We start from the raw sequence: 144,179 nt of genomic DNA, 5'->3' as shown, positions 1-144,179 counted from the left end.
TGCTGCAGCAAAAATGATGGTCCAACTAAGTGCAAACCAGATATGACAGTGGTTGCTGCAGAATGCTGCAGTAGCCATTCTGGGTAATGTACCTTGAATTTGGAAAAAATCAGTTTATGGTCCTTGGCATTGGGTTTTTTTGCTGGCCAGTTTCTCTCAGCCTCCTCTAGACAGCTTATGTTGAGAAGTGTTTGATCCTTGATGATTGTGCATCATTAATGAGGGCTGTTTTCTGAGATGCTATTTGCATTTTCTGAGGCTTGTAACTGTGATAAACTCATCCTATGCGCCAAAGGTAATTGTTGGGCTTCCTTTTTCCTGGTTCAGTCCTCATTACAACCAGTTTCATCATAGCAATTGATGGTTTTCATAACTGCACTTGATACTCTCAAAGTTCTAGCAATTTTACAGAATTACCTTCATATCTGACTTAAAGCAATGATGAATAGTGGTTTCTCTTTTCTTAGTTGAGAGCTCCTTGTCATATTTAGGTTTAGAACAGTTTTAGAATTGGGATCAGCACTGTACGGAGCTGTGCACCAACACTGCCCCTGCAAAATACTCCTGATGGTCACAAACATTTTCTGAAGGCAGGTCATTCCACAAATGAATTCCTGACGAGGCGACCTGTTCATTGGAAGTCATTCCAGGTGATACAGATGTTTGGGAGAATTAAAAGGGGAGTAAAGTTGTCATCAGAGTAAAAGTGGTGTGTTGTCAGGAATCTAAGGTTTAACATATATTCTGGTTTCCTTCACATGTGCTTCTTTACTCCTTTTCTCCATATGTGTTCCTTCGTGGTTTTGTGGGTTTTCTGCCATCAGTCTGAATCTACAATATGTACATTCCAATAAGGACAACGAGAACCAGTACATGATCTGGTGTATCCAAACTTTTGACTAGTACATATATATATATATATATATATATATGCTTTATAAATAAATAAATATATATACTGCATATATATATATTCATATATATATTCATAAAGCAAATGGAATACTGGATTGTAATATATTTTCTTCTTATCCGCTATTCGCAAAGGGGTTATATAAATAAGTAGTAGAATTAGTTTAAAGGCTTTTTTTCTGCTTCATGGAAAAACAGCTGCACTGGTACAAAAGCAAATAGCCCTCGGCATCTGCTTTTCCCATACAATCACCTTGTAAATAGTTCATAGGAGCTATTTACAAGACAATTGCATTTCTGGCCCCACAAACCTAAAAGATCCCGTTAAATACCAGGTATTAACGAACATCAGCACATTACTATCTAAGTAGTTTATAGAGTGTTCAAAGAGAACCAATAATGTTTGATGAGCTCTGGACCCGTGCCCGATTGCCATTTCATCATATGTCTACCCACCACGGTTTACGGGAGAGCGGCATACAGTATAGGCCTCTTTGAAATACAACGATTGCATAATGTCCTAACTCACAGATGCCCCGTGTACATATTTATTGAATATTTTACAATATTGGCCCATTTATAGGCAGTTGTCACATATGCGCATGTCCTCTATGCTGCTGTCCAAACCTCAAAAAGCATCACATAAAACATCTATGTGACCGAAACTTGTAAAATTCTCAGAGCTCATTACCAAGGTTCAAAACATCTCTAGAAGTAATGGCAAATACAAAACTGGTGGACCATGAGCTTGATAGATTGGGCTTCCAAGGAATGACCTTATTGAGACTAGTAGAGACTTCTGTTGGGCCATGAGCCACTCCTCACCACCTGGCATATCTCCGGATAAGCCTCATTCTTCTCGAATGCACAGTGCCAATTTTGGCAATCGAGAAGTTATGGTAGGGGACTACTTTCCATTTCGCACTTCTGTGCTAGTAAAGGAATATCTCAACAACACCCCAAGCAATAACTCTATGATGTTCCAACTTTTAGTCAGTCATAAGTAGAAGCCACTCCAGTTTCTTAATAATGGAAATCAGACGGACTTAATCACCCCGGACACTTTAGATAGCCGTCAGCTGAACGACGAAAGCGGTGATGTCCGATATCTCTGGTGGCTTACCTGTTAGAAAACAAAATGATCGACACTACGAAATCATACATGTTGGACCCTTATCTTTCCCAACATCATCGGGAGCCCCAATAATTATTAGATCATTGGCTGTCGGAGGGTTCAGCCGATGTTAATCTAATGTATATGGGGGATTTTATGGGTCGGAGAGTTGGAGAGATACAGTGGGTACGGAAAGTATTCATACCCCTTTAAATTTTTCACTCTTTGCAGCCATTTGGTAAATTTAAAAAAAAAAGTTCATTTTTTTCTCATTAATGTACACTCTGCACCCTATCTTGACTGAAAAAACAGAAATGTAGTAATTTTTGCAAATTTATTAAAAAAGAAAAACTGAAATATCACATGGTCATAAGTATTCAGACCCCACTAAAATTTAAGTCACATGCTGTCCATTTCCTTGAGATCCTCCTTGAGATGGTTCTACTACTTCATTGGATTCCAGCTGTGTTTAATTAAACTGATAGGACTTGATTTGGAAAGGCGCACACCTGTCTATATAAGACCTCACAGCTCACAGTGCATGTCAGACCAAATGAGAATCATGGGGTCAAAGTCACAATCTGGTTTCAATTATTTAAAAAAAATGTATGTGACACATTCCCTTAAAGAAAAATATACCTAAAAAATGTACTGGATATTTTAACAAATATTTAAAAGGTTAGAATAGAGTAGGGCCCGGCCGGAAGAGTCTACTTTGCCGTGGTGGCAGCTTAAAAAATCTTTTGGCCAAAACAAAAGCTGCTGGCTATGTATGTGATCTGGTATTCAATGGGAACTGTTATTGTGTGATTGGTGAGGACGTGGTGCAGAAGTGGAGTTTTTCCAAGAGTAAGAGTGGGCTTTGGGATTGTGAAAGTATCGAAGAATGGAGCGGGGCTGGGGTGGAGCCTGGGTGGAGTCTCAAGGGGGGCCAAAAATTTTCACATTATGGGGCCCTGAAATTCCTAGTGGCAGCCCTGTGTACAGCACTGAACATGGACCAAAGAAAGCTAAGGAGAGAGTTGTGTCAGGAGATTAAAAAGTAAATTATAGACAAACATAATAAAGGTAAAGGCTATAAGACGTCTCCTAAGAGCTCCATGTTTCTGTTACTACAGAAGAACAGATTATTCATAAGTTTAAGGTCTATGGTACTGTAGCCAACGTTCCTGGACGTGTCCACAAAAAGAAAATTAATGACAAATTGAAGAGACAGATAATGCGAATGGTAACCAAAGAGCAGAGAACAACTTCTAAAGTGAACTCCAAGGTCAAGGTCCATCAGTGTCAGATTGCACCGTTCGTCGTTGTCTTAGCCAAAGTGGCCTTCATGGAAAGAGGAGGAGGAAACCACTGCTGAAAGCAAATCAGAAAAAAAGTGGGATATGAATTTGCCAAAGTGCTTATTGACAAGCCACAAAACTTCTTAGTGAAGGACTTTTGGACACAAAACTGGAGCTTTTTAGCGTTACATCAGATCTATGCCCACAGACACAAAAATGAAGCCTACAAAGAAAACAACATTGTACCTTCTGTGACAAATGGAGGTGCCTCGTTTATGTTTCAGGGCTGCTTTGCTTCATCTGGCACAGGGGGTCTTGACTGTGTAGCGTACAATCAGTGGCGTAACTACAAAGTTATGGGCCCCGGTGCAAACTTTCAAATGGGGCCCCCCACCATGCCAAAATATTTTCCACCCAAATTCAAATTTTCCCTATTCATTTCGCACACTATAACATTATTGCAAAGTTGTATAGTGTGACCTCAGTGGCGTAACTATCCGGTGCCCCATCCTGGTATATATTTGTCCCCCGTACTGCTGTTGTTATGTAATGTATAAAAGAAAATAAACCATTATACTCATCAGGGGCTTAAATAGAAGTCATGGGGATCCATATAAGAAGTATAATGCACCCCCATAGTCCTGCTTATAATATAATGCACCCCATAGTCCTCTATATAATATACTGCACAGTTCAAAGTCATCCATATAGTATAATACACTCCCAATAGTCCTCCATATAGTATGATACACTCTCCATAGTCCTCCATATAGTATTATACATTCCGCAGTCTTCCATATAGTATAATACACTCCTCATAGTCCTCCATATATTAAAATACACACCTCATAGTGCTCCATATAGCATAATACACTCCTCATAGTGCTCCATATAGTATAATACACTGCTCAGTCCTCTATATAGTATAATACACTGTTCAATCCTCTATATAGAATAATACACTCCTCATAGTCCTCCATATATTAAAATACACTGCTCCGTCCTCCATATAGTATAATACACTGCTCAGTCCTCCATATAGTATAATACACTCCTCATAGTGCTCCATATAGTATAATGCACCGCCATCGTCATCCATGTCGTAGAATTCACTTCCCATAGTATAATGTACCCCAAAGTTCTTCATATATAGTATAATGTATTCCCCATAGTCCTCGATACAGTATAATGCAGCTCACATATAGTATAATGCAGCCACTCTACAGAGTATAATGCAGCCACCACACAAAAGTATAATGCAGCCCCGCCATACAATACAATGTAAGCCCCATAGAATATAATGCAGCCCCGCTCATAGTATAATGCAGCCCCTCCATACAGGGGCAGTGAGAAAGACATGGGCAAACAGTGACTAGGGGGCAGGGGAGAAGGTGACTAGGGGGCAGGGGAGAAGGACACAAGTGGGCTAGGGGAGACAGGCACAAGGATGACACAGGGGGGCTAGGGAGCAAGGAAGACAGGCACAAGGGGACATACGAGGGCTAGGAGGCAGGGGAGAAGGGCACAAGGGGACTAGTGGGCAAGGGAAACTGACACAAGGGGACAAGGGAGACTGACACAAGGGGACACACGGGGACTATTGGGCCAGGGAGACTGACACAAGGGGACTAGTCGGCAAGGGAGACTCATACAAGGGGATACACAGGGACTAGTGGGCAAGGGAGACTGACACAAGGGGACAAGGGAGACGGACACAAGGGGATAAGAGAGACTGACACAAGGGGACACACAGGGACTAGTGGGCAAGGGAGACTGACAAGGTGACACACGGGGACTAGTGGGCAAGGGAGACTGACACAAGGGGACACATGGGGACTAGTGGGCAAGGGAGACTGACACAAGGGGACTAGCGGGCAAGGGAGAATGACAAGGGGACAGACGGGGACAAGGGACACAAGCACAAGGGGACAAGGGCGACAGGCACAAGGGGACTCATGGGGACTATGAGGAAGGGGAGAAGGGCACAAGGGGGCAAGGGAGACAGGCACAAGAGGACACAATGGGACTCCGAGGGCAGAGTAGATAGGGTTGCATGGGGAGACGGGGCTGCAAGGGGACGGGGGAAGATGGGGGGAGACTTGGGAGCAGGGAAGAAGGGGGCACAGGGATTACGAGGATTGGGTAGATGGGGAACACACAGTGAGAAAGGGGACAGGGGAGACTTGAGAGCAGGGCAGACGGGTCACACGGGGACAAGGGGCAGGGAATGCATGGGGGGTGCAAGAGGACTCAGGGTAGGGGAGATGGGGAGCATTGGGGACCAGGGGAGAAGGGACAAGGCAGGTATGGGGGCCAGGAGGAGCACAAAGACCTGAACCTGGGGACCTACGAGGATATGGGGCACGGGAGAGCAGGGAGGAAACGGGGCTGCAGCTGCATATGTCGTGGCTGTTTCACAGTCAGTACACATGCATGGAGAGCCTGTTTGTTGGGATCCGAGCAAATTCGCTCATCTCTAGGCACAAGTCTCACTGAGAGTTACAGAATACGTTTGTCTGCAATGATCGCATCAAAAGGACGGGCCTCAAAATATTAAGGTAAGGGAAACATCATTTTTGTCCAGGTCAGTTCAATTAGTTTTTTTTTGTGTTTCATTTTTTCTGTTAAACCAAAATTGAGAAGCAAAGTCTGATCTCATTAGTTGATGCTCAGTAAATATGAATTGAAAATCAGTCCAGTTATTTCAGTGACCATTGTGGGGTTTTCTTACTTTAACAGAAGTTACTAACAATTTTGTCCACATCCATACATCACCGGCAGGTCTGGATATGCAGTCCGCTAGGTGCAGAAAGTAAAAACTTGCATCTCCCACCCCCATCCCATGATGACACTTGACATGTGGATCTGAGATGGATTCACCCACCGTCTGTTCCAAGATGACTTGGTATTTTCTATACAGGAATATAATAGTTAATCCCTAGTTTTTGTCTTCATGTGTGCACTAACACATGGCGGAGCAGCCGAGTATCTGCAATGTATTAAGGACAAATATAAAAATTCACGTCCTGCACATCGTCTCCTGTATGTTTCCAATATGGAGTGGAGCATCATATGTATCGTTTTCTAGAGAAGCATTCCTCTGTAATGGTTCCTGAGAAGGGAAGACTTCTGCGTTAATGATGACTACAGATGGGTCACGGATGCCCCTGGCTGATTCACGAGAATGGCCAAGTTCAACACATCCTGATATTAATTTGCTGCATCGACTCTTGCTCAAAGAGATTGCCTTGTTTCAATTTCACCTGGACCCTGGAGGAACCCAAATGATTCCTTTAGCCCATATGAGAAAGCCAATATTATCAACCCCTTCATGACCGGGCTATTTTCCATTTTTGGCTTATTTGTTTTTTTCTTCCTCTTCCAAGAGCCATAACTTATATATTTTCTGTCAAAATCATCGTATAAGGGCTTATTTTTTGTACTTTTGAATAACACCGTTTATTCTATGATGTATTGATCTGGAAAACAGGAAGAAAATTCCAAGTGCGGCATAATTGCAAAAAAAAGCACAATTCCCCAATAGTTTTTTTTTAAATTATTTACAGTGTTCAATATATGGTAAAATTTTTGCACAATACGATTCTCCAGGTCAGTACGAATGCGGTGATACCAAACATGAATGATTGTTTTTTATAATTATCTTAATGGAGAAAAATATTCTGATATTTTGTAAAAAAAATATATATTTTTTGTTGCTTATTTTGCCATTTTCCGAAACCTATAACATTTTCAATTTTTGGCCAATGGGCTGTGAGAGGGCTTATTTTTTGTCCCCTCAGCTGTTGTTTTTATTGATATCATTTTTCGGTAGATACGATATTCTGATATTTTTATTTATTTATGTCGTTTACTGATTGGGTTCATTTTATATTTTGATAAATCGGACTTTATGGACATAACAATATCAAATATGTGGGTTTTTTTTTGTCAGTGTAGAGAATAAAAAGGGGTGATTTGAACTTTTATTTTTTATTTAAAAAAAACAAAAACATTTTTTCACTTTCTATTGTATTGGTTAGTCCCTTTAGGGGACTTGAACCTATGATCATCCGATTGCTTGTACTTTACCCTGCAGTGCTACAGTAATGCTGTTCCCAGCAAAAATCACGTCTCCTATGAACAACAGCTACTGGTTTGCTTTCACAGGAGTATCGTCATGACATGTAAGGGGATCTTCAGTACATCTGTTATGTCCCATGAATGGAACAGCTTGCTGTGTGTTTTCTGTGTTATGCATTGCATTCTGTTGCTAGGCAGAAGCCCTGCCCTTTGAAGGTTGTCCCTTTTTCTCTCCTATAGTTGATGATGTAAGCACTTGCTCCTCCCTTCTTCCTCATTATTCAGTTTGCTGTAGCCATTTTGGATGTAAATGTGTACTTCCCTGTTTGGGATTACTCTTTCCACCTGCTGCATTGTACTTAAATATAAGATTTCAGAGAAAATCAATTGTTTCTCCTGAACTCTTATTACAAGTCAGTGTGGCTGAGTTGGAACTATCTGAGGATGCATTGCATGTGAGTACAACAATTATACAGTTATCTAAGGGATTGATGGCTAAAGATTAGAGACTCATACTGAATTGAAGAGTCAGAATAGTGGAAAGAGTGGCCTGCCACCAAGAACAGTACACAGCTTATAATCCAGAGAAAGGATCATCTATAAAGCTAATTGTGAAGACAGAGCAACTTCAAAGAGTCTGCAGATACTGCCTGTGCTGCTTATAAACAGCAACATAGTATGTGAGCTCCTCTGCAGCTAGGAGCAGAACAGCCCCTACCTTTGTATTCCTGTGTATAATGGCAAAGACTGGAGGGATCTCTAATTCTCTGCCTGATTTACAACAGCAAGAAAAAGACACAGGATCTCACGCAGCCTTCAGTGAAAGATCCAAACGCTTGACTAAACCTACATGGAAGGTCAAAGACAATCTAGAAACCGCCAAATGTGAATTACTTTCCAGTGTATCTTCCCTGTGGCAAAGAGTGCAGAATCAAGTGACTGTCTTACCTAAGCCTGGTGCTCATGAGTTACCACCTGGAAAGATTGTACTCAGCACTTGTGAGAAATATACCTCCATATTGGTGAGACTAAACACGCTAGAGTCTCTAAAGAAACTTCAGAGCTTTCAACAACTCAATTCTGAACGAGACTGCACTGTGCACTACATTGTGAATAAAACGGAAGCAAAAATCACCCAGATGTCGGAAGTGTCATCTCACAAATCCAGGTCCGCCAAGTACTCAAAGAACTCATCCAGATCAAGTGAATTAAAATTCTCAACCCTCAGTGAACAGTTTATAAGAGTGCGTGTCGAAGCCGAAACTACAAAAGTGCAAGCCGTCTTCGCCCAAAAGAAAGCAGAGATGGAAGCTGAATCTGCGCGCAAGCAGGCAGACATGGAAGCTGAATCTGGACATAAGAAGGCAGAAATAGAAGTCCTAGAGAAGGAATGAGCATATGCGACAGCCGTGGCAAGGTTAAAGGTCTTGAGCAAGCTCTAAGTTGGAGTCAAGGGGACAGTATCAGCTTGTGTGAGATCGATACAGAAGACCCCCTTAAACGCACAAGAGACTACGAACTAAGCGAAAACAATGAACCACCAATCACCACTAATGTTCCTATCAGTTACGACACTTCTCAAGGCACCAAGATGCTGATCCGCCTGCAGCTCCCAAGTTTTAAGGTCAGTCCAACGCACAATGTCCAAACCTGAATCTTATTCACTCTCCAACACACAACCAAACACTGCACCTCAGCAAACTCCATATGCTGACATAACAAGTCCTAACAATGATGGCAAGTCACTATAGCTTTGATAACTGCATGGCTCCAGCCTCACGTATGACAGTGACTGTATACACCAAACCATGCCGCTCCATACTTTCCCACGTTTCTGAACCAAGAAACTACAACCAAAGTGATCAGCACTACTCAGCCGGCAAGTGTGCTCCCAAAGTCAGAAAGAACAGACATATCTGACTTTGCGAGGTACATGATTCGCCGAGAACTCACCAACACTGATCTCACAAGGTTCGACGACCAACCCGAAATCTACAGAGGGTGGAAGTGTGCCTTTAAAACTGCAACTAGTGACATTGGCATTACTGCTGCTGAAGAGCTAGACCTGCTGATCAGGTGGCCGGGACAACGATCCACAGAGCAAATCAAGAGACTCAGATCCGTTTACATCAGCGATCCAGTGGCTGGTCACCCGACCGCATGGGACAGGCTAGAGAAAGGTTTGGGCAGTCCTGAAGCTATAGAAGCTCAAACAATTACAGGATTTTCCTAAAATATCCGGCAAGGATGCTTCAATATTCCAGGAACTCAGCGACTTGCTGATCGAACGCCAGCTGGCCAAGACAGACACACATTTACCTGGCCTCAGCTACACCGCACGTGGGGTGAAAAACAATGTCACCGAGTTGCCATGTAATGTGCAAGAAAGGTGGACTACGCTACAGACAAGTTACAAAAAGGAACACCAGGTGTTCTTTCCTCTGTTCTCCTACTTCTGCGAGTTCATCAAAGACATTGCAGAGGGTAAGGTCAATCCCAGCTTCACCTGTGGAGAACCCACCAGCACAGCTTCATTTGCTCCCAAATATGAGAGCCCTCGTCAAATTGACAGAAAATGTAGAGGGTCCAGTATCGGTGAAAAGACTGACTTTCTTCCCAAACCAACATTGGTTCCTGATGAGGACGACAAGGGTGATCGAGTCGAGAATCCAAACTATCAGTGTCCCATCCACAAGAAACCACATCCGCTGAAGAAATGTATCGGCTTCAGAAAGAAACCACTCCAAGAACGCAAAGAGCTTCTAAAGAAGTTTGGAGTATGCTTCAGATGTTGTGCTTCTACCGAACACCTTGCTAAGGACTGTAAGGTTATAATCAAGTGTATGGAGTGTGACAGCGAGGACCATGTGCAAGCGCTCCATCCATCCCAGCTTAACCCTACACCTTCTCCCACCACAAGCCATGGCGGGGAGAGCACAGGCGAAGCAGCAAGTCATCTTGCAGTATCTTCTTCATGCACAGAAGTCTGCAGAGAAGGTCTTTGGGACAAGTCTTGTGCCAAGATTTGCCTGGTAAAGGTATATCCCAAGTGGAGACGGCAACTACTTGACAGTGCGAACACGGACCTTCCCTGGGACAACGACCTCGGTTCAACGGTGTTCAATTCCACAAGTGAAGACAATAAGTTGGTACCCACAAGAGAAGATAAAGAATTTGTAAGGCTACTTTCACACTAGCATCGTACGACGCACGTCGCAATGTGCCGTTTTGGAGAAAAAACGCATCCTGCAAAATTGCCTGCAGGATGCGTTTTTTCTCCATACACTTGCATTAGCGACGCATTGCCACACGTTGCATCCATTGTACGATGGATGCGTCGTGTTGTGGCGGACCGTCAGCACAAAAAAAGTTACATGTAACGTTTTTTTGTGCGTCATGTCCGCCCCCTCTTCCCCAGACATTACAATGGGGCAGCGGATGTGTTGTAAAACTGCATCCACTGCCCCCGTTGTGTTTTTATTTCACAGTATGTGTCAGTACATCGGCACGTTGCATTGCGATGTGTGTCGTACGACGCTAGTGCGAAAGCACCCTAAGGGTTATGGACAAAGAATTAGCTCAAGATGACTCCAACAGCTGGGTGGCTCAGTTACCCTTTTGTTCTCCAAGACCAAGGTTGCCAAACAATCTGCCGCAAGCAACTGAAGGTTCTCTTCTCTAAAGCGCACTTTAAAAAGAAGGCCAGAGATGGAAAGACATTTCATTGATTTCATGCAAAACATCTTTAACAGAGATCATGCAGCACCTGGTACCTTTTGACCTTCGGGGTCTATCACCCTCAGAAACCTAACCAGATCAGGGTGGTATTTGACTCCAGTGCTCAGCACAAATGCATCTCCCTCAACAACTTGCTTTTATCTGGACCCAACATGAACAGCCCCATAGGATTGTTGATTGGCTTCAGGCAGGAACCTGTGGTGATAATGGCCAACATCCAGCACATGTTTCATTGATTCATCGTGAGGGAAGACAGTAGAAACTATCTCAGGTTCTTATGGTACAAGGGCAGCGACATCCACAACGAGGTCATGGATTACCGGATGAAGGTACACGTCTTTGGCAACAGCCCTTCACCTGCTGTAGGGATCTAGACAGGCAACCCAGGAAGGTGAAAGAGAATATGTACGCGATGGTCATCAGGTCATAGAGAAGAACTTCTATGTGGACGACTGACTCAAGTCTTTATCCACAAGTGAAGAGTCTATTGATCTGCTCTCGAGGACTCAGGAAATGCTCTTGTCATCAAATCTCAGGCTCCACAAGATTATCTCTAACAGTCAAGAGGTAATGGAAGCATTTCCATCGGAAGAATATGCCACGAGCTTAAGAGACCTCAATTGACGTCCCTCCTACGCTGCTTCGGTCTGCTATGGTATAAACCATTCATCAAACGAGGAGTCCTACCTGTCATAAACAGTATCTACAATCCACTTGGGTCTGTCGCACCCATCACTATTCAAGGCAAGATTCTGCTAAGACAGCTCACTGCCGAAAAAAACAATTGGGATGCTCCACTGCTGTCCCAGAAACAACAAAGATGGGAGGCCTGTAAGAAATCACTGAAGGTCCTAGAACAACTTCAAGTCCCACGTTGTTATTCTGTAAAATCTTCTTCAGTTGCCGCCAGAAGAGAAGTCCACATTTTCTCTGACGCGTTTACAGAAACCATAGCCGCAGTAGCTTATCTGAAGACCATGGGAGCACACAATGAAGTACACTGTGGTTTCATTCTGGGTAAGGCCAAAGTAACCCCTAAACCTGCACACTCAGTACCAAGGCTTGAACTTGGTCCCACAGTATTAGCGGTAGAAATTGCTGAAGTCGTGAGAGATAAAACGGACATCGCAATCGATTCCTTTACATTCTACACAGACAGTAGAGTGGTACTCGGATATATATATAACCAAACAAAACAATTCTACGTGTATGTGAGCAATAAAGTAGAGCGCATCAGATGTTTTGCTACCCCTGAGCAGTGGCATCACATCCCCTCTGATCTAAGGGTACTGTCACACAGTGGCACTTTGGTCGCTACAACGGCACGATCCGTGACGTTCCAGCGATATAGTTACGATATCGCAGTGTCTGACACGCTACTGCGATCAGGGACCCCGCTGAGAATCGTACGTCGTAGCAGATCGTTTGAAACTTTATTTCGTCGTCAAGTGTCCAGCTGTGGCGGCATGATCGCAGCGTGTAACAAAAGTGTGCACGATATTCCCAATGTCCCGTATGACTTCTACATCGCAACTACGTCATGAAATTATCTCTCCAGCGCCGTGCATTGCAAAGTGTGACCGCAGTCTACGACGCTGGAGCGATAATAAACCGACGCTGCAACGTCACGGTTCGTGCCGTCGGAGCGATCAAAGTGCCACTGTGTGACAGTACCCTAAACCTGGCTGATCGAGGAACGAGACTCACATCTGCATCCAAGCTCGGTGACAACATGTGGCTGACACCTCAAAGTATCTTTTACGAGGATACCTACGATAAATACGTCAGCAACGCATATGAGCTGGTGGATCCAGAATCTGACAAAGAAATTAGACCAACCTACTCCACACACTATACTTCAATGACATCAAGGTTGAAGTTCAAACCTCATCGTTTTGAACGCTTCTCAAGTTGGTCATCCGCTGTACGAGCCGTGGCTCGTCTTACTCACATCACTCATTGCTATACCAACGACAAGTCTTCAGGGTGCACGGCTGGCACATGTGCAAGGGTCATCCTACCCTCAAAGGCAAGGAACAAGCTGCACAAGTCATCAGGTGCATACAACAAGAAGTATATGACCATGAGATTGACAGTATTATGAAAGGTGTCAACCTCTCCAAAAACATTACACTCCTTGACCTGAACCAAGTGCTCGATCACAGCAAGTTGCTAACAGTAGGCAGTGGCATAGGGAAATCTGAACTGCACCATAAGGAAAAGAACGCTGTTATCATCCTGGGTCAGCACTATGTGGCTACTCTGCTCGTCCGGCACTATCACGAACAAGTACAGCATCAAGACAGACAGCTTACCGAAGGTGGCATCAGGTCCGCTGGTTTATGGATCATTGGAATGAAGAGATGTATCTCCTCCATGCTCCACAGATGCATTAAGTGCCAAAGGTTAAGAGGAAGACATCAGTACCAGCAGATGGCGAATCTTCCAATAGATCGTCTAAGTACAGATCATCCATTCTCTTATGTCGGGGTAGACGTCTTCGGTCCTTGGTCAGTCGTTACAAGAAGAACTCGTCTTGGAGGTGCAAACAGTAAGAGATGGGCTGTTCTATTTACCTTTCTCAGTATCCGTGCAGCTCACATTAGGGTAATCGAAGCTATGGACTCTTCTTGCTTAATCAATGCACTAAGAAGATTCTTTTGCATCTGTGGGCCTATTAAACAACTTCAGTCCAATTGTGGAATTAACTTTGTAGGGGCTTGCAAGGAATTGCAGTTAGACAACTTCTTGACCAATAACGGCTGCACCTGGGTGTTCAGTCCTCCACACTCATTACACATGTGTGGATCCTGGGGACACATGATTGGAATTGCATGAAGAATTCTTGATTCCATGTTGCTGGACCAAAAGCTTCCTCTCACCCATGAAGTGCTGGTCATTTTCCTCGCAGAGGTGTCCGCTATAATAAATGCCAGACCTTTGGATCTGGTATCATCTGACCTGGTGCTCCAATGATTCTCACTCCAGCTACACTCTTTACGCAGAAGATTGGAGCTGCTCCAGTCCCTCCTGGGGACCTTGATCACAAAGACATTTTAAGACATCAATGGAAGCAGGTACATAATCTGTCTAATGTATTCTGGCACCGGCGGAAAACTGAATATCTGCATCTGCTTCAAAATTGTCACAAATGGCAGGTGCCAATTCGTAACCAACAAGAAGGAGATCTCGTCCTTTTAAAAAACAAAGAGGCTCATCGTAACCACTGGGTCTTATCACCAAGGTTGTGCCTAGCGATGACAGAAAGACTCGGAAGGTAGAAGTCAAGGTGACAAAGGGGGTTCAACTTGAATCTTCTTTTGCCCAGTCACCGAACTTGTGCTACTTTTACCGAAGAAGACGTCACATGAACTGAACATTGTTGCTGCAGTCCGCCATGGCTGGAAGCATACCTTCTAATACCCCAGCCATGTTAGGACATAAAACGCTTTGCATGCAACCGGACTTGAACATTTCCCCGTGGATTAAACGTTACCATTGGATTGGTGGAAGATTTGGCTGTGGCACCATGGTAACTGAGGCCTGAACGGCACCTGCACTTACAACTCCCAGTATTGTTGTGTTAGGATATAGAGTCTATGGGGGTCTGTGCTACCCTTAACAGTGTCCCCGACAACTAGTTGGCCCCTCCTTGTGTCCAGGGCCCCGGCACTTGCCCAGATGTGCCAGGTGATGATGCCCGCCCTGGCTATACGCCATCTAAGGGAGAATATCCATATTGGTCAAAGCATTGTATTCATAAATAAAGTGACACTCACCCACATCCTACCCTCTACATGTTCTCATCTCTCTGTCTCCTTGGCTGTCAATCATCTGCAACACTTCCTGGGCTGGAGACCCCACAGTCATCTCTGGAATAGCCATGGTCACATGACATTGTCTGCTGGGTAACATTTTAAATTCAAAATTCCGACAGTTGCACCCAACTGTCAGCTTTTTAACCCCTTAATGACATATACATTTTATGCATCTTTCCTGGCAGCTGATGGTTGTGATATTCAGCCATCATCTGCCTCTACCAGCGGCTGGGGGCAGTGGAGCTGTTAACCTGCTAAATGTAGGTGGATCACGGCTCTTAACCTGTTATATGCTGTTGTCAATCTCTGACAGTGGCACTTACAGGGCCCCATAAGGGGGGAAGTGCACATGCTGCAATCGCAGGGCACCGATGAGTTGACATGATACCCAGGGATCTGCTGAAGACCCCCCTTACCTGTTATGATGGTCAGAGTCAGCATTAGGCGACTGCCTGGTCTGCCTGCCCCTAGGACCCCTCTTCTCCAGGGGCACCCAGCCAGTGGCAGCTACGGGGCTCCTGAGTAAGAGGGGCCCGGCGCTGCCCCTCCTCGCATCACACATTCAACTTATCAGCATCATAGATGTCGATAAAGTTGAAAGCCGTGATGGAGGAGAAAGCGTCATGGGACACTCCATCTCCCATCACTCCCTCTCTGCCTGTGACTCAGGGTGTTTCAGCAGTGGAGCTGATGAGATGCTGAGATTCTGTAGAAGTTCAAATCAGAGCAGCAGGGGAACGAGGAGAGGTAAGTATTGTGTGTGTGTATGTCTGCATTAGTGTGCATGGGGACTGCGCTATACTGTGTGTGGAGGCTGCAATATACTGTGTGTGTTTGTGGGGGCTGTATTATACTTTTAGGGAGCTGCATTATACTGTGTGTGGGGGCTGCACTATACAGTGTGTGGGGGGACTGCACTATACTGTGTGTTTGTGGGGGGGCTGAATTATAGTCTGAAGGGGCTGCTTTATACTCTGAGGGGCCTGCATGATACTGTGTGTGTGTGGGAGCTGCATTATACTATGTGTGTGTGGGCTGCATTACACTGTGTGTGAAGCTGGCTGCATTATACTGTGTGTGTTTGTGGGGGGGTTGAATTATACTGTGTGGGGCTGCATTACACTGTGTGTGAAGGGGGCTGCAATATACTGTGTTTGTGGGGGTGGGGCCTACATTGTACTGTGTGTGCAGCTGCATTATAGTCTGAGGGGGCTGCATTATATTGTGTGTGGGGGCTGCAATATACTCTGAGGGGGCTGCATTATACTCTGAGGGGGGCTATAGTATATTCTACAAAGGATCATGGGGGGTGCATTTTACTATCTGTACTATATGGGACCTGCATTATACTGTATCGAGGACTATCTGTGCCAATCATTCTTCCTCAGAGTAATTGCAGTTGCACATGGTCAGTAAACGATGCGGGTTGGACGTTGCGTACTTGTGTAGCGTCCAGATGTTACAGCATAGTGGAGGGGATTTCAAGAAATACCATGCCCGCAGCTCACCCGCGGAGACGGACATGCGGTGTTTCTTTCCAGACTGCAGCATGTCAATTTATCTTTATTTGTCTAGGCAAGATAAATTTCACCCGTACAATATTGGACGCAGTGAATCTGCACGGTTCAATGAACACATGTGGATTAACCTGTGTTCAATAGCCGGCAGCGGACATGTGCTGTGTCCAAAGCGCTGCCAATTACTGAACGTATGCACGTACCCTAATGAGGCTGAGAAACAAGCGTCAAACGAATTCAATATTGTCGATGATGCTCGTTTAGCGGCTTGAACTTAGCGCTTGTGAATACAACAGAAATGTTTCTGTCTGATGGTGCGATATGTTAGTATTTGGGGCCCCACTGCTGGGTATAGTACAAGCAATCGGATGATCACAGGTTAAAGTCTCCTAAAGGTACTAATAAATACAATAGAAAGTGAAAAAACTGTTTTGTTTTTTAAATAAATGTTCAAATCACCCCTTTCCCCCCCATTAAAAATAAAAAAAATACACATATCTGATATTGTTACATCCATAAAATTCGATTTATCAAAATATAAAATTAACCCAAACTGTAACAAAAATGATGAATACATTGTATCTACCGGAAAATGGCGTTAATTAAAATGACAGCTGAGGGCACAAAAAATAAGCCCTCGCACAGCACATTGACCCAAAATTGAAAATGTTACAGGTTTCGTAAAATGGTGAAATATGCAAAAAAAAATTTTTTTAACAAATATCAATTTTTTTCACCATTAAAATAATAATAAAAAAAGAATCATTCATGTTTGGCATCATCGTATTCGTACTGACCTGGAGAATCATATTATGTAATAATTTTACCATATATTGAACACTAAATAAAAAAAACACAACAAAACTATTGGGGAATTGTGGGGGAGGGGGTTAGTGTTTCGCAATTTCACTGCACTTGGAATTTACTTCCCGCTTTCCAGTTCATCACATCATAAAATGAATGGTGTTATTCAAAAGTACAAATTGTCCCTCAAAAAACAAATCCTCATATGGCTATTTTGACAGAAAATATATGTTATGGCTCTCTGAAGAAGAGGAAAAAAATGGAAACGCCAAAAATGGAAAATAGCCCCGTCATGAAAGGAGTGATAATATTGGCTTTCTCATATGGACTAAAGCAGGGGTGGGGAACCTTCGGCCCGGTGGCTTTTCATGCGGCCTGCGGGAAGGTCCCGGAGTATGCAATGTCTGGGTGGCACCCACAAACTGCCGGTTGCCGGCCCTTTAACTCCAAGTGCACGGCACACAGCGTTCATCACAGAACGCTGCCTGCCCTGCACATGAATGATGTCATCGAGGTGGGCGGTGTTAGCTCCGAATGCTCGCCCGTCATCCTGTCCCTAGTGTTTCAAGAAGGAGAAAAAAGAGCAATAGGGTCTTATCCCACAGACTAAGGATAGTGTATTTCAATAAAACTGCTCGCCTTGTTGATGAAAAACACATGCTCAGATTGTCGGCTGCTGCAGATCCACGGGACGGTAACCGGCCATATATTAAAATGTATTGGAGGTGTGTGGATATTTTCTGCGCTGCCGCAACAATATGATTTCAAGACTTGATGAGGTAGTAATGGTGGTTCATTCAACGCGTTTCAGGGTCTTTTCAGGGTCTCAATGACCCCTTCTTCAGGAGCTGCCTTCAGAAAGTTCTTTTGTGGCATTTCCTGAAGAAGGGGTCATTGAGACCCTGAAACGCGTTGAATAAACCACCATTACTACCTCATCAAGTCTTGAAATCATATTGTTGCAGCAGCGCAGAAAATATCCACACACCTCCAATACATTTTAATATATGTCCTCCTGTCCCGGAAGAGGAGCTGCTGCCAGAGAGTCCAGAGCGATCTTTGTGCTGGCAGCTCTGTGTCTGCAGGTGATCTGTGTCCCTCAGCTATGTGCCCACTGTGATCTCTATGCCCCCCGCTATGTGCCCCATGATCTCTGTTCCCCGTGATCTCTGTGCCCCCCCAGCTATGTGCATCCCTGTGATCACTGTAGATCCCAGCTTTGTGCCCCGTGATCCCTGTGCCCCGCTGCTATGTAACCCCTTGCAATATTTGTGCTCTCATGTGATCTGTGCGCCCCTGTGTTCTCTGTCCCCTCCAGCTATGTGCCCCCCTGTGATCTTCGTGCCACCCCTGGAACGGCAGCTGTGATCAGCATCACCTAACATCACAGCTGCACCAAAGAGAAGAGGCTCCAGCCGTCATATTAAGGGTGAGTTATTGTAATTGTTTGACTAACTATACTGGGGTAATTTTCAAGGTGATTATTTTTATGTGGCGGATGATGGTAGAAATTTCCAAATGGACCCCGGCTGGAAAAAAGGTTTCCCACCCCTGGGCTAAAGGAATCATTTGGGTCCCTCCAGGCTGCAGGTGAAATTGAAATCCCTGCGCTCACTATAGTTTTACCTCTGGTCCTCTATGAATGGGAGCCATAATGTTCCCGCTTCCGTGATTACCTAGTCTCTCTTCTCTTGGATGCTACACCTGGAAAGTTGGACGATATCTACCCGTAAGGGGTTAGGAGACCCTCCTAAATTGCAGATGGACAGTTTTTGCCGTCACAAGGCAATCTCTTTCAGCAAGAGTCGATGCAGCAAACTATTATCAGGATGTGTTGAACTTGGCCGTTCTTGTGAATCAGCCGGAGGCATCCGTGACCCATCTGTAGTCATCATTAACGCAGAAGTCTTCCCTTCTCAGGAGCCATTACAGAGGAATGCTTCTCTAGAAAACGATACATGTGATGCTCCACTCCATATTGGAAACATACAGGAGACGATGTGCAGGACGTGAATTTTTGTATTTGTCTTTAATACATTGCAGATACTCGGCTGCTCCGCCATGTGTTAGTGCACACATGAAGACAAAAACTAGGGATTAACTATTTTATTCCTGTATAGAAAATACCAAGTCATCTTGTAACAGATGGTGGATGAACCCATCTCAGATCCACATGTCAAGTGTCATCATGGGATGGGGGTGGGAGATGCAAGTTTTACTTTCTGCACGTAGTGGACTGCATATCCAGACCTGCCGGTGACGTATAGATGTGGACAAAATTGTTAGTAACTTCTGTTAAAGTAAGAAAAACCCACAATGGTCACAAATAACTGGACTGATTTTCAATTCATATTTACTGAGTATCAAGTAATGAGATCAGACTTTGCTTCTCACTTTTGATTTAACAGAAAAAGTGAAAACCAAAAAATCTAATGAAACTGACCTGGACAAAAATGATGGTTCCATTAACAATGTCTTGATGACAGTGCATTTTCCCCACAGTCCAGAGTTCTGCACTGGTCAGGCTGTGAGGGAGCGCAGCTTCAGTGATGTCACCACTAGTCACTGAAGCTCCGCTCCCAGGAGATCATTCATCAGTGGTTTTCAGCCGGGTGGTGGCATCTTAGCACCGTTCAGGTTGAAAACTGTATATTCCCCAGATATAGATTACTGCGTGGGACACAACGACGGACAGGTATGGGTATATTGTTGGTTTGTGATTTTACTTTTAGTACAGGAGATCGAGGGCTTCGCTGGGATTAGGGGTTTACATAAAAATGGAAAGCTGTGTTTAGTTTTATTTCAAATAAAGGACTTTATTCTGGCTGTGTATTTATGTACAAATATTAGAACTATAGGATTAGTAATGGATAGGTGTCTTATAGATGCCTCTTCTTTACTAATCCAGGGGCTTGATGTCACCGGAAAGGAGACATCAACCCCACAAATATGAACCCCACATGCCACCGCTACAGGGCAAGACGCCAGAATTGGCGCGTCTAATAGATGCGCCTTTTCTGGGCAGCTGCAGGCTGCTGTTTTTAGGCTGGGGGGCCTATATCAATGGCACTTACCAGCCTGAGAATACCAGTCCCCAGCTGTGAGCTTTAGCAAGGCTGGTTGTCAAAAATGAGGGGGACCCCATGCCGTTTTTTTTAATTTATTTCATTTAAAAAAAAAAGCAGCGTGTGGACCCCTCTATTCTTGAAAACCAGCCTTGCTGAAGCTGACAGCTGCAGCCCCCAGCAGTGAGTTTTGTCTGGCTGGTTATCAAAAATAGGGGGGGGAACGTTTTTTTTTTTTAATTATTTGTAGCACAGGAGAGGCAGATGAATACTCCCATCATCCGCTCCTGCTCTCGCTGTTATTAGTGGTAGCAGGTGTTGGATGATAGGAGCAGTAGTCCCATCAGCTGACCCCATTGACTGGAGGTAAACTTTATACCTTCGATCACAGTTGAGCGCTCCCGCTGTCTTCTGACAGCGTGGGAACTGAGGCTCTCTGACCGGCGGGGATGGTTTCCCTGCCGATCAGAAGCAGTGTTTGCCGTGCTGTTAAGCATATCACACAGCATGTCAAATGCTGTATTGTCGGGCCCCCCATTCAAGTGAATGGGGTTCGGGTCCACTCTGGTGGAGGACAGGCTGTATGGCCGCATCATGCAGCCTGCCATCTAGATGTAGCAGAGCAGAGTGTCAGGTAAATTCTGTCTGTCCTTGACTTTTCTGCAGCAAATACGCTGCAAAAAAAGTGTCAACCTGCGTATTTGCAGCATTTTTTCACCATCCATTCAAGTCAATGGGTGAAAAACGCTGCAAAAAGTGAAATGCTCTCTCTCTCTCTCTCTATATATATATAAAAAAAAAATAAAAAAAAAAAGCTGCAAAGCACAAAATCCTGATGACAAAAAAAACCAATGTGTATGTATGAGATTTCTGAAATCTCATAGGCTTTGCTGGTACTGTAAAAAGCAGCTGAAAATTAGCATAAAAAAGCAAAAAAAAAAAAAAAGCCCAGTGTGAACATACCCTTAGAGGGCTAACGGGGTTGGTCTGGCACCCCTCGCTTCCCAGGATCAACCACGCCTGACTTGTCTTGCTAGAAATGATCTAACAGCTTTGGCCGTGCTAATATTAAAATAAAATGTGAAAACTGCCATTCAGGATCTGTGGAAAGCTGTATGACTCACCACTAGGGGTGTGTTTTTAAAATATAATATTTAATCAGTCATTGTGCAGGAGGAGGAGGAGGTGAGCTGTGACATCACCTATTGTGTATGGTGGATCCTGTGTTATCTACTGTATATAGAGGTGTTATCAGTCATTATACAGGAGGAGGAGGTGAGCTGTGACATCACCTATTGTGAATGGTGGATCCTGTGTTATCTACTGTATATAGAGGTGTTATCAGTCATTGTACAGGAGGAGGAGGTGAGCTGTGACATCACCTATTGTGAATGGTGGATCCTGTGTTATCTACTGTATATAGAGGTGTTATCAGTCATTATACAGGAGGAGGAGGTGAGCTGTGACATCACCTATTGTGTATGGTGGATCCTGTGTTATCTACTGTATATAGAGGTGTTATCAGTCATTGTACAGGAGGAGGAGGTAAGCTGTGACATCACCTATTGTGAATGGTGGATCCTGTGTTATCTACTGTATATAGAGGTGTTATCAGTCATTATAGAGGAGGAGAAGGTGAGCTGTGACATCACCTATTGTGAATGGTGGATCCTGTGTTATCTACTGTATATAGAGGTGTTATCAGTCATTGTACAGGAGGAGGAGGAGAGCTGTGACATCACCTATTGTGTATGGTGGATCCTGTGTTATCTACTGCATATTAAGGCTATGTGCACACGTCAGGATTTCTGGCAGAAATTTTCCTGACAAAAACCGGACATTTCTGCCAGAAATCCGCATGCGTTTTTACCGCGTTTTTTTCCAAATGCATAGAATTGCGGGAAAAACGCAGAAAATCAGCAAAATTAATGAACATGCTGCTTTTTTTTTTACCGCGATGCGTTTTTTTTGGCGGAAAAAAAACGCACCATGTGCACAAAACATGCAGAATGCATTCTAAATGATAGGATGCATAATGTATGCGTTTTTAATGAGTTTTTATAGCGTTTCTATCGCGAAAAAACCTGAACGTGTGCACATACCCTAAAAGTATATGTTGCCTTTAATTGCAATCCTGTCTGTGATAAGACTTCTGAAAAGTCTTCTGTTCAGACGGGGACGTCCCTCATGACAGGAGGTAGTTCTAGTCATCCTCTGGGGACAGAAATCACAAGAGGTTAACTTCCCCCTTCCACATCACACAAGTGTTTTTTCCTGTCCCTAGCAGGACAGAGCACAGATACTGTATAACCAGTGGTAGGAGCAGGATTACACAGGGCAGTTAACTAGATTACAGACTAAACATACAGTGACTAGTGTTGAGCATTCCGATACCGCAAGTATCGGCCGATATTTGCGGTATCGGAATTCCGATACCGAGTTCCGATATTTTTGTGATATCGGAAATCGGAAGTTACCAGTGTATGGTTCCCAGGGTCTGGAGGAGAGGAGACTCTCCTTCAGGCCCTGGGATCCATATTCATGTAAAACATAAAGAATAAAAATAAAAAATATGGATATACTCACCCGTCCGGCGGCCCCTGGACCCTACCGATGTAACCGGCAGCCTCCGTTCCTAAGAATGCAGTGAGTTTAGGACCTGCGATGACGTTGCGGCTTGTGATTGGTCGCGTGAGCGGTCACATGAGCGGTCATGCGACCAATCACAAGCCGCGACGTCATCGAAGGTCCTTCACTCCTCATTCTTAGGAACGGAGGCTGCCGGTTACATCGGTAAGGTCCAGGGGCCGCCGGAGGGGTGAGTATATCCATATTTTTTATTTTAATTCTTTATTTTTTACATGAATATGGATCCCAGGGCCTGAAGGAGAGTTTCCTCTCCTTCAGACCCTGGGAACCATCCAGGATACCTTCCGTTACTTGTGTCCCATTGACTTGTATTGGTATCGGTATCGGCGATATCCGATACTTTTCGGATATCGGCCGATACAATCCGATACCGATACTTTCAAGTATCGGAAGGTATCGCTCAACACTAACAGTGACTTGTTTTTCTCAGACACTTTGTTCCTGACTTGTTTGGAGATCTCCTTGGTCTTCATGGTGTTTGGTTAGTGAGGCCTCTTGTTATTGGTGTCGCAGTCTGTGCAGCCTCTCAGAAAAGGTTAAGTGTATATACTGACAGACATGTGACACTTTATAGCAAAAGGGAGTGAATACATATGCACATACAAATTTTTAGTTATTTGATCCGTTAAGTTGAATTCATGCATGTATTTTTCTCACTTTACCAACTTAGACTATTTAGTGCTGATTCATCACATACAAATCAGATTACAAAAATATCTAAACAGGCAACAATAGGTAAAAAAACAAAGAGGTGAATACTTTTCCAAGACGCTATGTCTAGTCTAGTGGAAGAAGGGGGCTTTTGATCTCTCGTGTGTTTCCTGTCAATAGACGATGTGTAGAGGACTACCTCCAGTTGTGCTCTCATGAGGGACATCCTGGGGAAAAGTAGTTTTAAAGATTTTTCATATCACTATATAAATTAAAAAAAAAAAAATTTGCAGTCTTGTAATTTTCACACTAACCACTAGGCGCCATATACTACATTTATACTTCCGTGTCTGAACAGAAGACTTTTCAGCAGTCTTATCACAGACAGGATTGCAATTAAAGGTAACATATACTTTTAATATGCAGTAGATAACACAGGATCCACATTCACAATAGATGATGTCACAGCTCACCTCCTCCTCCTGTATAATGACTGATAACACCTCTATATACAGTAGATAACACAGGATCCACCATACACAATAGGTGATGTCACAGCTCACCTCCTCCTCCTGTACAATGACTGATAACACCTCTATATACAGTAGATAACACAGGATCCACCATTCACAATAGGTGATGTCACAGCTCACCTCCTCCTGTACAATGACCGATTAAACATTACATTTTAAAAACACAGCCCCATTGGCGAGTCATACAGCTTTCCACAGATCCTGAATGGCAGTTTTGACATTTTATTTTAATAATAGCACGGCCAAAGCTGTTGGATCATTTCTAGCAGGACATGTCAGGTGTGGTTGATCCTGGGAAGCGAGGGATGGCAGACCAACCTGTTATTTTGGGTGTGAGGTGGAGGGGACAAATTGCAGCTGAACCATATTTTGATAGGTACGGTGTAAACAATTGTAGCAAATACAGCAAAGGTCACAATTTACAGCCAGCAAACACAGACCTTGGAGAGGAAATGAAAACATTTTTTTTTTAGAAAGTTGCATAACTTTTTATTATCTAACAATCATTGACCGGTTAAATATTAAAGTGCTAAAGTGTCGGTGTGGACATGTAACAACCCATCGGCGGACCCATCGGCCGACAGAGGATACCACCAGGGATCCTGTAAATTCTCATCCCATAGCCACCTCCATTACATCATCTGCACCGGATGGTAACCGCAGGTTTTCACAGTTATTCTTCCGAATAAACTTCTTCATACGATTTAAGGCCGTCTTCCGTTCTTTCCTGCCACATTTATAGATCCAGGTGAAATAGCTGCAGGCTAGAAGGGAGAGAAGAGGAATCATTCCAGATCATCCAAACAGGATTCTGCACAAAAGACGATCACACGAATTTAGCAACTTTCACTTTCGGAGTACAAAAGTGGCAAAAACCCATCCGCACGCCCTGATTGCATAGGAAATATTAAGATGATGCAGTCAGTAATAGTCAGCGGCATATAAGAGGTTACACAAATGTGAATGGAGCGAGCGGTCAGAGGGAGATGGTGGCGGTATAATACGGCCATCACCTGCCCGGTCCGCAGAGGATCAGAGGTCGCCGCGTAGGTCGTACCCTACTGCAGGCGTACATGTCAGGGTGCAGAAGGGGTTAAACAGGTTGTCCTACAAATACATCACTGGATGTATGATAAAGACGACCTGTCACTTACTAAAAAAAAAAAAATTCCCTGCCGCACTTTTCTGTTTTCCCAATGTACAGTATATGGAGAAAGTATGTGCCCCCCTCCAGGAGCTTTTCTGACCTCCCAGACTTCATCCATGGACATCAATATGGAGTCGCCCCTCCGCAGATAGAACGGCCCCCGCTGTGCTGGGAAGGATTTCTACCAGATTTTGGAGGAGTCTGTGGGAATTTTTGCCCCTTCATGCAGAAGATCATTTGTGAGGTCGGACCCCGATGTTGGGGGAGGGGGGCCGGGATCATAATTTCTATTGGGGTCCGGGCTCTGTGCGGCTCATGTTCCCCCCATGTCTGTATGGAGCTTGTGTGCTGGGCGCAGTCATGGGGGGCAGAAAAGGGCGAACCCCAAACTGTCCCTACAAAGCTGAAGATACAAGTGTCTGCAATGTCTTGTGCTGAAGAGAAGATTTCCCATCACTGGAGATGAAGGTCCAAGGCCGCCCTGATAACATCCCACAGTATTATCCTCCTCCACCATCTGTACAGGGGGCACAATGCAGTCAGGAGGTAACGTCATCCTGGAATCACCAAACCCAGACTCCTCCAAGTGTGAGCCATCTCTGCACAGAACACGTCTCCTCCAGAGTCCAGTGGTGGCGGCTTTACACCACTCCATCCGACGCTCGGCATTGTGCTTGGTGATGTACGGCTGCACGCAGCTGCTCGGCCATGAAGCTCCCAGGGTGGGGGCGCAGTGTCTGTGCTGATACAATAGAGGTTTGGACTCTACAGTTAGGGAGTCAGCAGAGCGTTGGTGACTTTTCTGCCGTCTGCTCCTCAGCACTCAGCCCCCTGCTGTGTAACGTTACGGGGTCTGCACTTTGTGGCTGAGTTGCTGCGCTTCCTTCCATTTCTCAATAATATCACTCACAGATGATGGGGGAAGAAATGTCATGGACGGACTTGTTACCCCGGTGGCTCCAATTACAGGACCGCACTGGTATAGGGGAGCTCTGCAGCACTGGCCGCTCTGTCATGCGATAGTAAAGCCAGACGTATGAGGAGGTGGAGTTTATAAACTGGGGGGGGGGGGGGGGGGGGGGGAAGCAAGAGGGCCGCCTGTTATACAGCGGGGAAGGTCACCGGGCGTTACATGACGGGGGGTTAAGAGCAAGGGGGCTGGATGTTATATACCGGGGTTGGGAGGGGTGCGATGGTGCTGGATGTTGTACACAGGGGGGAATGAAGGGGTCTGATGTTACACACTGAAGTGTGGGGGTGGCAAGATGCAACACAAAAGGCGTCAAATGGTTTTTGGGTAGGAGAATGTTATACAGCGCCACGCAGGGGGTGGTGGAGTGGGCTGAATAAGAAACCAGAATTCATTGATTGAGACGTGTGTCCCAATACTGGATATATCAGGGGGGACTTACTCGGCCCCTGTAACATTCCAGCGACTGACGCCTTCTTCATGGCGAGCTTTTCACAGTCCCGCCAGTCGTTCTTGGCCTGATACGTGGTGAAGTGGTACGATGGCCACCAGCTCCTCCTGGACTGCCATTCCTCTAATATCCAAGCGCTGCGGTCACTGGGAAGGAGACAGACATCGAGCACGTGAGCAGTCAGCTAGTAAAGAATCCACATTTACATCCTGCACAACACATAAAAGCCGCTTTCATGTTCGCAGCACGTGGTTTAAATCACCACAATTACATGACCTAATGCGATAAATACATGAAAACAAGTCGCCTAAACGCAGAGATGTGCAGATCTGACCACCAAAACCTCGGCTCCATTCCTTCCCCTCATACAGTCCGGGACCCCAACGACACGAATGTACAAGCTACACCAGACCCAATACTCTCCTGAAATACTCTGCGCTTCCACTTCTCTTTTACCGCTATTCCATACGGTGATCCAACAAACCGAGTCTGGCCAGTACACAGACGGATCACCTATTCCAATAATCAGAGGCTTAACCTTATTTTCTCTTTCCAAACACACTGGGACATCCTGCGATTATCTTATCAAATGCTCTTAATATAAAAAGAAAAAAAAAATCCAATCCCTTGGAGTGGTCAGGTCACTTTATCCTTCAAGGTCAACCCAGTCCTCTGCTGCTGCTGACACCAGTTCTGAGATACGTCTCACTATGTGGCATTGTCCTTTCATCCACTTCCTCAGTGACATACAGACTTTCTCTCATCACCAATCCTGAATGGACAGGTCACTGTCTTCAGCAGAATGAACCCACTAGTCTTCCGCTGCAGTCGCTGAAGACATGTGTCTAACTGTAGGGTATCTTCATTCACTTCAATCACATACTGCCATGTCACCATTACCATACACGAGCAGGCAAGTTATTGTATCCCACAAAATCAAACCGCTCATCTTCTGCTGCAGTCATAAAAAAAATAAATAGTAGTCAGATCACTGCCTCCTACAAGATTAACATATTCTTCTACTACTGTCACTGGGAAATGTTTGGCTACAAAGGTATTTTCTATTGAACCACTTGAAGAGGCATCTTTAATCTCATACATAAGTAGATCGGATACTGTCTGCAGCAATCTCAAACCACTCCTCTTCTGCTGCAGTCATAACAAACGAGAGATGTCTGGCTATAAAGTATTTTCTGTTGAATCACTTCATGGTACTGCCACCATCTCATACAGGTGTGCTCTCGATAACAAAACATTAACAGAAAGGTCACATCCTTCCACAAAATCAAACCAATCCTCTTCTGCTGCAGTCATTAGACCACAGATACTCATGACCAAGTTATTTTCGCCTCATCCACTTCAAGCGACAACTTCCATCACATACAGTCATGTTCCAATTAACATAAATGAGTAGACAGGTTACTGTCTCCAGCAAGCTCAAACCACTCCTCTTCTGCTGCTGCCACCCGTCCTCATAGATGTCTGACTATAAAGGTATTTTCTTCTTATCCACTTCATGACACTTGTCACACACAGCCTTGTTCTCACTCACATGAAAAGTTAGGTCACTGTCCCAACCAAAGATCAACTCCCTCATCTTCTGCTGCAGTCATCACACCCGAGATAATAGTATTAATACCTTATACACAGACTTATTATTATTATTATTATTAATAATAATATTATGAGGTATTCTGTCCTCATCCACTTTAATAGACTGGTCTGCAGTCACATACAGCCATGTTTCAATAAACATGTACTAGCAGACAGGTCATTGACTCCTGCAAAAATCAAGCCACTCCTCATCTGCTGCACTCATCACACGAAATATGTCTAACTAAAGGGTATTTTCTTTTCAGTCACATACAGGTGTGTTTTTATAGCATACATTAACAGACAGGTCACTGCCCCCCGACAAAATCAAAACCAATCTGCTGAATCACTAGATCAGAGATTCTCTGGACGACAAGTTATTTTCCTCTCATTCCCTTCAAGACACTACTCCAGTCACATACAGCCTTGTTCCAATTAACATACGTGAGCAGACAGGTTACTGTCTCCTGTAAGATCAAAACACTCTTCTGCTGCTGCTGTCCTCACACTTTTTTTGGGCTGTAAGTTTTTTTCCTCCTCACCCATTTTATTACATTTCCCCAGTCACATACAAACCCTGCATTAACAGTTCTCTAATTAGACAAGTCACTTCCCCCCCCCCCCCCCACAAGATCAAACTACTCTTCTGCTGTAGTTTTCATACCTGAGAATAACTAACTAACTAATACATGTATTCTAATTTACATGTGTGAATGGACAGGTCACTTTCTCCTACAAGTTCAACATAGTCTTCTCCTGAAATGCCGCCGAGAAACTTTCTGTATATATATTTATTACAAACGCACAGCACATGTCTTTCGATTCCTGCTTACGGTTCTTGTTTTAATTATTTTTATAGACCAATTAAACCCTTTATACAGGGGGCTGTAAAAGGAGAACTGCTGTGAAGTTCACAACAAAGGATGTCAGAGCCAGGCCATGTGTGTCCCGAACCGCCTCTCCCCCCCAATCCTCGTTTCATACCGCCCCAATTATTGACAATTTGGGGCCAAATGAAAAAGGAAAAGGAAATTACTATGGAGAGAAAATCCACTCAAGCAGATTAAAAAAACAAAAACAGCTCTAGAACGATTTTATCGCCTCTTCTAAATGCAGAAACAACCCAGATTTCAAGGTCAGACTAGGGAACTGCATAAAAAAAAGTATATGCCAAAAAGAATAGGTCTATAGACCACAATAGAGTATAATCCATATATATTTTATTTGAAAAACAAATACAAACACAAATAACAAGATAAAAGAGAACCACAGGAAGCCAATATGTGGGACACCACAGGCCCAACACACCAGGAGAATAATGATGTACAGAGATATATAGGAGTCACATCAGTGCTATAAGGCATGTGTATAAGCAGGCTCAAAGATATACGCAACTGCTTAATGCTGAAGAAGCACTTCACTTGAATCCCATAACTAATGGCTAAGGTGCACAGTGCATAAAGTGCAATGTTACAAGAATTATATATAGGCAGGCTAGACTAAACGTCTGTGCAACAGCTTAGTAATAAGGCACTTCACATAGCAAATAAATAAGGTGCACGGTGCACAGCCGTTCACGTCATGTTTTCTAAATTTTACACTTACCGCACTTTATTTAATATGATGTCACTGCATATTTTGCTCTGTAATTTTATCCCCACGTTCTACACCACACACATGTAGTTATTTTTGGGTAATATATGGTAACTTATTGCCCCTTGAATACCCTAAGTACTGTATATTATTCACTGCGTAGGGTTGCACTGTGTAGTTGTCTTTAACTCTCACCACTTCAATGCAGCATTTGCTCCTTAGTTTCCTCGGTCCTGTTTCTTCCTCCTGTCCGATGTGCGCATGCGCCTCATCCGCAGCGCCGGGTCATCTTGTGGGCGGCCCCCGGCGCGCTACACTTGGGTGCCGTCTCCATGACGGCACCTTGTGTTTGCGTTCCATGGCCGGTCACGTGTTGGCCCCTTCGGTGTCTGTGGATGCGGCGCATGCGCCGACGCTATCGGACATGACGTGAACGGCTGTAAGCCGTATATCCAGTGGCAGATGCACCGCATCTTTTACTAATGAGTGATGTTTCATTTTTTTGATTGGTCGGCACCTATTTAAATAGCTGGATCCCCCTCCCCAATGCACGCCTCCTGAAGAAGTCTCGACGAAACGTGCGTTGGGGCGGCGGGGACCCACCGGCTGTCTACACCCAGGTATACTATGTAAGTACAGAACGCTTGTATCCACATAAGCTATATTGCCCAAGCTTATGGCTTCATTTGGCCTTCTATGCACCGTGCACCTTATTTATTTGCTATGTGAAGTGCCTTATTACTAAGCTGTTGCACAGACGTTTAGTCTAGCCTGCCTATATATAATTCTTGTAACATTGCACTTTATGCACTGTGCACCTTAGCCATTAGTTATGGGATTCAAGTGAAGTGCTTCTTCAGCATTAAGCAGTTGCGTATATCTTTGAGCCTGCTTATACACATGCCTTATAGCACTGATGTGACTCCTATATATCTCTGTACATCATTATTCTCCTGGTGTGTTGGGCCTGTGGTGTCCCACATATTGGCTTCCTGTGGTTCTCTTTTATCTTGTTATTTGTGTTTGTATTTGTTTTTCAAATAAAATATATATGGATTATACTCTATTGTGGTCTATAGACCTATTCTTTTTGGCATATATCAGTTTGAGTTCTATGTCCCTCTTTCCATGTTCTGGACATTTATATACATTAAATAAAAAAAAGTATATAGCAGACAAACAGTACGTGGCCTGTGCTATATACTATGTGGCTGCTATACACATACATACATATTGTAGAATACCCAATGCGTTAATACAGGCCACGCAATATATAACAGTGGCCACGCAGTATATAACACAGCCCACGCAGTATATAACACAGCCCACGCAGTATATAACACAGCCCACGCAGTATATAACACAGCCCACGCAGTATATAACACAGCCCACGCAGTATATAACACAGCCCACGCAGTATATAGCAGCCACGCAGTATATAGCAGCCACGCAGTATATAACACAGCCCACGCAGTACAAAACACAGCCCACATAGTATCTAACACTGGCCACGCAGTATATAACACAACCCACGTAGTATACAGCAGTGTGGGCACCATATCTCTGTTAAAAAAAAATAATTAAAATAAAAAATAGTTATATACTCACCCGCCGGGATCCAGTGAAGTTCTGGCGTGGCTTCCGCCATCTTCTGTTCCCAGGATGCATTGCGAAATTACCCAGATGACTTGGCAGTCTCGCGAAACCGCTAAGTCTTCTGGGTAATTTCACAATGCATCTCTGGGAACGGAAGCTGGCGGCAGCCGCGCGCGCCTCGACGGAAGGTGAGAATAGCAGTTTTTTTGTTTTTTTATTATTTTTAACATTACATCTTTTTACTATTGATGCTGCCTATGCAAAAAGTTGGGGACACACAGGGTTAATAACAGCGATAACGGAGTTACCCGCGGCATAACGCGGTCCATTACCGCCGGCATTAACCCTGTGTGAGCGGTGACTGGAGGGGAGTATGGAGCGGGCGCCGGGCACTGACTGCAGGGGAGTAGGGAGGGACTAATCAGACTGTGCCCGTTGCTGATTGGTCGCGGCAGCCATGACAGGCAGCCAGCGAGACCAATCAGCGACGCAGGATAGAAATATATCTCATCTATCTGAGAAACTGCGCTACCGTCTGCAGCAGCGCTCTTCAGCTGGAACGCACGCCGTTGTGGACGTGTGTTCCAAACTGAATGCCTGCACGCATCTGTCTGGGGCCTAAGGGGTGGGGGGGTGAGAACGCTCCACAGTCCATAGCAGCACGCCTGCTCACCCACAGCAGCGCATTCCGCGTGTCCGGTGCTTGCTGACCTCATCAGCGGGCGGACGCAATCATCTCACCGAATCTGGCAGCGTACTGTTGTAAAATATTGCACTGTTGTTTACGGTTATATTACTGTTGTTATATTTAAACCCATGCTATGCCATGGTGAAATGTTATTTATTTGGAATTAGTAACAAATATTTCTCAACATATAATTAAATATTGTTTTTGAGATTAATCACTATGTTTAAATTATGTTTGATTTGTAGCCATGAGAATACATAACGCATAGCAGGTATTTACATTCCGAATCATAACGGTTGCAAAATTACAGTTATGAAGTAGAAACCAAAATTATTTTTTGGTTTGGGGGTCACCGCAACATAAGGAGCTGTATTGCGGGGTCACGGCATTAGAAAGGCTGAGAACCACTGTTGTAGGCACAATGTTTGGAACTCTGCGAAGCAAATAAAGATTAAGAAGATACAGTGTGCACCAACCTAGGGTAAATCTGCTTTTACCCATATAAAAAAAAAACAAAAAAAAAAACACGACACGCATTGTGTATCCAAGCAATTTGTTATTAACGAGAGATATGAGAGTTTTCTGGCTGGATCCACACTGGGAATTACCTGTTACACTTGGCTCCTAATTCTGAGCTATTACAACCACATTTCTATGCAGCAAGTGACTTACCAGGACTCTGCGCGTCTCGGCTCAGATCCCCTGCGCTCTAAAGAGACATCGGTCCGACACACGTCACTTACCCACAAAAAGTCTTTCTCAGTTTCTTCGCAAAATAACTCCAGGCTTTCACATCTTTCTTCCATCCCGAAAAATCCAAGAGATCGAACAGAACGTGAAGAGAAAACTTCTGATTATTTTCAGAATCTGTCAATGGATCAAAAAAAGAAAGACAACTTCAGATTCTGAACGATATCAGTGAATTCATTACTACTTATTTTGGGTTTGTTTGTTTTTTTAACTAGAATTTTAAATCATTATTTAGTCCCTCTCTGACTATTGTACATGTGCGGAGTACAGAGTGTCCCATCAACGCGGGCAGAGCTGCGGAGATCACTGATTGGCTGCAGCGCTGTCGACGCGATGCAAGGGCTGCAGACAATAACAGGCACCGGCAGAGGGGGAGTGAAACTAACTGCAGGGGGACAGGAGAGCTCCAAAAAGAGAAAGTCCCTTTAAAAAAAGTAATAAATTATAGTATAGTATATATGGGATGTGTCCCGTGTGGTGACCCTTTTCTTCGTTGCTTACAGATGATATTTCGGGACACTTTGCCAATATCCCGGTTACATTGGATACGAGTCTCCGCCGCCGTCCTGTCCTGGTGAGACAGATATCGGATGTCGGCCGCGCTGTGACAAGGGGACGTCGGCATTTTTAGGAAGAACTGATCTTTTGCAGCTGCTGGAGACGACCGCACAATCCCTGCTTAGTTGCAGTCTGCCACCATGTGGCAAATTATAGAACTGCAGCCTAGACACAGAGCTAATAAGGTTTGTTGTTTTTCATTATTTTCTGAATTATTGATTCCATTTTAACTAGGTTGGACACATCTGAGCTAGTGATGGACGTAAACCTTAGGTAAGGAATAACTGATTCCTATAGGTGATAGTAGTGAGCGTGCTCTGCGGCAAGTATAAGGGGCACGCTCTCTAATAACTTTTATTACACAATATGCATAAATATATATATTTTATTATCTCTCCTTGTGATCCCACCATCGCTGATAAATCAGGTCACGCCCTGAGTGTACACAGCACAGGCAGCAAGAAGGAAAGTGCACCAAAAAAGAACAAAAAGAAAAACCTTGCCAATGTGAACATGACAGAGCTGCGCTGCTCGGCAGACTAATAATAATGGCAACTTACCAGAATTGCCAAGGAGTTTGCTAAATTTCAGCATGAGCTTATGGGATGGAGTCTTGGCGTTTAAAACCTGAAAATTAAAAAAAAAAATAAAAAAAAAATTCTAAAATATTTTCTTACACGAGTTATCCCGGGATACCATTATTAATGGTTATACAATAATAAAGATTTTTAAATTTAATAATTTTTGTATCCTTTTCCCCCCAAAACGCTTTAGTAGTACAATGTAAAAGGGTCTAGACAGAATCAGTCACCTTCCCCTTCTGGCAGCTGACAACCAAGTCCCTTCTCCTGCTGGGAGTCTTCTTAGCTAAACTGCCGAAACATCTGTATTGACTGCTTTGCACTGGGGATTGCTCTGCAGAGACATGGATGGCTGTACGTCTGTCCCTTAGTAGGTGGGCGTGCACATTGCAATGCATTGTGGACACCAGGTGGCGCAATACTGCAAGTAAATGCCACATCTCCAGGTGGATCCTACACAAGACCTTCCAAAAGCCAATTCTGTATTGTACAGCGCCGCGATATATGTAGGCGATACATAAAGCACAGTAAACAATCCTCACCCTCAGGACTTCTATCAGCTTCTCCTCTGAAGCCGCGTGCCTCTCCATGAACTCATACAGGTACACCAGGGCATTTGGATTGGCCGGATTCTTAGGGTCATTGGCGTATTCTGTCAACACTTTTTCCGCCTCCTGATTCTTTCCGGAAGACTCGAGGAGCTGAAAAAAAAAAAAATTTGTAAAAAAATAAAAAAGTTTTAACGTAAAGTGTAATTATTGGATCAGGAAAAAAAAAAAGTCACAACTTTATTAGAATTTTCCTTTGGTGTTCACTGTCCGGTAAGAATGACCTGGAATTACAATATTTCTGATCTGCATGATTATGGCGATGCCAAACTAAAAAAAAAATATATATATATATATATATATATATATATATATAATTTTGGAATGTTTTATATTTTTAAAAATTGGTTAATGTTGGCTTTATTTTAGAGACTTGTAACTTTTTATTGTTTAGTCAACGGAGCTGAAATCTGGACTAAAAAATAAATAAAGTTTACAAACATTGAGTTTATTTTTCCCTAGTTAAGTATGTATTAAAAAGAAAAACAACACCACAAAGCTGGTATTAATACTTCTGCAAAAGTTCAATGAACATATTACATTAGTCAATCTGTGGGATAAACAATCATTAAAAAGAAAAAGGGAAAAAAAAAAAAAGAAAAGAAAATTGTGGGTTTTCAGGTCTCTGCTCCTCTCTCCTCACAAAAAAAATGCAATAAAAAGTGATTAAAAAGGTCGTATTTACACCAAAAAGGCAAGGAAAATTAAGATGTGAAAGTCATGTTTACCGTACAATGAACACTATGAATAAAAAAATTGTTTTTTTAACCATTTCATCTCACTTGGAATTTTTTCCCCCCTTTCGTCTGGTAAATTATATGGTAAAATTAATGGGGTCATTCAAGAAACATAGGTCGACAAAAAAATAAAATAAAAGCTCTCAACGGCGATGTGGATGGAAAAAAAGTAAAAATGAAAAATAATAACAGTTTAAAAAAATAAAATAAAAATAATAATAATGATGGAAAACAGGGTTTGTGAGCGCTGCCGGATCCAGAAGAAACAGGGTGACCAAGCGACAATGTGTTTCAGAGTAGCTCTAACTCCATCAAAAAATTATAACAGTCTACAGGTCATGTGCCTGTCTGGCTCAGCGTTTCGCCTCCTGGCTTCTTCCTGGCTCAAGCGTTTCGCCTCCTGGCTTCTATAAACTTCTCTTAGGCTAGGTTCCCATTGCGTTAATGGGTGAGCGCTAACGGACAGCGTTGCACGGCGAAATTAACGCCGTGCACCGCGTCCATTAGCGCTCCCATTGCCAGCAATGTTTAAGCGCATTGCTAGCGCGTGTCATTTTCGGCACGCGCTAGCGATGTGCCGTTCTTTTGTAGCGCGCCTCGGACGCTGCTTGCAGCGTCCGCGAGGTCCGTTCCCCGCTCTCGCAGATCGGGGATCTGCGCTAGCAGGGACGTTTAACGCGACCCCGAAAAAGACATTGCGTTAGCGCAATCCGCTAGCGCTTAGCACTAAACGGATTGCCCTAACGCAATCTGAACCTAGCCTTAGGCATGATTGTGAAATACCACCATCGTGTGATTTTTATGTTTTCACACTGGAAAAATCCACTTGGGTCCCTGTTTGTGCACACCTATCCATAAATGAGCTTTTTTTTTACCCCGACCATCTTTTTGGTGTTTGCAGCAGGAAACATTACTCAGATAAGTTGGCCTTTCTGTGGCAGTACTCGGCTTTTTTTTTTACTCTGTATTTCCTATTTGAATAGAGAAGCAAGCCCACGTACACCCACATTTTTTCCAAAGGGTCGTGGGCTGGAAAGACCCCTAAAACTCTTTAGCTGAGTGGCGGGAACAGAAAAGGAAAACCATCCTGTGCACTGACCAACACATGTACAAAAAAAATAAACAAAAAAAAAAAGAAAAAAAAAAAATCAAGAAGAACTTCACAAGTTAAATTTTTAACAAGTGACACCTAAACATCACAATTATTGCTTACATCCACGTAGTTGAGAACAAAGGGATCCCAGACTCCAGGAAACTTGAGGATCTCCTGAAATGAGGTGGTGGCTTGTCTGTAGTAACTGTCCATGGCGTGAGAAGAGGCAGACTGGGCTGCATGGTCCGGATCTGGCAGAAAATACATAAAGATCGTACCAGAGGTCAAACAATATAACTATACATAGCGGAAAAGTATAAATAAGAGTATAAATCTGAGAAATAAGAAAAAACTGTACATAAAACAAGAAACATCCACAGGAGTCGCCATTCCCACACATTACCGTTCTGAGACATTGCGGATCTTTTTTCCACCCAGGAGCGGTAGTTCAGGACGGCTCTGTAAGCGTCGGTCAGCTTCTGTAGGCGCTTCTCTTCGGAGGAATGAAGTCCGCTCCTCCAGCTCTGAGCCACTGACAGCACCCTGTGTGCTTCATCTACCTGACCGTTACACAGGCAGTGATACACCTGCTCCAGAGAGATCTGCAACCAACAGGCAGTTACCAACTATGACAGCAGTATGACGGTTATATTCCTGTACATAGGGGGCAGTATTATAGTAGTTATATTCTTGTACATAGGAGCAGTATTATAGTAGTGATATTCTTGTACATAGGGAGCAGTATTATAGTAGTTATATTATTGTACATAGGGGCAGTATTATAGTAGTTATATTCTTGTACATAGGAGTAGTATTATAGTAGTTATATTCTTGTACATAGGGAGCAGTATTATAGTAGTTATATTCTTGTACATAGGGGCAGTATTATAGTAGTTATATTCTTGTACATAGGAGTAGTATTATAGTAGTTATATTCTTGTACATAGGGAGCAGTATTATAGTAGTTATATTCTTGTACATAGGGAGCAGTATTATAGTAGTTATATTCTTGTACATAGGAGCAGTATTATAGTAGTTATATTCTTGTACATAGGAGTAGTATTATAGTAGTTATATTCTTGTACATAGGGAGCAGTATTATAGTAGTTATATTATTGTACATAGGGGCAGTATTATAGTAGTTATATTCTTGTACATAGGAGTAGTATTATAGTAGTTATATTCTTGTACATAGGGAGCAGTATTATAGTAGTTATATTCTTGTACATAGGGGCAGTATTATAGTAGTTATATTCTTGTACATAGGAGTAGTATTATAGTAGTTATATTCTTGTACATAGGGAGCAGTATTATAGTAGTTATATTCTTGTACATAGGGAGCAGTATTATAGTAGTTATATTCTTGTACATAGGAGCAGTATTATAGTAGTTATATTCTTGTACATAGGAGTAGTATTATAGTAGTTATATTCTTGTACATAGGGAGCAGTATTATAGTAGTTATATTCTTGTACATAGGGAGCAGTATTATAGTAGTTATATTCTTGTACATAGGAGTAGTATTATAGTAGTTATATTCTTGTACATAGGGAGCAGTATTATAGTAGTTATATTCTTGTACATAGGGGCGGTATTATAGTAGTTATATACTTGTACATAGGAGCGGTATTATAGTAGTTATATTCTTGCACATAGGGAGCAGTATTATAGTAGTTATATTCTTGTACATAGGGGCAGTATTATAGTAGTTATATTCTTGTACATAGGGGGCAGTATTATAGTAGTTATATTCTTGTACATAGGGGCGGTATTATAGTAGTTATATTCTTGTACATAGGAGCGGTATTATAGTAGTTATATTCTTGTACATAGGGGCAGTATTATAGTAGTTATATTCCTGTACATAGGGGCAGTATTATAGTAGTGATATTCTTGTACATAGGGGCGGTATTATAGTAGTTATATTCTTGTACATAGGAGCAGTATTATAGTAGTTATATTCTTGTACATAGGAGCAGTATTATAGTAGTTATATTCTTGTACATAGGGGCAGTATTATAGTAGTTATATTCTTGTACATAGGAGAAGTATTATAGTAGTTATATTCTTGTACATAGGGGCAGTATTATAGTAGTTATATTCCTGTACATAGGGGCAGTATTATAGTAGTTATATCCTTGTACATAGGGGCAGTATTATAGTAGTTATATTCTTGTACATAGGGGCAGTATTATAGCAGTTATATTCTTGTACAGAGGAGCAGTATTATAGTAGTTATATTCTTGTACATAGGGGCAGTATTATAGTAGTTATATTCTTGTACATAGGGGCAGTATTATAGTAGTTATATTCTTGTACATAGGGGTCAGTATTATAGTAGTTATATTCTTGTACATAGGGGCAGTATTATAGTAGTTATATTCTTGTACATAGGGGTCAGTATTATAGTAGTTATATTGTTGTACATAGGGGCAGTATTATAGTAGTTATATTCTTGTACATAGGGGCAGTATTATAGTAGTTATATTCTTGTACATAGGGGTCAGTATTATAGTAGTTATATTCTTGTACATAGGGGCAGTATTATAGTAGTTATATTCTTGTACATAGGGGTCAGTATTATAGTAGTTATATTCTTGTACATAGGGGCAGTATTATAGTAGTTATATTCTTGTACATAGGGGTCAGTATTATAGTAGTTATATTCTTGTACATAGGGGCAGTATTATAGTAGTTATATTCTTGTACATAGGGGCAGTATTATAGTAGTTATATTCTTGTACATAGGGGTCAGTATTATAGTAGTTATATTGTTGTACATAGGGGCAGTATTATAGTAGTTATATTCTTGTACATAGGGGCAGTATTATAGTAGTTATATTCTTGTACATAGGGGTCAGTATTATAGTAGTTATATTCTTGTACATAGGGGTCAGTATTATAGTAGTTATATTCTTGTACATAGGGGCAGTATTATAGTAGTTATATTCTTGTACATAGGGGTCAGTATTATAGTAGTTATATTCTTGTACATAGGGGCAGTATTATAGTAGTTATATTCTTGTACATAGGGGCAGTATTATAGTAGTTATATTCTTGTACATGGATCAGTATGTATAGTAGTTATATTCTTGTACATAGGAGCAGTATTATAGTAGTTATATTCCTGTACATAGGGGCAGTATTATAGTAGTTATATTCTTGTACATAGGAGCATTATTATAGTAGTTATATTCTTGTACATAGGGGACAGTATTATACTAGACTGATCAACTAAAAATATGTATTTAGAAATGAGCTTTGCAGTTTTAGGCATTTTATGTAGACAATGAATCCAAAAAACTAAAAATCTTTTTATGAAATAAGGAATAGTAACTAGGAAATAACACAAAACATTAAAATGCTGTTGACCAAATGACAAACCCCTTTGCCCAATAGATCAGCAAAGAGGAAGGTAAATCAAAACAGAATATACAGGTGCTTCTCACAAAATTACATCATCAAAAAGTGAATTTATTTCAGTTCTTCAATACAAAAAGTGAAACTCATTATATAGAGTCATCACACACAGAGTGATCTATTTCACGTGTTTAATTTCTGTTAATGTTGATGATTGCGGCTTACAAACCATGAAAACCCAAAAGTCATTATCTCAGTAAATTAGAATACTTTATAATACCAGCATGAAAAATGATTTTAAAATCTGAAATGTTGGCTTACTGAAATGTATGTTCAGTAACTGCACTCAATACTTGGTCCTTTTGCATCAATTACTGCATCAATGCTGCGTGGCATGGAGGCGATCAGCCTGTGGCACTGCTGAGATGTTATGGAAGCCCAGGTTGCTTTGATAGCAGTCTTCAGCTCGTCTGCATTGTTGGGTCTGGTGTCTCTCATCTTCCTCTTGACAATACTCCATAGATTCTCTATGGGGTTCAGGTCAGGTGAGTTCGCTGCCGATCAAGCAAAGTGATACTGTTGTTTGTAGACCAGGTATTGGTGCTTTTGGCAGTGTGGACAGGGGCCAAGTCCTGCTGGAGAATGACATTTCCATCTCCATAAACCTTGTCGGCAGAGGGAAGCATGAAGTGCTCTAAAATTACCTGGCAGACGGCTGCGCTGACTTTGGTCTTGATAGAACACAGTGGATCTACACCAGCAGATGACATGGCTCCCCAAACCATCACTGATTGTGGAGACTTCACACTAGACCCCCAGCAGCTTGGATTGTGGCCTCTCCACTCTTCCTCCAGATTCTGGGATCTTGATTTCCAAATGAAATGCAAAATTTACTGTCATCTGAAAACAACACCTTGGACCACTGAGCAACAGTCCAGTTCTTTTTCTCCTTGGCCCAGGTAAGACGCTTCTGGCGTTGTCTATTGGTCATGAGTGGCTGACACAAGGAATGTGACACTTGCAGCCCATGTCCTGGATACATCTGTGTGTGGCGGCTCTTGCAGCAATGACTCCAGCAGCAGTCCGCTCCTTGTGAATCTCCATCACATTACTGAACGGCCTTTTCTTAACAATCCTTTCCAGGCTGCGGTTATCCCGGTTGCTTGTGCACCTTTCTCTACCACACTTTTTCCTTCCACTCAACTTTCCATTAATCTGCTTGGATACAGCACTCTGAACAGCTGGATTCTTTAGCAATGACCTTTTGTGGCTTCCCCTCCTTGTGGAGTGTGTCAATGACGCCTTCTGGACATGTCAGGTCAGCAGTCTTCTCCATGATTGTGGAGCCACTGAAACAGACTAAGGGACCATTATAAACACTTAGGAGCCTTTGCAGGTGTTTTTTGTTAATTATTCTAATTAAACTGAGATAATGACTTTTGGGTTTTCATTGGCTGTAAACCATAATCATCAATATTAACAGAAAAACACGTGAAATAGATCACTGTGTGTAATGACTATAGAATAAATGAGCTTCACTTTTAAAAAAAATAAAAAATGTGTTTATTAATTTCAGAATAAATCATACAATACACCCATTTGCATTCGCGTCCATCATTTTCAGGTATAACATGAAGTACAGATAATTGCAGTGCATCACCACATCAAGAATATTACAAGAGTAACAAATGGTGCATGTCAATTACTAATGCCTTATAAAACTCCTATTATATAACATTTACTAATAGTACGCCGCCAAAAAGAAAATTCCACATAAATTTCACCTTTTAAGCAATGCCCCCAAAACCATAAACCCGGCTTCTTGCATAAATATTATGTTATTGTAGACTATAGAGTATGATAAGAGGAGTTCCATCTGCCCCAGATTCTCAAATTTGCCTGGACACCCTCTATTCTGGTATAGTGAGCCCACCTCAAAGCCGCGACATGTCAGCTGTTTTGTACAGCTGACATGTGCGCGCAATGAGCGCGAGCGGAATCGCGATCCGCCCGCGCCCATTAACTAGTTAAATGCCGCCGTCAAGCGCTGATAGCGGCATTTAACTAGCGCTCCCGGCCGGAAGTGCTCTCACCGCTGGCCCCGTCACATGATCGGGGGTCAGCGGTGCATTGCCATAACAACCAGAGGTCTCCTTGAGACCTCTATGGTTGTTGATGGCCGATTGCTTTGAGCCCCACCCAGTGGTCGGCGTTCAAAGTACACCTGCATTTCTGCTACATAGAGGTGATCTGTACTTCACCTCTATGTAGCAGAGGCGATCGTGTAGTGCATGCTTCTAGCCTCCTATGGAGGCTATTGAAGCATGGCAAAATTAAAAAAAAAAAAGTATTTAAAAATCTAAAAATATATATAAAAGTTCAAATCACCCCCTTTCGCCCCAATCAAAATAAAATAATAAAAAAAAAAAAAAAAAAATCAAACATACACATATTTGGTATTGCCGCGTTCAGAATCGCCCGATCTATCAATAAAAACAAAGGATTAACCTGACCGCTAAATGGCGTAGCGAGAGAAAAAAAAAAATCAAAACGCCAAAATTACGTTTTTTTGGTCACCGCGACATTGCATTAAAATGCAATAACGGGGCGATCAAAAGAACGTATCTACACCAAAATGGTATCATTTGGCACGCAAAAAATAAGCCCTCACCCGACCCCAGATCATGAAAAATGGAGACGCTACAGGTATCGGAAAATCGCGCAATTTTTTTTTTTTTTTTTAGCAAACTTTGGAATTTTTTTTCACCACTTAGATAAAAAAATAACCTAGACCTATTAGGTGTCTATGAACTCGTAATGACCTGGAGAATCATAATGGCAGCTCAGTTTTAGCATTTGGTGAACCTAGCAAAAAAGCCAAACAAAAAACAAGTGTGAGATTGCACTTTTTTTGCAATTTCATCACACTTGGAATTTTTTTCCCGTTTTCTGTTACACGACATGGTAAAACCAATGGTATCGTTCAAAAGTACAACTCGTCCTGCAAAAAACAAGCCCTCACATGGCCATATTGACGGAAAAATAAAAAAGTTATGGCTCTGGGAAGGAGGGGAGCAAAAAACAAAACGAAAAAAGCTCCGTGGGTGATGGGGTTAAAAAGACGAGTCGGAGTCAGCTAGGACTGGTATATGATATACAACTGGGTCATCCTATTATTAATTGATGGGGAGACTAAATGAGTTTCACTTTATGGACTGAAGAACTGAAATAAATTAACTTTTTGATGATATTCTAATATTGTGAGAAGCTCCTGTAAATTCACCAGCAAGATTTTTCTAAATAGCGAAGAAAAAAAAAAAGTGGATGAGGAAGAAAGAAGCCTGATTAAAAAAAAAAATCCACACAGACCACATGAAATGAGGCTGAGCCTGGGCAGCGCCAGCAGAGTCACAAAGCGAAGGGTGTGTGCTCATTACACAGCCAGAAAATACAGGATCTCAGGAACACGTATCCTGGACAAACAATATAATCTGTGAGAACATAAAAATCATTCATTATCGTCCATTATCGGCCCAACCTCCTCCTGCAGCGCCCACAGCAAAACAAACAGAATTACACAGAGATAGGGGCGAGAAAGGGAACGGACTGAGGTCAATACTGTGTGTGTCCAGTAGGAGGCAGCACAGGTCCGGCCATCTACCTGTGTATGTTAGATGTCTGATGGGTCAAACTATGTGTACACTAAGACCCCACCAGCAGAATAGTGAGTGCAGCTCTGGGGTATAATACAGGATGTAACTCAGGATCAGTAATGTATGTACACAGTGACTGCACCAGCAGAATAGTGAGTGCAGCTCTGGGGTATAATACAGGATGTAACTCAGGATCAGTAATGTATGTACACAGTGACTGCTCCAGCAGAATAGTGAGTGCAGCTCTGGGGTATAATACAGGATGTAACTCAGGATCAGTAATGTATGTACACAGTGACTGCACCAGCAGAATAGTGAGTGCAGCTCTGGAGTATAATACAGGATGTAACTCAGGATCAGTAATGTATGTACACAGTGACTGCACCAGCAGAATAGTGAGTGCAGCTCTGGGGTATAATACAGGATGTAACTCAGGATCAGTAATGTATGTACACAGTGACTGCACCAGCAGAATAGTGAGTGCAGCTCTGGGGTATAATACAGGATGTAACTCAGGATCAGTAATGTATGTACACAGTGACTGCACCAGCAGAATAGTGAGTGCAGCTCTGGGGTATAATACAGGTTGTAACTCAGGATCGGTAATGTAATGTACGTACACAGTGACTGCACCAGCAGAATAGTGAGTGCAGCTCTGGGGTATAATACAGGATGTAACTCAGGATCAGTAATGTAATGTATGTACACAGTGACTGCACCAGCAGAATAGTGAGTGCAGCTCTGGGGTATAATACAGGATGTAACTCAGGATCAGTAATGTAATGTATGTACACAGTGACTGCACCAGCAGAATAGTGAGTGCAGCTCTGGGGTATAATACAGGATGTAACTCAGGATCAGTAATGTAATGTATGTACACAGTGACTGCACCAGCAGAATAGTGAGTGCAGCTCTGGAGTATATAGGAGGTAGCTCAGTATCAGTGATGTAATGCATGCATGTATTGTGACATCGGCTCAGTGCTATTAGGCATCTGACTATAACTATGTGACGATTCGGCAGTGAACGTCACATGAACGCAGCCCCAAACAACGAACGTGACAACAGTCTGCCGTTTAGTGGATGCTGGAATGTGAATCATGGCGGCCTCATGGGACATTGATCATTTGTGGTTGAGGTTGAAGTCGCCATGTAGCCCGGCCTTACCTGGACATGCAGACACAATCCTGGCACTATCCCCAGTGGTACAGAGCAGAGATTTTATACCCAGAACACACCGAACTCACCCGCAGATAGTTTTTATGCCCGATGTTCTTCATGGCTTCATGGAATATGTTGATGTCGGCATTTGTGCTTTTAGGATGATTTAATAGGATCTCACTTCCAATCCTCCAAATGATCTATAAAACAAAAAAACAAAAAATAAATAAATAAATATACAGCTCTGGCACAAAAATAAGAGACCACTGCAAAATGTTCAGTTTGTCTGATTTTTCTCTTTATAGGTATATTTTTGAGTAAAATGTAAATTATTCGCTTATTCTATAAACTATTGACAACATGTCTCCGAAGTTCCAAGCAATAAATTTTGTATTTATTTTCTGAAAATGAGAAATGGTCAAAATAAAAAAAAAAACAAAAAAAAACACAACAACAACAGTGCTTTCAGACCTCAAATAATGCAAAAAAGACAAGTTCATAATCATTTAGAAACAACAATACTAATGTTTTATTTAACTCAAGAAGAGTTCAGAAATTAATATTTTGTGGAATAACCATGATTGTTAATCACAGCTTTCATGCGTCTTGGCAGCTTTCCACCAGTCTTTCACACTGCATTTGGGTGACCTTATGCCACTCCTGGTACAATAATATAAGCAGTTCTTCTTTGTTTGATGGCTTGTGACTATCCATCATCCTCCTGATTACATTCCAGAGGTTTTCAATGGGGTTCAGGTCTGGAGATTGGGCAGCCATGACAGGGCTTTGATGCGGTGGTCCTTCATCCACACCTTGATTGACCTAGGTGTGTGGCATGGGGCATCGTCCTGCTGGAGAGACCAGTCCTCAGAGTTGGGGAACATTGCATGAGCAGAAGGAATCAACTGTTTTTGTAGGATAACCTTGTATGCGGCTTGATTCATACGTCCTTCACAAAGAACAACCTGCCCAATTCCAGCCTTGCTGAAGCATCTTACTGATAGAGAACTTTACCGTCAGCCTCTCCCGGCCCAAACTAGCTGATAACAGAGAGCAACAGTAAGCATACAATAAGAATAGTCACCTCTGGGGTCACGGTCTGTCCATGCTTGCCTCGATCCATAAGTATCTGGAGATAGCTGGTGAAGAGCCCAGCCGCTTTCTCCCATTCGTTCTTACACATGGCTTTCCATATGAGCTGCTGACACAGATCCCTTGACACGTGGTAGCTCTTCCGTGGTCTTGCACGTGCTTAAGTACCCAGGGGGAAAAGATAAAGCCATGAACATGCCTGTTATAAACTAGACAAGACCCAGTAATGGCTGAAGCTTATTCCACCGCTGCCCCACACACATCACTAGTGTATATGGAGACCAGAGAGTTTTCTTTATGAACTGTTACTGGCCTGGCGGACTCAAGAATTATAAGTATATACCCTCAACATAACACCTGCTATGAAAATCATATAATATATATATCTCTATCTAGATAGATATAGACACAAACACACACGGTATATCTTGTATCGATAACTTGGCCTACCGGCAGCCACCACCAGAGGGAGCTCACCTCATGCTGATTTATTATTATTGAGCTCTATGTGTACACAGTAGTCGGTGAGCTCCATCTAGTGGTGACTGTGGGCAACTTACAGCTTACTCTATAACTATTGATAGTGGAGAGGATTTGGAGCTCAATAATCAGTGTTATTGGGATTGGAGCTTAGAAGTATCAAGATTTCCAAAGAAAAGTTTTGCTTTGTTTTTTTACTTACATATAGATTTCTGCGTGCATGGAAGAGCGATCCCATATTCTTCTTCTTCTTCTTCAATTGCCATTTCGGTTTCTCCTAGTGAAAAACAAAATCTTTTATTTCTTGCTGCCTCAATGCATAGAAAATAAAGCTGGAAAAAAAAGCAAGTGCTCACAAAGTCCTGAAGAAATAGCTCCTACAATTTTGTGTATACAGCTCCTATGCAGAGCAATGGGTACAAAGCTAAGCCCTGTATAAGAGGCGATATCCTCTTCTACTGTCTGGTTTATCACAAAAAAAAAAAAAAAAAAAAAAAAAAAAAAAGGAACGGCGTTTTAGGGGCCAGAGAAGAGCTGCACATTGCTCTCTATGATTGAGCGGCACATAGCGCTGCGCTGTGTCCCCTCCACTGCTGTACCTGGCACAGTGACATCTACAGGAGGACAGTGGTACTGCAGTAAGGAGGGCCCAGTGTTCCTTTGTCCTGCTCATCAATGAGGGTCTCATCCGTAGGATCAAATAATGGTGGTCCACCAATATTGATGGCATGGATACAATATACCAAATACAATTGCTGGGGTATTCCTGCTGAGGTTATGACCAAGTCTCAGAATACAGTGTTTGTAGGGCTAGAGAGATGTTATTGGTCTAACTTATGAAACCCCCAACAAAAACTTTAGAAAGGAAATATTGCATGACTGATATAGGGTGGGCTACACAGGTCCAGTTACCAAAGATTGATCTATACACCTGCTACATTGCAGCATAATGCATGGGAATGGGGGACGCATAGCAACCCTAACGATACAGTGACAAGGGGATTGCAAAAAGTCACAACCATTTGGACATTTGTGGGACTTGCTCATCTCAGTACTCTGCAGCCCGCAGTGTGAGCCCATTCACTTTGTGTGAGCCTCAGGCTTGGTGCTGTAGAACGACCGGCCACACAGACCCCCTTTATTTGGCAGCACGGTGGTAGCAGAGACCGCCGCTGATCAGAGAAGATTAATAATGAGACTGTGGCTTCATATACAGCGATGAGGTTGTTGAGACGCATGAAGGGTCTATGCATCGCCGCCCGGATACGGATCTCTGAATCTGGCCTAAGCCAGAACCACAAAAGTCAAACCTCCCCCCTCCTCCGCACCGTCAACCCGTCTTAGCAAGATATAATCATCTTAAAAAATAAAAACCATTTCAGCTTTAAACAGTAAAGGATTTCTGCAATGATAATGTCATTAGGATTGGTGGGGTCAAACATCCTGCGGCCCTACAGTCAGCTTTTTGCAGTTCCTGCAGCGGCCGGGCGCACAGAGCTGTGCGGGTGCACAGAGCTGTGCGGGTGCACAGAGCTGTGCGGGTGCACAGAGCTGTACAGCAGCACACCCCCGATCACACTCACCTACAGACTGTAAGCCCCTTGCATATTGCAGTGGTCCCATCGAGAGGCTAAGGCTGTGTGCACACGTTGCTGATTTTTCGTGTTTTTTTTTCACTATAAAAATGCTATAAAACTGCAAAAAAACAGCATACATTATGTATCCCATCATTTAGAATGAATTCCGCAATTTCTGTGCACATGATGAGCTTTGTTCCGCGACAAAAACTGAATCGCGGTGAACAACCGCTCCTAAAAATAAGTAATTAATATTAAAGTTACAGAAACACAAGTTTGCATGAGGCCTGAGGGTACTTCAAATAGAACAGGGGGAAAAAAAGCATTTCTTGTGCAAGAGAAAAATAAAACAAATGAAAAAAAAAAAAAACATTAATAATAACAGTAATATATATATATATCTGCTCCAAGAAGTTTGTATCTATCAGAAGCGTTGCAAAAATAAGAAAATGGAAGAGACGGCCCTTCCAGCAGCGCCAGAGAACGTATGGCGGCTCCCGGGACGCTGAACCGGAAATCTTGGCGCAGATTGCGACTCGGAGGAAAACAAAAAAAGCGTTTAAAACCTTAATAACTTTGGTACGTTGCATCTACTAACCTCTCATGACTCATTTGGCTCCTCACTGACAGATGGAGACATAGAATACTCAGATATACGTATATACCCTGCATTAATAACATACACATCACTAAATACAGGCCAGAAGGCCCCTGCACCCACCACACACTCCATGTCCCTCCCCAGCAGCCTCCATGTCCCTCCCCAGCAGCCGCCATGTCCCTCCCCAGCAGCCGCCATGTCCCTCCCCAGCAGCCGCCATGTCCCTCCCCAGCAGCCTCCATGTCCCTCCCCAGCAGCCTCCATGTCCCTCCCCAGCAGCCGCCATGTCCCTCCCCAGCAGCCGCCATGTCCGCGCAGTTATTGCAGCAGAGCCTTACTACAGCGCACACTACTCACCCATGGTGGTCAGCTGCTGGGAACCGTCTGAACCACGCTACTTCCGGTTTACACTGCCATCTTATGGTTGGCACTAGCAGGAAACAGGAAGTTGTGACCTCTGTGTGTACTGTCAGCGCGCTGGAGTGACGTACTTCCGGTCTATTGAATAATACGGCAGAATAGCATGCTGGGAGTTGAAGTTTTTTTTGCTTCCGCTCAAGTGTTTACACTCTCATAAATGCTCTTAATAGAGTAAAATAAAGTATAAAATCAATATATATATATTTCACTGACCAATGAGAGTGATGCTTACATTTACTATCTAATATTAGCACAATAAAAGCTGGACTACGATTGGCTGCATGTTTCTGTAGTATAACTTTTTTACCCTCTAGTCTTCTAAACATAGATTCGTTGATGTAACTTAATATTTCAGAATTCCTGCTCAGGAGTCTTTCCATTTTAGAAGTCAATTTACCAAATCTGTCTAAAAAAGTAAAACTATTTTTGTTGCCCGTAACAACCAATCACAGCAGAGCTTATATTTTCCCAACGCTATTTAAAAAATGAAAGCTGGATTCTGATTGGTTGCTACGGGCAACATACTGTTTTCATTGAGACATCGTCTATAAACTAGGCCCTTAGTGTTTACATCACTTTTTTTTTTTGTTTTTAGTTTGATTTTTTTTTTAAAGAATTGCGACTGTAAGGTGTGAATACGCCTTTAGAAATTTTGCTCACATTTAGAGTCCCATTCACCATTGGTTACCAAGGAACAATGTGGTTATTGCAAAATACCTTTAATGCTTTTTTTCACATTTCCAGTGTTACAGTCCAAGTACAGCCCGCAATGTCCGGACAGGCCGGGGATCTCCTGACCCGACCTCAGCAGCCTCATATGTATGTTTAAGGCTGGAGACCTGTGAGGGAGGGGGTCCGTAAAGTCAGAGGTGTGAAACAAGTGAACATGAGGGGTCTCAGTTCCCTTCTGGGACTCCCAACAATCAAAAAAAGGGGTAATAAACACTGATCGTGTATCCTGACGCCGCCATATTTTAGAAGATTTTACCACAATCTGGGATACGTTAAATATGTGATATCTGGGGCCCCCGCAATTACTGGCCGCTAAGGCCTCGTTCGGGCGCACGTTATTCACATACGTGTCCCAGCTGTGTTTTTCATGGACTGGACACGTACACATTATAGTGTATGGGGTTCTTCACTTGTACGTGTATGGCGGACCCAGGATCCGGAGACAGGTCCGTTTTTGATCCTAGTCATCAAACCAAATCAACGGGTCCGTGAAAAAAAAAATGGATGTCTCAATGATGATAAAAAATACCCGTTTGGGTGGGTGTTTCCCTCAGTCTCTCAGATCCACATGTAGTTGTTTGGTGAAGAGAAATGGGAGATGCAGGACCCCCATTCTAGTGATCATAGAGGTCCAATTAGCGGGGGCTTCAGCCAACTTATGGTTACAGTCCAGACAGAAATTCGTCTGCGTCTCACCAAAATCCTATCGACAAGCACTGCCCCTATAGACATTAGACTAAAGTCGTCCGATATCGGCTGTCTGGTGTGTATGGCGGCCTACCGACTCTCCTCCGACTGATGTCAGGGGAGGAAAAGATTGTTCTCAGGGAAATAAGTAACTCACAGAGAACAGGGAAGCACTCGGACAAGGCTGAGCATTCTAGTGTATAGGGGCATCGGGACAGATAGCAAAAAGATCGTTTGTCCAACATCTATCTACTGTCTTAAAAGGGATTATTCCCTTTTGGGAAAAAAATTAAAAAGAAAAACAATCAGACTGCACTTTACTAACCATCCCAGGGTCCGCACTACGTCTCCGCCATTGCTCCCGATATTTAATATTGGCTGCAGTGCTGACGACACGTCAACACCACTGCAGTCAATCTCTGTCTCTGAGGGGGGGGGGGCGTTGCATCTGAGCTCAATAACTGTCAACATGACGTCAGTCCTGCAGGCAATAACTGACACCGGCAGAAGCAGTGTAAACTCAGCGCTGGACTCGGGGTTGGTGAGAAAAGTGCATTCTGTTTTCGAAAATCACTGACCCGGGGGATAGATAGGGATTTTCTAAAAGTGGACAATCCCTTCAAGGCGCAGTTAAAATAAGCATATTTTTAGACTCAGGCTTGTGCAACGGATCACAGACGGTCAGTACACGGAGCAATGTTGGTCTATGTGCACCTAAGCTATTTTCCACATAAACTTCAGGTCCATCTAGAAAAAAAATGACAGAATGCGCTGATCTGATCCCAAATACAGACCAGAGTATGTACATAGCAGGCGACTCCTGCACCCGAGGCCGGTCACATCCATATTTTTGCAGACACAACAGCTTTGCAAACTTCAGACCTGCGGTTATCAATATATACTGAATATATTCACGCAATGCAAAGGGTAAAACCTTCTTTGCCTGAGGAGGTGGTGATGGCAAACTAAGTCGACGGGTTCAAGAGAGGCCTGGATGTCTTCCTGGAGCGTAACAATATTGTATCTTACAGTTATTAGGTTCTTTAGAAGGACGTAGATCTGGGGATTTATTCTGACTGAATATAGGCTGAACTGGATGGACAAATGTCTTTTCTTGGCCTTGCTAACTATGTTACTATGTATTTCCTAATAAATTAATCCAGGAAATACTTTTTTTAAAATCAAGAACAGTTTATTTATTGAAGCATCAGAAATAAGAAGCTTTAGAACAGTAGACAGGCGCAGATGCAGAATATGCCTTATCAGCAAAAACATCTTCAAATAATCAAGCATCTATGCTGCTCATAGGAATAACTGTCAAATCCCAATAACTTCCCCCCCACCCTTTATTCTCTTGGTATACCACATGGGGAAAAAAAAAAGACAAAAAAACAACTGAATAACTCAATGTGACTCATAATTACGTAAAATAAAATCTTATAAAGCATTTAAAGAAACCTTTCATCCTGGCAGTAATAAATTGAACATTACATTTGATGGCGACTAGAGATGAGTAAGTATGCTCATTACTCGGGTTTCTCCGAGTATGCTCGGGTGGTCTCCGAGTATTTCGGCATTCTCGGAGATTTCGTTTATGTCGACTCAGCTGCATGATTTGCGGCTGCTGGACAGCCTGAATACACGTGGGGGTTGTCTGTTTGTTTAGAAATCCTCACATGTATTCAGACTGTCTAGCAGCCGCAAATCATGCAGCTGAGTCGACATAAACTAAATCTCTGAGCAGCCGAAATACTTGGAAACCACCCGAGCATACTCGCTCATTACTAATGGCGACACCAAAACCTCAGACACTACTGCAGGGCATTTGATCCAGTCTTCCCATTGTTTACCAACAGTTCCCCTTTTAGTATAAAGCTTTTTCTCCATTAGGATTATATTGTTTAATAATCCCCGAACTATTTAGTCAATCAAGGGAGGACTAAGTAGCCACTGTTTGGCAATAGTCCTCCTTACATACTAGCAGAGGTATACCTCCAGGAGATGATACCCTTTGCAGTTTTACCCCTCACCACATAGTCATAGTCCCACCACGTTTTATGTATAAGAAGTAGGGTAGGAAACCTCTGGAGATGACCTTAAATTTATGTCTCGGAACTAGTTTAGTGATTCCAGCGCACTGACAATTCTCGTTCTTCCTTGCGGTTGCCCTGCAGCTCTATTAATCTGCTGTTGACTTACAGGGAAATATTCTGCCTGGAAGCCACTGGCACAAGACAGATCTGTGGTGCAATCGTCAGGAATCATACCAGATCCTTTTAGCAATGAAAACTAAGTTTAGAAAGCGTGGGTGCATATTTACTACTATGTGATAGGAGCTAAAAATTGACAATACCTGTAGCTTCTTGGTGTAAAAGAAGACGCACATGTCATGGCAGAGCCCGTCGGATCTTCTAGGCTTAAGGTACCGTCACACTAAACGATATCGCTAGCGATCCGTGACGTTGCAGCGTCCTCGCTAGCGATATTGTTTAGTTTGACACGCAGCAGCGATCAGGATCCTGCTGTGATGTCGCTGGTTGCTGAATAAAGTCCAGAACTTTATTTGGTCGTCCGATCGCCGTGTATCGTTGTGTTTGACACCAAAAGCAACGATACCAGCGATGTTTTACACTGGTAACCAGGGTAAACATCGGGTTACTAAGCGCAGGGCCGCGCTTAGTAACCCGATGTTTACCCTGGTTACCAGCGTAAAAGTAAAAAAAACAAACAGTACATACTCACCTGCGCGTCCCCCAGCCTCTGCTTCCTGACACTGACTGAGCTCCGGCCCTAAAGTGAAAGTGAAAGCACAGCGGTGACGTCACCGCTCTGCTGTTAGGGCCGGAGCTCAGTCAGTGTCAGGAAGCAGAGGCTGGGGGACGCGCAGGTGAGCATGTACTGTTTGTTTTTTTTACTTTTACGCTGGTAACCAGGGTAAACATCGGGTTACTAAGCGCGGCCCTGCGCTTAGCAACCCGATGTTTACCCTGGTTACCCGGGGACCTCGGCATCGTTGGTCGCTGGAGAGCGGTCTGTGTGACAGCTCTCCAGCGACCAAACAGCGACGCTGCAGCGATCGGCATCGTTGTCGCTATCGCTGTAGCGTCGCTTAATGTGACGGTACCTTTACATAGAGGGGAGAAGCTGCTGCCAGACACCATGGACAATCCTTACCATGTTAAGTGTAGTCTGATCCTACAGACATACAGTTCTGTGCAAAAGTTTTGGGCAAATGTGGGAAAAAATCCTGCTCAGTACAAATGCTTTTAAAAAAATAGAAGTTTTAATAATTTATTTTTGTCAGTTAACAAAATGAAAAGTGAATGAATTAAAGAGAAATCCAAATGGCATCAATATTTGGTGATCACCCGTCGCCTTCATCAGTTCGTCTATGTACATGTCACTTACACACTTTTTGAAGAAACTCGGCAGGAGGTTGTTCCAAACATCTTGGAGACCTGACCCCAGATCTTCTGTGTATGAGGCTTGTGCGGATCCTTCTGTCTCTTCATGTGATGGCAGACAGCCTGGATGATGTTAGATCAGGGCTCTGTGGAGACAGATCATCACTTTCAGAACTTGTTCCTACTGACATTGTTTGTATATTTGGGGTCGTTGTACGGCTGCAGAATAAATTTGGAGCCAGTCCGACACCTCCCTGTGATGGATAAGTATTTCCCTTTATTTGTCAGCAATCAGGACACCACCAATCATGACCACATTCCCAACTCCTTTTGCAACACCAAACATGCAGATTCCTCCGCCGTACTTCTACAGCGCTTCAGAAACAAAATGCCATCTGTTACAGCCAAATATTTCAGATTTTGACTCTTCATTCCAGAGCACCATTGCTGCCATTTTTCTCCACCCCAATTCCTATGTTTTTGTGCATCGTTGAGTATCTCTATGTAGAAGCTCTGGTGCTGAGGGCTGAAATTCTTCCATGAAGTCCACTTCTGGCCAGACTTCTCCAAACAGTAGATGGGTAACCATAACAAAAGTTGGGTCAGCGGGATGGTGTTGAAAATGTAATGAAAGTATATATGATTTATAATAGTAGTGATAGCACTGAAAATTTGTTTAGATCAACTATAGAGGAGATAGCCTTTGTCAGACTTCTCCGAACAGTAGATGGGAGTACCCGGGTCTCACTGGTTGCCGCCAACTGAGCTGATGGCACTGCTGGACATCTTCTGATTGGAAGGCAAGTAAGCATGAAGTGTCTTTCATCTGCTGTACTAAGTTTCCTTGGTCAAACACCACGTCTACGATTCTCAATAAATTGCCCATTTCTTGGTGTCTTCAAGGTTGAGAAACACAGGCTGAGACTTATCTATCATGTAATGTCATCAGGGAGGCGTCTTAATGGCTCCAAATTCATTCTGCAGCAGGACAGCGAGCCCAAACATCCAGTTCATCGGTATAGAAAAAAAAATAACTGAAGGAACTAACCGGGGTCAGGTCTCCAAGATGTTTGGAACAACCTCCTGCCAAGTTCCTTCTAAAACTGTATGCATTTGTATGTAGAAGAACTGATGGAGGCGATGGGCGGTCATCAAATATTGATGCGATTTAGATTCATCTTTTGTTCATTCACTTTGCATTTTAACTGATAAATATAAACTATTATCACTTCTTTTTTGGAAGTGTCTTACTTTGCTGTATTTTTCCATGCCTAATACTTCCACACAGTACAGAATGATAGACTCTTCCCTCTGTCCTCTCTGATCCGAGGAGCGACAGATAAAAGGGACTTCTACTCAAGAAACATCCGCAGCGAATGTGAGTAGGGATGTTGCAGATTTTGCTTGGGATTGATCGCATATTTCTCCATATAATTGCTGGGAGAAAGATGGAGAATGTTTGTTTCTTTTCCTACAGGGAGATAAGAGGCTTTCAAATAGATCGGCAACCGCTTGTCTTCTAGTTCCCCAATACTTGTAGCATCATAATAAAAAGTATCACTAAACATCAGGCTCCATCATACTCACTAATTCTTGTAATAATAATAATAATAATAATAATTTTTATTTATATAGCGCCAACATATTCCGCAGCGCTTTACAACTTATAGAGGGGACTTGTACAGACAATAGACATTACAGCATAACAGAAATCACAGTTCAAAATAGATACCAGGAGGAATGAGGGCCCTGCTCGCAAGCTTACAGACTATGAGGAAAAGGGGAGACACGAGAGGTGGATGGTAACAATTGCTTTTGTTACTTGGACCAGCCATAGTGTAAGGCTCGGGTGTTCATGTAAAGCTGCATGAACCAGTTAACAGCCTAAGTATGTAGCAGTACAGACACAGAGGGCTATTAACTGCATAAAGTGTATGAGAACATGATGCGAGGAACCTGATTATGTGTTTTTTTTTTTTCTTTCTATTTTTAATAGGCCACACAGGGATAGTTAGGTTAATGCGTTGAGGCGGTAGGCCACTCTGAACAAATGCGTTTTTAGGGCACGCTTAAAACTGTGGGGATTGGGGATTAATCGTATTATCCTAGGTAGTGCATTCCAAAGAATCGGCGCAGCACGTGTAAAGTCTTGGAGACGGGAGTGGGAGGTTCTGATTATTGAGGATGCTAACCTGAGGTCATTAGCGGAGCGGAGGGCACGGGTAGGGTGGTAGACTGAGACCAGAGAGATGTAGGGTGGTGCTGAGCCATGGAGTGCTTTGTGGATGAGGGTAGTAGTTTTGTACTGGATTCTGGAGTGGATGGGTAGCCAGTGTAATGACTGGCACAAGGTAGAGGCATCGGTGTAACGGTTGGTGAGGAATGTGATCCTGGCAGCAGCATTCAGGACAGATTGGAGCGGGGAGAGTTTGGTAAGAGGGAGGCCGATTAGTAGAGAGTTACAATAGTCCAGACGGGAATGAATAAGAGAAACAGTAAGAGTTTTTGCAGAGTCGAAAGTAAGAAAAGGGCGAATTCTAGAAATGTTTTTGAGATGCAGATAAGAAGAGCGAGCCAGTGATCGGATGTGGGGGGTGAATGAAAGCTCGGAATCAAGGATGACCCCAAGGCAGCGGGCATGTTGCTTTGGAGTAATGATTGAACCGCACACAGAGATGGCAATGTCAGGGAAAGGTAGGTTAGTAGAGGGAGAGAACACGAGTTCAGTTATGTAGTACTGAAAGCCATGCAGCTGCCGGGCATGCTGGAACTTATAGTCCAACAACCTGTCATCACTGCAGGAGGCTCTATCTTACTAGGCCTGTCACTACTGTTTTTCCTATAAGACATGGATATGGTAGAAAGCTGGGACTTCTAGTTCTTCAACCCTCTACGAATCATCACTCTGACTATTCCCACTATTCTCTGCCAATAATACACTTTAGAAATACTTTGAAATGGAGTTAATAGAGCATGCTAGGACTTCTAGTTCTACAGCTAGTCATCATTGCATACAGATGTAGCATCCTGGTACTTCTAGTTCTACAACCCCCTAAGTGTAATCACCGCACATAAAGCTCCCACTATTCACTGCCAATAATAAACTTTAGAAGTACAGGTTGAGTAGAGCATGCTGGGATTTTTAGTTCTCCATCTCCAGAATGCACCGCAGTACTGGATGGAGCATGCTAGAACTTCTAGTTCTACAACCCTATAAGTGTAATTACTGCACATAGAGCTCCCACTATTCCCTGCCAATAATACACTTTAATAAAAACTTTAGAAGTACAGGTTGAGTAGAGCATGCTGGGTTTTCTAGTTCTCCAGATTGTAGTACAGGATGGAGCATGCTGAGACTTCTAGTTCTACAACCCCATATGTGTAATCACCGCATATAAAGCTCCCACAATTCTCTGCCAATAACACACTTTTAGAAATACAGGTTGAGTAGAGCATGCTGGGTTTTCTAGTTCGCCAGAATGCAGCACTGGATGGAGCATGCTGAGACTTCTAGTTCTACAACCCCATAAGTGTAATTACTGCACATAAAGCTCCCACTATTCTCTGCCAATAATACACTTTAGAAGTACAGGTTGTGTAGAGCATGCTGGGGTTTGTAGTTCTCCAGCATGCAGAGATGAAGCATGCTGAGCCTTGTAGTTCTGCAGCAGCTTGCACGCAGCTCCCAGCTCCTGTTCCTGGCTCCTGCCCTCTCTCCCCAGCAGTCTCCTCCTCCACTCCTTGCCTTGCTGTCTCCTGCTGACGTGTCTGCCTCTCTCTGCTCATGCTCTCTCCTCCTTTCTCCTCCATGTACAGGACACTGCCACCCTGCTGCTGACATGGCTGCGGCCAGAGCCCACATCTACCTCCTGGTCCTGTTCTGGCAGCCCCTTCTCAGCAGCAGCACAGCCCAGGACAGGAGGTTCTCAGAGAGGAAGCGCTGCGCAGACCCAGAATGTAGCAGTGAGTAGCTGGGAATTGTTACATTGTATCACTGTGGGGGAAAGGGGAGGGGGGAGCAGGGGGTCTGGAGGGGGGTGGAGAGGGGCTCCAACAACCCCCACCCCAAGACACCCCCCGAGGGCTCAGTCCTGACACTTGTGCCATTGTTGTGCTGCACTTTTATTACCGCAGCTATCACACCTGGACTTAGATAACACTTGGACACTGTTGCATGTGATGACTTCTTCACCTATCACTTCACTTTTAGACTTTGTTGCTAATTTGGAGCAGTTCTCCTTTAAGATCATCAGAGCTGGGATACTACTTCTGATAAGCGGAGCATCCATGGCTACAAAACAAGCGTATTTGTAGTATATCTTGGGGCTGACTCATCATTTGTTAGTTTCTTGTTTTTCTTTCTGCTCCAAATTTATCAATCGGTGTTTGAATTTTACATATATTCAAATATTTCTTTCTTTTTTTTTGCTTACTATCTTGTTTTTTTTTTCCTTTTGGAGTTCTAAGTTGCGGAATCCTACACACAAATTCTCAACTGCAAAAAAAAAAAAAAAAAAAGAAAAAAGATAAATATTTTGCACTGGAATAGAAATGCACAAAACTTATGCAACATTATGAAAGGTCACAAATAGTGAATTAAGCTGAAGTATTTGGATGATGGAGTTGAGCAAAAAGATTTGGAAGACCCTCATGGGTAGTCCTGAGGTCACCAGATAAGAGCGCTGGCAGCCTCCTACTACCTGCGCCATCCCGGCTCCTCTTCTGATATGTAGAGCTATAAAAATAATGATGTCAGGTGGCTTACTAATCAGAAACGGTATCACGGATGCCGAGGTTTGGCCACGGAAATCTTACATGGCTGTCGGACCAGTGTCCTGCGAATCCTGACATTTGCGTAGCCCATTCAGGGGCGCATACAGACTGGGGGGACCCCTGTGCGTCAACATTACAGTCCAATTATGTGTCTGCGACAGAAGCTTTTTGCTGTTTTGGAGATTTAAGGGGCCTCCCTAAACTCTTGGGCCCCCGTGTAGTTGCCCAGGTTGCACCAATGGTGTGTCCGGCCCGGATCCTGTTTGTATAATTGCACAAAACCGTGACGCCCCACCCTCCCAAATTGGAGACTGTTGCGACATATATTAAATTCCGGAACAAACTCATAAAATGCGCAGATAACTTGCTGCATTTCAGCCAAAACAGTACAAATATTGACGTGACCCTCACGCTAAGATAGCAGCTGTGATCCTCCGGATAGATAGGTTTATCGTGGACTCTATTAAAAGTGCTTTTAGAGAACAGGAAAATCCCCAAAAGTTTCCCTGCATTGACAAGCTCAGGACATTTTTTCCCTTCCCCTGCCACTTTGTGTGACAATTGTAATGAAAAGTGGTGACGTTACACGACCGCGGTGCCAGAGTCCTGTTGTTGTGCCACCAGGGCGGCTAGTCGTGGCCCACTGCGATGCTTCAGCCATAGCGATAGCAGTTGAGCAAAATGATATTGTCACCAGGATATTATTTTTGGCAGGTTAGACATTACAGGAAGGGGAGGGTGGTGTTTGCCCTATGCGGTGGAATAGGTAAGGGTCTGACTTTGGACTTGTTGCTTCCTTGTCTTTACAAGGAATGAAAGTTCTTTTAGTGACTCCGACCTCAATGTTCACATTCTTCTGAAATTATTACTGCACATAGCGAATCTGTGTACAGGGATAACTCTGCTGACAAAGTGCACGATGAAGATAAGCGTCATTTCCTCTAGTCGTGCTGTTTGTGTATATCACATTTCCACCAGCACTATAGGGTAAACTTGTCAGTATAAGAGACGATTGTGGATTAGTTTCCCGTGTTGCAAATAAGATTTACGTTCTTTACTCCACATCTGATGTCTCTTCTAATTTAATGAGCACCTGTCACTTGCCATAAATATATACCGTACATTTTTTATCTAGTGTAAATGCCGCTGTTCTCCTGAATCCGCTATTGTTTTTCTTTTGTTCCTGCGCCTTTCCGTTCCTGAGATATGGCCCCCTCTTCCCTGTGTGTAAATCTAGTATTTTTAGCCAACTGGGTGTGGTCATCAGTGGCGCCTTGTGGGAGACCGCACCCCTTTGGCTTAAAATACTAGATTACCGTAACACACAGGAAAGTAGGGGCCATATCTTGGGAACGGAGAGGCGCAGGAAGAAAAGAAAAACAACGCCGGATTCAGGAGAACAGCGGCATTTACACCATTACAAATGACATATTTTTGAAAAGTTATTTTTAAACAGTTTCTCTAAGTATTGAACATTGTTGGTTAGGTTACTCATACTAGTTTGGTGGGTTTTGAGCTCTGCTTCTAGTACCCTCCATACATTAAAGGTCTAGGTGACCATAGACACAGCACTTTTCTCTATGGCTGCATGCGTGCCGTGTCCTTACATATCCGCATTATGAAATAGTAGGCACTCTATGAGACATTGCATTCTGTCCTATTAGCTTCTAATACTGCAAGCAAGAGAGAAGGCTACGATTATTTTAGCGCAGATTGAGCCCATAGGAGTGTATGGGCACCACGTAACATATTAATAAAACATGGATCCATAATACGTCATGTGCGTTGGGTCATGGGGTTGCTGCACAAGGGATCGGAGCTTGTACAGGTTCTGTTAGGCATGTGTGGAGGCCATACTGGCCTTGATAGTCACGTACAGTACCATAATGACCTTTTCTAGAATCAGTTCTCTTGTAGCGTCCCCATGTACCCCTAGAAGTCCTGTGACGGCTCCATATAATATAAGCCCCAACCCTATGGTCGGTGTCTAATGCGTACAGGCCAAATGGGTATCGGTGGTTGATGTGACATCATTATAGGGATGCTAATACTGAAAATATATGATTGCTCACAGAAGTGTGTATGCGTGTGTATATATATATATATATATATATATATATATATATATATATATATATATATATATATATATATATATATATATATATATATAGTGTATACATTATGTGTGTGTGTCTATATACCCATTCATGTTACTTATTTCTGTTCTTTTCCTCTCTCTCCCCAGAATTAATGTGCAGGGGTAAAGCCATACAAGATTTCACGGGGCCGGACTGTCGTTTTGTGAATATTAAAAAGGATCAAATAGTATATGTTTACTACATGTTAATGGGGAGATCGACGGACCTTTGGGCAGGAAGTGTAAGTAAACATCTGTTATAACCGTGCAGTTCTTTTTGGCTTATTAGTGATTTCCATGGAAACGAGGCCTAGCGAGAAGACGAAGCCTGGCCTTGGTCCCTGATTGTAAAGGAATGACTGATTGAGCTGCCTTACATGCGGAGTCCTTGGCTGAGGGTGAACTGAATGTGGTGAAGGACATATGAGGGTAGACTTACTAATTAAATAATGGCGCCTTTGTGGCATAATAGTGCTCCATATTGATGAAGGCACAGCTCCACAAGTAACAGCGTATTTCCTAAAGAAAAAAAAAAAGGATCTGGATGCACTAATAAGTCCTTCAGACTCTGCATTCTGAGTAAATTCTCGTTCTTGTCACCACAGACGGCACCATAGTACAAGAGCTGACCGTGGTGGTACCTGGGAGTTCAGGAACGAGGGGCGGCGAGTCTGCTTTTTGTATTCAGTTGTGGAGGTCTGTGTTTATTTAGGGGATCTGGGGTTTGTATTTGTTTTCAAGGAATGAGCTAGTTTAAGTGGTCTGTATTAGTTTAGGTGGTCTTCTCTGGGTCTTTATTAGTTTAGGGAGTCTGGTCCGAGGTCTGTTTTAGTTTGGGGGGTTCTGTTGTAGGTATGTATTAGTTTAGTGTCTGTATTAATTTAAGGGGTCTAGTACTGAGTCTTTACAAGTTTAGGGGGTCTGATCTGGGGTCTGTATTAGTTTGGGGGGTTTTGCTCTGGGTCTGTATTAGTTTAGGGGTCCATATTAGTTTAGGGTCTGTATTAATTTAAGGTGTCTAGTACTGAGTCTGTACTAGTTTAGGTGGTCTGTTATGGGTCTGTATTAGTTTAGGGGCTGTGAGTTCTGTAATAATTTAGGGGGTCTGGTCCCAGGTCTGCATTTGTTTAGGGGGTCTGGACCTCGGTCTGTGTTAGTTTATGGGGGTCTAGTCTGGTCCTGTATTAGTTTAAGGGGTCTGCTCTGTATATGTATTAATTTAGGGGCTCTGTATAAGTTTCGGGATCTGGTCTGGGGTCTGTATTAGTCTAGTGAGTCTAATGGTATTAGTCTAGTGAGTCTGATGTCTATTAGTCTAGTGAGTCTGGGGTCTGTATTAGTTTACGGAGTCTCGTCTGCAGTCTGTATTAGTAGGGGATTTGGTCTGCACTGGGGTCTGTATTAGTTTTGAGGGTCTGCTCTGGGGTCTATTTAGAAGGTTTGGTCTTCAGTTTCCATTTATTTAGAGGGTCTTTAGGGATTCTAGTTAGAATTTGCTTTTATTTAGGGGTCTGTATTCGTTTAGGGCGTGAGGTGACTATTTAGGGTCTGATCAGAGGACTGCATAGTATTAGAGGTCTGGGGTGGTATACATTTGTTGAAGGGGTCTGTTCCAGAGTCTGCATTGGTTTTATGGGTTCTGGTCCATGGTGTCACATCACAACAGTGGTCGCGTCCATTATCTTGCAGCTCTTAGTAAAAATTGCCAGTGAGCTACAACGTTTTTCAAGTGTTTTTTCTAGAAATATCTCTGTGGGAACCAACTTTGTGCCTTGTGAATATACTTTACAGAGGATAATAAATCCATGAAAACACTGGCGCGGTGTGGGACAGTGGTGCTTTTCTTGGCATGTTTGCTATTAACTTAAAAATGTAAAACTGTATGTAGATTAAATCGATTTTATAAAGGTATACTGGGAACACTGGTTTGCTATTGCTGTGGCTTACTGTTCAGTACCGGCATATGACTTCTTCTGAGTCCTGGCAGGAATCACCAAACCAAAATGTTGGCATTTATAAGAAACAACTATGAAATTCAATATTTGTGCCAAGAAGCTTTTGTTTGCTGAGTATTTGGAGCGTCACATCTGCCCTTTACATTGAGGTCGTGGCGTACAGATGTCATTAATTCACGTGGGAAATGACTGCAGGCTCTGTAGCTTTCAAGTAGAAATTCCCCAAAAATCAGCATAATATTTTGAATGTTTAAGGATATGAACACCTCTGGGGCAATTTTTTTTTCTTAAATGCACGTGTTTAGGGGTTAAAAAAATATAAATATTTTTGCAATTGCGTTTCATTAAAAAATTGGCACCGTTTGGCTTTTACAAGTCAAATAATGAAAAGAGCATAAAGGCCATATGTCTCTTCTGCTGGTGAATAATTAAAGGCCTTGTGCCAATAAATGTATGATCGCTGGGGTTCACATAAATCTGTCAAAACTGGAGCAAATGTAAAAACCTTTGGGGAAATTATTCAATTTTTAACCGCACTGAATCTACTCGATCATTTCCCGTAGTGTCAAAATGCAGGATTCATATCATAGAGTTTGATGCAAGTACACAGAACTCCATGTGTTAAGTGCAGATTTTGCTTATAGATTCAAGGCCGAAAGACCCTTTGACACAGGCATTATAATAATTGGCCTGTTGGGCTCAGATTACTGTCCTCCGACCACCTCTGGTAAAATCATTGTGGTCAGCAGCACTTCACCGGATGCAAACTGTATGGGGGCCGAGTGACCCTTTGTCCTGATTCAGTTGGGATCAGCCCTTAATGAGGTTTTCTGGGTTTTGCAGAGCACCTGTCTCCCGGCTGCAGTTTGTTTAATAGAAAACAAAATGTCCTTTACTCACCCTCCCCAGGTCCCGCACTGAGTCTGTGATGTTGCTCCCGATGTCTGCTATTATGTGATGCACTGTCATCACGTCGACAGCGCTGCAGCCAATCCAAGAGCTCAGCGCCTGTCCGAGTAGACTGCACAAGCTGCTTAGAGCTCACTACTTACTTGGCTGCTGCGCTGTCGCTGTGACGTCAGCGCTGCAGACAATTACCAAGAGCAGTGGCAGAGGCTCAGCGTTGAGCCTGGAAGGATGAATAAAAGACATTTTTTTTAAATGGCAGCCAAAGCCAGAAATCCCCTTTAAAGGATCATAAATCAAGGCTGATATACTTATGATTGCCAATCAATACATCTGCCCAAATTAATCTGCTTTCATGCCGTGTCTGAACCACACTGGCGCACAGTTTTTTTCACTCCTATATAATGGTCAGAAAGTCTGTCTCTGGCCTCCTTCATTAGTCGCTTATGATATGGATGAAGCGTTCAGTCAGAAAAAAAGCAGTAGAAAGAAAACCCCATTGAGTGAGAGAAAGCTGGACTGATACTGGTACTTGTGAATGTATGAGAAAAGAAAAATGGCTGTTTCACTTAGGCCCCCACCATTAAATACAATAAGAATGGGGCTCTCGCCGCAACTGCTGGGAGCGGAATGACTTCAGATCCCAGCATGTTAATCCCTTAGATGCCGCCGTTAATAGCGCCTGCAGCATCAAAGGTTTCTGACATAAGAAAATGTATGTGAAAATCCATCACGTTATCGCCTTTGCAGGGTTTTTAATTTTTATAGGCATTCATTTTCCCAAGTAAACCTGCTATAGCGGTTGGCAACTCCTACAAAATAAGTCTGTCTCCAGCCGTTTTCACTAGTTGCTTGTTTTTCCGTCATGAGTCCTGAGGGCCACCACTGGATTAGATGTCTGGTTGATAGAAAAGCAACAGTAAAAAAAACATGGAGCAGAAGAAAGCTGGACCAATACCGATATCTGCGAATGTCATTGAAAAGACAATTGGCTTTTTCACTCGGGACCCCCATTGATTAAGGGGGGGGTCTTGATTTTTTTCCCTTTAGTCATACCGTTCAGAAATTCATGGAAAATCTTAAAAATGCATTGTCACTTACCAAGGACTACATACTCCATTATTTATTGGAAATAAAATATAGATCACTTCATAAAGATGGATGGATATATCCGTCCTGAGCTGGTGGATATATCCGTCCTGAGCTGGTGGATATATCCATCCTGAGCTGGTGGATATAGCCGTCCTGAGCTGGTGGATATATCCGTCCTGAGCTGGTGGATATAGCCGTCCTGAGCTGGTTAATATATCCGTCCTGAGCTGGTGGATATATCCGTCCTGAGCTGGTGGATATATCCGTCCTGAGCTGGTGGATATATCCATCCTGAGCTGGTGGATATATCCGTCCTGAGCTGGTGGATATATCCGTCCTGAGCTGGTGGATATAGCCGTCCTGAGCCCGTGGATATAGCCGTCCTGAGAGGGTGGATATAGCTGTCCTGGTCGGGTGGATATATCTGTCCTGGGTGGGTGGATATATCTGTCCTGGGTGGGTAGATATAGCTGTCCTGAGCCGGTAGATATAGCCATCCTGGGTGGGTGGATATAGCCATCCTGAGCCGGTAGATATAGCCTTCCTGGTCGGGTAGATATATCCGTCCTGGTCGGGTGGATATAGCCGTGCTGGTCAGGTGGATATAGCCGTCCTGGTCGGGTGGATATAGCCGTGCTGGTCAGGTGGATATAGCCGTCCTGGTCGGGTGGATATAGCCGTCCTGAGCCGGTAGATATAGCCGTCCTGGTTGGGTGGATATAGCCATCCTGGTCGGGCGGATATAGCCATCCTGGGAGGGTGGATATAGCGGTCCTGGGTGGGTGGATATAGCTGTCCTGGTCGGGTGGATATAGCCGTCCTGGGAGGGTGGAAATAGCGGTCTTGGGCGGGTAGGTTTAGCCGTCCTGAGCCAGTAGATATAGCCGTCTGAATGATCTTGTGGCTAAGGCTATGTGCACACGTAAGAAAAGAGGAGCAAAATTTTCTGCACAAAATCTGCATCTCCTGGCAGAATCCGCAGCCGCGGATTTTGTGCGGTTTTTATGCGGAACTGCTGCGGATTTTGTGCGGTTTTCGCCACTATGGATTTTTAACATGGAGGGGTGCAGAAACGCTGCAGATCCGCACAAAAGAAGTGACATGCACTTCTTTGAAATCCGCAGCAATTCCGCACTGATTTTTCTGCACCATGTGCACAGCTTTTTTTTTTTCCCATAGAATAACATTATATTGTACATCACAGTGTTGATCTGCAGCAAATCCGCATCGTGTGCACATACCCTAATATGCAATGTTTTCATTAGATTGCGGTCGTAGCCTGTAGTACATAACTGGGCATCCTCTGGCAGGTTAGACGCCACGGTCATTAGCTATCGCAGCACCTAAGGTGTTTGACACAGTACAGGGGACTGTCTCTGTCTGGGCATGGACACGTCGTCATTGTGGGGTTTTTATGAATTAACCAAGGCAGGTGAGACCTAATAATGGCTCTCGGGCCAGTCAGACCTGGGGCTATTGCTGGGCGATTGGTGAGAGACCATCACTAATCCTACATTTTTGTAGACTGGAGTATGACTTTAACTGCTTTAAGACCTGGCCTTATGGATCCCATGGAGAGATCTGTGCAGGTGACGGGTCTTCATGATGAAGGTCACCAGTGGTCATGGCCCAGGTTTACCTTGCCGCACTCTATTATTAGTGAGTGATATAATGTGATGGGTTGTGGCGGTCAGAGCGGTTTCCTGTCTAATCAGAAGGTTTATATTTAGCCTTCTCTTCTTCTGGCACCAGGGGACAGTGTCACATGGCAGCATTTTATGGTGTTTACTTAGGTATCAGATACCCAGGAATGAAAACTGATGTCAGGGTAGTGAGAGTTTAGGCTCTGGTCACATATGGAATGTATAGTTGTGGGATATAAAGAATGACCCAGTCTAGTGTAAACACTGCTGACAATCACTGCTCAGTCTAGTGTAAATGCTGCCGACAATCACTGTTCAATCTAGTGTAAACGTTGCCGCCGGATACTGCATAGTCTGTTCGAAACGCTGTCGTCAGTCACTGCATAATGTAGTGTATATGCTGCCACCAGTTACTGCGTAGTCTAGTAGAGTTGCTGCTGCCAATCACTGCAAAGCCTAGTGTAAATGTAGCTGCTATTTATTGTATAGTCTAGTATAAATGCTGCCGCCAGTCACTGCATAGTCTAGTGTAAACATTGCAGTCACTACACAGTCTAGTGTTAATGCTGCCGCCAGTCACTGCATAGTCTAGTGAAAATGCTGCTGTCAGTCACTGTATAGTCTAGTATAAATGCTGCCGCCAATCACTGCATAAATCTAGTGTAAACATTGCAGTCACTACACAGTCTAGTGTTAATACTGCCGCCAGTCATTGCACAGTCAAGTATAAACACTGCTGCCGGTCAGTCCACAGTGCAGTGGAAATGCTGTTGCTATTAACCGCACAGTCTAGTATTAATGCCGCTGCCGGTCACTGTACTTTCTAGTGTAAACACTGCCTTAAAGACTACTGTTACATAGTGGTGGGATCACAGGGTTATTTTGAATTTTAAGAAATTCTGGAAATCTTAGTTCAAAGGTGACATCAATTACCGAAATTATGAGAAATTGTCATGTATTTTATCCCATATATTAATAACACTCTGTCTTGTTTTGCAGGTGGGTACGCACTTCGGATACTTTCCAAAGGATCTTGTAGATGTTAAACAAGTTTACGAAAATGATGAGCTGGAGCTACCGACGGACGTAAGCTTTGCTCTCCTTGAATTATAAATGGCAGGCAGTGGGAGAATAAGTACATTGAGTGGGGGAATATAGCAACCAATCCAATCCTAGCTCAATCTGAATTAATCACAAACTTGTAAAATTCATTGTCCCGTTGCTGGAAATGACTATCCAGCCTATAGTCAAATCAAGTTATTTGCTTAGAAATAACTATTGCTTTATTTTTCAACATTATTATTATGTATTCTTATTTTAGGAAACAGATTTTGTTTGTTCCGAAGATGGAAGGGATAAATTCGATAGTTACGATGTTGATGAACTTTTAAAAAAACAAAAAGGAAGCATAACTGGTAATGAACCAGTGGAAGCACCATCTGCGGAAAAATCTTCCCCTTCAGTTTCTGATTCACTTTCAGAAGAACCTTCTGGTGCAGAGGATAAAGCATCAGAAGAAGAGCTTAAGGGAGAAGAAGGTGTACTTTCCTCTTTGAAGTCGGAAGTAACCTTGGAAGAGTCTGGAAAAACATCAAATGTTCGGACTCCACCAAATGATCCATCCGACTCAGAACTTGAAAAACCAAATGAAGACCAACCTGGTGCAAACACAGAAAACATCACTGAAGAGCCATCTGCTTCAAAAGCAAAATTGGTGGCTGGAGATTTGTCTCTAACAGAACCTGCATCTTCTGGTTCATCATCTTTAGGATCTGGAAGTCCATCCGAAGAGCCATCAACTACGGAGTCTAAAGAAAAACCAGGAAGTGATTCAGAAACTGAAAAATTACCAGAGGCGCCAACTCCTTCAGATTCTAAACTGGCTGCTTCCGATTCTGCATCAGAATCCGTAAACATACCCACTTCCAAATACCAAGAAAAAAATCAGCAACCCCTCAAAAGCCCAGAAAACAAAATTAAGTTGAACAAGCAGGCAGATCCAGATCCAGTGGAAAGTGTTAATTTCTCAGAAGATGAAAATGTACATAGTCAAAGTAAAAATAGCCACTCCAAAAATTCTCAGGAAAAAAATGTTGCACATGATGCACAAAACACAAAAAGCAAATCACAAGTGCCAGACAGTGAACAAGCCAAAAATGACAGCATTTCTCAGGGAGAAGCCAATGAATCTGAAGAAAAGGATAAAAACTTAAATTCCTATACTCTTATAGACGAGGAACTGGTTCAGAAATTGAAGACCAAAATTGGCTCAACAGGTGATGCTATTGTATCCAATGATGAGGAGACCAGAAGTGTTACAATGGATGATAAATATCTTTATGAGGAAGACAATCCCGAGTATAAAGTCTATGAAGCAGAATATGAGGATGTCCTTTCAGAAGAGTTCAAAGAACCTCCATTGTTGTCTTTCGAAGAATCTGATGTGAAGTCATTTGATCAGGCAACGTTTGAAAATGATTCTGCATCTAGCACCCCACTGGAGGCAAAAATAACACCTCCCGAGGATGAGGTGAAGGTATCTGTAGATGTAGGTCATGCAACACCACTAAAGCAAGAAAACAACATAGTGACCTCATGGGGAGACACCTTCTTTGCCATTGTTAGTGGTGGGGAACACACACGGGATGTCACCGATCAAGATGGAATAGATTCCGAAGAAGAGGAGGATGAAGAACTAGTTGAAGACTTGGAAGAAGACAACGACTTGCATTTACTTGGTATGGAGGAAAACAGAATAAGACATGAAAATTCTGAACCACCTTTTGATGATGATGATGATGATGATCTATATATTTTAGAAGAAGAACTGGCAGAGGAAACATTGTCCGCTGTTGAGGGTGATCAAACTTTGGAAACAAAACCAAAGATTAATATTACTTCTAACATCTCATCTAAAAATGCAATTAATTTATCTTCTATTGATGAAACTTCACCTTCCAATAGAGACAATGATCTGGAATCAGTAACTAAAGAACCAGAAATTCTGGATCAAAGAGGTAATAGAGATCTGGAAGGAACAAGAGAACCAGAAGTTCTTGATCAATTTGGTAATGCAGATCTGGAAGGAACAAGAGAACCAGAAGTTCTTGATCAATTTGCTAATGCACATCTGGAAGGAACAGGAGAACAAGAAGCTCTTGATCATGCTGCAAATGTAGATCTGGAAGGAACCAAAGAATCCCAAATTGAGCAACAAAACACTGAAAACAGTTCAGAAGATATCCAGATACAATCTAAAGATAAGAATGTGTCTACAGAGGAGATGACCAAGTCATTGGAGGCTGCTGAGGCGACAGGCCCAGAAACTGACACACTGGAAGATCCAAGCAAAGATCCTAGAGAAAACAAAGGGGCAAATGTGGTGGACACAAAAACTGATATTCTAAATCAAGGGGCTACTGGAGATAATAAAGCCATCAATGAGAAACTTCCAATATCTGAGGAGTCAAAGCTTGAACAACCTGAAACCAATATAAACCAAACTGAAGAGAGAAAATCAATTGAAAGTGACCCAGTGTTAACAATTAAACCTGATCCAGAAGATGACAAATCTATTAGTAATAAAGTTTTAGTTGAACCCTCAAAAGAAGAGGAAGATGCACATCTAACAATTTCAGAAGCACAGGCAAAGGAAAACAAAGAGCAAAGATCTGATAAAGTGGAAGATTCTGTAGCTAAAGCACAAGTAGATGATACATCTGTTGAAAGTCATGAAGGTAACTCAGACAAAGAGGGTGATGTTTCACCCAAAGATGAAGTAAATACAGAAAATGTTGAGCTTCCAGAAGGTTTAGCCAACTCAGAACCAGAACCATCAAAGTCAGATCAATCCAATAGGACTAATAAAGAAGACACTACAAAATCAGACAATGAAAATTTTCTAGAAAAAGAGGTCCATGAGGAAGACAAGACCTCATCACATGTTAATCAAGAGGAGATGAATGAGGAAATTGAGGATGGGCTGTTAGAAGACGAAAACGCTGTTAATGCCACTCGATCTAGAAAGCTGGAATCTGATGGTGATCCTGGTGAGAATGTCAAGACTTTGGAGTCCAACATCATAGAGTCTGGAGAAGCCGCACCTGAAAATGAAGAAGGCACAGAAGTCACAAAAGCTTCCATTGCACAAAACATTGATGATGATAAGAACACTGTGACAGAACCAAATCCAGAGGAAATGATGACAATAAAAGATGAAGAAATAATCAATGTTGATGACAATCTGAACATAGTTGAAGAAACTCAACAGGAGACATCAGCAGAAGACAAAAAAACATCCAAAGAAGACATTCTCGAGGAAACTGACTCTGCCAGTGACAAGGCAGTCAGTGTAGAAGACCTTGAAAATCCTTCTGACAAATTCGATGACTCCATGCCTTCAGAAAATGATGCACAGGAGGAGGAATCTTATCTTGAAGGCATTACTGCTCTGTCTATCATGAGGGAGAATCTGGATGAAACACGCATTGCACTGTTCACCAAGTACCTCGGCTTTGACAATCTCATGAGACTGGAAGCCATGTTTCACGACATGAATTCTGAGTTAAAAGTCGCACGGAAAGATAATGTACGTCTGGATCATATCGACAAAGCTCTGGACCAGATTTTAGAGGCATCTGAAAGCAATATACTTGACTTCATTGAGAGTGTTTTGGATTCCAGAGAAGCAAACAGTGATGAGATTTTTGCCACAGAGAAGGAAATGATTGACGAGGAGTCAAGTTTGCTAGATGATATCCAGGAAATTTCATATAGGCTCAGACAGAAACATTCTGCCTTAAGTGAGACTACTTTGCTTGCTCCAGGAGTCCAGAACCAAGACATGATGGAAAAAGGTGAGAATATTTTCTTCTGTATTACAGTTTGTAGTGTTCTACTATGTTACAAATGTACTACATATGGATCTACTTTATCTATCTACCTAATTTTTACCAGAAATCAGACTTGCCCATATGTGGTCAACTTTATGTTTACAATAGACATAAACATTTGCCCATGATCTAATAATTATTCTGATTAGTCCACATTAGAGATAAGCACTTCTCTGGTTCAACATCCACTTCGGTTCTCCATGGCTATTGAACATGGCAGTGCAAACTTCCTCATCCAACACTTGAATGCTAGCATCCTGGGCACCTCTAGAAATTACGAGGCCTGATGAGATGTGCAGAACATTACAATGTCAGAACACTGTGGGGGCAAGTATTCGCAAGAGACTCAACAGATGCTGACATTTGAATGCCGGCCAAGGAAATTCATACTACCATGGTCAGGCTGCCACAGACTAGCCATCTCTTCAGTAGTGGCATCTACAAGATATAGGTATAACTTCCTGCCACTTTCCTAGAAATGACGGCTGATGGGTAGGAGTATTGGCTGATGGCTAAGAGTAGCTGATCGTTAGGAGAATTGGCTGATCACCAGTAAAGCCCTGTTCACATTATTTTATAGGGGTATTCTCAAGTTCTTAAATTGCCTTAATTAGACAGCATGAATAAGGTTTATTGACTTTCCTTTTCTATCTGTTGTCATTCTCTTGCAATTAAAACGTTTATCTTTTATAGTGTACAGCTATTTTCCATTCAGCTTGGCCAGACCCTAGCTTGGAGTGTGCAATAGTTACATTTTAAGAGAGGGGTTAACTCCTAACATACAAGCCACCTCTTTACAGCCCTTTTATCTGTATACAGTTAACTGCTCATCTCCCTCCCCTTCCCTCTCATCTTCTGAAGAGATGCAGTTATAAATCACTCATCTGATATCTTTCAGAGCAGGTCTGCTAATCACATCTCTCTGCTCTGTCCACCTGTTATCTTTATGTGTAAATACAGAGATAACAGTGTAGACTCAGAACAGACCACGGATAGCTGAATGTGTTACAGCAGAACTTGTGCTGAGCTTTATAGTTCTGCTAATACTACATGTCAGCTACTCACCAGAACTGTCATTCAAGGGGGAAATCCCGCCCAACCAGAAAGTGAGGAGACTGTAAGGAGACCACAGAGTTCTGAGTTGCTCAAGAGACAACTTTCGATACCCCTTTAATGGCTTATATAGCTGGAAAACCCATCTTTTATCACCAGCTGAGGTGTTGTGAATTGTGCTCTTGGGTTCCCTCCGGTGGTTGTTGGCGGTAATACAGTTGTCCCTGGGTTGCAATCCTGAGCAGGTGTCCCTGCTGATTGCAGCTCTCTCTGGGTATTTAGGTTTGCAGGATCCATTAGCCCTTGCCAGTTGTCCATTGTTCTTGGAGGTCTTACATCTCTGTCTGGTTCCTCCTGCCCTGCTGCCAAATCAGCCAAGATAAGTGTCTGGGTTTTGTTTCTGCAGCACACATGCTGTGTGCTTTACTATTCAGTACTATTCATTGTTTTTTCTTGTCCAGCTTAGACTGTGTTTGGATTTTTTCAGTCATGTTGGATTCTCAGGAGATGCAGATATACATTCCATGTCTTTAGTTAGATGTGGAATTTTTGTATTATCTGCTGTGGATATTTTTAGGGTTTTAATACTGACCGCTTAGTATTCTATCCTATCCTTTTCTATTTAGCTAGAGTGGCCTCTTTTGCTAAATCCTGTTTTCTGCCTGCGTGTGTCTTTCCTCTAATACTCACAGTCAATATTTGTGGGTGGCTACCTATCCTTTGGGGTTCTGCTCTGAGGCAAGATAGAATTCCCATTTCCATCTATAGGGGTATTTAGTTCTCCGGCTGTGTCGAGGTGTCTAGGATGTGTTAGGTACACCCCACTGCTACTTCTAGTTGCGGTGTCAGTTTAGGGTTTGTGGTCAGTACAGGTTCCACCTACTCCAGAGAAAGTCTCATGCGGCTCCAAGGTCACCGGATCATAACAGTACAACTGGCCCCCACCATAAAATGAGTTAAATGCATCTCAGAAGAAGGGAAGAAAGGTGTTGAGCCATTTTTTTTTTCTGTAGCCTGTTTTGTCTTTCCTTCCCTCTTTTTCTCTGGGTGGCTGAGGAGTCTTGTGCTAGCATGGATGTTCAGGGATTTGCTTCTCGTGTAGACCAGCTTGCTGCTAGGGTACAGGATATTTCTGATTATATTGTTCAGACTCCAGTTTTAGAGCCTAAGGGTACCGTTACACTAAACGATTTACCAACGATCACGACCAGCGATACGACCTGGCCGTGATCGTTGGTAAGTCGTTGTGTGGTCGCTGGAGAGCTGTCACACAGACAGCTCTCCAGCGACCAACGATGCCGAAGTCCCCGGGTAACCAGGGTAAACATCGGGTTACTAAGCGCAGGGCCGCGCTTAGTAACCCGATGTTTACCCTGGTTACCATCGTAAATGTAAAAAAAAAAACAAAAAACAGTACATACTCACCTTCTGATGTCCGTCAGGTCCCTCGCCGTCTGCTTCCCGCACTGACTGTGAGTGCCGGCCGGAAAGCAGGGCACAGCGGTGACGTCACCGCTGTGCTCTGCTTTTACTTTACGGCCGGAGCTCACAGTCAGTGCGGGAAGCAGACGGCGAGGGACCTGACGGACACCGGAATGTGAGTATGTACTGTTTTTTTTTTTTACATTTACGATGGTAACCAGGGTAAACATCGGGTTACTAAGCGCGGCCCTGCGCTTAGTAACCCGATGTTTACCCTGGTTACAAGCGAACGCATCGCTGGATCGGTGTCACACACACCGATCCAGCGATGACAGCGGGAGATCCAGCGACGAAATAAAGTTCCAAACGATCTGCTACGACGTACGATTCTCAGCGGGGTCCCTGATCGCTGCTGCGTGTCAGACACAGCGATATCGTATGGATATCGCTGGAACGTCACGGATAGTGCCGTCGTAGCGACCAAAGTGCCACTGTGAGACGGTACCCTAAGATTCCTACTCCTGATTTGTTTTTTGGGGACAGGTCCAAATTTTTGAGTTTTAAAAACATCTGTAAACTGTTTTTTTCTCTGAAACCTCGATCCTCTGGTGATTCCATTCAGCAGGTTAAAATTGTCATCTCCCTGCTGCGTGGCGATCCTCAGGATTGGGCATTTTCCCTGGAATCTGGGAATCCGGCCTTGCTTAATGTAGACGCCTTTTTTCAGGCTTTAGGATTATTATATGATGAATCAAATTATGTGGATCAAGCGGAGAAGACCTTGTTGGCCCTGTCTCAGAGTCAAGAAGCGGCAGAATTGTATTGTCAGAAATTTAGAAAATGGTCTGTGTTGACTAAATGGAATGATGATGCTTTGGAGGCAATTTTAAGAAAGGGTCTTTCTGAATCCGTTAAGGATGTTATGGTGGGGTTTCCCACGCCTGTTGGTCTGAGTGATTCTATGTCTCTGGCCATTCAGATTGATCGGCGCTTGCGGGAGCGCAGAACTGTGCGCGCTGTGGCGTTGTCCTCAGAGCAGATGCCTGAGCCAATGCAGTGTGATAGGATTCTGTCTAGAACGGAACAACAAGGATTCAGACGTCAGAATAGGTTGTGTTTTTATTGTGGCGATGCTTCTCATGTCATTTCAGTCTGCCCTAAGCGTACAAAGAGGATCGCTAGTTCATTTACCATCAGTACTGTACAACCTAAATTTCTGTTATCTGTGTCCTTGATTTGCTCATTGTCATCATTTTCTGTCATGGCGTTTGTGGATTCAGGCGCCGCCCTGAACTTAATGGACTTTGAGTTTGCCAGGCGTTGTGGTTTCCCCTTGCAGTCTTTGCAGAACCCTATTCCTTTAAGGGGCATTGATGCTACACCTTTGGCTAAAAATAAGCCCCAGTTTTGGACACAGGTGACCATGTGCATGGCGCCAGCCCATCAGGAAGATTGTCGTTTTCTGGTGCATAATTTGCATGATGCTATCGTGCTGGGTTTTCCGTGGTTGCAGGTACATAATCCTGTGTTGGATTGGAAGTCTATGTCTGTGACTAGCTGGGGTTGTCAAGGGGTTCATAATGACGTTCCTTTGATGTCAATCTCCTCTTCTTCCTCTTCTGAAGTTCCAGAGTTTTTGTCTGATTTTCAGGATGTATTCGATGAGCCCAAGTCCAGTTCCCTTCCACCACATAGGGACTGTGATTGTGCGATTGACTTGATTCCAGGCTGTAAGTTTCCTAAGGGCCGACTTTTCAACCTGTCTGTGCCTGAACATACCGCCATGCGGAATTATGTTAAGGAGTCTTTGGAGAAAGGGCATATTCGGCCATCTTCTTCACCGTTGGGAGCGGGATTTTTTTTTGTTGCTAAGAAGGATGGCTCCTTGAGACCCTGTATTGATTATCGCCTCTTGAATAAGATCACGGTCAAGTTTCAATACCCTTTACCTCTGCTTTGCGATTTGTTTGCTAGGATTAAGGGGGCTAGTTGGTTTACGAAGATTGACCTTCGGGGGCATATAATCTTGTTCGTATTAAGCAGGGTGATGAATGGAAAACTGCGTTTAATACGCCCGAAGGCCATTTTGAATACCTTGTGATGCCATTCGGGCTCTCTAATGCTCCATCTGTTTTTCAGTCCTTCATGCATGATATCTTCCGGACTTATCTTGATAAATTCATGATTGCATATTTGGATGACATTTTAATTTTTTCCGATGATTGCGAGTCTCATGTGGAACAGGTCAGGATGGTATTTCAGATCCTTCGTGATAATGCTTTGTTTGTGAAGGGGTCTAAGTGTCTCTTTGGAGTGCAGATAGTTTATTTTTTGGGCTTCATTTTTTCTCCTTCATCTATGGAGATGGATCCGGTTAAGGTTCAGGCCATTCATGATTGGATTCAACCCACATCCGTGAAGAGCCTTCAGAAATTTTTGGGCTTTGCTAATTTTTATCGCCGTTTCATTGCTAACTTGTCCAGTGTGGTTAAACCCTTGACCGATTTGACGAAGAAAGGCGCTGATGTGATGAATTGGTCCTCTGCAGCTGTCTCTGCCTTTCAGGAGCTTAAACGCCGATTTACTTCTGCCCCGGTGTTGCGTCAACCGGATGTTTCTCTTCCGTTTCAGGTTGAGGTTGATGCTTCTGAGATTGGGGCAGGGGCCGTTTTGTCTCAGAGGGATCCTGTTGGTTCCTTGATGAAACCGTGTGCCTTCTTTTCCCGTAAGTTTTCGCCTGCTGAACGCAATTAAGATGTCGGCAATCGGGAGTTGTTGGCTATGTAGTGGGCGTTTGAGGAGTGGCGACATTGGCTTGAGGAAGCTAAGCACCGTATTGTGGTCTTGACCGATCAGATTTTTATGATTTACCTCGAGTCTGCCAGACGGCTGAATCCTAGACAGGCTCGATGGTCCTTGTTTTTTTCCCGTTTTGATTTTGTGGTCTCGTATCTTCCGGGTTCTAAGAATATTAAGGCTGATGCCCTCTCTAGGAGTTTTTTGCCTGATTCTCCTGAGGTCCTTGAACCGGTCGGCATTCTGAAAGAAGGGGTGGTCCTTTCTGCCATTTCCCCTGATTTATGACGGGTTCTTCAGAAATTTCAGGTTGACAAACCTGACCGCTGTCCAGTGGGGAAACTGTTTGTTCCTGATAGATGTACTAGTAGAGTGATTTCTGAGGTTCATTGTTCTGTGTTGGCTGGCCATCCTGGTATTTTTGGTACCAGAGATTTGGTTGGTAGGTCCTTTTGGTGGCCTTCTTTGTCACGTGATGTGCGTTCTTTTGTGCAGTCCTGTGGGACTTGCGCGCGGGCCAAGCCCTGTTGTTCCCATGCTAGTGGGTTGCTTTTGCCTTTGCCGGTCCCCGAGAGGCCCTGGACGCATATTTCTATGGATTTTATTTCTGATCTTCCGGTTTCCCAGAGGATGTCGGTTATCTGGGTTGTTTGTGACCGGTTCTCTAAAATGGTTCATTTGGTGCCTTTGCCTAAATTGCCTTCCTCTTCTGATTTGGTTCCGTTGTTTTTTCAGCATGTGGTTCGTTTGCATGGTATTCCGGAGAATATTGTGTCCGACAGAGGTTCCCAGTTTGTTTCTAGGTTTTGGCGGGCCTTCTGTGCTAGGCTGGGCATTGATTTGTCTTTTTCTTCCGCATTTCATCCTCAGACAAATGGCCAGACCGAGCGAACTAATCAGACTTTGGAAACTTATTTGAGATGCTTTGTGTCTGCTGATCAGGATGATTGGGTGGCTTTCTTGCCATTGGCCGAGTTTGCCCTTAATAATCGGGCTAGTTCGGCTACCTTGGTTTCGCCCTTCTTTTGTAATTTTGGTTTTCATCCTCGTTTTTCTTCGGGGCAGGTTGAGCCTTCTGACTGTCCTGGTGTGGATTCTGTGGTTGACAGGTTGCAGCAGATTTGGGCTCATGTGGTGGACAATTTGGTGTTGTCCCAGGAGGAGGCTCAACGTTTTGCTAACCGTCGTCGGTGTGTTGGTTCCCGGCTTCGGGTTGGGGATCTGGTCTGGTTGTCTTCCCGTCATGTTCCTATGAAGGTTTCTTCCCCTAAGTTTAAGCCTCGGTTTATTGGTCCTTATAGGATTTCTGAGATTATTAATCCGGTGTCTTTTCGATTGGCCCTTCCGGCCTCTTTTGCTATCCATAATGTCTTCCATAAATCTTTATTGCGGAAATATGTGGTGCCCGTGTTTCCCTCTGTTGATCCTCCGGCCCCTGTGTTGGTTGATGGGGAGTTGGAGTATGTGGTTGAGAAGATTTTGGATTCTCGCTTTTCTAGGCGGAAGCTTCAGTACCTTGTCAAATGGAAGGGTTATGGCCAGGAGGATAATTCTTGGGTTTTTGCCTCTGATGTCCATGCTGCTGATCTGGTCCGTGCCTTTCATCTGGCTCCTCCTGAATGGCCTGGGGGCTCTGGTGAGGGTTCGGTGACCCCTCCTCAAGGGGGGGGTACTGTTGTGAATTGTGCTCTTGGGTTCCCTCCGGTGATTGTTGGCGGTAATACAGTTGTCCCTGGGTTGCAATCCTGAGCAGGTGTCCCTGCTGATTGCAGCTCTCTCTGGGTATTTAGGTTTGCAGGATCCATTAGCCCTTGCCAGTTGTCCATTGTTCTTGGAGGTCTTACATCTCTGTCTGGTTCCTCCTGCCCTGCTGCCAAATCAGCCAAGATAAGTGTCTGGGTTTTGTTTCTGCAGCACACATGCTGTGTGCTTTACTATTCAGTACTATTCATTGTTTTTTCTTGTCCAGCTTAGACTGTGTTTGGATTTTTTCAGTCATGTTGGATTCTCAGGAGATGCAGATATACATTCCATGTCTTTAGTTAGATGTGGAATTTTTGTATTATCTGCTGTGGATATTTTTAGGGTTTTAATACTGACCGCTTAGTATTCTATCATATCCTTTTCTATTTAGCTAGAGTGGCCTCTTTTGCTAAATCCTGTTTTCTGCCTGCGTGTGTCTTTCCTCTAATACTCACAGTCAATATTTGTGGGGGGCTGCCTATCCTTTGGAGTTCTGCTCTGAGGCAAGATAGAATTCCCATTTCCATCTAGAGGGGTATTTAGTTCTCCGGCTGTGTCGAGGTGTCTAGGATGTTAGGTACACCCCATGGCTACTTCTAGTTGCGGTGTCAGTTTAGGGTTTGCGGTCAGTACAGGTTCCACCTACTCCAGAGAAAGTCTCATGCGGCTCCAAGGTCACCGGATCATAACACTGAGGCCTCTGATGGTATCTATTGCCCATAGGCTCCCATGTTGGAAAAAAACCCAAAGCATATGCTGTCTCAAATTGTATACAGTTTTGTAGTCTAATTGACAATTCCAAACCTTTTTTAGCATAATATTTATACTGTTACATCGTGTAAGACAAATGCACACATACGCATCTTATACAGGCTGAATATGTCCCCCGTCACTAGCCCTATAATTTGGATCACAGACTTTTAGCTGCTTTCATGATTGACTTTCTTTCTATAGAAAAGACAGTAGAAGATTTGAAAAATGAGAAGGACACACTAGATACTGAACAGAGCACAGTGGGGGAAGACATGATGCCAGAACCACAAGAAGATGAGACCGTAGAATCGAGCACCACAGAGCAACCACCAGTACTGGAGCCACAGGAGGAGGAGGAGACCATAGTGCAACCACCAATACTGAAGCCACAGGTGGAGGAGACCACAGAGCAACCACCAGTGCTGGAGCCCCAGGTGGAGGAGACTACAGTGCAATCATCGGTAATTGAGCCACATGTGGAGACCACAGTGCAACCACCAGTACTGGATGCAGAGGTGCAGGAGACCACAGTGCAACCACCAGAGATTCATAAGAAGGAAGCAGAACTTGTTTCTCCTACTGAAGACCCAGCAATATCCCATAATGTGGAGAAAGCTGACCCAGGTAAGAGATCTATACTTTTATGTATCACTAGACCATTGTACTGTTCTTACTTACTAATGATGTCTGTTATATCATTCTAGTAATAAATTGCAGCAGTTATTGGGTAGTGTTGTCCTGTAAGAGCTAAATCTATATATACTTATATACAGAAGAAGCCTACGTTCTATCCACTGTACATATATACTTATCGTATATACAGAAGCATGATGATATCACTATACATAAGCAACATTGATCACATATGGACATATGCAACATATAACTCTCTCTTCCTTCCTTGTTCCTTGTAGTCACTGCTGTAGATGAAGATGGAGTGGAGGTAGACGAGGCAGAATCCATGTCGCTGTCATCTGTGTTGTCTTCAATGGACAGCGCTTTTCTTGCAGCCAAGAAGGGTGTGGCAGCGGTTGCCAGCTTGGTAAGTCGCACAGATGGAACCATACTATTGTTAGAAGTCGTTGTACCATCTGCATAGCCCCATCTACAAACAAAGAGAGCCTGGCAATCAGCTGATATCGCTACAGGTTGAATATAGTAATACATGACGGCCATTCAAATTTACATATGTGTTATGGACCTGGTGGTTAGGAGCACCTGAAATGACCTGATGAGTAAACTTGAAATCGGAACAAGCTCTGGGAAAGTGGGAACTCTGCTGACCGCAAACACTACTCCTATCAAACACACTAGAAATAGCCGTGGAGCGTACCTAACTCTCCCTAGACGCCTCTTCACAGCCTAAGAGCTAACTACCCCTAAAGATAGAAATATAAGCCTAACCTTGCCTCAGAGAAATTCCCCAAAGGTAAAGGCAGCCCCCCACATATATTGACTGTGAGTTAAGAGGAAAGTCACAAACACAGGAATGAAACAGGTTTTAGCAAAGGAGGCCAGACTTCACTAATTTAGTCAGAGGATAGAAAAGGGATCTATGCGGTCAGCACAAAAGACTACAAAAAGCCACGCAGAGTAAGCAAAAAGACTCCCCACACCGACTCACGGTGTGGAGGTGCCACTCTGCACCCCAGAGCTTCCAGCTAGCAAGGGAATATCATAAAAGCAAGCTGGAGTAGAAATAGCAGTACTAAGAAATATATTCAGGAAGCAGTAACAAAAAATGAACTAGCAAAGACTTAGCTTCTGCTGGATTAGACTGGTCCTCAGAGAAGTCCAAGAGAGATCTGAACCAATACTGAAACAACGACAGCTGGCATCAAGTAACGATCTGAGTGGAGTTAAATAAGGAAGCCAGCAAGCAATAAACGAGAGCAGCTGACAAAGCCAACCTCAGTGACCAGCAGTTCCGCTCAAAGCCACCAGAGGGAGTCCAAGAGCAGAACTAACCAAAGTACCATTCATGACCACAGGAGGGAGTCCGAGAACGGAATTCACAACACATATGGTTGTTTAAAGGGGTTCTCTGGGAATACAAGATTAATAAATTGAAAAATATGTTGTTATAAATAAATTCCTAAATACTTTAAAGGCCAAAATCACACTTTAGTACTTTTATTATATCTCCAGTATTAGATCAAGTAGGCAGGGAGGATAACAGTGTGAGCAGATTCCTCTTATCTAAGCACTCCTGGTATCTCCAGTATTAGATCAGAAGGGAAGGACAGCAGTGTGAGCAGCCTGAGATACCAGGAGTGCTGAGGTATTAGATCAGACAAACAGGGTGGACAGCAGTGTGAGCAGCTTTTTCTTATCTCAGCACTCCTGGTATCTCCACTATTAGATCAGATAGACAGGGTGGACAGCAGTGTGAGCGGCCTCCTCTTACCTCAGCACCGCTTGTATCTCCAGTATTAGATCAGATAGACATGGTGGACAGCAGTGTGAGCAGCCTCTTCTTACTTCAGCACCGCTTGTATCTCCAGTATTAGATCAGATAGACATGGTGGACAGCAGTGTGAGCAGCCTCTTCTTACTTCAGCACCGCTTGTATCTCCAGTATTAGATCAGGTAGACAGGGTGGACAGCAGTGTGAGTAGCCTCTTCATTCTTGTCATACCAGGAGTGCTGATGAATTAGATCAGATAGACAGGGTGGACAGCAGTGTGAGCAGACTATTATTACCTCAGCACCCCTAACATCTCCAGTATTAGATCAGAAGGACAAGGTGGACAGCAGTGTGAGCAGTCTCTCCTTTCCTTGGCAACCTTGATATCTCTTGTATTAGATCAGATAGACAGGGTGGACAGCAGTGTGAGCAGCCTCTTCTTACCTCAGCACTGCTTGTATCTCCAGTATTAGATCAGAAGGACAAGGTGAACAGCAGTGTGAGCAGTCTCTCCTTTCCTTGGCAACCTTCATATCTCCAGTATTAGATCAGTTAGACAGGGTGGACAGCAGTGTCAGCGGCCGTCTCTTACCTCAGCACCGCTGGTATCTCCAGTATCAGAATATCTTCCTACACATGAATGGAGGGGGCAGAGTTTCCTTCTGCAGATGCTCACAGGCACGTGTCCTATTAATATCGTAGGACAGGCTTCTTCCTGGGAATGCCTCCCTAGACAAAATGAGTGTGATCGGCTAAATAAAGGTATTTGGGAATTTATGTATAATGATATTTCCTTTTATTGTTTTTTTTCTATTCCCGGAAAACCCTTTTATAGTCCAACAGACTATTAGATCTTTATTGTATCTCAATTTATTTGGTGCTATTTGTAGTTCATTGGGAAGCACTGGTGTCTTTCATGAAACACGACACGGCTTCATTGTTGATGTTTCTGAAGCACGGGTGTGCAGGACGGGTGTGCTAGAGCGTGATATTGAGCTGTTATTATGCTGTTGAGCTCAAAAACATTCTTTGATCCTGTCCTCTAAAGTTTTACCATTGAAAGTAGAATTCACCTTTAAGAATAACATCTCATGTGGTTGTGGCCAAAAGTCACCCGTTTGTGAAGGGAAACTGGTGCACCAATCTGACGTGAAACACACGATTCTTCGCTAGAGCAACTGATGGTGGGGTTAGACTTAGCTAATGCCATGTGCTACTCAAGTACAGACCTCGGACGCATGGCAGCAGACCCCCAAAGGGGCAGGAAGCTGTAACAGCAGGTGCAGGCAGGTACTGGCGGACACGGCTGGTATACAGGAAGGCAGGTACTGGTAGGCACGGCTGATAGGCAGGCAGGTACTGGCGGACACGGCTGGTATACAGGAAGGCAGGTACTGGTAGGCACGGCTGATAGGCAGGCAGGTACTGGCGGACGCAGCTGATATACAGGAAGGCAGGTACTGGTAGGCACGGCTGATAGGCAGGCAGGTGCTGGCGACATTGCTGGAATACAGGAAAACACAGCAAGTACAGCCGGACAGGTACAGGACAGATAAACTGACTGGCAGGTACTGGGGACCTGAGAACTAGCGAGCGTGCAGACTACTGACATAACACGTTGCTCAAGCTCCTCCCAACAGGTCGAGGTGCCTTAAATAATAAATGTCTCCCAGGCATTGGCTGGGGACTCTTTCGGACAGCGCGTGCTGTCCCTTTAAGATACCGGGAGCATTCCTTAACCACAGTTCCCCTGGGATCTGTGAACAGTGCGCAGACCCCGGGCAGCAGAGGAAGGAAGAAGAGGTGCAGGACGGGCAATCGCGGCTGTGAGGAAGGAAGCGTGCAGGGACGCTGACACTACAACAGCCACTACCAGGAGTATTGCACTGCACCACTGATGTGCCGCCTAATTCAAGTACTGAGGGTTGAATGTCCGCAAAGTTTAAATTTTAAGTCAAAAGAAAAGATCATTAATTTTGTATTCCTGAAAATAGCATGACTGATAATGGCATGAACCTAAATCAACCTAGCTCTGACAAGTGGGGTCTAAGTAATTTTGTTTGTAGGAAAGCATTAAATAAGCATCTAATCTGGAACTGGTCATTATACAGGAGGGGGAGGAGGTGAACTGTGACATCACCTATTGTGAATGGTGGATCCTGTGTTATCTACTGTATATGGAGGTGTTATCAGTCATTGTACAGGAGGGGGAGGTGAGCTGTGACATCTATTGTGAATCCTGTGTTATCTACTGTATATAGAGGTGATATCAGTCATTGTACAGGAGGAGGTGAGCTGTGACATCACCTATTGTGAATGGTGGATCCTGTGTTATCTACTGTATATGGAGGTGTTATCAGTCATTGTACAGGAGGGGGAGGTGAGCTGTGACATCACCTATTGTGAATGCTGGATCCTATGTTATCTACTGTATATAGAGGTGTTATCACTTATCAGACATTGTACAGGAGGAGGAGGTGAGCTGTGATATCACCTATTGTGAATGGTGGATCCTGTGTTATCTACTGTATATAGAGGTGTTATCAGTCATTGTACAGGAGGAGGAGGTGAGCTGTGACATCACCTATTGTGAATGGTGGATCCTGTGTTATCTACTGTATATGGAGGTGTTATCAGTCATTGTACAGGAGGGGGAGGTGAGCTGTGACATCTATTGTGAATCCTGTGTTATCTACTGTATATAGAGGTGATATCAGTCATTGTACAGGAGGAGGTGAGCTGTGATATCACCTATTGTGAATGGTGGATCCTGTTACCTACTGTATATAGAGGTGTTATCAGTCATTGTACAGGAGGAGGAGGAGGTGAGCTGTGATATCACCTATTGTGAATGGTGGATCCTGTGTTATCTACTGTATATAGAGGTGTTATCAGTCATTGTACAGGAGGGGAAGGTGAGCTGTGACATCTATTGTGAATCCTGTGTTATCTACTGTATATAGAGGTGATATCAGTCATTGTACAGGAGGAGGAGGTGAGCTGTGACATCACCTATTGTGAATTGTGGATTCTGTGTTATCTACTGTATATAGAGGTGTTATCAGTCATTGTACAGGAGGAGGAGGAGGAGGAGGTGAGCTGTGATGTCACCTATTGTGAATGGTGGATCCTGTGTTATCTACTGTATATAGAGGTGTTATCAGTCATTGTACAGGTGGAGGTGAGCTGTCACATCAACTATTGTGAATGGTGGATCCTGTGCTATCTACTGTATATAGAGGTGTTATCAGTCATTGTACAGGAGGGGGAGGTGAGCTGTGACATCTATTGTGAATCCTGTGTTATCTACTGTATATAGAGGTGTTATCAGTCATTGTACAGGAGGAGGAGGGGAGCTGTGACATCGTCTATTGTGAATGGTGGATCCTGTGTTATCTACTGTAAATATATGTTATCAGTCATTGTACAGGAGGAGGAGGTGAGCTGTGACATCACCTAATGTGAATGGTGGATCCTGTGTTATCTACTGTATATAGAGGTGTTATCAGTCATTGTACAGGAGGAGGTGAGCTGTGACATCACCTATTGTGAATGGTGGATCCTGTGTTGTCTACTGTATATAGAGGTGTTATCAGTCATTATACGGGAGGAGTAGGTGAGCTGTGATAACACCTATAGTCAATGGTGGATCCTATATTATCTACTGTACAGAGAGTGAACAGTGAAAAAATTGAATGATTTCTGATGATAGATACATGAATGATATAGAAAAACAAAAATAATAAAAAAAATACAATACATTTAAAGTGAACCTGTCATCAGGATTTTGCTAAGTAAACTACAGTCAGTGTGAGGTTGGCAGTGTTATACTGATTAATTTTAATCCTGGGGTGAAGAAATCCGTCTTGTGGTTCTTGTTTCATCTCTGTTAGAGTTTTCAGCTAATGAGATGCCCGAGCTCCGGGGTGGCTCTTTTTTTTTCATGCTGTGGCCTCATAGTCATCATTGTGGCTTAAATGTCAGGTCACTGCACCTTCAGTGACTGGCTTCTCATTTTAAATAGCGCAGTTAATGTTATGCTGTTTAAAACATTTTTAAAAAAAGTAACTTCAACATAATGGCGGCGGCAGCAGCATCTATCGCAATGGCCGGGTTGACTGGTGGACGAATGAGCTGTTTAAAATGTATGGAGTGTATTGTCATAAAATGATGGTGGGCCTCCCCGGTCGGCAGAACGGGCGGGCTTCCTGTAACTACTGCTGGCAGCCGGACACGATTAGCACTGAGCTCCCCCTAGTGGTGGCTGCAGGCAGTGATGTTTTATTATACACCTCAGGCCGTGTAGCTGAGGATCCGGAGCTCCATCCCTTATGATATGATTCTAGAATGTATCCGCACAATAATTTGGATGGGACAAGGACAGTATTTACTAGTAGATTATATGGCACGACCGACAGGTATAATCTCCGGCCTGGAGGCTTTTCTTACCTTTCATCGCACAGTTCCTGTGGTTCGGCTGAGACCTACAAGGCTACTCCACCAGTCTCCCAGCGAACCGAGGCAGCGATGTGTAATGATATTTATCTAAGGAGAAATTAGTGATTTTTCGGTTTCAGTGAACAGGAGAGTAAATATGGATTATTAATCCTCGGCATGTTCACAGGGCAAACATTGGGCAGAGCGGAGGCCTCGTTCATCCCCGTCTCCAGGCCTGAGACATCCCTAGAAGTGACTTCATTCATGATCCGACCACAAGCCACGATTCATGCTGATTGCGTCCACGATACAAGATTTATCGTGTCCGATCAGTAAAGACGTTTTTCATTGGTTATCAGAACAGTTTGATGAAGTCCAGCAATACCTTTATGTGGCCAGTCTGCCCCTCCGTTGCTGAGAAATCAGCGTTTTAATATATATGCAAATGAGGCTGAAGAGCTATGGTAGATCTGAAGCCTGTCACTCCAGCTCTATTGCTTCCCAGTGTAGCCTCCCCCTTCTTGACTGACAGCCTCTGTGCTGTGTGAGAAGCCGTCAGTCAAGCAGCAGGAAAAGGTGGTGCAGGGTGAGGAACAGAGCTGGAGTGACAGAGGTATCAGAGCTACCATGGCTCTTCAGCCTCATTTGCATATCAATTCAAACACTGATTTCTCCGTAATGGACAAGTATTGCTGGACTTGTCTTTGAAAGAGCTACATGTCCATATAAATAGTTTGTGAAATCCTGCTGACAGATTAGATTCCCTTTAAAGGGAACATGTCATCAGAAAATGAATTATTGTTTTGAATTTTTTTTTTAATTATTATTTTTTGTTTTTCATATCACAATCATTATAAAACAAAACAAGTAATCTTGCGATTTTAACACTGGGTCTTATTTTGTATCATACTTCCTGTTGTTTCAGTAAGAATTTACTGGAATTTCCTTATCAGATTCAGGATTTTGATTACAATGACTGAGAACACCTCTTCTACATCATTCATGTATCTCTCATCACAAATCATTCATTTTTTTCTCTGTTCACTCTCTGTACAGGAGATAACACAGGATCCACCATTCACAATATGCAATGTCACAGCTCACCTCCTCCTCCTGTACAATGACTGATAACACCTCTATATACAGCAGATAACATAGGATCCACCATTCACAATATGCAATGTCACAGCTCACCTCCTCCTCCTGTACAATGACTGATAACACCTCTATATACAGTAGATAACATAGGATCCACCATTCACAATATGCAATGTCACAGCTCACCTCCTCCTCCTGTACAATGACTGATAACACCTCTATATACAGCAGATAACATAGGATCCACCATTCACAATATGCAATGTCACAGCTCACCTCCTCCTCCTGTACAATGACTGATAACACCTCTATATACAGTAGATAACATAGGATCCACCATTCACAATATGCAATGTCACAGCTCACCTCCTCCTCCTGTACAATGACTGATAACACCTCTATATACAGCAGATAACATAGGATCCACCATTCACAATATGCAATGTCACAGCTCACCTCCTCCTCCTGTACAATGACTGATAACACCTCTATATACAGTAGATAACATAGGATCCACCATTCACAATATGCAATGTCACACCTCACCTCCTCCTCCTGTACAATGACTGATAACACCTCTATATACAGCAGATAACATAGGATCCACCATTCACAATATGCAATGTCACAGCTCACCTCCTCCTCCTGTACAATGACTGATAACACCTCTATATACAGTAGATAACATAGGATCCACCATTCACAATAGGTGATGTCACAGCTCACCTCCTCCTCCTGTACAATGACTGATAACACCTCTACATACAGTAGATAACACAGGATCCACCATTCACAATAGGTGATATCACAGCTCACCTCCTACTCCTGTATAATGACTGATAACACCTCTATATACAGTAGACAACATAGGATCCACCATTCACAATAGGTGATGTCACAGCCCACCTCCTCCTCCTGTATAATGACTGATATCACCTCTATATACAGTAGATAACATAGGATCCACCATTCACAATAGGTGATATCACAGCTCACCTCCTACTCCTGTATAATGACTGATAACACCTCTATATACAGTAGACAACATAGGATCCACCATCCACAATAGGTGATGTCACAGCTCACCTCCTCCTCCTGTACAATGACTGATAACACCTCTATATACAGAAGATAACACAGGATCCACCATTCACAATAGGTGATGTCACAGCTCACCTCCTCCTCCTGTATAATGACTGATAACAACTCTATATACAGTAGATAACACAGGATCCACCATTCACAATAGGTGATATCACAGCTCACCTCCTCCTCCTGTATAATGACTGATATCACCTCTATATACAGTAGATAACACAGGATCCACCATTCACAATAGATGATGTCACAGCTCACCTCCTCCTCCTGTATAATGACTGATAACACCTCTATATACAGTAGATAACACAGGATCCACCATTCACAATAGGTGATGTCATAGCTGACGCTGCTTGACTTTCCACTCTCTTGTGTTGCTTGTGCATTTCTTAAAACAATAGGCTGTTGATGGCTGATTAATTAGTGTTTTATGTCAGTTCCTAAAACACTTTAAAAATGCGCAAAATTTTTGAACATAAAGGAATTTTGTAGAAAAAGAAATTACAAAAAATGTGCGGCTCCGGGACCGAGTGGGATGACGTCTGCCTGGTAAATGCCTCAAAAGTAGCGATGTTGCTTAAACCAGAAATGTAACTGCAATCCCTGACAGAAGTCTTAGGCCAGTTTCACACGTCAGTGGCTCCGGTATGTGTGGTCACAGTTTCCTCACGTACCGGAGACACTGACACACGTAGACACATTAAAATCAATGTGTCTCTACACGTCAGTGATTTTTTGCGGACCGTGTGTCTGTGTGCAAAACACGGAGACATGTCTACGTTTCTCCGGCAGCGTCGTGCACACGGAGAACAGTGTGCACTCTCCTCCGTGTGCACGTACCGACGCAGGAGAAACAGCCCTAGAGTTAAGCGCTGTCCCCTGCTTTTGGTGCTGAAGCCGGCGTTCGCTGGAGAGAAGGAATGAAAAATCAAGGTTTTGGGGTTTTTTTGTGTTCAAAATAAAGTTCGTGGTCACCTCCCGCCTCCCTCCCCCAGTGCGCCCGCCTGCTTGCATTAAAATACTCATCCAGCTCCCGCGATGCCTCCTCTCAGCGCCGGCAGCTTGTCCTGTGTGAGCGGTCACGTGGTACCGCTCATTACAGTGATGAATATGCGGCTCCACCGCTATGGGTGCCTGCAGAAGTTGATACTGATTTTTTTTTTATATATATATATATATATATATATATATATATATATATATATATATATATATATATATATATAATGGGGGCAGGTCAGTGAGGGATCAGTAATCAGAGCACCACATGAGGACCCCCCACAGATCATATCATTAACTCAAAACTGGAAATAACGATTACACAACAACCACAAGACAGATTTCATCACCAGGTATCATTGTCATCAGTATAACGGTGCCGACCTGACACTGTCTGTAGGTCACTGAGCACAATCCTGCTGACAGGTTCCCTTTAAGACTGCTGTCTGCCTCCGCGGACGGTGTGACAAGGTGCAGTGTGAGCTCGGCCTCAGGACGCGGTCACACCACTGTATATTCTCTCGTCTGAGGGAGTTGGGCCGGCCGTGCCCGTCACACTGTGAACGATTCTCTCAGATGAGGAAGAAGATGGGGAAAAGAACCGTCTCCATCTTCTCCATTGTTGCAGTCTGTATGACATCCGTGTGCGGTGCGACGGTTCTCACGGCCTCGATCTGACGCGGTGTCCGATAGTCCGGCCGTCTGCACCTGCCCTGAGGTGAAACAAAGGATGGAGCGGCGTCCGGGCAGAACACGTGTGCAGCTGCTGCCGGTGTATATATATATATATTATATATATATATATATATATATATATATATATATATATATATATATATATATATATATATATATATATAGATACACTACATGCGTCATCATTAATTACAGCCGGTGATGTCCCTCCTGGGGGACAGTCACATGCCTGACATGCCAGGGAAAGGAGACTTATAGGCCGTGCAGTGCTGCACTGGGAAATTAATTATGCAAATTGCCTTCATAATAATTATACTATTATCCAAATTTGCATAAATTATAGCAAAAATGTTAATGTAAACATTTTTGAAGCATGAAGGTTTCGCTTTAAAGGAATGTCACCTTTTCTATGTAGAATATACATGTATTAGAACATATATATATATATATAGAGATACTTTATGGCTAGAATCCCTGCTGTGTGATCACGGGGTCACAGCTGTCACTGACTTCCGGCTTCTCAGATCAGCTGATCCTGACACAAAACTACAAGTCCCGACATGCATTGCGGGGCTGACTCATGACTCAGCGCCGACCATAGATTGTACTGTGTGAGTGTAGAAAAAAAAAAGAAAAAAGGCCGCCGCGCCTGTGTGGACGCCCGAGGGGGTGAAGGAAAGGGCCGGTCAGCTGCGCGCGCTCGCTCCTTCCTACTTCCGGGTTGTCGCCGACCATTGACGTCACCGCATCCGGGTCTTGCGAAGGACTCAGTGGTGACGTGTTGTTATGACAGGAGGCGAAGTTCAGAGCAGCTGAGGGCAGCGGCAGGTGAGACGGCAGCGTGCGACCTGTGTGTCTGTGTATAGCGGAGGGGAGGCTGCAAGGTGCGAGTGTCAGAGCAGTGCGACTAATAAACAGAGGGGCAGACTGCTCCTTATACAGAGGGGGAGACTGCTCCTTATACAGAGGGGCAGACTGCTCCTTATACAGAGGGGCAGACTGCTCCTTATACAGAGGGGCAGACTGCTCCTTATACAGAGGGGGAGACTGCTCCTTATACAGAGGGGGAGACTGCTCCTTATACAGAGGGGGAGACTGCTCCTTATACAGAGGGGGAGACTGCTCCTTATACAGAGGGGGAGACTGCTCCTTATACAGAGGGGGAGACTGCTCCTTATACAGAGGGGGAGACTGCTCCTTATACAGAGGGGAGACTGCTCCTTATACAGAGGACAGAGGGGAGACTGCTCCTTATACAGAGGGGAGACTGCTCCTTATACAGAGGGGAGACTGCTCCTTATACAGAGGGGGAGACTGCTCCTTATACAGAGGGGAGACTGCTCCTTATACAGAGGGGGAGACTGCTCCTTATACAGAGGGGGAGACTGCTCCTTATACAGAGGGGGAGACTGCTCCTTATACAGAGGGGGAGACTGCTCCTTATACAGAGGGGAGACTGCTCCTTATACAGAGGGGAGACTGCTCCTTATACAGAGGGGAGACTGCTCCTTATACAGAGGGGAGACTGCTCCTTATACAGAGGGGGAGACTTCTCCTTATACAGAGGGGCAGACTGCGCCTCATACAGAGGGGAGACTGCTCCTTATACAGAGGGGGAGACTGCTCCTTATACAGAGGGGCAGACTGCGCCTCATACAGAGGGGCAGACTGCGCCTCATACAGAGGGGCAGACTGCGCCTCATACAGAGGACAGAGGGGAGACTGCTCCTTATACAGAGGGGAGACTGCTCCTTATACAGAGGACAGAGGGGAGACTGCTCCTTATACAGAGGGGAGAGTGCTCCTTATACAGAGGACAGAGGGGAGACTGCTCCTTATACAGAGGGGGAGACTGCTCCTTATACAGAGGGGCAGACTGCGCCTCATACAGAGGGGCAGACTGCGCCTCATACAGAGGGGCAGACTGCGCCTCATACAGAGGGGCAGACTGCGCCTCATACAGAGGGGCAGACTGCGCCTCATACAGAGGACAGAGGGGAGACTGCTCCTTATACAGAGGGGAGACTGCTCCTTATACAGAGGACAGAGGGGAGAGTGCTCCTTATACAGAGGGGAGAGTGCTCCTTATACAGAGGACAGAGGGGAGACTGCTCCTTATACAGAGGACAGAGGGGAGACTGCTCCTTATACGGAGGGGGAGACTGCTCCTTATACGGAGGGGGAGACTGCTCCTTATACGGAGGGGGAGACTGCTCCTTATACGGAGGGGGAGACTGCTCCTTATACGGAGGGGGAGACTGCTCCTTATACGGAGGGGGAGACTGCTCCTTATACGGAGGGGGAGACTGCTCCTTATACGGAGGGGGAGACTGCTCCTTATACGGAGGGGGAGACTGCTCCTTATACGGAGGGGGAGACTGCTCCTTATACGGAGGGGGAGACTGCTCCTTATACGGAGGGGGAGACTGCTCCTTATACGGAGGGGGAGACTGCTCCTTATACGGAGGGGGAGACTGCTCCTTATACGGAGGGGGAGACTGCTCCTTATACACTGGGCAGACTGCTCCTTATACGGAGGGGGAGACTGCTCCTTATACAGGGGGGAGGGGGGGACTGCCCCTTGTACAGTGGCCAGCCCTATAATGTAGAGGTTATGTTTGTCTGTGTTATATGATTGGTCTGTTGAATCTGTGAAATGTCACTGAGAGATGAGCCAGAATCCTGGTCCTGTGCGTACATAACGTATATACAGTTGTGCTCAAAAGTTTGCATACCCCAGCAGAATTTTGGCTTTCTTGGCCTTTTTTTTCAGAGAATATGAATGATCACACAAAACTTTTTCTCCACTCGTGGTTAGTGGTTGGGTGAAGCCCATGCAGCCCATTCTTCTTCAAGTGCCTCGTTATTCTGCATCTTGAAACAGCCACACTGCTAGTTTTCAGAGAGTCCAGTATTTCAGCTGATGTTATTTGTGGGTTTTTCTTTGCATCCTTAAAAATGTTCCTGGCTGTTGTGGATGACATAGTTGTTGGTCTACCTGACCGTGGTTTTGTCTTTACAGAGCCCCTGATTTTTCCATTTGTTAATCGCAGTTTGAACGCTGCTGACTGGCATTATCAATTCCTTGGATATCTTTTTGTATCCCTTTCCTGTTTTATACAGTTCAACTACCTTTTCATGTAGATCCACTGACAATTCTTTGGCTTTCCCCGTGACTCACAATCCAGAAATGTCAGTGGCTGGATGAAAGATGCAAGAGTCTGTCTGGATCCCAGAAACTCGCTCAGCTTTTATGCCCACACACTGATTACAAGCAAACAGGTCACAGGTGAGGAAGTTGCCTTTAGTAGCCATTTAGACCCATTTGGGTCAACTTCTGTGCATGTTATCAGGCCAAAATCACCAGGGTATGTGAACTTTTGATCAGGATCATTTGGATTTTTGGGTTGTCATTATAATTTAAAAAGAGAAAACACAATAGTCTGACAATAAATGGCTTCACCCAACCACTAACCATGAGTGGAGAAAAAGTTTTGGTGTTATCATTCATATTCTCTGAAAAAAGGCCAAGAAAGCAAAAATTCTGCCGGGGTATGTAAACTTTTGAGCACAACTGTACATACCGCATGTGACAGCTCTTGCAGTGGAGGTGACGTTCCTGTTCTCAGGACACTTTACTGACGCTTTTAAATTATTGCCGAAATGATTACACAACCCCAATTCCCCAAAAGTAGGGGCCAGAGTGTAAAATATAAAGAATTTAAGATTGCAGGAAATCTCCTATCGCCTTTCTTTTATTCACTGCAGAACAAAAAACAGATCAGAAGTTTAACATTGTACATTTTATAATTTCAATTGAAAATATTAACTAATTTAGAATTTGATCGCAGTGACTCAACTCGAGAGTTGGGACAGGATTCACAAACTGGCTGAAACAGTAAGTGGTACTAATGAAAAACAGTCGGGGGTTACATTTTCAACTTGGTCACATATATAATAAGAGCGTTTGAAAGAGGCAGAGTGTCTCAGAAGCCAAGATGGTAAGAGGTCACCAGTGTGAACTGCTGCTTACAATTGTGGAGCAATTTCTGAGAAATGTTCCTTAAAGTAAAATTGCAAAGACTTTGAATATCCTCCATCTACAGGAAAAAATATCAAGAGATTCAAAGGTTCTGGAGAAATCCATTTGTGCAAGGGACAAGTCCCATGGTCGCTATTGGATTGTAAATCTCTATCCTGCAAAGAAGAAGCCGTATATTGGCACAATCCAGAAACACTGCCATATTCTCTGTGCCAAGGCTCTTTTATAATGGACGTAGACCAAATGAAAAAACTGTTCTGTGGTCAGAGGAATCAGAATGTGAATTCTTTATAGAAACCACGTACGTTGTGTCCTGTAGACTGAGGAGCGGGACCGTCCAGCTTGTTGTCGAGGCGCGGGACCGTCCAGCTTGTTGTCGAGGCGTGGGACCGTCCAGCTTGTTGTCGAGGCGCGGGACCGTCCAGCTTGTTGTCGAGGCGCGGGACCGTCCAGCTTGTTGTCGAGGCGCGGGACCGTCCAGCTTGTTGTCGAGGCGCGGGACCGTCCAGCTTGTTGTCGAGGCGCGGGACCGTCCAGCTTGTTGTCGAGGCGCGGGACCGTCCAGCTTGTTGTCGAGGCGCGGGACCTGGAGCAACATCTGCTATATCCAGACAACGTCTATTTCAGGGAAGAACTTTCATACCTGAGCAGGACAATGGGAAACTCCATACTGCTTCCATCACAACAGCTTGGCTCCACAGAAGAAGAGATCGGGTGATGTACCGGCAGTCCGGACCTTTCACCAATAGAAAACATTTGGTGCATTATGAGAAGAAAAATCCGGCAACGTTCCCGGACTGTGGAGCTGTGAGAATCCTACATAAGACAATTGATAGGGACAACCTTCCTCTCCTACAACTCCAGCATTTGTCTCCTCACTTCCCTAACATTTACAGACTGGTTTCTACAGTAGAGGGGACTTTTCACGATGGTGGACACCACCCGGGCACAACTTTTTTGAGACTTTTCGCTGCCATCAGTTTCTAAATACGTTAATTTTTTCAAAATGAGAAATGTCCAACGTTCACCCTCTGATCTGTTCTCGGTTTCCGCATCATATTTTTCTTTACATTTTATGTTGCGTCCCAACTCTTTTGGAATTGAGGTTGTGTATATAGATTTGATTTTAGTGCATTCTTAGACTTTAGTGACTTAAAGTGGAGATAATGACGTCCTGTGAACATGTCATGGCTGCTGGTGACTGAGTCCTCTCCATGTTACTGACATCACATTGGTCCGCGGTGACCACCACCAGGTGTGAACTTTCTGCTGACCCATCCTATCATGGATGAGATGGAGCAAGAAGACGCTGCGTCATCCACCTTCTCCCCATCGCTGGACGTGGGGTCAGATATGGGCGTCCTGGGGACCCTCCCTACAATATACACCCTCCTGGTCTCCCGAATTCACCAGGTCAGTAGGTCTGTTCCATACTGGATTTATATGGGTCATTTGACAAAATGCTGCCATGTAAGAGGGGATTATGGGGCCGACTGCAATGTAGCCGCAAGTTGCAGACCACCTCGTACGACGAGCCGACGCAGAGGAGTCATATTTGTGTCATGGTGCAATATAACGCCTCATGGGGGGGGGATCTATCACCATGGAGCCAAATGTATGGCAAATCTGAATATACCAGATAATTAGAATTTATTCTGTGCTAGATGGACGGAGAGTTTTTCTGTAATGTTTAGACTTCAGAGAGTTATATCAAAGCCATATTTTATTTGTTTTTTGTTTTTTGCCAGATTTTTGTTAAAATGTTTTGGTTCACCTCCTACTATAATTTCTGAATACGACAGCGGAGCAGGGAGGGTTGTCGAATGTGGTTTGCTCCAAAGTTCAACCAGAGGCGTAGTGTAGACTTTAGTGCAAAGTAAACAAAAGCCAAATAATATGCTCGAATAATATGTGCTCGAATAATATGTTCGAGTCCCCGCAGCTCTGTGTCTCGTGGCTGATCGACAGGCGCAGCTAATGCAAGGATTGCCTAACAAACAGGTTGATGGGTCCCTGTCAAACAGCGTTGGGGGCTTGAACATATTTTTCGGGCATGCCAAAGACACTCTGCTAGCACATGAGCATGCTCAGGTAACACCAGAAAAAAGTAAATGGACCACCGGGCCTCAATCACATGAAAGCAAAAGGAATAGACCCCTAAAATCTAACTTTTATTCATTCACTTAAAAGTATATTACCGGTACTCGCAAAACAATCTTCTAAATCTTCTAAAAATAGTCTTGAGTAATAATCAGTAACAACCAGGATTCAGTCCAGGGTGCTGATTGATAAGAGACTTAGATATATCTAATTACGGGGTCTATTCCTTTTGATTTTCATGTTCGGGTAACACCTTATCTGACATGACAAATAGTGATTCATTTTATTTTTATTTGTTTTCTTTGTTTTAAAATGGTTTTCTGGGGAAAACAAGTCATGACATATCTGCAGAATAGCTGATAATTTATCGGTGGATGGAGGTCCGACTGCTGGTACCTGCACCGATCGACTAAACAAAGACCTTTTATCCTTATTGGGAAGCGACCCCCATTCAGCAGATGAGTGATCACTTGTTTTCACCGGATGACCCATCTGAAGTCTGTGGGCCTGCCCGCTGGGCTGTGGGCCTGCCCGCTGGGCTGTGGGCCTGCCCGCTGGGCTGTGGGCCTGCTCGCTGGGCTGTGGGCCTGCGAAAGAAAGCTAATTTTCTGATATTGCCATCCCTTTACGTGTTTTAAAGGGATTATCCAGGGGAGAAATATATATATTTTAAACCAATGGCCAAAAAAAAATCCATATTTACCTCTCCGATCCACAGCTGCTCATGTTCAGACTTTGCTTGCTTCTCCACCAGCATCTATGTCCTGTTGGAAAGAGACCGGCAGCCTCCGGACGGGTGCTACAAAGCATCGCTGGGTGTTTCTACGCCATCCTGAGATGTTTTCAAAATATTTTTCTTAGCCAGTAGGAAAAGTGGTCACAAGTGTTCTATTCTACATCTTACGCCGTATGAAGGTGCTGCCACAGGGGGTGACTGCTGCCTAAACTCACCAACCGCAGTGGCTAACGGGCGCCATGTCATGTGTGGGCAGCCGTCCGCCCTCCGGAGTGAAGAAAGTTGGCATCTTGATGACTATACAGGTTTTCAGGCTGCTTCCGTCATATAGGAAAGGTCCCATCTCCATGTTGGGTGTTTTAAGCCAGTGTTTCGCAAACTCCAGTCCTCAGGAGCCCCCAACGGATCATGTTGGATACCAAGGATTTCCTTGGTATTGCACAGGTGATGAAAATTATTATCAAAGTATCAGAAATTTCCACAGGATTGGAAATCTTGAAAACGTTTACTGTTGGGAGGCCCCTGAGGACTGGAGTTTGCGAAACACTGGTGTAGCTCCCGAATGCCTCAGCTGAAGAATTGCAGGTTGGAGACTATGGACTTGTAGAATGTACATAGGTGGCTCTGTGATACTGTCCATGTGTGCTATCATTTTCTATAAAGATCTGTTAATGTTACAGTTGGTGTCTGCTCTGCCCGAAGATTTCCAGCCCGGGCCTGATTTCCATGGCGTGGACTGGGAGCCGGTCATCATGGCCTTCTTAGTGGGACTTGTCTCTTTCTTGATTTTCTTCTGGAGAACGTGTCTCTCGGTGAGTGCTCCCACAAGACGACGTCTCTGCCTGCGCGTCACAACATAGAATAACGACCCATTTACTTGTACAGATGTTGCCCATTGATGAGACTAGGGATTTTTACTATGTACCAAACTTCATGTGGATGAACTGTCCCCACACAGCAGGCAATTTGTCAGCAGCACGTCCCGGGTTTACAAGATGTGCTGCCGATAGCACTTATCTTTTAGGCCCCATTATTCATCTCTGATCGCTGCCTGATGAACTGGTGTACTTACTAGTGTTCATTCAGCCGATTTATCTATCCGTGTCAAGGGGTCTTCACAGGGTATTCCCTTATTACACAGTATTTGCCATAATGCCCGATGGGAACAATTCACACTTTTAGGACTGTTCTGATCGGAAGAATGGAGGTCCTGTGACCCCCTATTCGGAGCAGCCGCTTCTCTATTCTCCTAAAATGCGAGAGTTCCAAAGTAATCGCATATCCTGGGGATGGGAATGCCCTGTTATGTCCCGCTAATGGCAGCAGCGGAGCGATCTCATACACATCGCATTAAGCTGGAAGCTTTTCTTAGCTGTCCGATAATCTTATTTGGCGAGTGTCCCCTTTCACTCCCCGGCCGCCCCCGCAGTCCTGACCTTTTTGTAGATTCGTGTGTCAGGGGGACATTGTAGTAACACGTGTGATCTGTTCTCTTGCAGGTGAAGAGCAGAATGTATCAAGGTAAGTTTTCCTGATTGTCTAGATCTGGTGTGTGAATCGTTATAACGCTGCATCTGCAAATCCTGACACTATGACCGAGCAAGATCTAAAAGCAGCCTTATTATTTCTGCTGGAGTTATAGTTGCTTCCTTTCTTATATTTTAAGTTGTGCAGACTTTTTAGTTTAGAGCATCGTTGTAGCGGCCAGAGAGGAAATCTCTTTTAAACGGTATTTCCATCTCCAAAATCCTATCAAAATATGTAGTAGGTGTAATAATAATATGAGCAAATGCCTCCAATTAGAAAAGTAGTGTAGTTCTTTTGATTAGCTGTGTTGCATGGTGCAGGGCATTGCAGTAGCTTAGGTATCCATAGTTACGACCATTAACAGCTAACGGTCACTATATTAGTGGCTGTAACTATGGATACATAAGCTACTGCAATGTCCTGAACATGGAGTAAGCGACATAGCGAATCAGAAGAACTGTACTACTTTTGCAACTGTGGAGGTATTTGCTAATATTATTATTATTATTATTTACACCTACTACATATTGGGATATGATCTTGGAGTAGGGAGTACCTCTTTAACTTTGTCTCTGCTTTGACCACATGGACACTCACTTTTATAGGGTTATTCTCCTCAGCATCGCTGGTTGAAAATGTAAAGTCCTTGTAAAAACAAGGAACTTTGCAATTTACTACTTATTAAAAGTCCTAGGCGAGAAGTACAGCGCTTACAAGCGTGTTCTTGGCTATAGAGCTTGTAAGTGCTGCTCTGAAGCTGGCCAGATTGCTTTAATGCCCCTGCTCTCCTCCGACGCTGCAAAGGATAAAACTGCTTCATCGGAAAGCTCACTGTTCGGGCCAGCGGTCTGACTTTTGCTGCTGGTCCAAACTGTCAGTCAAGCAAGAGAATCCCAGCCCTCCGACTGGCAGGACTTTGGGAGGTGGGGGTGAGCGGTGCTGTCCTGCTGGCAGGACTCCGGGAGGCGGGGGTGAGCAGTGCTGTCCTGCTGGCAGGACTCCGGGAGGCGGGGGTGAGCAGTGCTGTCCTGCTGGCAGGACTCCGGGAGGCGGGGGTGAGCGGTGCTGTCCTGCAGGCAGGATTCCGGGAGGTGGGGGTGTGTGGTGCTGTCCTGCTGGCAGGATTCCGGGAGGTGGGGGTGTGTGGTGCTGTCCTGCTGGCAGGACTCCGGGACATGCGGGCGCGTGGTGCTGTCCTGCCGGCAGGACTCTAGGAGGCGGGGGCGAGTGGTGCTGTCCTGCAGGCAGGACTCTGGGAGGCGGGGGCGAGTGGTGCTGTCCTGCAGGCAGGACTCCGGGAGGCGGGGGTGAGCAGTGCTGTCCTGCTGGCAGGACTCCGGGAGGCGGGGGTGAGCGGTGCTGTCCTGCAGGCAGGATTCCGGGAGGTGGGGGTGTGTGGTGCTGTCCTGCCAGCAGGACTCCGGGAAGCGGGGGCGCGCGGTGCTGTTCTGCTAGCAGGACTCCGGGAAGTGGGGGCGCGCGGTGCTGTTCTGCCAGCAGGACTCCGGGAAGCGGGGGCGCGCGGTGCTGTCCTGCCAGCAGGACTCCGGGAAGCGGGGGCGCGCGGTGCTGTCCTGCCAGCAGGACTCCGGGAAGCGGGGGCGCGCGGTGCTGTCCTGCAGGCAGGACTTCGGGACTTCAGGAGGCGGGGGCGCGCGGTGCCGTCCTGCAGGCAGGACTCCGGGAGATGCGGGCGCACATTGCTGTCCTGCAGAATATGTTAAAGTCGATAAACTCCTCGTCTCGTCTCCTGCGGTCTCTTCATTTTCTTCTCTGATGAACTCATTACTGTCGTGTTTTTGATGTGGGTGCAACTGTAAATTACACCACCCAAACCACAGCTTCCAACTGCCGAGTCTCGTCTTTGCCGTTGACTTTTTTTTTTTCTAGAATTTGTGAAATGTGAACAAGTGTCTATATTCTTTAGCATCGCACTTATTGTAATAAAGAATCGGGAGTCGCCAAGAAAAAAATCTAAAATTCCCTTTTGGTGTAAAGTAAAAATGGTGAAAACCTTTTGTTAGTATCTTATTTTAGCTCTGGGATACGATGGCTTGAAGTTCTAGGCCTGGAGCCTGAGGCTGCACTACTGAGATGTTCTCATAACAACGTATCCCCTTCCTTCGGCCGCAGGGGAGAGGATGTAACCTGTTATTTGGGGCCAGTTTCCTTTTTTCTTGCCTGATGAGTCGGGATTGGAATCCACACTACACGAGGGCACTTGCTGTCTCAGTAGTGCAGCTTCAGGCCTGTAACTTCAAGTCATCATATCGCAATGCAGAAGTGAGATATTAAAAAGCCGTTTTCACATTTTTTACTGTTCACTAAAGTGCCCCATTAGACATTTCTTTCCCTCTGTCTCTTACATCGTGGCCAGAAGAAGCAACACTTCTTTTTCTTTTCTTTTTTTAATTCCTTTCCAGTGAATGAAAAACAGCTTGCGGAGAAGATCGCGGCGCTGATGAAAGAGAAAAGTGAAGCTTTGGAAAAAATATCTGAGTTTGAAAAAAAGGTAAATTGGGGAGAATTGATGCTTTGAAGCTTTGATGTCATCTCGCGGTAATTAACTCGTTAACTTGTAAATCCTCAGATAAAAGAGGTGAAGGAGGCGGAGGGCTCGACCCAGAAGAAAAGCAGCCACCTGCAGGAAGAGGCCGCCGCTCTCAAGGTATGGCAGAGCCCTAGATTTCCACGAGGAAAATACTTGACTTTTAGTAAAAGAAAATGACTCTTTGTTAACCCCTTGTCATTTTCTGTGCTCATTCATTTCCTAAAATGTCTAAACTGGTCAGAGGTAAATGGTAAGAGGCAACACCATCCTGATTGGGTGCAGCCAACGCTAAAGGAATCCTATATAGTGCTGTTATACTGTTAGGATCAGTGTGTACATCATGTGCAGTGTGCTCCCTCCAGTGGTGGCTGCAGAAATATATATATATATATATATATATATATATATATATATATATATATATATATATATATATATATATTTATTTTGCAGTGTGCTCCCTCTAGTGGTGGCTACAGTAAAAATTTTTCTCCTACGCCTCATTGGGGGACACAGGACCATGGGTGTTATGCTGCTGCCACTAGGAGGACACTAAGTAAACAGAAAGATTAACTCCTCCTCTGCAGTATGCACCCCTTCACTGGATACAATTTCAACCAGTTCTTGCTTAGTGTCTGTAGGAGGCACTTGGGTCTGTTTTCAGGCCCCAACTTTCTTATTTTAATTTTTATTTTAAAGCTTTTAGTTTTCTGTAAATTTTTAATTTTTTACTTAACGGAATGAAGGGGGCGACGGGTTCCTTTTTTAATAGGGTCCGCTCTCCCCCGAACCATCAACAGGCGAGCACGGCGAGTATACCTCCCCGTCCCTCTCCTGCGACGTATGGGGCACGCCTAATCTACGCTAGGGCGACGGTTCCTATACGGTCCCGCTCTCCCCCCTGTAAGATGGCGAGCACATGGAGTATACCTCTTATGTGCATCTCCCGGGCTCCACCGCACTCAAGCCCTCATCTTGGCGTCTCGTAGTCCCCACAGTAGCCGTAAGCCCCCTGTGGCAGGCGCAGAAGAACCCTGCAAAATCTCCATGCGGCAGGCACAGCTGTAAGTCCCCTGAGAAGGCAAGCATGCTTCAGGAGGCTCTCCGTCCCCCGACACAGGGAGGATCGATTGAGCTGGAGGTGGTCCCTCCTTCGGTGAGTACTATCTTCCTCACGCTGCCGGCGTGGGAAGAAGCGGTCCGGGTCCCTGGGGAGAGGTACCGCTGGCTAGATGCCAGCGACGATCGTTAGTCGCGGCCGCCAGAGCGCTTCGCCGGCCGGCTCCACTAATTTAGTCCCCGGCTTCTCCAGCCGGACTAGGCCGCAGTTCAAAAACCCCGCCCATGCCAGAGCCCCGCCCACTGTTCAGGCGCTTCTCGTTTTGAATGAGAAGAGCCCTGCAAATCTCGGGCGCCATCTTGGGACTCCACTGCTGCAGGGAAATACAGCCGAAAACGCTACCTCCCTCTCTTCCTCCCTGGGGGACACCAGTTCAGGACCGTGGGTAAGCTGCTCCGCTACATAGGGAAAAGCTTAACCCCTTCCCTGCTCACATAACTGCTACTGCGGTTTATCGGAGATAGACATTCACTATGTCTCAATCTATGGACGCAAAAAAAAAAGGGGACAAAAAGCACACTGTATTTTTTACCATTTGTGCCACTTGCAAGTCTGCTTTGCCAAGTGCCCACAGTACCCCCTTGTGCCAGAACTGTGACCTGGCCAGTGCGCAGCCGCCTTCTGCCGCCACTTCCTATGTCGTCTCCTGAGTGGGCCGCGCACGTTCAGTGGAATCCTTGGTCAAGGCATTGGACTCTTTCCGTGGGTCCTCCTTAAACCAGAATTCACCTCCGTCGGCTGCGACGGAATCTGGTAACGGCGCGGGGCTGTCCGACCACAGGGGGCGCACCGTTGTACGGGGCTCCCGGGGTTCCAGGAAAAGGACCCTTTCCCCATCTCCCGTACACGCTCGAGCTTCAGCTTCTGCAAGCTCATCTTCTCGCTTCCCCTCCCCTGAGGGTCGCAGCGTACAGGGCTCAATATATGAGTCGGAGGAATCTTTAACCCAAGACTCCTCTATTGGTCAGGCATTAATGGTGGACGATGAATCTGCTTCCTCTCAGGAAAACGCGTCCAAAAGATATTTGCTAATCACCCTGAGTTTCAGGATATTATCCAAAACACAGGGAGCACCCAGAAAAGCGCTTTACGGCTCAAAAAGCCACGGAAGATAAATATCCTTTCTCAAGGGATCTGGTGAAGGGCTTACTTCTTTCTCCTTCTGGATCCTGCCGTGTCGCGGCTTGCATCCAAAACAATCTTCTCTCTGTCAGACGATTCATCAGTCAAAAACCCTTCTGACCGCCAGATTGATTATTTGGCTCGCTCAGTCTTTGAAGTCTCAGGAGCAGCCCTCCTTGCATCCTTTGCAGCTTCCTGGGTAGCTAAGGCAATGGTGGCCTGGGCTGAGGTGTTGACCTTTACCGTCCACGGCAGTAATCTTCCCCCAGAGACGGCCAGACTAGCTAACCAGTTAGCTCAGGCCGGAGATTTTGTTGTTAGCGCCTCCATAGATGCAGCTAATTGCGCAGCGCAAGCGGCTGCTAACGCAATTTCCATCGGGGGAGCCCTATGGCTCCGCGATTGGTGAGCAGACTCTGCTTCCAAAAACTCGCTGACCTCTCTTCCTTACCAAGCGGGTCGTTTATTTGGGGGAAAACCTAGACCAAATCATTTCTGACGCTACGGAGAAAAAAAAAAAAAAAGTGAATTTCTTCCCCAGCAAAAACCGGCCCGGCCCTTTCGGAATCAGCAGCAGTTTCGATTCCGGTCATTTCGTAACAACTCCAGTTTGTCGTCCTCTTCCCCTGGTTCGGGACGTCGGTACAACAGAACTTCCCAGGTCTCATACAGACCAAACCGTTCCTGGAAACCCGGACCCAGGCCGTCTGCCCCTGAGCCGTCCGCATCCCTTAAACCTTCTCAATGACTCGTTGGCGTGTCCGGCGGACACCGACAAAGTAGGCTGACGCCTTCTTTTGTTCCGTCAACAGTGGCTCTCGGTCGTTCACGACGAGTGGGTCAGAGAGCTCGTGTCTTCCAGATACAAAATCGAGTTTTTCTTCACGCCATACAGGCGCTTCAAAAGGACTGTGTCATCACTCCAGTCCCTCGAGACCAAAGGTTCACGGGGTTTTACTCCAACCTTTTCGTGGTCCTAAAGAAGGACGGGACTCTACGGCCCATACTGGATCTCAAACTGCTAAAACAAATTCGTACGGGTCCGACACTTCAGGATGGACTCCCTCCGTTCCGTTGTCGCATCCCTAGAAAAAGGAGAGTTCCTTGCATCCATAGACATCAAAGATGCCTATCTACACATCCCAATTTTTCCCTCTCATCAGCAGTTCCTGCTCTTCGCAGCCCAAGAAGAACACTTCCAGTTTGTGGCCTTGCCCTTCGGACTTGCCACCGCCCCCAGAGTCTTCACAAAGGTCATGGCGGCTGTCATGGCCATTGTTCACGCTCGGGGAGTGGTAGTCCTGCCATATCTGGACGACCTATTAATCAAAGGTCCGTCCCAGTCTGCCTGCGAGGAGTCGGTGAGCATCAACGTGGATTCTCTTTCTCGCCTGGGTTGTAAGATCAACTTCGAGAAATCATCTCCAGTGCCGGCCCAGCAAATCTGCTTCCTGGGCATGATTTTGAACTCTTCCCGCGGGCTGGTCATTCTCCCTCCAGAGAAGGTTCTATCCTTACAACAGGGAGCGTGCAGGCTCTTCCGCCCAGTCCCTCACTCCATTCGCTTTGCTATGCGCATCCTCTGGAAAATGGTTGCGGCGATGGAAGCCATTCTGTTTGCGCAGTGCCATCCCCGTCCCTTGCAACAGGCGCTCCTTTTAGCCTGGCACAGAAGCCCGGTTTCTCTTGACCGTCGCTTTCATCTACCCCCACAGGTCAGGCAGACCCTCAGGTGGTGGACACTACAGTCTTCCTTGAACCAAGGGAAATCCTTTCTTCCTGTGCGCTGGTTAGTGGTGACTACCGATGCCAGCCTTTTTGGCTGGGGTGCAGTTTTTATTCACCACACGGCACAGGGTCGTTGGTCCACGAGAGAGTCACGTCTCCCAATCAATATCCTGGAAATTTGAGCGATCATTCTCGCTTTACACAACTTTCACCACCTTCTCGCAGGTCATCCCATCAGAATTCAATCTGACAACGCCACAGCCGTGGCGTACATCAACCCACAAGGGGGAACCCGCAGCAGAGCAGCCATGCGCGAAGTCTCCCACATCCTGCGCTTGGCAGAGACCAATCACTCACTCATATCGGCGATCCACATACCGGGCGTGGAGAATTGGGAGGCTGACTTCCTCAGTCGCCAAAGTCTTGCTTCGGGCGAGTGGTCCCTCCATCCGGAAGTCTTCCAGCAGATTTGCCTTCGCTGGCTGACGCCGGATGTGGATCTCATGACCTTGAGGTTCAACAACCAGGTTCCCCAGTTCATTGCCCGTTCCCACGATCCTCGCGCCATCGGGGCAGATGCCCTGGTTCTGTCGTGGCATCTGTTCCAGCTGCCATACATTTTTCCGCCCCTTCCTCTGCTTCCGAGAGTCATCAAAAAGATCAGAGCAGAGGGGAGACCGGTGATTCTCGTCGCGCCCGACTGGCCGCGCCGAGCATGGTACGCGGAACTCGTCCAAATGGTCGCCGACACCCCCTGGCGCCTTCCAGATCGCACGGACCTTCTCTTCCAGGGCCCGATTTGCCACCAGAACTCTGGGGCACTGTCTTTGACGGCGTGGCCGTTGAATCCTGGATTTTAGCCCAAGCCGGATTCTCTCCGGGGGTTTCTTCTACCATGATTCGCGCTAGGAATCCTGTATCCATGCGCATTTATCATCGCACCTGGCGTATCTTCTTTTCATAGTGCAATACCCATGGACGTTTGCCCTTAGTCTTTTCCATTCCGTCCATTCTGGAGTTTCTCCAATCAAGTTTAGAGTCAGGCCTTGCCCTAAGCTCGCTCAAGGGACAAGTGTCCGCCTTGTCTGTTCTATTCCAACGAAGGATCGCTTCCAGACTGCCGGTTAAGACGTTCATCCAAGGAGTCTCCCGGGTGGTCCCTCCCTATAGAATGCCTTTGGCGTCATGGGATCTTAACTTGGTTCTTGGAGTTCTTCAGGAGGCCTCTTTCGAACCATTGCAGGACATCTCTCTCACCCTCCTCTCATCGAAGGTGGTCTTTCTAGTGGCAATTACGTCAATTAGGAGAGTTTCTGAGTTGGCGGCTCTCTTGCCGACCCCCCCCCCCCCTTTTTCTGAATTTTCACCCAGACAAGGTGGTTTTGAGAACCTCTCCCGAGGACATTGTCTTGCCGTCTTTCTGTCCTGCACCTACTCATTGTATCGAGAAAGCTCTCCATACTCTGGATCTGGTTAGAGCTCTTCGGAGGTGCATATCTCGCACGGCTCACTTCCGTAAGTCGGATATCCTCTTCGTGCTTCCGGAGGGACATAGGAAGGGTCTACCTGCCTCAAAGGCCACTCTAGCCAAGTAGATTTGTTCCGCTATTCAGGAATCCTATCGTGTCAGGAACACTCCTGTCCCAGCTGGGATTAAGGCGCATTCCACCCGGTCGGTCGGTGCTTCTTGGGCCATTCGGCACCAGGCGTCCGCACATCAGCTTGTAAAGCTACGACTTGGTCCAGTCTGCATACTTTCACGAAGCACTACCTCATCCATACTCAGGCTTCGGCAGACGCTGCCCTCGGCAGGTGCATTCTGCACACAACGGTACCTCAGTAAGCTGGTGGTACATGGGGTATTAGCATATTGCTCCCCACCCAGGGACTGCTTTTGTACGTCCCATGGTCCTGTCCCCCCCAATGAGGCGTAGGAGAAAAGGAGATTTTTGTGTACTCACCGTAAAATCTTTTTCTCCGAGCCACTCATTGGGGGACACAGCACCCACCCTGTTAGCCTGTTTTGGCTTGTTGTTACTTCTTTGGTTTTGACATAGTTTGTCTTTGTTCATGCTCCTACTGCTTTACTACCGAACTGGTTGAAATTGTATCCAGTGAAGGGGTGTATACTGCAGAGGAGGAGTTAATCTTTCTGTTTACTTAGTGTCCTCCTAGTGGCAGCAGCATAACACCCATGGTCCTGTGTCCCCCAATGAGTGGCTCGGAGAAAAAGATTTTACGGTGAGTACACAAAAATCTCCTTTTAACCCCTTAGTGACATCTGCCTTACATTTACAGTACAGATGTGCAGATAAGGCTGAGTATCTGCTGCAGTCGGGGCCAGCTCAGATTTCAAAAGTATAACCTCTTAGATGCTTCTGTCAATCATGACATCATCATTTAGGAAGTTAGCGAAGGGGTGGGTAGTCTGTTGGAGTCTCCACAAGGTGATCACGGGGTGCCGATGGGTTATCAAGGCCCCAGGCTAGGCTTTGTGAGAGACCAGAAATTACAGAATACACCACAATACTACGGTAGTGCAGTGTATTGTATTGGCGATCAAGGGATTGCATGTTCAAGACTAACTAACTACTTTTTACTATACGGATAGTGGAGATCAGGGTGACACATTCACTTTTCTTCAATATTTGAGGTTTCTTACTTGTAGATGTTGGGGGATTAATTAATGGTTTCAGTACTAAAGTTACCGGTGTATTGATGAATTAATTACCAGGAAGAGAATATAGAAATATTTATAGATAAAGAATATAAAGGTTTCCACTTTCCTTTCCTTCAGATGACGATTAAGGAGATGAAGAACAACAACAAGCTGTTAGAAGCCCGAATGAGGAACTTGCTTCAGGAGTTGGAGTCTCAGAAGGAACAGAACAAGAGAAAGCAGGAAATGGTGAGAAGGGGACGGGCGGTGACATTTCTCTCCGGGGTCGCCCCTAGTGTGACTGACAGCATTTCATGTAACTTCATGACTTGAAGGGATACGTCATGCTTAAAAGGTGCCCGGGATGTCTGGTACAATCAGGTTTTCTTCTGGTTTGTGTCAGACACGCGGCAGCACTCCCTGCAACTGTTAGTGACTGCTGTGGTTTATGGAGGGGGCTGGCTGATTGCAGGAGTCTGGCTAAGCTAATGAACTGAGCAGTCGGCCGGCCCCCTTCACACACAGCGCAGGTCACATCCGACGCTGAAAATTAGGTCCCGCGTACAATGTAAGATTAGCTGCTGGGACCGGAGCTTGTAGATAAATATCAGGGCACCGTTTATACATCAAGTATGTTAGACAGTTGCAGCATTTACTAACTCTGAGGACCGATCTTTCCAAATACAAGTAAATGACAAAAAAGTGCAGGACAGTTCCTAATGTCTCCCAAAAGTGGGATCTGAACTTCTGGATTGTGGCATCCCAGCATGCAGAGCCGGATCTTAAAACCCTCCGCAGTCCCCCGTCACAGTGAAAGTGTGAGATCCCGCTCTGTTCATTAACCCAAAGCTGCCACGTCCTTTACTAAACGGTTACTGAATGGTGAGATCCTGAGGGTGCTAATCATTTGTGTCAGTGCCATTAGCGAGATCTCACTTTAACACTTCTAGAGGGGCTGCAAATGGATGTGGGGGTCCTGCTCTCTATACTGGGAACCCACTGCGAGAGGAGCCATGGAGGGATGTGAGGTCATGCTGGAATCCCACAGTGAAGGGGGCCGCGAAGGCATATGGGGTCCTGCTCTCCATGCTGGGATCCCACTGTGGGGGGGCACTGATGCATGTGGGGTCCTGCTCTCCATGCTGTGATCCTGCTCTCCATGCTGGGATCCCACTTTGAGGGGGGGGCTGCTCCAGAGTGTCGCTTTAAGAATGGTTTAAATGAATGGGAACACCTACACCTCTAAATGAGTTGTCTAGTAGTGGACATCCCCTGCTTTATCAATTAAGGGCCCCAGCAGTATCATTCCAGAGAGGTCAGCGCTGATGTTCCTGGCGGATAATGTGACATTCAGTGCAGCGGCCCCGTAACACAACAAAGTCCCGTCATCCGCTTGGAGTACCAGCGCTGACATCTGTGGAACTATACCATTGGGGTACTGAGTTGATTGTCCAAGGGATGTCCATTACTCAACAGCCCCTTGAAGACCAACATGTACGTCTATTAACAGACATCTATCTGTGTGTTACTCATCTCTTAATATATACTGCATATGTACTCTGCCTTCCCTTCTCAGAAATGATCATAATTGTAGATTAGTGTGTCATCTTATGAGTGGATTGAATAAAACTACTTTCCATTTGCAGATCTACGAAGGGCAGAAATCTGTAGAGCAGCTGAAAGAGCAGTTTGTGCAAAACTCTGCGGAGCTCTCCGAGGTAAGCTCAGTCCCTCTAGGTAATGGAAAGAATTTATTAAAGGGGTTATCCATCGCCTCTTCTGTGTCAGGTGAGATTCGCTACTGACGTGGCCTCTTGTCAGGTATTGAGGGCTCTGCAGGCAGGTATCGCACTTCTAATTAGTAAGATACCTGTCGGCCGTGCACGAGACCTGCTGAGCAGCCTGCCGGGGCCACATCAGTAACGCCTTTCAGCCTCTTATGCCAGAAGGAATGGATCTGGATTGGTCACTTTCAGTATTTTATTATGTTTTTAACCCCTTAAGCCCCGAGGGTGGTTTGCACGTTAATGACCGGGCCAATTTTTACAATTCTGACCACTGTCCCTTTATGAGGTTATAACTCTGGAACGCTTCAACGGGTCTTGGCGATTCTGACCTTGTTTTCTCGTGACATATTGTACTTCATGATAGTGGTAAAATTTCTTTGATATTACCTGCGTTTATTTGCAAAAAAAAATGGAAATTTGGCGAAAATTTTGAAAATTTTGCAATTTTCCAACTTTGAATTTTTATGCCCTTAAATCACAGAGATATGTCACACAAAATACTTAATAAGTAACATTTCCCACATGTCTACTTTACATCAGCACAATTTTGGAACCAAAATTTTTTTTTGTTAGGGAGTTATAAGGGTTAAAAGTTGACCAGCAATTTCTCATTTTTACAACACCATTTTTTTTTAGGGACCACATCTCATTTGAAGTCATTTTGAGGGGTCTATATGATAGAAAATACCCAAGTGTGACACCATTCTAAAAACTGCACCCCTCAAGGTGCTCAAAACCATATTCAAGAAGTTTATTAACCCCTCAGGTGCTTCACAGGAATTTTTGGAATGTTTAAATAAAAATGAACATTTAACTTTTTTTCACAAAAAATTTACTTCAGCTCCAATTTGTTTTATTTTACCAAGGGTAACAGGAGAAAATGGACCCCAAAAGTTGTTGTACAATTTGTCCTGAGTACGCCGATACCCCATATGTGGGGGTAAACCACTGTTTGGGCGCATGACAGAGCTCGGAAGCGAAGGAGCGCCATTTGACTTTTCAATGCAAAATTGACTGGAATTGAGATGCGACGCCATGTTGCGTTTGGGGAGCCCCTGATGTGCCTAAACATTGAAACCCCCCACAAGTGACACCATTTTGGAAAGTAGACCCCCTAAGGAACTTATCTAGATGTGTTTTGAGCGCTTTGACCCACCAAGGGCTTCACAGAAGTTAATAATGCAGAGCCGTAAAAATAAAACAAAAATTTTTTCCCACAAAAATTATTTTTTTAGCCCCCAGTTTTGCATTTTCCCGAGGGTAGCAGGAGAAATTGGACCCCAAAATTTGTTGTCCAAGTTGTCCTGAGTGCGATATTACACCATATGTGGGGAGAACCACTGTTTGGGTGCATAGGAGGGCTCGGAAAGGAAGGAGCGCCATTTGGAATGCAGACTTAGATGGAATGGTCTGCAGGCGTCACATTGCGTTTGCAGAGCCCCTAATGTACCTAAACAGTAGAAACCCCCCACAAGTGACACCATGTTGGAAAGTAGACCCCCTAAGGAACTTATCTAGATGTGTGGTGAGCGCTTTGACCCACCAAGGGCTTCACAGAAGTTTATAATGCAGAGCCATAAAAATAAAACAAAAATTTTTTCCCACAAAAATTATTTTTTAGCCCCCAGTTTTGTATTTTCCCGAGGGTAACAGGAGAAATTGGACCCCAAAAGTGGTTGTCCAATTTGTCCTGAGTGCGCTGATACCCCATATGTGGGGGGGAACCACCGTTTGGACGCATGGAAGGGCTCGGAAGTGAAGGAGCGCCATTTGGAATGCAGACAGATGGAATCGTCTGCAGGCGTCACATTGCGTTTGCAGAGCCCCTAAACAGTAGAAACCCCCCACAAGTGACACCATGTTGGAAAGTAGACCCCCTAAGGAACTTATCTAGATGTGTGGTGAGCGCTTTGACCCACCAAGGGCTTCACAGAAGTTTATAATGCAGAGCCATAAAAATAAAACAAAAATTTTTTCCCACAAAAATTATTTTTTAGCCCCCAGTTTTGTATTTTCCCGAGGGTAACAGGAGAAATTGGACCCCAAAAGTTGTTGTCCAATTTGTCCTGAGTGCGCTGATACCCCATATGTGGGGGGAACCACCGTTTGGATGCATGGGAGGGCTCGGAAGGGAAGGAGCGCCATTTGGAATGCAGACTTAGATGGAATGGTCTGCAGGCGTCACATTGAGTTTGCAGAGCCCCTAATGTACCTAAACAGTAGAAGCCCCGCACAAGTGACCCCATTTTGGAAACTAGACCCCCCAAGGAACTTATCTAGATGTGTTGTAAGAACTTTGAACCCCCAAGTGTTTCACTACAGTTTATAACGCAGAGCCGTGAAAATAAAAAATCTTTTTTTTTCCCACAAAAATTATTTTTTAGCCCCCAGTTTTGCATTTTCCCAGGGGTAACAGGAGAAATTGGACCCCAAAGGTTGTTGTCCTATTTGTCCTGAGTACGCTGATACCCCATATGTTGGGGTAAACCCCTGTTTGGGCACACGGGAGAGCTCGGAAGGGAAGGAGCACTGTTTTACTTTTTCAACGCAGAATTGGCTGGAATTGAGATCGGACGCCATGTCGCGTTTGGAGAGCCCCTGATGTGCCGAAACAGTGGAAACCCCCCAATTATAACTGAAACCCTAATCCAAACACACCCCTAACCCTAATCCCAACAGTAACCCTAACCACACCTCTAACCCTGACACACCCCTAACCCTAATCCCAACCCTATTCCCAACCGTAAATGTAATCTAAACCCTAACCGTAACTTTAGCCCCAACCCTAACCCTAACTTTAGCCCCAACCCTAACTGTAGCCTTAACCCTAGCCCCAACCCTAACCCTAGCCCTAACCCTAGCCCTAATGGGAAAATGGAAATAAATACATTTTTTTTATTTTTCCCTAACTAAGGGGGTGATGAAGGGGGGGTTTGATTTACTTTTATAGCGGGTTTTTTAGCGGATTTTTATGATTGGCAGCCGTCACACACTGAAAGACGCTTTTTATTGCAAAAAATATTTTTTGCGTTACCACATTTTGAGAGCTATACATTTTCCATATTTTGGTCCACAGTCATGTGAGGTCTTGTTTTTTGCGGGACGAGTTGACGTTTTTATTGGTAACATTTTTGGGCACGTCACATTTTTTGATCGCTTTTTATTCCGATTTTTGTGAGGCAGAATGACCAAAAACCAGCTATTCATGAATTTCTTTTGGGGGAGGCGTTTATACTGTTCCGCGTTTGGTAAAATTGATAAAGCAGTTTTATTCTTCGGGTCAGTACGATTACAGCGATACCTCATTTATATTTATTTTTTTATGTTTTGGCGCTTTTATACGATAAAAACTATTTTATGGAAAAAATAATTATTTTTGCATCGCTTTATTCTCAGGACTATAACTTTTTTATTTTTTTGCTGATCATGCTGTATGGCGGCTCGTTATTTGCGGGACAAGATGACGCTTTCAGCGGTACCATGGTTATTTATATCTGTCTTTTTGATCGTGTGTTATTCCACTTTTTGTTCGGCGGTATGATAATAAAGCGTTGTTTTTTGCCTCGTTTTTTTTTTTTTTTCCTTACGGTGTTTACTGAAGGGGTTAACTAGTGGGCCAGTTTTATAGGTCGGGTCGTTATGGACGCGGCGATACTAAATATGTCTACTTTTATTGTTTTTTTTTTATTATTTAGATAAAGAAATGTATTTATGGGAATAATATTTTTTTTTTTTTTCATTATTTTGGAATATTTTTTTTAATTTTTTTTTACACATTTGGAAATTTTTTTTTTTTACTTTTTTACTTTGCCCCAGGGGGGGACAATACAGATCAGTGATCTGCCAGTTTGCATAGCACTCTGACAGATCACCGATCTGAGAGAAGTGCAGGCTGCTTCACAGTGCCTGCTCTGAGCAGGCTTCTGTGAAGCCACCTCCCTCCCTGCAGGACCCGGATCCGCGGCCATCTTGGATCCGGGTCTGGAGCAGGCAGGGAGGGAGGTAAGACCCTCGCAGCAACGCGATCACATCGCGTTGCTGCGGGGGGCTCAGGGAAGCCCGCAGGGAGCCCCCTCCCTGCGCGATGCTTCCCTGCACCGCCGGCACATCGCGATCATGTTTGATCGCGGTGTGCCGGGGGTTAATGTGCCGGGAGCGGTCCGTGACCGCTCCTGGCACATAGTGCCGGATGTCAGCTGCGATAGGCAGCTGACACCCGGCCGCGATCGGCCGCGCTCCCCCCGTGAGCGCGGCCGATCGCGTATGACGTACTATCCCGTCACCGGGAATTAAGTCCCGGGTCACCTTGACGGGATAGTACGTCATACGGGATTAAGGGGTTAATCATCCATATGTCTTAAAACATTGGCTTATCACAACATGCCCTTTTCGTGGGCCCTTGTTGATCCCCTCTCAGAGCCAGAGGGAGAAGCTGCTCCTAGCAAGCACACAATTGTTAGCAGTGCTCGTACATTTTCTCACTAATTTTGACCTTTATTCTTTTTTGATTCAGTTGCAAATTGCATTAAACGAGGCAAAAATGAAAGAGCAGAAGGTCCGAAACGATGTCCGTATTTTGCAAGAGGAGAATACCCGGCTGAAGGACAGGAAGGAGCAGGTACGCCCTGAACTGAACCCCTTACCGATGTCCTATCTCTAAGTCGCTCCCCGTCCACCATTTCTCCATGTTATTTAGTTGTGCAAATAACATTTACTAGTACAGCTGCTTCCAGGCACCGGCAGATGGTTTCCATTCACTGCATGTTACGATTCATCTTCACGTCATTTTCTTTTTGTTGTAGCTCCTGCAGGAAGCGGACGGATGGAGCGAGAGACAGCGGGAGCTCGACGAGCAGATCCGTCTCCAGCAGAAATCGCACAAGGATTTGGAGGAAGCTCTGGCCTACAAAGAAAACGAGATTGAGGTAAAATGATTTCTCTGATGTTTTAGGTTCTTTCCTTCTTGTTACATTTGACCATTTGGCTGTGACCTCCCTCCTGTGTTACCTGTAAGACAACCGGGACATGAGCACCGATTCCTCCAAGCCAGGCAATACAAAATACATAAATATTTAAGTTTTTTATTTTATTTTTTGCACTAAGGCTGCTTTCACACTAGCGTCGGTACGGGGCCGTCGTGCTGCGTCGGCCCGACGTACCGACGCATACTGTTCAAAAAATGCCCGACTTTGGCAGCGGAAGCAGTCTTACGACGCTTCTGCTGCCCCATTGCAAGGGCCGAGGTGGAGGTGGCGGAGTTTCGGCCGCGCATGCGCGGTCGAAAACGGCGGTCTCGACGCACAAAAAAACGTTACATGTAACTTTTTTTGTGGCGGCTGTGCGCCAAAACACGACGCAACTGTCGCACGACGGTTGCGACGTGTGGCACTGCATCGCTAATAAGTCTATGGAGAAAAAACGCATCCTGCGGGCAACTTTGCAGGATGCGTTTTTTATCCACAACGACGCATTGCGACGTGCAGTGCCCGGCGCTAGTGTGAAAGAGGGGAAATAAAGGGGAGAAGATGCATCCAGACACTTTCAAAGGGACTGCTGTACATAGCTGATAGGCATTTTAGAGCCCTGTACTCAGGATCTATGGAGGTCCCAGTGGTCAGACCTCCAAGAAATAAGCAACTTTAAATGTTGGGAGTAAAGGTACCTTCACACTAAGTGACGCTGCAGCGATACAGACAATGATGCCGATCGCTGCAGCGTCGCTGTTTAGTCGTTGTGTGGTCGCTGGAGAGCTGTCACACAGACAGCTCTCCAGCGACCAACGATGCCGAAGTCCCCTGGTAACCAGGGTAAACATCGGGTTACTAAGCGCAGGGCCGCGCTTAGTAACCCGATGTTTACCCTGGTTACCATTGTAAAAGTAAAAAAAAAAAACACATACTCACATTCCGGTGCCCGGCGTCTGCTTCCCTGCACTCCTCCTGCATCCTGTGTCAGCACCGAACATCTCCGGCATCTCCCACAGAGCAGAGCGGTGACGTCACCGCTCTGCTTTACGGCCGACACTTACACAGTATGCAGGAGGAGTGCAGGGAAGCGGACGCCGGGCACCGGAATGTGAGTATGTGTTTTTTTTTTTTTTTTAACTTTTACAATGGTAACCAGGGTAAACATCGGGTTACTAAGCGCGGCCCTGCGCTTAGTAACCCGATGTTTACCCTGGTTACCAGTGAAGACATCGCTGGATCGCTGTCACACACACACCGATTCAGCGATGTCAGCGGGAGATCCAGCGACGAAATAAAGTTCTGGCCTTCTAGCTCCGACCAGCGATCTCACAGCGGGATCCTGATCGCTGCTGCATGTCAAACACAATGATATCGCTATCCAGGACGCTGCAACGTCACGGATCGCTATCGTTATCGTTGTAAAGTCGCTTAGTGTGAAGGTACCTTAACACATTAACATACAGCACTTAAAAATGCTCTATAAAGTATCCAGGCAAATAGTAGGAAACATCATCCAGGTCTAGGATCATAGGGTTATTGTCTGTATCCCTAGAGTACTAGAGCTGTGAAGGGGTTAATGTCTGTGGAACTGGTGGTCCAAAGCAGTGAGGAGGTTAAAAATGTAGTTGGTGGTCCAGGGCAGTGATGGGATTAATGTCTGTGTACCTGGTGGTCCAGATTGAGGGGGTTAATGTCCGAGTACCTGGTGGTCCAGGGCAGTGAGGGGGTGAAAGTGCCATACCTGTAGATTGGGCAGAGCGCAGGGAATCTGCACATCAGAGTGACTTTGGCTTTTGAGCTGCATCGGATGTTTTTTTTTCGAGGGGTCACGAGTAACTACATACTCGTATCTCCATGTTTTTTGTCTGTTCCCTTCCCGATTGTTAGGGCGTCCTCCTGCATACACACAATAGGACATTGGCCTGTGATGTGCGTGTGTGAGAGAGGAATATCTGGGAAAGGAGAGGTCACGTCTCTGCTCACACCACAGTTATTATCAGGCGGCAACTGAGGCATTCTTATATCTCATATATCAAATAGATACCAACCCATGTGCGCCAGAACCACAACTCCCAGACTACATGCAGTATTATAGCACGGAGAGATTCTACTAAAACAGAACTTTTCATTTTTAACCTTAAAAAAATCACAGTGTGTTATCCAGTAAACTAGAAGTAAAACCAACCATATAAAGGCAGAGCTGCCCGAAGCCGTGCGATGGCTCCTCACTCACCAGGTCACAAAATTTGGAGGAAGCGGAGTGTATATCAATGACCAATGAGGCAAAGATCTCACCCGAGCCAAACTGAAGGACGTGGTGGTCCGTAGCGTCTCATGGGCATCAGATGAAGCAAGGGACAAGGAGAAGACCCATGTCGTGCTCCATGTGTGACTTTCGCCTTGACGAGGGCAATACTCGTGTGTGGAACTAATCGATGACCCCAAAAACAAGAATCCCTCCCTACACGTTCCCACCTTACTAGTAAGGCTCCATCAGGGGAGTGTATATTGACTAACACCCTGTGACTTTTTAAGGTTAAAAATGAAGTTCTGTTTCCGTAGAAAGTCTCGCTGCCCCAATACTGGATTCTTAGGTCTCCCCTTATATCCTTAGGTCCTGACTAACTGCATCGTGCAGCTGAAGCAGCTGGAGGAGGACACCGGAGATGACAGCAGCTGGCAGCCGGCGGTGGACGGGGAGCTGGAAAACGGAGAAATCCCAGGTAATAATACTGCAGATATAACATGTAATACACCGATCGGCCATGAAATGCCGAGGGCTGCAGTGAGGGACATGAGCCGGGACACAGGGGAGCTACACAATGTGCAGCAGATGGCGGGAATAATATGGCTGATGGGTGTATCTAGTTATAGATGGTATGTACATGTTCTCTGTTTCTTATGGCTGGAGTAAGCTCAGGATTTTCTTCTTTTTTTCTTCCAGAGAAACGCAAGGAAAAGATGAAGATGCAAATAAAGCAGATGATGGACGTGTCGCGGGTGAGGCTGCTGTGCTCTGGTTATTTATGTGGTGATGAATCCAACTCACAGATAGAAAGATAAGACGTGTGATAGACCTAGGGTCTGTACGAGGGCTGCATAGGAGAAGGCAGGCATGAGTAGATCCTGCCCTGTGCTCATGAGCTGGCACTATCTCCTCTGACCACTGACATTTGTGTTTTCTCTGTCTTAGGTAAAAACCACGCTATCAATTATCGAGGAGGAGAAAGATCTGTATCAGCGAAAACTGACGGATGAGATCTCCTCACGACACGATCTGGAAGGTGAGATGGGAAAGTAGAAATTGATGTAAAGTAGTCACCAAGGGCCGAGGCCTCAGATATGAGGTGTGTTGGGGGGTCTGGGGACCCCAGAAGATTTCCGTCCTGTGGTCACCTGTGAGGCAGCCGTCACTAGCACATGCTGGGGCTGACTCTATTCCTGACTAATACACTATATGGCAACATGTTACCGTCCGCACATCTCTGCGTCTTATCAAGAATGTGCTCAGTTTAGCGTACAAGGTTTTATGTTCAGCGTCTTTCCACATGAGACTTTCGTCCGTTTCCTCACTATATTCCTAGTAGAAATGTTCCCTTCTCTCTCGTCTGCAGAGGAAATTAAGCAACTTCAGCATGACACCGGCTCCCTGCAGTCCGACAAGACCCAACTGGACAACGAGTGCAAAACTCTGCGCCAGAAAGTGGAGATTCTCACCGAGCTTTACCAGCAGAAGGAGATGGCGCTGCAGAAGTGAGTGGCGCCATTACCGGACCTGGGATTGGGAGATTTCTGGAGTAGGAATAATTAGAAGGGGCACAGCACTACATCAGAGCAACAGCCGCCTTATTCTCGGGATCTGTGGGTGTCCCCAGGGTACAATGGTGGCATGACCTTGTCTTTAGAGGATGAAATGACCTTTTTCGTGGACACCTTAAATCCTGGCATCTGTTCTTGTCTTATAATCCCTTACAGAAAACTCACCCAGGAGGAGTACGAGAGGCAAGAAAAAGAGCAGAAGTTATCCGCCGCTGACGAGAAAGCCATCGTAGCTAGCGAAGAAGTGAAAATCTACAAGTACGTACGTCCACCTCGCCCCTGATGGAGCGCTGCTCCTGCTGTCCAGCCGCACTCAGTATCACATTAGTCCAGATGTTTGTCCCAGAACATTGTCCCAATGGTTTATGTTGGTTATCTGGGATTGTGACTGAGCTTGGTGGAGTTTGGCGCTGCCGGCGATCTTGCATGTCTTCAAATCTCTCCTTTTATAACTTGCCTTCTTTCGTGCACACAGGCAGCGTATTCAAGAAATGGAGGAGGAGCTGCAAAAAACGGAGCGATCCTTTAAGAATCAGGTAACATTACCCATCAGGTCACTCACCTTATATTTATGGTACAGCCGCCATACACTTCCCCCCGGCCTCTGTACAGGCGTGACATTAGGATGAGTCCGATCATATGGAGGATAATCTGTACTTACATTTGGCTTTACAGTCAGGAAATAAAATTAAAAACAAAAAACAAAACCGTAGAGAACAGACTGAGACATAAGGAGACAGGTCCTTGCCATAGGAGCTTACACTCTATGCACACAGTAGATTGTTAGCAGATCTGCCCGACGTATATGGTCGGCTACATATTGATCCGAAACGCTGTGTGCCCCTCAGCTTGGTATTGAAGAGGGAGTAAGTGTAAGTTGTTGTTGTTAGTTTGGTTTTTTTTATTTGTTTTTTTTTCCTTTTTAATTTTAAGATTGCAAGCCATGAAAAAAAGGCTCATGAGAACTGGGTGAGTATGAGAGACGTTCCTTATTATACGGCACTGTCTGCAAACTTCACTACCAGGGATGTCCGCGCTCCTCGCCTATCTAGGACTTGGCGTGATTAACTGTAGGAGAGTCTTTCCCTTCAATTGAAGCCGTCGCCAGATTCCACATTGCTGAATAGGACCCCTTAGACCTGATTGAACCGGTGTACTTATCCATGAGAGAATGTTATAATTTTAATATAAAAATGAACATTTCAGGAGTCTAGCTAAAGCATGAGAGAGCTTATGAGTCCAAATGTATTCAGTCTCCTCCAAAACAGCCATACAGCTGCAGCTTGTACTGACCAGCATAGAGGAGATACACTGAGGACCAGTCAAATTAGGTGGGTGCAGATTCAGCAGCAGGGAAGAGGTACATTGAGGAGCTGTCAGTCAGCTTAGGTGGGTGGGGATTCAGCAGTAGGGAGGAGGAACACTGCAGAGCTTTCAATCAGCTTAGGTGGGTGCATATTCAGCAGCAGGGAGGAGGTACACTGAGGAGCTGTCAGCTTAGGTGGGTGCATATTCATCAGCAGTAGGGAGGAGGAACACTGAGGAGCTGTCAGTCAGCTTAGGTGGGTGCATATTCATCAGCAGTAGGGAGGAGGAACACTGAGGAGCTGTCAGTCAAATTAGGTCAGTGGAGATTAAGCAGCAGGGAGGAGAGGTACACTGAGGAGCTGTCAGTCAGCTTAGGTGGGTGCATATTCAGCCGCAGGGAGAAGGTACACTGCGGAGCAGTGAGTTAGCTCATGTGGCTGGAGATTCAGCAGCGGTGAGGACGTGCACTGAGGACCTATAAGTTAGCTTACGTGGGTGGAGATTCAGCAGCATGGAGGACGTGCATGAGGACCTGTCAGTCAGCATAGTTGGGTGCATATTCAGCAGCAGGGAGGAGGTACACTGAGGAGCAATGAGTCAACTTAGGTGGGTGGAGATTCAGTAGCAGGGAGGAGGTACACTGAGGAGCAGTGAGTCAGCTTAGGTGGGTGGAGATTCAGCAGCAGGGAGGACATGCACTGAGGAGCAGTGAGTCTACTTAGGTGGGTGAGGATTCAGCAGCAGGGAGGAGGTACACTGATTACCAGTCAGTCAAATTAGGTTGGTGGAGATACAGCAACAGGCAAGAGGTACACTGAGGATCTGTCAGTCAAATTAGGTCTGTGGAGATTAAGCAGCAGGGAGGAGGTACACTGAGGAGCTGTCAGTCAGCTTAGGTGGGTGCAGATTCAGCAGCACGGAGGAGGTACACTGAAGAGCAGTGAGTCAGCTTAGGTGGGTGCCGATTCAGCAGCAGGGAGGAGGAACACTGAGGACCTGTCAGTCAGCTTAGGTGGGTGGAGATTCAGCAGCAGGGAGGACGTTCACTGAGGAGCAGTGACTCAGCTTAGGTGGGTGTGGATTCAGCAGCACGGAGGAGGTACACTGAGGAGCAGTGAGTCAGCTTAGGTGGGTGCCGATTCAGCAGCAGGGAGGAGGAACACTGAGGACCTGTCAGTCAGCTTAGGTGGGTGGAGATTCAGCAGCAGGGAGGACGTTCACTGAGGAGCAGTGACTCAGCTTAGGTGGGTGTGGATTCAGCAGCACGGAGGAGGTACACTGAGGAGCAGTGAGTCAGCTTAGGTGGGTGGAGATTCAGCAGCAGGGAGGAGGTACACTGAGGAGCTGTCAGCTTACGTGGGTGAGGATTCAGCAACATGGTGGAGGGACAGCAAGGATCTGTCAGCCAGGCGGGATTAAACTTTCGAAAAACATAATATAGCCATTCATAGTAAGTATGCCTGTCTCATCAGCTCTATTATTTATTTAGTATTGTATTCACTTTGTATTGTGAAAATATTACAGATCCTGTTTAAAAACAATATATAACTGTGGATAAATTAGTAATGGCACAAAAGTGTGATGGATTGTAGGCTACATCCGCTGGAATCACCTTTTCATTACTTTTTTAGGGGGTTTGAAATCCCTTCTTATTAAAAAATGGTCCCTATATTATAAGCTGATCACAAAGTGTCGTCCTATTGAGATCCCCAGTGATCATCTGTAATCTATGAGGAAACCTGGCAGTAAGGGTTCAGTTTCGCTGCTGCACCCCCCACAGGACAAATTGGGTATTACACAGGGCCCATTCACATTATTGGGTTCTCTGTAATGCAAGACAGGACGGGACCTCCATAGAGCGAGGGGCTTTTATAACCGCTGACCATAAGATGAGGGTCCTGGACAGAGGACGCCCCTCTATTAACCCCTGAGGGCAGATGAGCACTTTCTCTTTACATGCTGAAAATCAATTGGAGATCCATTTAGACAAAGCTGAAAACCAATTGTCCATAGTGATGTCGCATGAGCAAGTGAGGAGACGTCACAAAACTTAATATTTTCTAAGCTTCATCGGATAATCTCTCCTTTGTCACCAGCTCACCGCCCGGACGGCAGAGAGGACCTTGGCTGAAGAGAAACGGGAATGTGCAAATTTAAGGCAAAAGTGAGTGGATCCCCAAACACTAATCTACACATCAATGTTCTCTGGGGTCAGAATCTGTCGGTACGGACGGTCGGACTGCGAGTTCTGAAAGGAGAAGTCTGTATATCTTCTGCTGTGTGGGTCAAGGGAAAAGACGGAGGAAGAAAACCTGAGACTCCTCGCAACGTCTGACCAGGAGGAGATCTGTGGATATTTGTTATGATTGAGGCGGAAATCTTCCTAAACTTGTCTATCCTTATTCCATTACAGGTTGATTGAAGTGAACCAAAAGATCGCAGCTCTGCAGAGACCGTCCATAGTAAAGCCAACCCCAGGACGGCCCGATCACCAGCCTCCACCGAGGAGAGGTACGAACCGGGCTCCTAGATTATTGGCCTCAATTCTGCCAGAAATGTACAGTCCCTCGCCACCAGCACATTTCTGCCCTCCGGGTCTTAAACAGTCGGACACATTTTACTCCAGCAGTCCCATTACTTGAATTGAACCTGGTTTTTGTTTTTACTGTCCACAAAGTATTTTTCAATATTTCACTCCATATTCAACGTTTTAAATATTTGTCCCAATTCTCTGTTTCACTTTTCCCCATTTCGCTGACAGGTAATCTGAGCAGAGATGGATCTTTCGGGCCTTCACCTGTAAGTGGAGGAGCCCCGTCCCCTCCGATAATGATGGACGGGTCTGTACGGTCCGCGTCAGCCAACCTCAGCCGATCAGAGGACCTGAAAGGTCAGTGCCCTGTATGACACGGATCCGTACAGAATATTCTAGGCGACAAACGACGCTATGCACAAGAAGACTCTCCATAATCTGTGATGGACAATATGGTATCTCTGTCCAGGTGTACACAGAGACTGCACCAGCAGAATAGTGAGTGCAGCTCTGGGGTATAATACAGGAGGTAACTCAGGATCAGTAATGTATGTACACAGTGACTGCACCAGCAGAATAGTGAGTGCAGCTCTGGGGTATAATACAGGATGTAACTCAGGATCAGTAATGTATGTACACAGTGACTGCACCAGCAGAATAGTAAGTGCAGCTCTGGAGTATAATACAGGATGTAACTCAGGATCAGTAATGTAATGTATGTACACAGTGACTGCACCAGCAGAATAGTAAGTGCAGCTCTGGAGTATAATACAGGATGTAACTCAGGATCAGTAATGTAATATATGTACACAGTGACTGCACCAGCAGAATAGTAAGTGCAGCTCTGGGGTATAATACAGGATGTAACTCAGGATCAGTAATGTAATGTATGTACACAGTGACTGCACCAGCAGAATAGTGAGCACAGCTCTGGGGTATAATACAGGAGGTAACTCAGGATCAGTAATGTAATGTATGTACACAGTGACTGCACCAGCAGAAGAGTGAGTGCAGCTCTGGGGTATAGTACAGGATGTAACTCAGTATCAGTAATGTATGTACACAGTGACTGCACCAGCAGAATAGTGAGCACAGCTCTGGGGTATAATACAGGAGGTAACTCAGGATCAGTAATGTAATGTATGTACACAGTGACTGCACCAGCAGAAGAGTGAGTGCAGCTCTGGGGTATAACACAGGATGTAACTCAGGATCAGTAATGTAATGTATGTACACAGTGACTGCACCAGCAGAATAGTGAGTGCAGCTCTGGGTTATAATACAGGAGGTAACTCCGGATCAGTAATGTATGTACATAGTGACTGCACCAGCAGAATAGTCAGTGCAGCTCTGGGGTATAATACAGGATGTAACTCAGGATCAGTAATGTAATGTATGTACACAGTGACTGCACCAGCAGAATAGTGAGTGCAGCTCTGGGGTATAATACAGGAGGTAAATCAGGATCAGTAATGTAATGTATGTACACAGTGACTGCACCAGCAGAATAGTGAGTGCAGCTCTGGGGTAGAATACAGGATGTAACTCAGGATCAGTAATGTAATGTATGTACACAGTGACTGCACCAGCAGAATAGTGAGTGCAGCTCTGGGGTATAATACAAGATGTAACTCAGGATCAGTAATGTAATATATGTACACAGTGACTGCACCAGCAGAATAGTGAGTGCAGCTCTGGAGTATAATACAGGATGTAACTCAGGATCAGGAATGTAATGTATGTACACAGTGACTGCACCAGCAGAATAGTGATTGCAGCTCTGGAGTATAATACAGGATGTAACTCAGGATCAGTAATGTAATGTATGTACACAGTGACTGCACCAGCAGAATAGTGAGTGCAGCTCTGGGGTATAATACAGGAGGTAACTCAGGATCAGTAATATATGTACACACTGACTGCACCAGCAGAATAGTGAGTGCAGCTCTGGGGTATAATACAGGAGGTAACTCAGGATCAGTAATGTAATGTATGTACACAGTGACTGCACCAGCCGAATAGTGAGTGCAGCTCTGGGGTATAATACAGGAGGTAACTCAGGATCAGTAATGTAATGTATGTACACAGTGACTGCACCAGCAGAATAGTGAGTGCAGCTCTGGGGTAGAATACATGATGTAACTCAGGATCAGTAATGTAATGTATGTACACAGTGACTGTACCAGCAGAATAGTGAGTGCAGCTCTGGAGTATAATACAGGATGTAACTCAGGATCAGGAATGTAATGTATGTACACAGTGACTGCACCAGCAGAATAGTGATTGCAGCTCTGGAGTATAATACAGGATGTAACTCAGGATCAGTAATGTAATGTATGTACACAGTGACTGCACCAGCAGAATAGTGAGTGCAGCTCTGGGGTATAATACAGGAGGTAACTCAGGATCAGTAATGTAATGTATGTACACAGTGACTGCACCAGCAGAATAGTGAGTGCAGCTCTGGGGTAGAATACATGATGTAACTCAGGATCAGTAATGTAATGTATGTACACAGTGACTGCACCAGCAGAATAGTGAGTGCAGCTCTGGGGTATAATAAAGAATATGTGTGATGCTATATGATATATATGTGTGTATATCTAGCATAGTATCTGTACATTTTTGCAGAGGGATTTTTCATTAGATTTTGGTCCCATTAACCCTATGATGACCACATAGTCTTGCAGCAATGATCTTACTGGGGAGGGGGATGAGACATCGGACATATCTTGGCTTCCTCTGTGTTTGCATTTGTTTGATTTTCCTTCATGATCTCACCCAGAAAGCTTGATGAATAATGATGTGGTCGTGTTCATTCTGAATCAAGTTGTCTGGCAGAAGAGAAACCCAGGGGGAGATATCAGCAAATGCGGAGCTGAACCTTTGTCCTAAATTGCTTATAATCCTTCAGTCACTGGTTTAGTTCATCGAAAGGTCAAATCTTCCCGGCTCTCGTGAAGTCACGTTCATGAAACCAATCAGTCGTAGTTCTACAGCTTGAGATCTCAAGCGTTCACATCTCTTACAATATTAACCTTCCTGCCGCGACCAATTTCTCCTACGCCTCATTGGGGGACACAGGACCATGGGTGTATGCTGCTGCCACTAGGAGGACACTAAGTAGACAGAAAGATTAACTCCTCCTCTGCAGTATACACCCCTTCACTGGATACAATTTCAACCAGTTCTTGCTTAGTGTCTTAGGAGGCACTTGGGTCTTTTTTTCAGACCCCAACTTTATTTATTTTGATTTTTTAAATTTTATGTAAATTTTTAATTTTTTATTTAACGGAGTGAAGGGGGCGACGGGTCCTTTTTTCATAGGGTCCGCTCTCCCCCGAACCAACAACAGGCGAGCACGGCGAGTATACCTCCCCGTCCCTCTCCTGCGACGTATGGCGCACGAAAAGTTTGCGCCAGGGCAACGGTTCCTATACGGTCCCGCTTTCCCCCAATCCCCTCCAGGACCCTGCATTACAGCAATGTAATTTGGAGAAGAATGCAGTCCGGAGGGGATGTTGTGCCGCAGCCCCCTCTGCTACTGCAGCGATGCATCAGGGGCCTCTCCATCCCCATCCAGGGTGCATGGATTGAGTGCACATCCTCACAGAAGCGTCCGCAGGCCTGTGAGAACCGGGACAAGGCGGCTGTAAGTACCTTCAGGGGACCCCCCCCTGCTCCTCCTTAGCGGTAGCGTTGCGGTCCGGGTCCCCAGGGAGAGGCACCGCCGACCGGGGGTCGGTGGTGCTCGGCGGCGCTACGTCGCGGCCGCCGCCGCACATCGTCGGCAGGCCCTAAAATTTAGTCCCCGGCTTCTTCAGCCGGAGTAGGCCGCAGGGGAAAAATCTCCTCCCACGGCCGTAGCTCCGCCCCCTACACCGGCGCTTCTCGTCTGGGACGAGAAGCGCTCTCCAAATCTCGGGGGCCATATTCTCTCTCTCTCTCTCTGTACGGAGACCACGCTTCTGCAGCGCTCCAAGGAGAATTCCTGGAAAAGAACCGCCAATCTCTCTCTGGGGACACAGAAAGGACCGTGGGTAAGCTGCTTCAAGAAAGCTTAACCCCTTCTCTGCGCATACTGCCCGCTCTGTCCCCAAGGCACTATGTCTCAATCCAAGGAGACAAAAAAGGGTAACAAGAAGCACACAGTGTTTTTCACTGTATGTGCCACTTGCAATGCGGCCCTGCCCCGAGCCCACACTAGCCCTTTGTGTGTAGACTGCGTCTCACCCTCTGTGCAGCCGCCCCTTGCCGACGCCGGTACCGTCGCCGACGCCGCTCCCGTCGACCCGGTAGAGCCTAGCCCCCCTGAGTGGGCAACCTCTCTGTCACGATCTGTGGCTTCCCTAGCTAGGGCAATTGATTCCCTCCGGGGCCCCCCTCCAGGTCGGACCATGGAGGATTCAGACGACGGTATGGATTCGTCTACCAGCAGGGGGCGTATCCGGTCACTTTCTACCCGGGGCTCGAAAAAACGTGTTCACGTTTCATCCCCTGACCATGAGCTAGCAGGCCCTTCAGTACCTGCAAGCTCCGCTTCCAGGTCCCCTTCCCCAAACTCGAACGACTCTGAATATGAGTCCGACATTTCCTACGTTCAGGACCCCCCCTCCTCCCAGGAGTCTCTCGACTCTCTCATTGAGGCGGTAAACCAGACCCTGAAGGTGACTGAGGATGCCGTATCGGAACCCGAACACGTGGTATCTTTCAAAAGAACTAAACGTGTTAAAAAGGTTTTTGTCACTCACCCTCACTTTAAAGACATTGTACAAAAACATAGGGATCGCCCAGATAAACGTTTCATAGGACAAAAGTCCATCGAGGCCAAATACCCTTTTTCTCGGGAATTAGTCAAAGACTGGCTGCAGTCTACCCTGCTGTGTCACACCTCGCGTCCAAGACCATCCTGTCTCTTTCGGACGGTTCTTCCGTTAAGAATCCCTCCGATCGCCAGATTGATTATCTGGCTCGTTCCGCCTTTGAGGCCACAGGAGCGTCTCTCTTTCCATCCTTCGCCGCCTCCTGGGTGGCTAAGGCTATGGTCTCTTGGACTGAGACTCTTTCCTCTAACATCCAAACCAGTGATTTACCTCCAGAAGCCAGCATCCTGGTTAACCAGATAGCGCAGGCCGGAGACTTCATAGTCAACGCCTCTATGGACGCAGCTAATTGCGCTGCACAGGCAGCCGCCAATGCAATCTCCATCAGGAGAGCCCTGTGGCTCAGGGATTGGCGAGCAGATTCGGCTTCTAAACGCTCTCTAACAGCCCTGCCTTACCAGGCTGGTCGGTTATTTGGAGAAAGATTGGACCAAATGATCTCGGATGCTACAGGAGGGAAAAGTAAATTTCTCCCCCAGCAAAAGCCTACCCGGCCCTTTCGGTACCAGCAGCAACCTCCATTTCGGCCGTTTCGGCCCAATACCAACTGGTCTTCCTCATCTCCTACCCCCGCATCAGGACGAAGTTTGCGCGGTGGCCGAGGCACCCAGGTCTCTTACAGACCTAATCGTAACTGGAGACCCAGGCCTAAACCTCCCGGATCTAAGGGATCCGCATCCCAGGGATCCTCCGCCCAATGACTCCTTGCACCATCCGGTGGACTCCGACAAAGTAGGCGGACGTCTACTTTTGTTCCATCAAACCTGGCTCTCAGTCGTTTCCGACGAGTGGGTCAGAGATCTGGTGTCCACCGGATACAAAATAGAATTTTCCTCCCTCCCCCCTACACGCTTCTTCCAATCTTGCCCTCAAAGGTCAAAGGCCACAGCGTTTCTCCAGGCAATACGGGCACTACAAAGGGACGGAGTCATCATTCCGGTCCCCCTAGAACAAAGATTCAAGGGTTTCTATTCGAATCTGTTCGTGGTCCCAAAGAAGGACGGATCACTTCGTCCGATCCTAGACTTGAAGCTACTAAACAGATTCATAAAAATCAGACACTTCAGGATGGAATCCCTCCGTTCTGTGGTCGCGTCTATGGAAAACGGAGAATTCCTGGCATCCATAGACATCAAGGATGCCTACCTGCATATACTGATTTTCCCTCCGCATCAGCAGTTCCTTCGCTTCGCCTTTTGCGGGGAACACTTCCAATTTGTGGCCCTGCCCTTCGGTCTCGCCACCGCCCCCAGAGTTTTTACGAAGGTCATGGCGGCTGCCATGGCCATTCTTCATTCCAGGGGAGTGGTGGTAATTCCGTACTTGGACGACCTACTGATAAAGAGTCCTTCCTACCTGGCGTGCGAAGAGTCCGTCGTTCTCACGGTGGATACTCTTTCTCGTCTGGGATGGAAGATAAATTTCAAAAAATCTTCTCCAATTCCGGCTCAACAAATCTCCTTCCTGGGGATGATACTAGACACTTCCCGCGGTCTGGTCATACTCCCTCAAGTCAAGGTTTTGGCCTTGCAGCAGGGAGCCCAGCGTCTTTCTCGCCCAGTATCCCACTCCATTCGCGCCAGCATGCGAGTTCTCGGGCAGATGGTAGCGGCCATGGAAGCGGTCCCATTTGCGCAGTTTCACCTCCGTCCCCTGCAACATGCACTATTGTCGGCTTGGGACGGCAACCCGTCCTCCCTCGATCGCCGATTCATCCTGTCCCCTCGGGTCAGGAAGACCCTAAGGTGGTGGACGCTGAAGTCCTCCCTAACTCAGGGAAGGTCCTTTCTCCCAGTACGGTGGCTGGTGGTGACCACCGATGCCAGTCTCATAGGCTGGGGAGCGGTCTTCAACCATCACACAGCCCAGGGGCGGTGGTCCGCTCAAGAGTCTCGCCTTGCCATCAATATCCTCGAGATTCGAGCTATCAGGCTAGCATTGTACCAGTTTCACCGTCTTCTGGCAGGTCATCCAGTCAGAATCCAGTCCGACAACGCCACGGCCGTGGCGTATATCAACCGTCAGGGCGGAACCCGCAGCAGGACGGCCATGCTCGAGGTGTCTCACATCCTCCATTGGGCGGAGTCGAACCATTCGACCATCTCGGCGATCCACATTCCAGGTGTGGAAAATTGGGCAGCGGACTTCCTCAGCCGCCAGGGCATCGCCTCCGGAGAGTGGTCCCTCCACCCGGAGGTCTTCCAGCAGATTTGCCATCGCTGGGGGACCCCGGATGTGGATCTCATGGCTTCCAGGATGAACAACAAGGTTCCTCAGTTCCTTGCTCGGTCCCTCGACCCACGGGCCCTCGGAGTAGACGCCCTGGTTCTGCCTTGGCGCCAATTCCGACTCCCGTACATTTTTCCTCCTCTTCCCCTACTACCGAGGGTCATCAAAAAGATCAGGACAGAGGGGGTACCAGTGATTCTCGTCGCGCCAGACTGGCCGCGTCGGGCATGGTACGCCGAAATGGTTCAGCTGGTAACCGACGTCCCTTGGCGTCTTCCAGATCGCGCGGATCTTCTTTCACAGGGCCCAATTTACCATCAGAACTCAAGGGCCCTGTCTTTGACGGCCTGGCTGTTGAGTCCTGGATTCTAGGCCAGGCGGGTTTCTCTCCCAGGGTGTCCTCCACCATGATCAGAGCTAGGAAACCTGTTTCCATGCGTAGTTATCACCGTACCTGGCGAATTTTTTTCTCATGGTGCGAGGCACAGGGACGATCTCCTCTAGTATTTTCTGTTCCTTCCATACTGGAGTTTCTTCAGTCCGGACTAGAGTCGGGACTTGCCCTTAGCTCCCTAAAGGGTCAGGTTTCGGCATTGTCAGTTCTTTTCCAGCGGAAGATTGCCAATAGGTTGCCGGTGAAAACTTTTTTCCAGGGAGTCTCCCGTGTGGCGCCTCCCTACAAGTCACCCTTAGATCCGTGGGATCTCAACTTAGTTCTCGGAGCACTTCAGGAGGCTCCCTTCGAACCGCTGCAGGACGTTTCCTTAACCTTCCTTTCTTGGAAGGTAGTCTTCCTGGTAGCCGTCACGTCCATCAGACGGGTCTCGGAGTTGGCTGCGCTCTCCTGCCGCCCTCCCTTTCTAATTTTTCATCCGGACAAGGCGGTATTGAGGACCTCTCCCACCTTTTTGCCCAAGGTCGTCTCCTCTTTCCACCTCAATGAGGAGATTGTTTTGCCTTCGTTCTGCCCGACACCTGTCCATCGCATCGAGAAGGCTCTACACACTCTTGATGTGGTGAGAGCTCTTCGTCGGTACGTCTCGAGGACGGCTCCCTTTCGTACGTCAGACGTCCTGTTCGTACTTCCAGAGGGGCCCAGAAGGGGTTCTCCTGCTTCAAAAGCCACTCTGGCAAAATGGATTCGGTCAGCCATTCAAGAATCCTATCGTGTCAAGGGTGTGCCTATCCCAGCTGGGATCAAGGCTCATTCTACTCGGTCGGTGGGCGCCTCGTGGGCCATTTGGCATCAGGCGTCGGCACAGCAGGTCTGCAAGGCTGCGACGTGGTCCAGTTTGCACACTTTTACCAAGCATTACCACATTCATTCTATTTCTTCTGCAGACGCCGCCCTTGGCAGGCGCATTCTGCAAGCGGCAGTTCCTTAAGCCGTAAGCCAGTGGTACATGGGGTATTAGCATATTGCTCCCCACCCAGGGACTGCTTTTGTACGTCCCATGGTCCTGTGTCCCCCAATGAGGCGTAGGAGAAAAGGAGATTTTTGTTTACTTACCGTAAAATCTTTTTCTCCGAGCCACTCATTGGGGGACACAGCACCCACCCTGTTAGCCTGTTTTTGGCTTGTTGTTACTTCTTTGGTTTTGACATAGTTGTCTTTGTTCATGCTCCTACTGCTTTACTACCGAACTGGTTGAAATTGTATCCAGTGAAGGGGTGTATACTGCAGAGGAGGAGTTAATTTTTCTGTCTACTTAGTGTCCTCCTACTGGCAGCAAGCATACACCCTATGGTCCTGTGTCCCCCAATGAGTGGCTCGGAGAAAAAGATTTTACGGTAAGTAAACAAAAATCTCCTTTTTCATTTTTGTTCTTTGATTTTTTTTTTTTTATATTTTAACTTCTATTTTGGTCCATTAAAAGACAGAATAGTAAAGGTAGAAATTTACTTACAAAGATTGAACATTTTACTGGAGAGTCCATAATAGTGAATAACGTGCTCAGCTTTCATTCTCCAACAACAATTATAACCCCTGTCTGCGTCCTGTGCTTATAATAGAAAGCAGCGGTGTAATATCATCTTATGTCCACTCTGCAAAGGTGGCGCTGACACTTCTGGACCCAGACGACCTCATCTGGAAGTATCTGGAAGAACTTCTGCACCTGGTAAGTTACCGTAGTTACAAAGTGGCAAGAAACTAATATATTATTTCTCCCTATATACAAGAATATAACTACTATAATACTGCCCCCTATGTACAAGAATATAACTACTATAATACTGCTCCTATGTACAAGAATATAACTACTATAATACTGCCCCTATATACAAGAATATAACTACTATAATACTGCTCCTATGTACAAGAATATAACTACTATAATACTGCCCCTATATACAAGAATATAACTACTATAATACTGCTCCTATGTACAGGAATATAACTTCTATAATACTGCTCCTATGTACAAGAATATAACTACTATAACACTGCTCCTATATACAAGAATATAACTACTATAATACTGCCCCTATGTACAAGGATATAACTACTATAATACTGCCCCTATGTACAAGAATATAACTACTATAACACTGCTCCTATATACAAGAATATAACTACTATAATACTGCCCCTATGTACAAGAATATAACTACTATAATACTGCCCCCTATGTACAAAAATATAACTACTATAATACTGCTCCTATGTACAAGAATATAACTACTATAATACTGCTCCTATGTACAAGAATATAACTACTATAATACTGCCCTCTATGTACAAGAATATAACTACTATAATACTGCCCCTGTGTACAAGAATATAACTACTATAATACTGCCCCTATGTACAAGAATATAACTACTACTAGGTGTTTCCAGCCAGCTAACGCTCGGCACGCTCATTGCTATCTAATTAACGCTGCTGGTGATTAAACTAAAGTAAATAATGACAACATTCAATAGCGCTTACGCAGGTGGTAAATTAACGTGTGGTAATGTGTGGGGACGGAGCCTCGTGTGGTAATGTGGGGGGCTGAATTATGTGTGGTAATGTGGTGGGGGCGGGATTATGTGTGGTACTGTGGTGGGGCGGGATTATGTGTGGTAATGTGGTGGGGGCGGGATTATGTGTGGTAATGTGGTGGGGGGGATTATATGTGGTGGTGGCGGGATTATGTGTGGTAATGTGGTGGGGGGGCGGGATTATGTGTGGTGATGTGGTGGGGGCGGGCTTATGTGTGGTAATGTGGTGGGGGGCGGGCTTATGTGTGGTGATGTGGTGGGGGGGCGGGATTATGTGTGGTGATGTGGTGGGGGGGCGGGATTATGTGTGGAGATGTGGTGGGGGGCGGGATTATGTGTGGTAATGTGGGGGGGGCGGGATTATGTGGTAATGTGGGGGGGGGCGGGATTATGTGTGGTAATGTGGGGGGGGCGGGATTATGTGTGGTAATGTGGTGGGGGGCGGGATTATGTGTGGTAATGTGGTGGGGGCCGGAATTATGTGTGGTGATAGTGTTGGGGGCGGGATTATGTGTGGTAATGGGGTGGGGGCGCGAGATTGTGTGGTGATGTGTTGGGGGGGTGGGATTACGTGTGGTAATGTGGTGGGGGGCGGGATTACATGTGGTGATAGTGTTGGGGGCGGGATTATGTGGTAATGTGGTGGGGGGCGGTATTATGTGTGTGGATGTGGTGGGGGGCGGAGCTACTGTGCAGGGGGCGGGATTAGCGAGTAATCACGATGCCTCATATATATAGATAATACTGCTCCTATGTACAAGAATAGAACTACTATAATACTGCCCCTATGTACATGAATATAACTACTATAATACTGCCCTCTATGTACAAGAATATAACTACAATACTGCTCCTATGTACAAGAATATAACTACTATAATAATGCTCCTATGTACAGGAATATAACTACTATAATGCTCCCCCTATGTAAAAGAATATAACTACTATAATACTCCCCCTATGTACAAGAATATAACTACTATAATACTGCTCCTATGTACAAGAATATAACTACTATAATACTGCCCCTATGTACAAGAATATAACTACTATAATACTGCCCCTATGTACAAGAATATAACTACTATAATACTCCCCCTATGTACAAGAATATAACTACTATAATACTGCTCCTATGTACTAGAATATAACTACTATAATAATGCTCCTATGTACAGGAATATAACTACTATAATACTGCCTCCTATGTACAGGAATATAACTACTATAATACTCCCCCTATGTAAAAGAATATAACTACTATAATACTGCTCCTATGTACAAGAATATAACTACTATAATACTGCCCCTATGTACAAGAATATAACTACTATAATACTGCTCCTATGTACAAGAATATAACTACTATAACACTGCCCCTATGCACAAGAATATAACTACTATAATACTGCTCCTATGTACAAGACTATAACTACTATAATACTGCCCCTATGTACAAGAATATAACTACTATACTACTGCCCCTATGTACAAGAATATAACTACTATAATACTGCCCCCTATGTACAAGAATATAACTACTATAATACTGCCCCCTATGTACAGGAATAGAACTACTATAATACTACTCCTATGTACAAGAATATAACTACTATAATACTGCTCCTATGTACAAGAATATAACTACTATAATACTGCCCCAATGTACAAGAATATAACTACTATAATACTGCTCCTATGTACAAGAATATAACTACTATACTACTGCCCCTATGTACAAGAATATAACCACTATAATACTGCCCCCTATCTACAATAATATAACTACTATAACACTGCTCCCTATCTACAATAATATAACTACTATAATACTGCCTCCTATGTACAGTAATATATCTTACTGAGTAATGTCTTTTCCATTCCCCAGTGGATCTTGGTCACTCCAGTGCAGTTTTACACAGTGGTCCCAGAACATCGTCGCCCACTATGGGTATGGATGGAATGGTGAGTATTTGGGGCACATCCCTTTTTTCTCTTTTACTTTTAATAATTTCCTTTGTGCATCTGTTCTTCTTTCTAAATTATTTCTTCTTGTAAAACAAAAAGCCAAACCCATCTAATGAGTCTGAGGTGCCCAGTTTGCCCACTAGTTCCTCCCAGTCTGAGGAACCCATTCAGGTAAGTATTTTGCAGCCGTGCATGGAGTTGGGGTTCACCTACTACTTCTGGTGGTCAGTGTAACCTTGCGGTGAATATAACATTGCTTGTAACCTGGCATGTGTGGGATCCCTCTGCAAGGAGTACACAGGCTACTTTCACCTGCTTTATAACCTGCTCTCCAGCTTTTATTTAACATCTCTCCTCATCGGTTTGGTGGCCTCCACATGTAAAGGAAAAATAAATTCTTGGGGCCATGCCAAAATTTTAACCAATACTGCTTACCCGTGGCCTTGTTGTTAAATAAGATTGACACCTATAAAATAAAATCTGTTGTCAAGATTTGTGTTACCCTTGCCTACTCTTAGAGAAAGCCTGTGAGTCCTGCTTTCCCCAACCACCCCTAAAGAGAGCATGTGAGTCCTGTTCCCTTTGCCCACTTCTAGAAACAGCCTATAAGACCTGCTTCCCCACGCCCACTCCTAGAGTAAACGTGAGTCCTCATTCCCCTCCAACCACTCATAGAAAAAGTGTGTGAGTCCTGCTTCCCCCTCCCACTCATGTAGAAAGCCTGAGAGTCCTGCTTTCCCCACCCACTCAGAGAGAGAGCCTGAGAGTCCTGCATACCCCCTCGCACTCAGAGAAAGCCTGAGAGTCCTGCTTTCCCCCCTCCTACTCGGAGAAAGCCTGTGAGTCCTGCTTTCCCCACCCACTCAGAGAGAGAGCCTGAGAGTCCTGCATACCCCCTCGCACTCAGAGAAAGCCTGAGAGTCCTGCTTTCCCCCTTCCTACTCGGAGAAAGCCTGTGAGTCCTGCTTTCCCCACTCACTCAGAGAGAGAGCCTGAGAGTCCTGCATACCCCCTCGCACTCAGAGAAAAAGCCTGTGAGTCCTGCTTACCCCACCTTCTGGTTGAAAAAGCCTGTGAGTCCTGCTTCCCCCTCCCACTCATACAGAAAGCCTGTGAGTCCTGCTTTCCCCACCCTCTGATAGAGAAAGCCTGCGAGTCCTGCTTCTCCACCCATTTAAATAGCTCTGTTGCTAGGGACATCTAGGCTCTGCTCGGCTCTCTAAACCACCACTGCATTTGCTAAATAGACACAATTATATGCAGGTTTTGCTTTTGTCCTCTTCCAGGGTCTTAGATTGATGCAATTATGCAGCCGTGTGTCAGAGCATTAATGACACGGACATGTCTGTTCTATTACCCTATCTGCTGCGGGAGAACCCGCAGAGACCCTTCTTACGTGTGCACATAGCCTAAATGGCACAAAACGTATTGTGGATTTTGGTTAATAGAAGCTGCGAATATTGTGCTCCGCGCTGCTGCGAGAGGGGGGAGGGAGCTGACAGAAGTACCTGGGACATGGTAACAATCTCCTCTCTCTCATTCCCTTCTGCTCTTTACACTCCTCTGTGCTGAGGGTTTATGGTGATGTGTGGAGGCGCGAGGTTCTTCAGGTGGCAGGGGAGGATCTTTTCGATTTTCCCGTATAATTCAAACACACCCCTTTAAAGGTTCTCGATTGAAAAAAATGTCAGCATGTGAACGTGTAATAAATTCTGACACCTTCCATTTCGAATCGTGAAGCCTAAGACCCTTATGTTCTTTTCTCCCTATTAGTGAAGGGGTTGTTTAGAGAGCAACATTTTTTTTTCTTTACCCAGTGTACTGTTTTAATAGTTTCTTTTTTTATGAAATATGAGCTGGCTTCTACCGACCGGCATCGTATTGTCACTGGCGAAGCCTTAGGAGCTCAGTGGCCGGGATGACGAATCACTGCAGGACAGTGACAGCTGTAATATGGAGCTGACACCTGCGGGTGGCGCCGTGCACATACCATATAGGGCTGAAAGTGTTTGCCACATGCAATGATGGTCTCCATACATGGCTAGTCCTTACAGTTCCACCCCTTTAAGGCACATGACAGTGCTTCAGTAAATTGGGGGTCCATTGCCTTTAAATTTTCGGCCCCTCTATATGAGTGATTTGTCGTATGTTCTGTGTTTGAATTATACCCGTGGATTAGGGGGCGCTCTTCATCCTGACATTCCCTCCATTACCATCGCCTAGAAACGCTGACTTTCTTCTCTGTCTGCAGGTAATGCCAGTGGCCAAGGGTCCGCCATCATTTCCCGGCACTCCGGTGATGAACTCGTCTGCTGCTGCTCCCACCATGCCTCCTGGTCGATTGATCGGCCCAGTGCCACCCCGTGGTGCCTTCGGTCCTCGATCTTTACCACCAAGTAGGACCATTATTTTATGTTGTGATGATGCGGGCACATACACGTCCTCCGCCATAGGGCCAATATTCTGGACTGATATAAAATCCCTTGCCTAGACATAAAAGGATCATTCTTGATGCCTGCAGCCACCACTAGGGGGAGCTCATTGTACTTTGGGTTTAAAGGGGTGTTGCCAGAATCAAAGGTTGCCTCCTATATGTAGGATAGGGGAAACTTTCTGATCCCACAGGGTCCATCCATTGGATTCCCCTGCAATACCGAGACGGGAGGTCTGCAGACCCATCTTGCATAGAGTGACGGTGGACAAGCTCGATCTCTGTTCCGTTCATTGTTTACTGCCGTAGAAATTCATAGACCATGATAGAGCAGAGGTCAAATGGGGCTTTGCAAACCCTTGCTATCCGGATCACTGGGGGTCCTATGGATAGGGGATAACTTTCAACTCTGCGTATACTCCCCGTTTAATGTTGATTTGTGTATGAACTGTACGCAGTGAGCTCCCCCTAGTGGTGGCAAAATGTCATGTAACACTGTGTATGCAGCAGTTAAGGCTAAGCTCGGACCCAGCCTTCCCTATTGTCCTGAACAGCCACCCGCCGTATAACAAGGGAGATGGGTTTTTTTCACCCACCTCCCAACGTGAACCTGAAATGAACATCTCACTTGTGTGTTGGCAAGTAGGACCACCTAGTCATGCTCACACAGCTGAGGGTTTGTTACAAAGCATTCAGTTTTGTCTTCATCGTCTTTTTTTTTTTTTTTTCAGTGCATGGTCTCCCACCAGGCGTTAGAGACTTTCCTCCAAGGCCTATGATGCCTCCTGGTGTAATGCCTCCAGATCCAAGGGGTCTAATCCGAGGGCCGTTCCCTCCAGGTTCTGTTCCTATGCATGGTCCTAGAGATTATCCAGTACCACCTCCGGGAGTTAGAGACTTCCCACCAGGACTACCGCCTCCTGGTATGAGAGATTTCCCACCAGGGCCGCCTCCTCCAGGAGCTCGGGACTTCCCACCAGGGCCGCCTCCTCCAGGAGCTCGGGACTTCCCACCAGGGCCGCCTCCTCCAGGAGCTCGGGACTTCCCACCAGGGCCGCCTCCTCCAGGAGCTCGGGACTTCCCACCAGGGCCGCCTCCTCCAGGAGCTCGGGACTTCCCACCAGGGCCGCCTCCTCCAGGAGCTCGGGACTTCCCACCAGGGCCGCCTCCTCCAGGAGCTCGGGACTTCCCACCAGGGCCGCCTCCTCCAGGAGCTCGCGACTTCCCACCAGGGCCGCCTCCTCCAGGAGCTCGAGACTTCCCACCAGGGCCGCCTCCTCCAGGAGCTCGGGATTTCCCACCTGGTCTTCCACCTCCAGGAGCTCGGGACTTCCCACTAGTTTCGATCCCTCCCGGTTTGAGAGATTTTGCACCAGGAGCAAGGGATATACCACCAGGCCTCCCACCTCCAAGATCTAGGGACTTCCAACCAGTAATGCCTCCACTAGGATCAAGAGAGTTCATACCAGGAGTCCCACCACCTGGTTCTAGAGAATTTCTGGCAGGGCCTCCACCAGGAGCCAGAGACTTCCCACCATTCGGTCCTCTTCCCACAGGCATAAGAGACTTTCCCCCAGGATCGCACCCTGGAGTCCCCGCTGGGCCTTCATTACTTGAGCAGCGAGCAGGACACAGTCAGCCGTTTCAGACAGATCATGAACTTTCTCAAGGTCAAAAATCCTAAAAAAAAAATTCAAGTGTAGACTAATAGGACAAAATCTGTGGCTCAAAACGGTTCAAGCATTACCGGTTTACATAAATGTCTGATTTATAATTTCACGTGTCTTATATTTGCAATAAATATTTTATTCTATACAATCTTTTTAGGATTTTTAATAGTTACATAATTTTGCACCCAATTTTATTTTATTTTTTTTTTGTCATATCCTTCTGAAGCCGCAATTCTTCATCAAGTTTTTCAGAATGTGCAATACCGGGATCCACGTGGTTTTTTTTTTCTGTTTTTTTTTTTATTTAATGTATCGTATGTAACCATTGTGTGTGGAAAATAATGAATGTCTAAAATCTTTGAAAACATTTCCTGTGGAAATACATTTTATAAGAATATCATTATTCTGATTGCTTTTCCACACTCGCTAGCTTAATTATAATATTATTATACACCACCGGTTTACATAGAAGAAATCATTGTTTTTAACATCGGGTGCTGCAAACCAGAAACCCCTAACTCAGTAAGATGGAAAATAATAAAGAATTGAAAAGAACTTTGTCGTCTTTTTTTTCTTTTATTTAGTTACTAGATTACTTCTCTTCCTTGAGAACCAATTTCATCTTCTAGATAAATAAATGTCTTCAATCAATGTGTGTTGGAGAGTGAAGCAGAACACGCTGGTAGAGATGTGCGAACCTTAACTTAAAAGTTTGGGGTTTGTACCGAACACGGACTTCTACCGGAAGTCTGTTTTAGGCTATGTGCACACGTTGCGGATTAGGCTTAGGAATTTCTGGTGCGGATTCTGCCTCTCCTGGCAGAAAACGCACCTGCGGATTTGTCGCGTTTTTTGTGTGGTTCCGCAGCATTTTTTGTGCGTTTTTGCTGCGGTTTTCTTGCGGATTTGCTGCGTTTTTTACCCCTGCGGTTTTCTATAATGGAATGGGTACAAAAACGCTGCAGATTCACAATAAAGAAGTGACATGCTACTTCTTTTAAACCGCAGCGTTTCCGCAGTGGATTTTCCGCAAAGTGTGCACAGCATCTTTTTTTTTCTCATTGATTTACATTGTACTGTAAATCAATTGCGGATCTGCAGCGTTTCTGCACTGCAAAAAACGCTGCGGATCCCCAGAGAATCTGCAACTTGTGCACATGCCCTTAGAGTTCAAGCGTGTGTTCGAACCCCAGCGGCGACGCGCATTCGAGCCCCAGCTGACTCAGAAGTTTTCTTGTTCCTTTAGTGAGAGCGGCCTTCAGATGGGGAAATAATCTCCTGTGACATTATGGCAAACCATTAGGCTATGTGCACACATTGCATGTTGGATGCATTTTTTTTTTCCTAAAAAACGGAGCGTTCTACAGTACCAGTGCAGAGAATGAGATTTCGGAAATCTCACACTCATTATTTTTTCCTTGCAGATTTGAAGCCGTTTCCGATCTGCAGAATGTCAACTCTTTCAGCGGTTTTCACTTTTCCCCCATTTTAATGACTGGGAGAAAAAAAAGTGCATTGAGCAGCGTTTCTTCTGTGTGCATCAATGTTTGCAGATTTTTCAGCTGCAAACACTGAACTTGTACATAGCCTTACTTTTCACTAAACCTTACCATAAATGTGTGTCTGGGAAAACACATGGAGATATATAATTTTTCTCATCGTTAAAAAATTAAGCAAATGTGTGTGCGTGCAACCCAAGACCTCATTCACACGTCCGATTATTCTGCTCAGAGAGTTGTCAGATTTTCTTGTATCTGGAGAAATTATATATATAAAAAAAAACAAAACACATCCACTTCTCCATTCTGCCAGTGAATTTTTTTACGCACAAATTGCCGATTTTGATCGGACCCTTGGAACACAGTTGGACGTCTCCATTCTTCCCTGTGCCTTTTGGTCTGACAAATCAGATGTGTGTATGGCTCTGTAGAATATCACAGGTATGTGTGCGATCCATGAAAATCACAGGTAGCATTTTAGTTTGCTAGGTTTTCTCCACAATTAGACATCACAACGGCATAATTTGTCATATCGGGGAGGGTTTTCCTTTAGCAGATCAGTCACCTTTTGTTTAACTCTGATTGTGCTAAATTTATTTTCATTATTGCTTTTTCCAATATTGCTATGTATTACAATAACTAAAACTAGAAATTAAGCAATTTTTCCCTTTTTTTTTTTTTTTTTTTTTACTCTTACTTTCCTGTTTTACATGTACATTGGCTGCAATTTTTGTATTGAAGCATCTAATGAGCATGTGCAAAAGACATTATGAAGGGAGGTGGTGAAGTGAGCTGTGACATTGCCTACTGCAATTGGCAGATCCTGTTTTCTCCTACGCCTCATTGGGGGACACAGGACCATGGGTGTATGCTTGCTGCCACTAGGAGGACACTAAGTAGACAGAAAGATTAACTCCTCCTCTGCAGTATACACCCCATCACTGGATACAATTTCAACCAGTTCTTGCTTAGTGTCTTAGGAGGCACTTGGGTCTTTTTTCCAGACCCCAACTTTATTTTTTTTTTGATTTTTCATTTTGAATTTTCTGTAAATTTTTAATTTTTTATTTAACGGAGTGAAGGGGGCGACGGGTCCTTTTTTTCATAAGGTCCGCTCTCCCCCGAACCAACAACAGGCGAGCAGGGCGAGTATACCTCCCCGTCCCTCTCCTGCGACGTATGGCGCACAAAAGGTTTGCGCCAGGGCAACGGTTCCTATACGGTCCCGCTTTCCCCCAATCCCCTCCAGGACCCTGCTTTACAGCAATGTAAGAAGAATGCAGTCCGGAGGGGATATTGTGCCGCAGTCCCCTCTGCTCATGGATTGAGTGCACATCACTGCAGCGTGATGCATCAGGGGCCTCTCCATCCCCATCCTGGGTGCATGGATTGAGTGCACATCTTCACAGAGGTGTCCGCTGTGAGAACCGGGACAAGGGGCTGTAAGTACCTTCAGGGGACCCCCCCTGCTCCTTCTTAGCGGTAGCGTTGCGGTCCGGGTCCCCAGGGAGAGGCACCGCCGACCGGGGGTCGGTGGTGCTCGGCGGCGCTACGTCGCGGCCGCCGCCGCACATTCGTCGGCAGGCCCTAAAAATTTAGTCCCCGGCTTCTTCAGCCGGAGTAGGCCGCAGGGGAAAAATCTCCTCCCACGGCCGTAGCTCCGCCCCCTACACCGGCGCTTCTCGTCTGGGACGAGAAGCGCTCTCCAAATCTCGGGGGCCATATTCTCACTCTCTCTCTGTACGGAGCCCACGCTTCTGCAGCGCTCAAAGGAGAATTCCTGCAACAGAACCGCCATCTCTCTCTGGGGACACAGAAAGGACCGTGGGTAAGCTGCTTCAAGAAAGCTTAACCCCTTCCCTGCGCATACTGCCCGCTCTGTCCCCAAGGCACTATGTCTCAATCTAAGGAGACAAAAAAGGGTAACAAGAAGCATACAATGTTTTTCACTGTATGTGCCACTTGCAATGCGGCCCTGCCCCGAGCCCACACTAACCCTTTGTGTGTAGACTGCGTCTCACCCTCTGTGCAGCCGCCCCCTGCCGACGCCGGTACCGTCGCCGATGCCGCTCCCGTTGATCCGGTAGAGCCTAGCCCCCCTGAGTGGGCAACCTCTCTGTCACGATCTGTGGCTTCCCTAGCCAGGGCAATTGACTCCCTCCGGGGCCCCCCTCCAGGTCGGACCGTGGAGGATTCAGACGACGATATGGATTCGTCTACCAGCAGGGGGCGTAACCGGTCACTTTCCACCCGGGGCTCTAAAAAACGTGTTCGCGTTTCATCCCCTGACCATCAGCTAGCGGGCCCTTCAGTACCCGCAAGCTCTGCTTCTCGGTCCCCTTCTCCTAAATCGGATGACTCTGAATATGAGTCCGACATTTCCTACGTTCAGGAACCCCCCTCCTCCCAGGAGTCTCTCGACTCTCTCATTGAGGCGGTAAATCAGACCCTGAAGGTGACTGAAGACTCCGCATCGGAACCCGAATACGCGGTGTCTTTCAAAAAAACTAAACGGGTTAAAAAGGTTTTTGTCACTCACCCTCACTTCAAGGAGGTTGTACAAAAACATAGGGATCGTCCAGATAAACGCTTCATAGGTCAAAAGTTCATAGAGGCCAAATACCCCTTTTCTCGGGAATTAGTCAAAGACTGGCTACAGTCTCCCTCGGTGGACCCTGCTGTGTCACACCTCGCGTCCAAGACCATCCTGTCTCTTTCGGACGGTTCCTCAGTTAAGAATCCCTCTGATCGCCAGATTGATCATCTGGCTCGTTCCGCCTTCGAGGCCACAGGAGCGTCTCTCTTCCCATCCTTCGCCGCCTCCTGGGTGGCTAAGGCTATGGTCTCTTGGACTGAGACTCTTTCCTCTAACATCCAAGCCAGTGATTTACCTCCAGAAGCCAGCATCCTGGTTAACCAGATAGTGCAGGCCGGAGACTTCATAGTCAATGCCTCTATGGACGCAGCTAATTGCGCTGCACAGGCAGCCGCCAATGCAATCTCCATCAGGAGAGCCCTGTGGCTCAGGGATTGGCGAGCAGATTCGGCTTCTAAACGTTCTCTAACAGCCCTGCCTTACCAGGCTGGTCGGTTATTTGGAGAAAAATTGGACCAAATGATTTCGGATGCTACCGGAGGGAAAAGTAAATTTCTCCCCCAGCAAAAGCCTACCCGGCCCTTTCGGTACCAGCAGCAACCTCCATTTCGGCCGTTTCGGCCCAATACCAACTGGTCTTCCTCATCTCCTACCCCCGCATCAGGCCGAGGTTCGCGCGGTGGCCGAGGCACCCAGGTCTCTTACAGACCTAATCGTAACTGGAGACCCAGGCCTAAACCTCCCGGATCTAAGGGATCAGCATCCCAGGGATCCTCCGCCCAATGACTCCTTGCACCATCCGGTGGACTCCGACAAAGTAGGCGGACGTCTACTTTTGTTCCATCAAACCTGGCTCTCAGTCGTTTCCGACGAGTGGGTCAGAGATCTGGTGTCCACCGGATACAAAATAGAATTTTCCTCCTTCCCCCCTACACGCTTCTTCCAATCTTGCCCTCAAAGGTCAAAGACCACGGCATTTCTCCAGGCAATACGGGCACTACAAAGGGACGGAGTCATCATTCCGGTCCCCCTAGAACAAAGATTCAAGGGTTTCTATTCGAATCTGTTCGTGGTCCCAAAGAAGGACGGATCACTTCGTCCGATCCTAGACCTGAAGCTACTAAACAGATTCATAAAAATCAGACACTTCAGGATGGAATCCCTCCGTTCTGTGGTCGCGTCTATGGAAAAGGGAGAATTCCTGGCATCCATAGACATCAAGGATGCCTACCTGCACATACCGATTTTCCCTCCGCATCAGCAGTTCCTTCGCTTCGCCTTTTGCGGGGAACACTTCCAATTTGTGGCCTTGCCCTTCGGTCTCGCCACCGCCCCCAGAGTTTTTACGAAGGTCATGGCGGCTGCCATGGCCATTCTTCATTCCAGGGGAGTGGTGGTAATTCCGTACTTGGACGACCTCCTAATAAAGGGTCCTTCCTACCCGGCGTGCGAAGAGTCCGTCGTTCTCACGGTGGATACTCTTTCTCGTCTGGGATGGAAGATAAATTTCGAAAAATCTTCTCCAATTCCGGCTCAACAAATCTCCTTCCTGGGGATGATACTAGACACTTCCCGCGGTCTGGTCATACTCCCTCAAGACAAGGTTTTGGCCTTGCAGCAGGGAGCCCAGCGTCTTTCTCGCCCAGTATCCCACTCCATTCGCGCCAGCATGCGAGTTCTCGGACAGATGGTAGCGGCCATGGAAGCGGTTCCATTTGCGCAGTTTCACCTCCGTCCTCTGCAACATGCACTTTTGTCGGCTTGGGACGGCAAACCGTCCTCCCTCGATCGCCGATTTATCCTGTCCCCTCGGGTCAGGAAGACCCTAAGGTGGTGGACGCTGAAGTCCTCCCTAACTCAGGGAAGGTCCTTTCTCCCAGTACGATGGCTGGTGGTGACCACCGATGCCAGTCTCATAGGCTGGGGAGCGGTCTTCAACCATCACACAGCCCAGGGGCGGTGGTCCGCTCAAGAGTCTCGCCTTGCCATCAACATCCTCGAGATTCGAGCTATCAGGCTAGCACTGTACCAGTTTCACCGTCTTCTGGCAGGTCATCCAGTCAGAATCCAGTCCGACAACGCCACGGCCGTGGCGTATATCAACCGTCAGGGCGGAACCCGCAGCAGGACGGCCATGCTCGAGGTGTCTCACATCCTCCATTGGGCGGAGTCGAACCATTCGACCATCTCGGCGATCCACATTCCAGGTGTGGAAAATTGGGCGGCGGACTACCTCAGCCGCCAGGGCATCGCCTCCGGAGAATGGTCCCTCCACCCGGAGGTCTTCCAGCAGATTTGCCATCGCTGGGGGACTCCGGAT

At 45.2% G+C, this 144,179-nt stretch overlaps 2 protein-coding genes across 5 annotated transcripts; one reads left to right on the top strand and one right to left on the bottom strand.

Moving 5' to 3' along the window:
* Positions 1-24,031: 24,031 nt before the first annotated feature.
* On the bottom strand, positions 24,032-48,924 carry TAF1A (TATA-box binding protein associated factor, RNA polymerase I subunit A). 3 transcript variants are annotated; one of them, XM_077282228.1, is made up of 11 exons: positions 48,811-48,924; positions 46,478-46,552; positions 45,788-45,954; positions 44,790-44,903; positions 36,933-37,131; positions 36,650-36,780; positions 34,634-34,792; positions 34,071-34,137; positions 32,946-33,069; positions 26,724-26,878; positions 24,032-24,928 (listed from the first exon to the last, which is right to left on the bottom strand). In XM_077282228.1, the coding sequence occupies exons 1-11, from the start codon at positions 48,812-48,814 to the stop codon at positions 24,777-24,779; spliced, it is 1,347 nt and encodes a 448-aa protein (XP_077138343.1). In that variant the 5' UTR covers positions 48,815-48,924; the 3' UTR covers positions 24,032-24,776. The 3 variants fall into 3 exon arrangements, with proteins under 3 accessions (XP_077138343.1, XP_077138342.1, XP_077138341.1); XM_077282227.1 differs by lacking the exon at positions 48,811-48,924 and adding an exon at positions 48,451-48,614 and having other exon boundaries at positions 24,640-24,928; XM_077282226.1 differs by lacking the exon at positions 48,811-48,924 and adding an exon at positions 47,859-47,965 and having other exon boundaries at positions 24,640-24,928.
* An 8,477-nt stretch (positions 48,925-57,401) lies between these two features.
* On the top strand, positions 57,402-138,319 carry MIA3 (MIA SH3 domain ER export factor 3). Of its 2 annotated transcripts, XM_077282230.1 has the most exons (29): positions 57,513-57,659; positions 60,718-60,851; positions 67,205-67,291; positions 67,527-71,061; positions 79,066-79,488; positions 79,779-79,906; positions 97,158-97,289; positions 97,977-97,998; positions 100,428-100,516; positions 100,595-100,672; positions 107,323-107,433; positions 108,831-108,902; positions 113,485-113,589; positions 113,774-113,896; positions 116,553-116,661; positions 116,883-116,938; positions 117,132-117,222; positions 117,553-117,691; positions 117,914-118,015; positions 118,233-118,293; positions 118,691-118,726; positions 121,162-121,229; positions 121,479-121,576; positions 121,827-121,955; positions 130,765-130,830; positions 133,584-133,660; positions 133,763-133,834; positions 135,915-136,059; positions 136,826-138,319. In XM_077282230.1, the coding sequence occupies exons 1-29, from the start codon at positions 57,536-57,538 to the stop codon at positions 137,776-137,778; spliced, it is 7,365 nt and encodes a 2,454-aa protein (XP_077138345.1). In that variant the 5' UTR covers positions 57,513-57,535; the 3' UTR covers positions 137,779-138,319. The 2 variants fall into 2 exon arrangements, with proteins under 2 accessions (XP_077138344.1, XP_077138345.1); XM_077282229.1 differs by lacking the exon at positions 133,763-133,834 and having other exon boundaries at positions 57,402-57,659.
* Positions 138,320-144,179: the final 5,860 nt, after the last annotated feature.

Source organism: Ranitomeya variabilis, chromosome 2 (assembly GCF_051348905.1).
Source record: "Ranitomeya variabilis isolate aRanVar5 chromosome 2, aRanVar5.hap1, whole genome shotgun sequence".
In the NCBI taxonomy this organism is placed as follows: Eukaryota; Metazoa; Chordata; class Amphibia; order Anura; family Dendrobatidae; genus Ranitomeya; species Ranitomeya variabilis.
This window is presented reverse-complemented; position numbering and strand designations above follow the sequence as displayed.

Coding starts and splice junctions, on each gene's coding strand:
- MIA3 (XM_077282230.1), top strand. CDS start 57,536: ATGGCTGCGGCCAGAGCCCACATCTACCTCCTGGTCCTGTTCTGGCAG. Junction 100,673..107,322: donor AAGAGGCCGCCGCTCTCAAG/GTATGGCAGAGC, acceptor CCTTTCCTTCAG/ATGACGATTAAGGAGATGAA. Junction 117,692..117,913: donor AAGGAGATGGCGCTGCAGAA/GTGAGTGGCGCC, acceptor AATCCCTTACAG/AAAACTCACCCAGGAGGAGT.
- TAF1A (XM_077282226.1), bottom strand. CDS start 47,898: ATGGGACCACTGCAATATGCAAGGGGCTTACAGTCTGTAG. Junction 37,132..44,789: donor GGCATAAAAACTATCTGCGG/GTGAGTTCGGTG, acceptor TGTTGGTTGCAG/ATCTCTCTGGAGCAGGTGTA. Junction 33,070..34,070: donor CAAACTCCTTGGCAATTCTG/GTAAGTTGCCAT, acceptor ATCCATTGACAG/ATTCTGAAAATAATCAGAAG.